The sequence below is a fragment of the Maylandia zebra genome, linkage group LG11, assembly GCF_041146795.1.
Source record: "Maylandia zebra isolate NMK-2024a linkage group LG11, Mzebra_GT3a, whole genome shotgun sequence".
In the NCBI taxonomy this organism is placed as follows: domain Eukaryota; kingdom Metazoa; phylum Chordata; class Actinopteri; order Cichliformes; family Cichlidae; genus Maylandia; species Maylandia zebra.
The window spans coordinates 32,183,654-32,324,292 of record NC_135177.1 but is presented as its reverse complement, the minus strand read 5'-3'; the positions used below and the strand labels follow the sequence as shown (position 1 = coordinate 32,324,292).

General features: G+C 39.3%; 7 protein-coding genes and 3 long non-coding RNA genes across 13 annotated transcripts; 5 read left to right on the top strand and 5 right to left on the bottom strand.

Moving 5' to 3' along the window:
* Positions 1-5,848: 5,848 nt before the first annotated feature.
* Positions 5,849-7,666, top strand: lrrc72 (leucine rich repeat containing 72). 3 transcript variants are annotated; one of them, XM_024804338.2, is made up of 7 exons: positions 5,849-5,902; positions 5,996-6,069; positions 6,170-6,239; positions 6,316-6,397; positions 7,111-7,224; positions 7,425-7,440; positions 7,523-7,666. In XM_024804338.2, exons 1-7 carry the CDS (start codon positions 5,888-5,890, stop codon positions 7,626-7,628), a joined length of 477 nt encoding a protein of 158 aa, XP_024660106.2. In that variant the 5' UTR covers positions 5,849-5,887; the 3' UTR covers positions 7,629-7,666. The 3 variants fall into 3 exon arrangements, with proteins under 3 accessions (XP_024660106.2, XP_004560236.3, XP_012776995.3); XM_004560179.4 differs by having other exon boundaries at positions 7,351-7,440; XM_012921541.3 differs by having other exon boundaries at positions 5,855-5,893; positions 7,351-7,440.
* A 1,376-nt stretch (positions 7,667-9,042) lies between these two features.
* On the bottom strand, positions 9,043-15,460 carry ankmy2a (ankyrin repeat and MYND domain containing 2a). Its single transcript, XM_004560178.3, has 10 exons — positions 15,240-15,460; positions 14,739-14,803; positions 13,794-13,932; positions 13,589-13,687; positions 13,039-13,199; positions 12,441-12,655; positions 11,223-11,358; positions 10,904-11,032; positions 10,575-10,704; positions 9,043-9,975 (listed from the first exon to the last, which is right to left on the bottom strand). The coding sequence occupies exons 1-10, from the start codon at positions 15,304-15,306 to the stop codon at positions 9,836-9,838; spliced, it is 1,281 nt and encodes a 426-aa protein (XP_004560235.2). The 5' UTR covers positions 15,307-15,460; the 3' UTR covers positions 9,043-9,835.
* A 32,417-nt stretch (positions 15,461-47,877) lies between these two features.
* LOC143421118 (uncharacterized) lies at positions 47,878-48,746 on the bottom strand. The gene is made up of 3 exons (XR_013100876.1): positions 48,583-48,746; positions 48,349-48,443; positions 47,878-48,190 (listed from the first exon to the last, which is right to left on the bottom strand). It is a non-coding gene; the product is annotated as an uncharacterized LOC143421118 (long non-coding RNA).
* Positions 48,747-69,220: 20,474 nt separating this feature from the next.
* Positions 69,221-70,862, bottom strand: LOC143421117 (uncharacterized). The gene is made up of 3 exons (XR_013100875.1): positions 70,731-70,862; positions 69,737-70,339; positions 69,221-69,574 (listed from the first exon to the last, which is right to left on the bottom strand). It is a non-coding gene; the product is annotated as an uncharacterized LOC143421117 (long non-coding RNA).
* LOC143421116 (uncharacterized) lies at positions 70,275-78,193 on the top strand. Its single transcript, XM_076890215.1, has 2 exons — positions 70,275-71,855; positions 72,429-78,193. Exon 2 carries the CDS (start codon positions 74,787-74,789, stop codon positions 75,114-75,116), a length of 330 nt encoding a protein of 109 aa, XP_076746330.1. The 5' UTR covers positions 70,275-71,855; positions 72,429-74,786; the 3' UTR covers positions 75,117-78,193.
* A 2,568-nt stretch (positions 78,194-80,761) lies between these two features.
* LOC143420904 (lymphocyte antigen 75-like) lies at positions 80,762-86,606 on the bottom strand. Its single transcript, XM_076889547.1, has 5 exons — positions 86,573-86,606; positions 82,661-83,032; positions 81,467-81,811; positions 81,233-81,327; positions 80,762-81,074 (listed from the first exon to the last, which is right to left on the bottom strand). Exons 1-5 carry the CDS (start codon positions 86,604-86,606, stop codon positions 80,979-80,981), a joined length of 942 nt encoding a protein of 313 aa, XP_076745662.1. The 3' UTR covers positions 80,762-80,978.
* Positions 86,607-96,460: 9,854 nt separating this feature from the next.
* pkdc (protein kinase-like domain containing) lies at positions 96,461-100,557 on the top strand. The gene is made up of 3 exons (XM_004560177.3): positions 96,461-96,615; positions 96,700-97,084; positions 98,804-100,557. Exons 2-3 carry the CDS (start codon positions 96,714-96,716, stop codon positions 99,393-99,395), a joined length of 963 nt encoding a protein of 320 aa, XP_004560234.2. The 5' UTR covers positions 96,461-96,615; positions 96,700-96,713; the 3' UTR covers positions 99,396-100,557.
* Positions 100,558-101,277: 720 nt separating this feature from the next.
* herpud2 (HERPUD family member 2) lies at positions 101,278-110,927 on the top strand. Its single transcript, XM_014409460.3, has 9 exons — positions 101,278-101,393; positions 102,399-102,769; positions 104,424-104,501; positions 106,270-106,371; positions 106,690-106,853; positions 107,955-108,080; positions 108,257-108,586; positions 108,783-108,888; positions 109,987-110,927. The coding sequence occupies exons 2-9, from the start codon at positions 102,623-102,625 to the stop codon at positions 110,170-110,172; spliced, it is 1,239 nt and encodes a 412-aa protein (XP_014264946.2). The 5' UTR covers positions 101,278-101,393; positions 102,399-102,622; the 3' UTR covers positions 110,173-110,927.
* A 4,331-nt stretch (positions 110,928-115,258) lies between these two features.
* Positions 115,259-125,157, top strand: LOC143421115 (uncharacterized). The gene is made up of 4 exons (XR_013100874.1): positions 115,259-115,790; positions 116,663-116,752; positions 123,908-123,996; positions 125,027-125,157. It is a non-coding gene; the product is annotated as an uncharacterized LOC143421115 (long non-coding RNA).
* tbx20 (T-box transcription factor 20) lies at positions 122,554-136,180 on the bottom strand. 2 transcript variants are annotated; one of them, XM_076890214.1, is made up of 8 exons: positions 135,678-136,180; positions 134,522-134,753; positions 133,457-133,621; positions 132,336-132,444; positions 130,252-130,410; positions 129,109-129,184; positions 126,836-126,952; positions 122,554-125,927 (listed from the first exon to the last, which is right to left on the bottom strand). In XM_076890214.1, the coding sequence occupies exons 1-8, from the start codon at positions 135,805-135,807 to the stop codon at positions 125,599-125,601; spliced, it is 1,317 nt and encodes a 438-aa protein (XP_076746329.1). In that variant the 5' UTR covers positions 135,808-136,180; the 3' UTR covers positions 122,554-125,598. The 2 variants fall into 2 exon arrangements, with proteins under 2 accessions (XP_076746329.1, XP_004560233.1); XM_004560176.4 differs by having other exon boundaries at positions 126,836-126,948; positions 129,108-129,184; positions 135,678-136,179.
* Positions 136,181-140,639: the final 4,459 nt, after the last annotated feature.

The window sequence follows — 140,639 nt, the reverse complement described above, 5'->3', positions numbered from 1 at the left end:
CTCTGAATACCATGACTGATTTCTGTTTGCTCTAATTAAATATTATTTACTAGATAATAATTTCTCAGCAACACAAATATTAAAATATTCCAGACCTGCACTGGATATACAACATAACAGAGCAGTGAAAACCCAAATTGGTTAAATGCGCTTAAGTGTGAGCATCATTACATAAGTTCTAAAACACATATAAATAGTGTACCGTTAGTAATTGCTTATGTTGGCGGAAATGCATCCTGGAAAGCAATCGGCAGCAATGGTCCTTGTTGGGTGAAAGTCTTATACCTTAAATTCTGAGGCTTTTTTTTTATGTCAGCTGAAAAAGATGTAGAAATAATTCATGAAACTCTTAATGCACCTGTACAGCTTATATGGTGCTTCCTGGGGTCATTGGTTGTTCCACATCTTTTATCATCACACAGTGTTTGGGAAGCTTCATGGCTCCCCAGAACCAACCAAAACCTCTGCCACCACACTGCCCAGCTTAACAGCCCCTGCCTGCTGGCCCCTGTGGATGGCTGGCTCATTAACAACAATCCTCCTCATGAAACAAATGAGCGCCATGTCTGACCTTGAAGTTGTTTTACCAACTTTGACTGTAATTGCTTCTCCAGGTCAACTTTCAGCTCCCAATATGGTGCCATTACTGCGGTCATGGCAGCTGATATTGGCTTTCCCAAGCTCTTTGGAAAGTGGTGGATTTCTTCAGTGCAGAGCCTCTTCCCAATGTAAGTGATATCTGCTAAAGCCATCGGGACTTCACTTCAGGCCAAACCTGCTGATTCTTACCAAGTACAAAAAAGTACCTTACACGAAGTGGTCTGTATAAGGATGGAAGAAGAGAAAAAGCAACAGTTTTGATAGTAGCTATGGGAGGCTCAGGAACGTCTGTGTTTTCAACACAAACACATAAATGGTGGATTCCAGTTGATTCCAACTGCGCCAGCAGGGCGCAGCTCATCTAGTCATGAAAAGACTCTTTGGTAGAGGTTCATGGGAAGATGGCCTGTGATTTCCTCAAAGTTGCTAATTACTCCTAAATGTGATGATTACAAGTGAACACAATGGCAATGTAAATATTAGCTTATAAACATCATTACTGATTTGACAAATTAATAATTATACCTGATCACATGGTACTACAGCGAAAGTTTTAGGGTCATCAAATTTTAGGCTCATCCTGGGAAGATCATAAATGTCTGTGCTAAATCTGTTCGCCTCTGCATATTAAATGAGGGTTGCAGGAAAGCTGGAGCCTGTCCCAGCTGTCATAGGGCAAGTTGCACGGTATACCACCTTCACATAGAGACAGATAACCATTCACACCTAGAGCAAATTTAGGGTCACTGATTTACTCAACCTACATGTCTTTATACAAGGAGGAAGTTCAAATAACTGGAGGTAACACAGGCTGGCCAGGCTCCACACATAAAGGCTCAGTCTGGATTTGAACCCAGAACCTTCTTGCTGTGAGGCAACAGTGCAAACCATCACACCATCTCCATGCTATTTCATGGCACTCATACAACCTCAATTGTGAACTTAATGGTGGCACGAGAGAAGCAGGAGTCAGCAAAGCAAAGTCAGTATAATTCACAATGTGGCATCCATCCATCTATCCATGTGCGTGTGAATTTGATTTCCTAAATTACAGTGAAATTTAAAACATGAGACAAATCCAAACTGCATGCGGCTGAAAAATATATACTCTGTCCAGAATAGGTAGAGTCTATAAAGTGGACCTCATAATAATGAGGTCTGTGTATGTGCAGAGTCCCTGTGAGCCAGAATCTCGAGATTCAAACTGCTCTAAACTCTCAGTTTTACCCTAAAAAAAAATTGCTCTTGGCTATTTATCATGTCAAAGAGTGGATGTCCCTTATATGATAACCTCAGGCACACAGCCTCACCCACCTGCTGTTCAAACCTTCTTTTTTGTGAGGAGTAGCCAAAGCAGGCTTAAAGGAACGGTGGGCTTAAAAAAACATGAGCTAAAACAGCTGGCTTCAAACTGTGCATGAACTTAAGGACTGAACCAACATTCAGTATAAGCTACATAAGAATGGTGACTCATGCTCGTCTAATGAAGTCCAAGAATAAAAATAGAGTTGAGCTGGAAATGAAAATAATGGATTAATTATAATAATATGCTCTTTGACTCTAAATAAAGGTAAATATGACTGAACTATGAACAATTTTACAGCATGTTCTTCAAAATAAAAGAAAAATCTAACCTCTCTGACTTTCTGTGTTCCAGACCAATCGCAGAAAGTTTAAAAAAAAAAAATGCATCACTCATGACTAAACCTGATAATTATAAGTGCAGATGAAAGTGCTCGTCTTCAGTAGTGATACTAGAAAATTAACTACAAACGTCTGCAAGGCTGACGGTTAAAGACACCGGGTTAAGCTGTACCTCCTGCTCAGTTTGTCACATTAGACATACTCCACGTTGGGACTTGCCTTGAATTCAGTGATGAAAGCTGATACTGTGTGTGGGTAATTTGCTGTATCCTCCCTCTGCCGACCCCTCAGTTCCTGTCAGTTACACGTCTAATGATTCAAGTGCCCAGACTAACTGGAGTCTTTGTATGTTCGCTGTACAAAACAACAAGAGATATAATTACTTTTGTGGGGAACACTCAATCCAGGCTTGTCTTACAGATATGAAAAGCGGTGTCATGCACAGGCACTAATTGTTGCTCATGTGAATGAAAGTTGATATGCAAGATCTCTTACCTGTTTGCTTTTATTATAACACAAACACTTTTTAGGGCTGGTCTCCCTTTTCAGGAGAGACAGCCTGAGGATGTCATTCTTCTGCTGAGTGAGATGGAAGAAATACTCAGATGGACTACGATGTTAAAAATCAAAATTTTCCAAATTTGTTTAAAAATTAATAAGAATTGTCAAAAATTTAGGAAAGAAGTGGGTTAGGATGGGCAAATTAAAGAATGTAAGAAGGCAGAAAGGCAGAAACAAAAGGGAAAGAGAAAGAAGAACGATAAAATGGAAAGGAAAAAGGAAATTAAGAAGGAAAAACAAATAGAAACAACATTAGCAGGATGAAACGAATATCAAGAGACTTGAGAAAAACAAATTAAGTAAAGTAAGGAAAAATAGAAATGGGAAAGATAAAAGGAGAAAACAATGAAGGAAAGAAACAAGACAAAATAAGGGAGGAAAGTAAGAAAAAAGTTTGAGTGAAAAGAAAAATTTAATTGTGCAGGAGAGAAAGAAACGTTCATAATGAAATGGTTTTCCCAGTTTGTGAGAAAGACGTTGACTGGCCTGCTCAACACCTTTCAGGATTTTCTAACATGATCAATGCTACTGACTACATACAATTCTCAAGACAGATTAATATGACTTTGGAGATGGACATTAAATTGGAAGCTTCATTCATAAGTGGTGTTTTTGCAGTGTAGTACCACACCTGCATAAATGTAATTCCTTTCTATCCCTTCCGCAGATGATTGGTTTCTGTCATTAAGCTTGACACTGAGCTTCTGTTATTGTTTCCTCTCTCTTTTGTTTTTCCTCAAACAGGAACACCGGGGGCTCATTCACTCTACTTCCGAGAGAAAATAAAGGACAACGTGGCCAACTCTTCTCAGAGGACTATTTACACTTTGACGCCCCTCTGAGCTTCTTATGGGAGTGGGTGAAAGCCGAAGGGTAAACATGATAGGCTCTACCTTTTGTGTCCTCACCATATAAAAGAAAAAAAAAAGGTGAGAGCGACTCCCTCTCTGCACACGCTCTAACTCAGCAGCAGGAACACGCTTCCCCCAACCCTCATGGGAAATGAAAGGTGGCCGGGTTAACAGCATATTGACAAGCAGGAGTGTGTGCATGACCAGGAAGTGCCCGTATGCAGTAATGAGAGGTGAGGCGAGGGCAACCGGAGGGGTACAAAAGGTATGCACAACACCTGGAACAAAGCCAAGAAGGAAGGGTCAATGTGGCAACACAGTTTGGAAAAGTTCTCAGCAGAAGCTGAACAAAACGTGGCTGGTGTCTCAGTCACTGCTGTTCTCTCCCGAGTTTACCTGTCTGGTATTTACACTGTTATTATTAGCAAGCACTTGGCGACACTGGGAAGAAAAAAATTCCCTTTCAAAAGGAAGAAACAACCGGAAGACCCAGGCTCAGGGAGGGGCAGTCATCTGCCATGACCGGCTGGGAAGACAGCATAAAACACACACTATGGAAGACGGCAAGAGATGAATAATAACTAATGATTAAATGAAATGATGTTGAAATGAAAAGAGTTGAGTGAGCACTCAGTCCATCATCCCAGCAGCCTAGGCCTAATGCAGTGTAACTAACGGAGGATTCAGGGTCACCTGATCCAGCCCTAAATTTCAACATCATAATCCCGGATTACACAAAAAGATAAAAGAGAATGTGACAAACGAAATTTATGGAGGAACACTGGCAGGTCCTCCGAGGTGCTTAGAACAACAAGATTTCATGGTGTCATAGTGGAATCCAATACAGAGTTTAGCCAGTTTGCTTTTTACACTTTTGAAATGTTATAGTGAAAAGGAAAGGTAGAAAACGCCAATGTAAGGCAAATAAATGTGTTGTTATTTGTGAGTTTTAGAAATGCTGCTAGCTGTCTTAAGTTACCATTTATAACAAGCTGTTTTTGCATTTCAAGCATTTGTGGTAAACAAAGCTAGTCAGCTTCTGTATGTATAATACAAACAAAAGAGGGGGAGTGGTATCACTCTTGTCATCATCATGCTTCCCACTGACAGTTTTCATTTTTATGCAACCACTTTACAATCAGCCTGTTCCAGCTGATAAAGAAGATTATGAAATGTGATTGAACACCCATCAAATTGACCGCAAGCTGAGGCTATTTACAGTATATCAGTACTTTGATTAATCAAAAGCCATTAAGTCAATTAAGATTAGATTGAGAATAGATGTGACCAAACACAAGTTCCTCAAGAGCCATAATTTCAGTTTTATGTATGGAAGTCTATGAAGGACTTAAATAAAATAATAATGTAAATATTTGTAAATGAAAATGATTATTAAAACTTTACATAGACATATTTTCTATTTAAAATATTTATGTAATGTTGAAGATGTAACAGTGTAGCCTGATTTTACATTTATGCAAGTAAAACTATTTCCAACAATGTGAAGACGAGTGAGCCATGACAAAGAAAGAAATGTAGAACAAGTAACTTAGCAAATTTTCCCGTTGTCAGTTTCACAAATGGGTTTTAGTGCTCTGTTTCATGCCCAGTCACATTAAATAACAGTTAACTGTCTGAGAGCATAAGAGACAGTTTCTACTTATGACTAACAGACACTAAACATAGTATCTGGGGTCAAAAAGCCATCCTTGTTGCACACATAGTTCATGCAAGCACGTTAATAAAAACAAACAGTCAAATTTCAGATAAAGTAAATGGGAAAAAAGTACTTTAAACATGACTTTCCACATATGGAGACTTAAACTGTTGTTACTTAAATGTGAATCACTGCACTAAGTGGCTGAAATGCAGCTGGCGATAATAGAAAAATCTGACTAATCATTTAGGTTGCTGCATGTACTGTGTTAACCTAAATGAATTCTACTGACTTTGCCACTCAGGTCTGGTGAAGCATTGCCCTCTGCTGGATCTCTGGCTGTCCTGCAGATGTTACAAACATAAACTCTTTAACCTGTGCAAAAATGAACAAAAAGTGCGTAAATCTCCCACAGCCCTATGAGAGAAAAACCAACAACATCACATATCACAATCACATATTTTTTTTGAAATAGAAGAGCAACTTTTGTGTTTGTTGTGATTTCAACAGGTGTATCCTGGCAACAGGTGTATCCTGGCAACAGGTGTGCCTTGGTCAGGAAATATAGCAGAAGATGGAGGTGGGCAAGGTGAATCGGCTTTAACCTCAACACCACTCACAACCATTTCACAGCCATGAATGTATGTTTTACCCCTTTTTTTCCTTTTCCTACTACCCACAGGTCATCGAAGACTCTCTCCAGAAGCGTGGAATAAGAAGGGACTGCGATGTTTGTCAACTCAGCCTTGCCACAGAGTAAGAAAAGCATTTACTTTTCTAAAATATATGTATATCTTTAACTTACAGAGGAAAAATTTCCAGAGATTATTTAGACGGTTTGTATTGTGTTAAACAGAAAACTCACCAGTGTTCCTGATTTATCAAGATTTCACTTTCTGAGGACGTTGTGGCTGAACAACAACAAGGTAATCTACTTACAGCTTTTTTTTTGCATACAGGATGGAACAGACGATTAAATTTATTTCTCTCTAATTCTTACAGATTAGAGAGCTGAGCTGCCGTTCCGTCAACTGTTGCTTGACTGAGCTTTACCTTCAAAATAACAACATCAAGTCTGTCTCAGGTTAACCTCTCATTCTCCCCTGAATGAAAAAAGAGACAAACAAAAAACAACAACAACAACAAAAAGAAACACAAACTCGTAATTTTTACTGGGTCAAAAGAAAGTCTAATGGTAGATTTTTTTAAAATATGCGTATAATATATTTTTCTATTTTTACTCACAGTTTGCAACATATTTAGTTAGGTACTTTAATTTTTAGGTGTTGAAACAAGTGCTGCAGTCTTTCTTTTAAGAAAGAGCATCACCTGAATTACAAGAAAAAATCATGTATATAAGGTCCTTATTAAACTAAATTCTGAAACTCCCTGAAATACTGGGGGAGGCTACAACACATTTGTGGCAAACACTTTTGTACTTTTATTTTGAAATAATACATAGTTTCCTCTGTTATAACACAGTCCCATCTTTTTAATGATTTAACATTTAACAATTTATTTTCTTTCATATATACTTACTTATGTATTTTTAGATTAGTTATTTGATTTTTTTTTTTAAAGTTACTACACAAATCAGATGAATATAAAGTGGTGAAAAAAACATTTTACTCTAATGTGCTGGAATTAATGCTTAAATTATTTTTAATTATTAAAAGTAATTTTTCACCTCGACATGCACATTTGTGCATATAGATATGCTGTAGGGACCTGAAGAAAAAGTTCTAGAAAAGAAGACATATGTAGTCATGACTTTTTAAAACTTTCTCTCCCACACAGGTGCTCTAAGTCATCTGACCTGCCTGCAAATCCTGTTTCTTCACAACAACTTGATCAGAGGGTTGGAGGACACAATGCACGAGCTCAGGAGGATGCAGCAGCTCCAAAATGCCAGTGAGTCCTGAACCATCAACCACACCCATCACCGATCAACAACCTGGCCTGAGAAATTCTGTTCATGCTTTAAAGATCCATTTGCAAATGTGGATGTTTGACTATACTGTGTATTTTAAAATGCAGCTTTTTTCCTCAATCCCATCTCTCATGAACTTGGCTATCGCCAACATGTAATCCATCGCCTGCCCTCACTCCAGATCTTAGATGGAAAAGGTAAAGATGTTGAAATGTTCTGACATATCAGACATGCGGTTTGTCATTACAAACACAGGAACTGTCTCTGTTGTGTTATTAGAAGTGGAGCCAGCAGAGAGGAAGACGTCGTTCCAGATTTACAGTCAGGATTGTCACCGCATCCTCCAGTCTGTGGCTTTTGGAAGATGCCAGTGATAGCTTCCTAACTTCCTATGCAAGTTCAGTCATTACACAGTGCAAAGTTTCTCCTCCATTCTCATTATTTCTGTGATATGTTCAAAATAGAGCAAAAGGTGCACTGCAAACGTAAATTTGAATAGCCTAAAGTACCAGTAAACCAAAACAGTGAAGGATTGAGACAAAAAAAAGAGCTACAACTGAAGATTTCCCCCAAGACCAATAACAATCACAGGAAGTAAAAGTAAATCACTTTGTGTCAAAATGTTATTTGACACAAAGTGAGCCACAGATGACCCCAGAGATGAAAAGAAATTAAAACAAATGTCAAACAGAATAAAATGCAAAATGAAATGATAGATGCAAACTGGCAGTAACAGTTTGTACAGTCATCTTAAGTGTGCACTAAACAAGAGAGTTTAATGGGTTAATGGACAGGAGAATGTGGTTTATGTCTGCTGAACAGGATATACTCAGACTTGATTTCAAATCAGTAGGAAGCGTCGCATTTTAACCAGTTCTTTCCTGGACAACATACTCGGAACTACAGATTCCTTGTAAAAGATATTTCCATGCTCTTTCACATGCGTCACTTCTGGATGTTAAATACCACCAATGGAAACCATACAGTAAAGTTACAGCAGCACAAACAATGTGAGTCACATATATACTTGATGTTTTCATGCTTGGTCCTAATTAGCAAAGTTAAAGCTAACAATTACAGAATAAAAACTGATTTATAGTCCAGTTATCACTCAGAATATATCATAAATACATATTTCCACTTTATTCTGACCAAAAAAACTCAAAGTAATACACTTGATAAATAATACCAGCACTCAAAGAACTTCTCAAATTCACCCGTTCACAAATTTGCACATCAATACAGCTCATTATTCTATTCCTTGAATGTCTTTACCCCATCATGGACTCATACCTAGATCCATGCATTAGGGGGAATTTGAGTTTTAGTATCTTGCTCAAGGACACTTTGGCATGCATACTGGATAAATCGAAACACCTTCTGATTAGCAGAACCGCTCTGCCTCCTCGTCCATCGCTGACATTTATGCTTATGCCAAAATGATTTTCCACGTCTTTACTAAACTATGAAAAGGTGTCAAGTCCCAGAATGCATCTTGGTAACTTTTAATGTTTATAGGTAAAAGTTTAAAGTGTTAATTGGCATTTTGAACAATAAAGGAAAGCTATGCTGAATATGTTTGTCAAGGCCTCAGGAAGACTCGAAACAAATCAATAGGGCACATCGAGCACAGCTGGAAACACAAAAGTAATGTGCAGTTTGTGATGATTTGTGATCAGGGGCAAGTGTGTTTCACAGGATTTACATGCTATCGATTGCACTAAACACACCCTGATAATTTCAGGAGTGAGTGAACAAACATAAATAAATACACTTAAAAAATGAGAATCTACAGCATATTTCAGTGAAGTTGGTCTCTGTTTAATGTATTTGAAGTCACCAGCTCTCAGAACAATCACAGCCTTATTGAACTTGATATTTTGACTTCAGCTTCTCTAATAATTCATGGTGCACAACAAATGAAAGAACATCAAAACTAAAACAGTGAGATCTTTCAAGACAAACTGACACTTGCCATCCTGACATGATGTCCTTGTTCAACAGTGGATGCTGGAGTAAATGTTTCCATTTAGTCGGAATTTGGAAAATCCTGAGAATTAAAGTCACATCTCATCATTCACGAAAAATAAACTGATGGCATTTATATTTAAAAATATACATTTTTGGTCAACATTTTTCAGCCATGCCTTTCACTCACAGCTCCCATAATGTTTTCAGTACAAAAGATGTCCCAGAAATACATCAAATAACTGCAAAGAAACAACTCTGATTGGTTACTTCATTCCCACAGTTTGCTACAGTTTAAGGCAGAATTGCTTTCCATAATGGATGTGAGCCATTACGAATCCCTCCCAGTGACGTCTACCAAAAACACTTTAGCCTATGCAGTGTTCACATTCAGATATTATAACAATTCCATATGAAAAGTTAACTTAGAAAAAGGACACAAAGACTGTGGCATTCCTCGGATGTGTCTTGCCGTTATGGTGAGAGTCTTAGATTGTTAATAAATATGAGTCCTTCTTCGAGTCTTTATCTGGCGTTTATTCTTATGGCCAGTTTGCTCTCTATCTGTGGTGTGTGGATAGACCCTAGAGAAGATGGTCATTGTCTTCAACTGTCAGATGTTCATCAGTTGCCAGCAGCTGGGGTGCTTGCAGGGTCTGATGTTACCGTTTCTGCTGCAGTGTTTGAAGGGGTGACCTCACTGCTAGTGTCTACTGAAAGCTCCTGCATGGAGTCTGTGGCATCCTGCACAGCTTTACTCTCCTCTGAAAGACAAACAAGACAAGTCATTCAAACCTATTTTAATCACATGCAGCTTTGTGTTTTATCCCTGATCAACTCTTGATGACCGTCAGTTAAAATTCTATATTAAACTGATCATATTTTAATATAGTCTTTCACAGCATGCTTTTACTGTGAGTTTATTTAAATATGGGAGAAAATTCAAATGAGCTCTTAATTAGTGATGTTATTTTGTATGCCTCCCTTTTTTAAATTTTCTTTTTTTAAGAATGTAAAAAGAAAAGCATAATTTTTTTTAAAATTTGAAAATATTTTTTGTTGTAAATCCATAAGCAGAAAATTAGAGCTTTTAAGGGTTTTCTCAAAAGTGAAATTTAAAGAAAAATATTGAAACATGATGGCTCTATTCACACTGATCCTGAAGCAGACGATTTTAAGTAAAAAGTCAGATATTGATGTTAAAATGACCTTAAAATGGAACTGATTCTACTTTAATAGAACGCTGTCATTACACACATTTTGTAACATTTAACACAGAAGCTACATTTAGTAGCTTCTGTGGGACAAATGTTTGCGTTACTATTTTGTGTGACTTATTTTAGCTTTCTAATGAAGAAAATACCTTTGTTCTGTTGCATCCTCAGTTTGGCTGCTTCTGCTTCTTGTTTCTCTCTCTGCTCTTGGAGCTTCTTGCAAACTTTCTTGTGGGTGAACCAGTGCATCTTTTGGCAAGCTTGGCCACAGTAGATCACCTGGTGAGAAAAAAAAAACAACAACTTTATTTGTACACCGTTTATGTCATAAAAGGTAAACAATCCAAGCAGTCAGTTAAAGAAAGGACTCTCAGAAAAGGTCATAATTAAAAATTTCACATCAAATTAAAACAAAGAAACAACAACAGGCTTCATTGTTGAGGTAAAACCGACAATCTGTTGTAGCTCTGACGCTCACCATTTTACAGATGGAGCATCTCTTCTCGGCTCCTTTCTCTCCACAGGTCGTGCAGAACTCTGCGTCCATGAAGCCGACCTGACCGGTGATGGCCTGAGTCAGCACTGACAGAGCTGTGGGGTCGTTACCCTGCAATGATGTTAGAAAGAAAGACACAAATCAACCACCACACACAGCTAATTACAAAATACATTAAGCTTGAATGAAACCTATTCAAAACAAAGTTCTGACTTTTTTTTTTTTCATGAAAAGATACACATTGCTTAATTTAGCCTTTTGATCCATTTAGCTTTCCAGTGAGTTGGATTTGCAAACTCACAATCTCTACAGGAGCGATACTCCGCACCAGCTGCTGCAGCAGAGTAGCATCACAATATGGGAATTTGCGAATGCATTCTCTGATAAACTTCTCTTGATACACGGGGAAACCATCAGAGTCCCGACCCTTCAGCAAGCTGGAAAACAAGGATTAGAGGCATTTATAACTGTACAGTGGATGTCATCTCAAAAATAACTTAAAATAATAAAATTCACTGCATTTTGGAATTTTTGGTTTTAACAGACATAGCTCCACTCAGGATCAGGCTTGAGTGTTAGGCTACGTTCACACTGCAGGCGAAAGCGCATCAAATCCGATTTTTTTGACCCTATGCGACCCATATCCGATCATGGTGTGACAGTGTGAACGGCACAAATCCGATATTTTCAAATCCAATCTGGGTCACTTTCGTATGTGGTACTGAATCTGATACATATCCGATGTTTCAGAAAGCGACTGCTGTGTGAACGGTCATGTCGCATTAAATCCGTCTTTTATGTCACTGACACAAGACAGACGCCAATTATCAGCGCCGGAGAAGAAATTGCGAATGCTTCCTGGCCATCTGGTGAGACTGCTGGGAAGACAACGTTGGAGAAACGTGAACATTTTATTTGTACTGCATAACCTGCAGATTCTGACAGAAATCTGCAACTATCCTTTGAAGCACCGCTCCTCTAAAACAGCAATAAGGATCATTATTAGGTTATCTACATTATTATGTAAATAACAAAATAACTTAAAGCAAAAATTGGGAAACATGAAGTCCGAAGTCTTTATATTAAGGGCCAGCAGTCAAACAATACGGTTTGCTCTGGGTCTAAACAGAGCGCGTTGTGTGTGACGTCTTCTTTTGCGCATGCGGGCCGCTTTGAGCGTTCACACTAGAGCGCGTTTGCTGTCGCATTTTATTTGTAGTGTGAACGAGCAGACAAAAAAATTGGATTTGATCAAAAAAATCGGAATTGAGCATTAAGACCTGCAGTGTGAACGTAGCCTTAGAGTGGGTAGAATAACCAACAATTCTGTCACCATCAGTGTTGTTACGCTCCATATTGGTCACAACACTGACAAAAACAAATGCCCTACCATGAAAAGCTGCTTAGAAGCATTAAAAAAATTAATTAAGAACACATTCTAACCTGTGCTATCATTACATTTATTTAACACACACAAAAAGCACAGAAAGTAAACACTAGATTATTGTAGGTCACACACCTCTTAAGGAGACCGTCTAGCTTGTCCTCACAGTCTTTGAGGAAGGAGGCACATTTTCCCAGCACACAGCTGATGTAGTGCATCTTCATGGCCAACACCTCGTTCATGTCCTGCTGCTTGATGCACTTCTCACAGATAAGCTCCATCACCCGGCGACATTTGTCCAGCGCCTCCACCTCCGCCAGTAAAGGATTCTCCTTCACCAGCATCACCATCTGGAAAACAAATCAAACACCGAGGTTCTTCTTAGTAAAAGAAATGCAGTTTACATGTCTTTGCTCATAATCTGTGATGTAAAAATCTGTTTTCAGTTCCGTTCATAGCTCCAAGTGCACCACAGGACATCCCTGCTGTTGACCAGTCAATCAGAGCTAAACCAGTATCTGGCTGTTTTTAACTATACCCCATTGCTCAGTGACAAAATGTATTTGAAAGTTTGCTGCACAATGCCCATAACCAGAAGAAATCAGAGTAATATTTGCAAATGAATAAATAAAGACTGCAACAGCACTTTAATCTGTATCAGTGGGTAATAACAATAGCTGCATCAATTATATATTTTTATATCATGACCTTTTAGAAACCAGGGAAGCTTTACCTTGACAGGGTTCAGGTTGGTGCTCATGATGACCTTATGCAAAGGTCCAGCCAGTTTGGGTGGTAGCTTGGGTTCCTTCTCCAAACCCTGAGGCTTAGTGTAGTAATCCAGTCTGGCACGGGAGAAGAAGTTGTTGATCACTGTGACACAATCATGTTGCCCTAAAGAGAGAACAAATTAGTTTGTTCATTTGTTTTAGCACATGTACAACAAATGACCAGTCAAACGGAAATACTAAAGGCAATTCTAAGATTTCTTCAGTGTGTATGGAGGGCACGGATGGTGGAATGTACCAGCTAGCAAAAAATGAAGTGATCATACCCAAGATCAGTCAGTTCCAATAATTTGTATCTAATGTAGGTCAAGTAGGTAGGTAAGGGATGTTAAGAAAAAGAAATACATAAAAAAACTGAAGCTAATGCCAATCTCTAGTTTTTTTTCCCATGCAAAAAGAAGAAAAAAAAATCTGACTAAAAAGGTTTTGTCTCTGTCTTTTTGTCTTTGTGTGTAGACCACTAGACCTAAAAGCTAACCGTTACTCCAAACGTACCAACAAAAGCTGCCATCTGTGCAGCAGTCCTTCCGACAGAGTTAACTACGTCTGTTTCTGCCCCTGCGTCCAGCATCATCCATGTGATATCAGTCTTTCCTGCAGGCACAAAAGAAGGAAAGTCACAACACTTAATAAAGAAACAACTGATTCTTCAGTGATGCTGCTGGAGCGATTAAAACCAACATGCACACACAGGTTTTACCTGACAGGCCAGCAAACATCAGCGCTGTGTATCCATGCTCATGCTCATTACAATTCACATCTGCACCGTGTTGAAGCAACAACTTGCACATGTCTGCTTTTCCCTTGTAAGCGGCGTGCATGAGAGGAGTCATCCCATACTGTGGATAAGACAAAAAAGTTAAGAAAAGCTGCTGATATTTATTGCATTTAAGCAAAGATTAGAAATAAGGAAATATTTACAGAAAAAAATTCAAAACTAATAGATTAAAAAAAAAGGTTACTACAATTGCTTCTAAACAGTTAAAATGCTTGTTTTTATTATCTGTCTGTACTTACCTTCACCATCTGCTACAGGTACAGTAAAGTTAAAAACCATCAAACTACAACCATCTGCTTCTGACAGGTGGACAGGACAAACGTCCTCTAAAGTCCTTCAGAGTGGTGACTTATAATTTGTCCTTTTATTCAGCAACACATGTGTTTGACCTTGTCTTAAATAGCTCATCATGTGTGCTCCACAAATACACTGCAGTCCTGAAATGAAAAGACTTACTTTTTAGATGAAACCACAGATGGTGTCTCAGATGTAGTTATTTTACCATTTGAACCTTTTGGCCTGATGATTATATCGTAATTAGAGATGAATGCGATTTTTGTCACAAGGATAAGACACAAGAAATAATATAAATCGATGCCCCCGCCCCCCTGACCCTTGTAAACGAGGTAGAGAGGAGCTTTTGAAAAATGTCCAGTAAGTTGTCAATTTATGACACCAGATTTAGTATCTGTACTCAAAAAAAGAATTATTATTGCATACGCTGTTAATATAAATTAAACGTAACTAAAAATTATCATTGCAAGTCAACATTCGATTAAATACGTAAAAGAGACGAGACAGATAACGTGCTTTGTTACATGTGCATGTTTTGTTTTCTCGATATTGCGATCAGACATACTCTTTTACCTCATCCAAACAGTTGACTCGAACATCCTTACAGCCCAGCAACCTTGAGGCCTCTTGAACGTTTCCTAAAGACAAAAAACCCCTCAGTATTATTTCAGTACACACAACACTACGATTTACAGCTACTAAACTATATTAAATTAAGATTTTTTTTCTAAATTAGTCTGCCATAGTCCAACTTATACACTGCATAATCATTCTAATCTACCATGTAGTTCGGTCCACTTAGATCACGTTTAAAACTCATGTTATCCTGCAAGTTTGCATTAGTGAGGTGGGACTACATTTTAGCCTGAATGATTAGCTTTGAGCTAACATCAGCTATTCACAAGCTTTGACACAGCTAATTTTAAAGTCAACTGCTATTAATAAAGAAGCTGCAAACATGCATCACGGCTTTAACTGCGGTTCAGTTATTTAATTCAGTCACATTTTCTCCAAAGAGCTAACAAGAGCTAACTGCTGTATGGTGTTTTCAGGGATTAGCGTTAGCCAGCTTACCTGCAGTAATAACCTCAAACAACTCCTTTTCACTTGGTGACAAGTCTCCTTTCTTTAAAGCAGACATTCTGGCCAATATTAGCTTCAAACGAGACGATAATGGCACAAATAAACCACCGAGTTTTCAAATAACTCTACACTGTCCGTGGCTCCGACAGTATGCTGATGCTCAGGCATGAAGGCTAGCTCAGAACGAGCTGTCATCTGGAACGTACCACTGCCAACCCCTAGTAGGGAGGATATGTGTCACAGTCAAAAATACGTCAACGTTTAATCCACCGTCTGGACTTTTTGACTTTTTAGAACAATGCAACAAAAAAATCTAAGAAATATGAGGATTAGATATAATGTCACATTTTCTCATCATATGTCACAACAGTGAAGTGCAAGAGATAACACCCCTTTAAAAAACTGATGAGTTCCACAGAAGTCTAGAAAGTTTTTTTTTTTTTTTTTTTTTTTAATTGCACAGAAATGTACAACAATTATGGCAATCTCTACAAAGATTCTATTTTCCCAACATGAAATATTATCAGAACAGGCTGAATTCCAACATATAGAAGATAGATAATGAACAGGAAGTACAAACAACAACAAATAAATAAATAAAAACAAACCCCAAACAGAATCAAAGCAAACAAACAAGCAAAAAAAAAGAAAAAAAAAAGACGTTATACCTTAGGGGTTTTCTAGCAGATCTAATTCAATAATCATATGATTCAGAACCAGAGCTTGTTTTTTGTCCATAAATTTAACAGATGAGAGGAAGAGGCAGAGTTCTTTGTGAAAAGTACAAAAGGACAGCTTTGTTTTCAGAAAACGACATTTGTGAATGAAGAATTTGCCCATAATAATTATTACATTTAGAACACTTTCAAGCTTCTTTTCTTTTCTTAGAGAACCAAAGATAATATCATTTTTAGAAAATTCAAGTAAATTTGGAATCTTTGGGAAGAGCCAGTAGTGCACATCGTTCCACAGGGCTTTACAGAATATACAATTATAAAATAAATGTTCTGTTGATTCAATATCCCCATCACAAAAAGAGCAAGAATTACTATCAATAGCAAAGCGACGTCTGAGAAATTCTTTGGAAGGGTAAATACCAGAAAGGATTTTGTAGTGGACCTCCTTAGCTTTGAGGAATGGGAAGTTTTAGGTAATTGTTTCTGATCTCTTTCTTTTGATCACCAAGGAACAGATGTGAGATGGAATTTGGATTGGATCTATAAGGGAAAAAAACATTGGTAAATAATTCCCTAATTTGGGAGTTTTTTTAGACTGTTAGCTGTAATGTTATGCCCATTTACCAAGAGTTCAGGGAGGTCAGGGGATCTATAGTCAGGGTTTTGAAAAAGATTATATGCTGTACATAGAATGTTTTGAGGGATATGTGCTCCAGTCCATCAATCCTTTAAAGTGCTGGACACCGATGGTAAATCGGCATCAGACCCTAAATAAATTGTCCTCTGCTGTTATCCATATTGCTTCAGTCATTCTTTGGTGAGTAGACGTATTGGTTACATAAACACAATGTGAGCTGTTTTTTGTCTTATCTCTTGTTTTCTCTTGTCTTTCTTTTTTGAACATTTCTACTTTTTTGTGCTTATGAAGAAGTACAATTAGAACACAAATAAAAGAAGAAAAAAAAGACTTGTTCTCATCAAATTGTAAGAAATCGTAAAATAAGTTGCACACACTCAAGCAACATGAATAAGATAACAGGCATATTACTTCAGCACAGGGGATTCTTTGGAATGCAGCAACCATTTATTAGATTTGTCCTTTATTTAGGGTATATAAAGTAGAAAAACAAAAACCTTGTTTAGCATTTTAATCAATTTAGTATTTTGAATGTAATGTTACATTTATTTAATGTAAAGTAGCACAATAGTTAGTATATACTTCGAAGATAAAATAATATCTTACAAATGTGTATTTTGGGACTCTTTGATTCACAGCTGTTTGCCATTCCAGCAAAAATCAATTTACCCTTTAAACTTTCTCTGATATTTTAATTTAAAATGATAAAATAATAAAAAAAAATTAAATAACTGAAAAGCAGAATATAGTTCAATGAAATAAAAAAAAAAAATCAATGAGAAGACAAAAGAGTTAAAAAAAGAAGTCTAAGTCTACACAAATAAAGTACCACGATTAAAAAGACAAAAAAGAAAAGAAAAAAAAAGAAAAGAGAGAAGTAAAACAAGATAAAGGGAAATAAAATACCTCAATTAATCAATGTTTAAATGCAATCCAATAACAAGCTTAATGTCTGAAAATCACACAAAAAAGTTTTTGCTGTGATGTGTCTGAGGTGACAAAAATATTATTTATGTAGCCCCTCATTAAAATATTTTTTAGATTTGTATGTATTATAGCCCAGTGTTTCCGAACCTCTGTGCCGCGGTACATACGTGAATTGGTCTGTTAGAATTCTCTTTGCATTTCACTTTATATGCATTTTGTTGATCATTAAATAATATTGTCTTAAAATCTCATGATCATATTTAGGCAAGTAGAGCTAGACGACTGGAATGAAAGTAAATACATGTAATTTCCTCTGAAGAGATTGAAGCCTGACTATATGCAAAGTCTCCTGTCTGGATTTAGGTTTGTGACATCAGCATGCAAAGAGCTTCAGGAGAAATCTTGGCACATCCTAGCTCTTTTTCGGGAAGTCCTGATTTAATAGGCTATTTTAGAGGTCATAAACAAGTGCTGAGGCAGTTTTTTGTCTAAGATGTTAAATTCTCCAACCCACGTAGATCAGCCACAGTTCAAATTAATGTTTTTTTGATGAGCTTTCACAAAATAATAAGAATAAAGATACTAAAGACAGGAGACCGATGTGTGTGTTCTTTTTAAAATTTGAATTAAATTTTTAATTTATTATGTATGTGTTTACTGATGTAGTGAGGTTTATGGTGTATGAACTTGTGATGCGAAAGCTTTTTAAGAAAGTCAAAATCTGTAGGCATTTTACTTTTCAGCCACAGTCATGTTAATGGCAAATATGCTAGGTTGAAATAAATTTAGAAGGCTTCATCAACTTGTGGTCAAAAACACTGACTTAAAACAAATGTTGAACAGTAGGTTCAAGGTTTCATTGTCATCCAAGCGCATAAATTAACAAAATAAAATAAACATAAAAATGTGCCACGGTATACAAGAATAAAATGAGATAAAATAAATACAATAAATTACTTGAGTAGATGCAGTGACAGGAAAGTCTGTTCTGATTTGACCTGCTGCATTTATAATAATTTATTTTTGCAAAGATTTCATATATAGAGACTACGTAGTGCTACAAGTTACATACCAGCTTTCACAAATAGGTTCCAGTGGAAAGCTGTTTTATTCTGTTTTTTTAAGGTAATATTAAAGGTAATCAAAGAAGAAAAAAGGGCATTGGCTTTTAAAGATTTTACATTTTAATATACATATCAGTTCACATAGTTAGGATTTACTCTTATTATTATTATTCTAAGACTCTGAGGGACTGTGAAACTGAAAATTCAGATGGTTCAATTTGACTGGGAAAGCAAACTGTAGGAAAAGATCTTGGATGTTTTAATTTCAGCTTTATCGTACATGTGTCTGTTTTATATACAACTATGATACAGGGTGTGGGTAATGTAAAGGATGTAAAACAGTGTTAAGGGTTCAAATACTGAGGAGGGATATAGGAGGAAATCCAAAATAACAACACTGGTCTGGCCGGGTTAAGTCAAATGATGATTTTAATGAACACACGTGTGGGAGATGAACACTGTACGCAGACAGCATCGATCTCTCTCTAACAATACACAATCAGTTGTTTTTATATCATCAGGGAAATTTATGACGCCCCCTCATGGGTCATCACATGCATAAGTTTCAAAACCACAATGACTTTTAACACAGTTTGAAAAAGCAACATCGCCTCATCTCCATGCCAGGTGTCTTCCTGTCGCTGCCGGATGCTGCCTTATCGTCTGGAACATCAGGCACACATTCTGCAACAATCTGTTCTTTTGCAGGCACAGTTTTGCAGTCACAAGCAAAATATGATTAACCTCTCACCTATAAATGAGTAGCATCCTCCCAACAGCTCCTCAAAGTAACTTACACTTAGACTCTGCTTTAGTTTCACTTTCACAAGCACGCTCTGCAAAAGCCTGCGATCCCTGTCTACTTTGGCACAGAGTGTACTCAGAGTTAGGCCTTTTTTTTTATAATGCAATGTAATCTACATATAAACATTTAAGATTATGAAAAGCATTCCAAAGCATTTAAGATTATAGATTTAACTCAACAGTTTAAAGTGGTTATAACTGCACCTGTAATAAAGGCTAATTGGGTGCCAATATGTTTAAACATCTGAATACAATATCAATGCTGTAGATTATGTTATTAATGCAATGATAATGATGATGACCATGAACAATAACAGTAAAATATTTCTCTGATCTCCACAACAGCAGATTCTACACAGAACTTGCTTGGTGGGTGTTTACATGGAGACAAAATAAACTCTTATTAGATGCTTGATTGACTCCTAAGAAAAAGTTAATTCTTGGATAAATACGATAAAAATATAATCTAACTATAAGATGTTAATTAAGCTGAACACAATCAATAAATACATAAATAATAATTCTTTGTAGGCTATACTGTTTTTGAGGAAGCAAAAGTGCTGCACACTCATTTTGAACACAATTAAAAGAAAGATACTTTCATTAAAATATCATGAAAGCCAAAATTACAAATATATATTCAAATTAAGCAAAACTACAGTCCTGAACGGTATGTTATTGCAAACTTATCAGGAATTCTTATCAGCAACATGAGTTGTTTACTTGCAGAGTTCCAAACAGGAATCCTTGCACTACTCTGTGAAGTTGGCAGACATGGATACCTGTGTGGATTATGTAAATTAGGAGAAGATGAAATGAATGACATTTCATTCTGTAATGTCAGTCCAAGTAAGGAATATATATATATATATATTAGGGGTGCAACAATACTCGTATCGATATTGAACCGTTCGATACAGTGCTTTCGGTTTGGTACGCATATGTATCGAACAATACAAGAATTTTAATTTATTTTATCAACTTTTCTTCTGACGATGCTGTCTGTGTTGAGCGCTCAGTGGATCTGCGCTCGACAGTGCAGCCTAGGCGTAGTCGAACGCAGATTCACTGAGTTAGCACATGATTGTCCTTATGGGGACCTGATATGTTTAATATGCTGCTGAGAATATAGCCCAGAAGAAGCGTATAGTATAGCTTTTATTTTGGAAAGAGCCATTTCTCTGTAATAAACTCTCTTTTCCAAAGATGAGTGATTTGTCGATCAGATAGATAAATTTTTTTATTACTTTGTTGTTTCAGCAACATAAAATTGAAATCTTGTACTTTTGAGTTAAAATATATATTTATAATTTTAATAAATGACAAATTAAAAAGGCATGAACATTTTTTTGTATCGAAAAAATATCGAACCGTGAATTTTGTGAATCGTTGCACCCCTAATAAATAAATAAATATATATATGTATATATATATAAAAATCCAGAAATGTTTTGCTGTTCAGACAGTGTCAAACAGATCTAATTTTGGTGCTTGTAAGATAGTTGCCTATATTTATTAAACCTGGAAAAAGTGTCAGTTTGGATTATTTGTTTTATACTCGTAGGTTATGCTTCTACACTGCCTCTGTGCTGTTGGATTTAGCATACTGTTATATGTTTGGCAAAATCATCAAATCAAACCAATCAATAAATAAGAAAACTGGTGTTAAGCGCTCAGCCACTTTAGGGAATCTCTTTGATGAAAACCTTTCCACTGGATTGCTTTCTCCACTTCAGATTTATGTTAGCTCCAGTTGAAGCCATCAGCTAGAAAACAGAAAAAAAACAAGACCTGTTTATAGGATCATTTAGATCTGACATCTTACACAAAATGTTCTAACAGAACAACAAAAAGCACATAATGTGATCTTCAGATCTTGTAGATACATCACATGTCCAAATTTTCTGTGATCAACTATTTAACTTGCCACGTTACCAAACAACAACAACAACAGCAAGTAAATTATCATTAAAGGAGTGCTATGGTAAATGGACTGGTTCTTACATAGCACTTTTCTACTCTATCTGAGCACTCAAAGCGCTTTATTCAACTAATTCATTCACCCAATCACGTTTTGTTAAGTGCTTAGTATCTAACATTCATACTCAGATGGATGCATTGGAGAACAACATAGGGTTAGTCTCTTGCCCAAGGATATTTGGCATACAGACTGGAGGAGCCTGCATTGAACCCAGCTACTACCTTGCAGGTAGGACTGGACAACATGTTTTGGCCTGGTTTAAGTAGGTCATTAATACTGTATTTTCTTATTCTCTGAGCAGAATGTAGGAGGCAAAACACTTAGAGCAAAGATCTGCAAGACTTACTTGCTTCAAGATGTTCTCTTGTATGGTAGGGTTATTTAGATCCAGCCCAGAGTCTTGCAGGCTGATTCTCAATTTAATCACTTTGACTGTGGTTTCTATTATAAGTGGAAAGGAACATATAAGCAGAAAATTGTTCATTCATCATTTCTGTGTGTTTAGTTCAGATATTTACACAGTAAAAACAACAAGAGATGCTGTAAATTAAGTACCTACCTTTGACCTTACAGACACATAAGAATGGGTATTTGTTAGAACATGGCAGTTGCCCCCATTTACCAGATTCATTCTTCATCAAAGCACCACAGTGCTCAGTTTCTTCAGTCCAAATTTTCTGCTCTACTGGCCAGTATCTCAGTGAGGAGTTACTCTGGTCAGACCACTCCCAGGGGTCTTTGAAGAGTCCAATCCAAACATCCATACCATTAGCTAGACTCTGAATTATCTGATGCTCTGCATCATTCCTCACACTGGTCAGGTCTGTGTGGTTGGTTCTGCAGTAGTTTTGAGCCTCACTCCAACCCATTGTTGCTGAACTGAGAATATACTGCTCAGCACCTTTTTTCTTTCCTGATAAAAAGAAAGGAAAATTAAAGAAAAGCAAACAAACTTAATATACTTAATTTGTATATTGGTATATTGTAGCTGTGGTACTCTCTTACCGTCAAAGCATAAAAATTTTTTGGCGTAATGACAAGGGTCTGAAGACAAACTCCTATTTTCATATGTACCACAGTTGTAATTTGTGTTGGAGCCCCAAGGCAAATAATTGTAGAAATCGTTACTTGGCATAGACCAGTGCCATCTCTGAGTCTTGCCTTTCCAAAGCCCAAACCACACAGCATCATTGTATTTGTTCTCAAGAAAATTAACAATTGTTTTTATCTGTTTCATGTTGTCAAAGGTGAGCAGGTCAATGCATTTCTCTCTGCAGTAGCTTTGTGCCTCATACCATGTTTTTGGACTATAGAATAAGACGTTTTGGATCTGGTAGGGATACAAAGGTAGAAAACACATCCCTGTGGAAGAAAGGTCATAATTTTACGCCAGCATAACACATTGCTACTTAATTCTGAAATTAAGACAACAACTAATAGTAAATTTTATCATTTGAGAAGGTGACAGGGATTTGCTGTGGGAGATACTACCCGAGGAGAAACAGGGCTTTCAGAAATACTGGGAGTTCACTGACCTGCAAGTAGAATTAGGTGTGTTTCCAAGACTGTAAAGACATTCATAAGAATAATGTAAGAACATTTATTTCCTCATATTTTAAATAATCAAGATCCTTTAAAGCAGAACCTTTACGTACTGCCTTAAATAATATCCAAGCTTTCCTAGGGGTACACCCTGGAAAGGGTTGCCAGTCAACTATCTATCTCTCAAAAAGTAATGTAAACATGACATGAAAGAAGATAATGAAAGAATCTTACCTAATGTTAACTGCTTCATGATCTGTCCCAAAATTACATTTACGAGCAAATGTGTCCTAAATTTCTGCAGTTTGCACTGCAGTTGTTACTATGCTAGAACTGATTCAGTCTTTGGACCTAAATGTGATACTGACAAGGGTTTATCAGAAAGAGGTGGTAGTGGTTGACACATTTACCTGTATGCGCAAATAATTCTTCCTCAGTATGCAAAGCCTGTGGAAATCTGGACTAAGTAATGCAAATTATTCTTCTCCATTTAAAGGAAAAGTCAAAGTCAAGGCTTTAACCTGACCCTTAATATTGCCAGATATAATGGTAGTACCAATCCACAAATACCCTCTGGACACATACCTGCATGCATTGTACTTCCAAATATGGCACCATACAGAGGGAAAATAAGTTTTCCAACAGTATAAGATTTATGGCCAACATGAACAACAAAGAAATAAGCAAACGAAATAAATTTCCTTACTTTTTGTGCTAAGTTTATATGCTTTAGGCATTAACCTGTCATGGTCCTGGGTGTGTTTTGTGTTTTATTTATATTTCTTGATTATTGTTATTCGTGGTTTTAGTTCTTTTCGGGTTATTTCGTTGTAGTAGTTTCTAGTTTCAGTATCTGTACCTTCCCTGTGTTCCATGTGTCATGTTCATTCAAGTTCAGTTCAGTCAAGTCTGCGTCTCTGTGTCACTCCTGTTTTACTTTGAAAGTCCATGTCTCATGTTAGTGTTTCTAGTTTTGCTTTGCTCCCAGCTGTGCTCCCAGCTGTGCTCTTCTCCTGTGTCTCAATCGCCGGCTTTTCAGTGTATTTAAAAAAGTGTGTTTCTCTTCGTCAGTGTTATGTTGTACCCTCATCAGGCTGTGTTTTATGTCTGCCTTTGTGTTCCTCAGTTAGGTTAGTTTTCACTGGGTCCAGCAAAAAGGCTGTTTGAGTTCACCTTCTGCGTCCTGGAGTCTGCATTTGGGTCCTCCATTCCTGACTGCTGCACACAGCTAGTGATGTTCGATTCGTGAACGAATCGTTCAATACTCGAGAATCACTTTACTGACTCGTGAATCATGATTCACAAGCCCAACTGACTCACTGACTCATCCCTGTTTTTGTTAGCAAACTAATTCGCTTAGTAGAAATATATCTAGCTTATAATTAAAATTGTGTGTGTGTGTGTGTGTGTGGGGGGGGGGGGGGGGGGGGGGGGGGGGACACAACAGCCAGTTTCTTAACAAAAGCATTTCTGCTCTGAACTGGAAGAAAAAACCCTGAGTAGAAGCTCACATCAAGAAAATAGCTCTTCGGTTCACAGTAGCATCGCTCTGCTAACATGCTAACAGCACATTTGAGCTACTCACCCCCTCCCTCCTGTGCTGAATCATAGAGCGAACGAATCACTCACTCACTCACTCACTCACTCACTCACTCACTCACTCACTCACTCACTCACTCACTCACTCACTCACTAACCCCCTCCCTCCTGTGCTGAATCATAGAGCGAACGAACGAATCACTCACTCGCTCACCCCCTCCCTCCTGTGCTGAATCATAGAGCGAACGAATCACTCACTCACTCACTCACTCACTAACCCCCTCCCTCCTGTGCTGAATCATAGAGCGAGCGAAAGAATCACTCACTCACTCACCCCCTCCCTCCTGTGCTGAAACATAGAGCGAACGAACGAATCACTCTCACCCTGTCACTACCCATCCTGAGACTGTGCAACACCTCTTCTGGATCTGTTCATACGCTAGAACATTTTGGAAAGACTTCAGTAGATTCATTGCTGGACATCTCTACAAAGACTTTACTGTGAAATGGGAAAATGTTGTATTTTGTTTCTTTCGAAGGCAAAAAAAAGAAGACGTTTACTTTATAATAAACTTATTAGTTATCTTAGCTAAATTTTATTTTCACAAATGCAAATACAGTAACAAAAAACCTAATTTTAAACATTACTATAATGATGTTTTATGTTACATAAAATTGATTAGTGGATCACTTAACAAAAAGGCTATGAAAACTATTACTATTTGTAGTAATTACAAATTATTTGAATGTTTGTAATTCTTTGTATTACACCCCCTGGCATATGTTAATTTTGTTCTGATTGTATACATGTTCTGTATACTGTTTCTTAATAAAGTTAAAATTTTTGGAAAAAAAAAACAAAAAACAAAAAACAGCTTCTTCTTCTTCTTCTTCTTGGTTGGCAACCAATATTAAGGTGCATTACCGCCCCCTGGCAGCTCAGTGGACATTTCGATGAGAAAATATATATTTAACACATTTAAGGAAAATACTAATAAAATAAAAATAAACAAAATAAATGTTTATTAAGCAATTTTGATAGGAAATTGCTTAATTTTAGAAATGTTTTTGCTCTTTTTTTGCTCTATAAAATAGTTGGGTTTTTTTTTAGAATCATTCATCTTAGCAGTGGGATTTACATGAAAAGAGAAACAAATTAAGTTTGAGTGAAAATGTAAATTTTTTGCACTCTCTGGTCAACTGACTCAGTGAATCAAATGACTCAAAAACCCTGATTCACTTTGGTGAGTGACTCATTAAAACTCGATTCAGTAAAAAGAATCGAATTTACCATCACTACACACAGCTCATGTCACAAGATATAGTTATGAGCATTATTCACTGAAGAGTGTGGAGATCAGGGAAATTATTTTGCTGCTATTGTTAATAATCATCATCATTACCATTGCATTAATAATATAATCTACAGCATTGATATTGCATTCAGATGCCTCATGATAATAATGAAAATGTCTCAGTTGTGTTTCTTCAGGGGCGAAACAGACCTGGATCAATTCTCCACATGCAGTGGTCGGAAGAAACTTATAGGTTAACATGACTGGACATGTTAAGGCAAGTTTCTGGTTGAATTGTTCACAGCGCCATGTGTCCCTGTCCCTGAACCTCACAATCAAACTCTGACCTATGTTTGAGGACCAGGAATGCTGTTATTTAAGGTGGGAACTTAAAATTTGGGTTAGCAAATTTTGGGAAAGAGAAAACTGACTGTTTAAGTGGAGAATTGTGGAGGAGTCTGAAACACTGCAAAAAGCAACATATGCAAATTCACATACATAAGCAGAAAATGCATTAACCTTACAAGGACAAGCTCATGAAGATTAATGCATAGACATTGATTAAACCTGGCTAAGAACACAAACATACGCAATGAAGATCAGCTTGCTATTTGTATGAGTGACAGAATGCTGTGAAAGTTTAATAAAATACACTTGAGTTTGAAGTTGAGGAATAGCCCAAAAGAAGCTTTATGACAAGGGAGTGAGTTATGAAAAAAGAAAAGTGATTGAAGTAGTTTTAAAAGAGTGACTTAGGAGTGCCCTGGTACTGAGTGATCAAAACCAGTGATCACTGTAGAAAGAAATAAAATAATTTAATAAGTTGGTAATGTTTAAACATGTGTTTCTCTTGTTACGGCAACTTCTTGAGATATGACTCAGTATGCAAATTAGCTGGAGTAAGTGGTGACGAAGAAGCTTCCTGTGTGTGTGTGTGTGTGACTGAGGTTTTCAGGAGAGGAAGTATAGCAGACTGTTCAGGAGTGCAGATTTGGATAGGAAATTTATAGTTTAGTGATGATATGTTGTTGTAAGGGGGTTAATATCTTATGCTGAATCTAAGCATGTTAAAGTGCATAAAGGGGGTGATTGTTGTGTGCAAATATTTGAACCTTAACAAGACGACAACTGTTTCTTTTAGACTTTTCCTTTTCTTTATAAAGACTTTTATATTGAATATGTGAGTAGCTTAAAACAAATTAGGGTAAAAAATAAAATGTGATTTTTCCAATATTTGCTGCTCAGACGACTGAGCTTCTTATTCCCAGTGACAGCAGCAATACGCTCAGTAATCCAAATGACTCTATACTGAAATGTTGGATGTCTATCTTGAAAATAAATCCCACACTGATATTTAACAAGTGAAAAAGACAAGAAGACAGTGTTCATTTCTGTTTGTCTCCACGTTGAGCCAGCCACCACACTCCCTGCTGGTGGCTGGCTCACTTGCAGTGGCTGCTTGGCGGGGCCTGGCGCTCATGGCTTGGTCAGGCCCCTCCTGAAGGGTGGGGGGCCCCTTCAGCCTCTGGTCCCGGGGCTCAGTCCGCTCTGGCGCAGCTGGCAGAGCCTGCGGGTACATTGCCGCAGCTCCCTGTAGCTTTAGCGCCGCGGCTGATGGGTGACGCCCAGTCTGAGGATCTCCTCAGGCCGTTCCAGGAGGGTGGCGCAGCCGCCCCTCCAGTGGTCCTCCTTGGGCTCTCGCGCTCTGGAGGGCCTTTAGATGTCTGGGACCTTTTCTTGAACTTCTCTTGTCTACATCTTTCCCTGTCCTATCCTCCAGCCATGTCTGTTCCGTTTGTAAAAACTTAAAAGTAAAAAAAAAAAAAAATCAAACAAATAATTAAGAATTTGGAAAAATCTTTTCTTGGCTTTCAGACAACAATTCTGATTGCTACAGTGCCGAATGGGACAGGCAAATAAATAAATAAGTAACAAGTGAAAAAGACACTTTGCAAAGCTCACAGAACCACAGCTGTGTATGCAAGGTTAATTAAGCTGGTGATTCACTGTCCTTGCTACTGTTCTGCTGGGTCTCTATGCCCAAGCCAGCTCATCACTAACAACAGATATGGATACTGATTCAGCAGTGAAGTGACTGTCAGTCCCCTCCCGTACATGGATGACGGCAAACTGTATGCCATGAGTGAATGACACACCAGCTCACAGATCCACCTCACCAGAATCTACAACTAGTTGTTCTTGGACTGGATAAGTAAGGAGATTTGCACTGAAGAGGTGGAGCTCCTGGGGCTCGGTCACTCTGGCACAGCTGGTTGACGGCGGAGCTCACGGGCACGTCACAGCAACCCCCCCTGGCTTCTGCCCCGCGGCTATTGAGTGACCCCTCATCTGGGGCTCTCCTCAGCTCTTTCCGGGATAGTGACTTGGTTGCCCCTCCATTGATCTTCCTTGGTCTCTTGTGAGAGCCTCTGGATGTCTGGAGCCTGGATCTCCTCCATACCTGCTTCATGCCCTGGAGGGCGGGACTATGGCCCCCCACACCCTCTAGCAGATCATTACATGAAGGAACCTTTTAAATACAAGTGCGCTCATGCTCACAGGTGTACACACGGGTGCTCACACACACAAACTACACCCTTTTTGGCTCCCACCTCAAAGCACACAGTGCCCTGTCAATCCTACGTGCTGCACAATAATAGTCAATATTTAGTATTTACTGTTATATTCACATAGATCCTCGCGATGATGTTGTTTATTATATTGCTCTCTCTTTTGCTTGTTTTCTCTTTTTTCTTTCTCAACAGGTGATCCAGGTGATTTATATATGTATTTTTTTTGTCTGTTTGTTTTGTTTGTTTTTGTTTTTTTTGCCCTTCATCACCGTTCCTCTTCCCCGCTGTTTTTCTTTCCCTCTTTCTTTCTTCCTTTTCTTTTCCCCAGTCAAGTCTGTCCCGTGTTTAGCAAGGGAAAATAAAATAAAATAAACAATAAAAGCAAAAGTAAATCTAATAGACCAATACAACAAGGCTGGGATGGTCCATTTGGTAGTAAATCCGTTCTTTGCCTGTAGACAATAATTCTGATGGCAAAAGAACCAAACGGGACAGACGAGAGGAAAAAAAAAAAAAAGAGGTGGAGCTGATTGTTTTAGTTTATTATGGAAGCTTTAATTTTAAACACAAGCACTTATAAAGAGTATCTTTAAAGAAAAACAGGGCACAGTACAATGTAAATTCTCTTAAATATAATCTTGTGATATATTGTATCCTTAAAGTAGATTTTATAATTTCAAATGTTGCAATACCAAAGTACAATAAGTATAAAACCAACAAGATTACAGCCAGTCACTTCATTTTCCTCTCTGAGACTCAACCCACCTCAGTGGAAACAAGAACTCATGTGTTATTCACCTGCCTGCCCACTCTCCACTGACCCATCTTTGAATTTCCTGAATTCCAGCCTATTCCTCCAACACCACCATTTTCAACAGGTGAGGCATGAGAATTTCTTATCAGCACACCATTAAGACCTCATGAATGGGTAAAAAGGATGGAAATCACATAACTAGAAGCTGTGCAGGAGTGGTGTCTTGGTCTCCGTGTCTCCTTGGCTGATATAGATTCAGGTCTTGTGTTTTTTGTTATTGTTGTCATCTCTTCCTTTCTCCTCTCTCCCGTCTGTTTGGGTGGAGATCATCACAGGCTCTTGCCCTTAGCCCACGCACCTGGTCTAATCAACCACCTGCCTCTGATCTGTCTGATTGCTGAGCTACTATATAAGATGGCGGCTCAGTGTGTCTTGTTGCTGGATCATAGAGTAACCATAGTCAGTACAGCCTTGGTGAGCTCTAGTTATGTAACTCTAGAGTGTTTTCTAGTGATGGCCAAATGAAGCTTTCCGAAGCACTGAAGCTTGTATTGAAAAACGGTTCATTACTCGAAGCTTTTCAACACAGTCCTCTCCGGTGACATCTGGTGGTGAAAATTTTGAAGAGCAGCTTGAATCTGCAAAATAAAACGGACTGCTCAATTATCACTGCTCACTCAAGAGTGGAGTTCTCTCTGATATTGGGCCACCGTTCCGTTGCTTTGAACATGTAATTGGTTTTGTTTTCTCGATTGGGGGGCTGAAAAAAATGTAATGCGTATCTGCGTAATACATTTTGATCAATAAACTTTCCCTATTTAAACATGCACTATGGTGTGGCCTTTCTTTGCTCATAACTCCTTGATGTTGGTAAATACAATAAGTGAGCAATATATATAATATACATATGATAATGCACAGCACATTATGGAGTATGCCCCTGCTGTGAAGTCCTGCCTCCATCTACTTGTCGTTTAATCACTGGACAGCTGGACAGGTTCATACAAAATATTAGATTAGGCCAATTCCTATACATATTTTTGACCTAGGAGTGGGATTGATTGTGAACTGGAAAGGGAAAATGCTTAGGGGGCTGAGTACGGCTGCATCGTCACTGATTTGTAGAATCCTTTTGATTCGATACAGGATCCGATTCAATTTGATTGGAATCTGGAAAGTTTTGCCTCAGTCAGAAATATTACAATTCTGATCATTTAACAGTATATATCCATAATTTCGTATCTATTAAAAGAAAGCTGACACATGTGAGACTTAATTAGAGATGTAAACAGAGAGTTATGAAACCTGCAGCTGCAGAAGCCAGCGAAAAAAAAAAGAGGCAAACACAGCGCGGACCCGACGACACATCAAAATCTGATTCTGACGCGTCGGGTCCGCGCTCTGTGTTCACGTTTGTATGCAGAATCCGTAAACCTGCTCCCAGTTACTGTTTTAGCTGTATGGTGTTTGACGACATGTTGTGAGGTTTAACCTGAGATGCTGGCGTTTCAGGCATAATAACGTTAATTTACAAAACGACACGGGATTTTAATGAATCAATATCACTTTATTCAATTTAGCATGGATTGTAATCAGAAAAGCGATAATCAAAACCCACCCCTAATCAAGAACTTGCAAAGTAAAAACATGATCTATGTAAGGTAGCCCTTTTGTTATTTACATTTAAAAAGAGGATTAGTGTTACTGTGCGCTGGCTGAGTCTGTTTCTTTTCTTAGAAATAGTTTCTCCTGCCCTGGAGAAAATCCACTTGCATGGAACAGAAGAGGCTGTGGAGTGCAGGAACCACACTGCAAGCTGGTAGATATGCAGGTATTCCTGGGTCCTGCAGACTATCACCTAAAAACAATAAACAAAATGATTTTCTAAACTGTAGCAATGTAATGTACGTATAGTGCCAAATACATTTTTGTAGTCTTCATTAGCTTTAATTCACATGGAAGTGTTCCTAAAGTCATATGCTGTAATGATATTTACATTATGAAAACATGATTTTGGACATTTCAAGTTTTTCACTTCGGCAGATAAAATGAATTGAGCAAAATCAACTCAAAATATTTCCACACGCCATAACGTCCTCTCTTCCTCGCTGGCTCCATATCTGTCAGTGGAATGATCACCTCGTCGCTATCTGTCACCATCAACACACTCCACGAATCCCGTGGATGATTCACTTCCTTATATCCGTTTGAATCAGGTACCGAAGCAGTTACGTGCGTAATGAAGCTTCGGACGTCACTGGTCACGTGACTTTTGCCAAACGAAGCAAGCCTCGACACAGTGCTTCTGAACCAGTGTGTTGTTTTTTTCGACACACGCTCCGGAGCGTCAGCTTCAAGCGGGCCATCACTAGTGTTTTCTGATTGTATCTTTTTTTAAAAATTTGGTTCCTGGACTTATCCCTGTTTCCTGTCCTATCTGAGAGTCTGGAAGTCTGGTGTGGAGTTTTTTGGAGTGTGAGCACGAGTGCGTGAAGAGGAGTTTGGAGAGGAGCAGAGATGGGCAGTAACGCGTTACTTGTAATGCGTTACTGTAATCTGATTACTTTTTTCAAGTAACGAGTAAAGTAAGGGATTACTATTGCAAAAACGGTAATTAGATTACCGTTACTTTCCCGTAGTAACGCTGCGTTACTGCGTTACTAAAACCGTCACAACAGCTGTGTGCAGATCAACAATGGATCACATATCGATTGTGGGAGAGAGTATGAGCGTGCAGCGTTTAAAGCGTGGAAGTACTGACCTTACTTTGAGTTTGATTCCATAAAAAGTGACAAAAACATTAGTGTCCGTTGTGCGTGGGAAGAAAACTTATTTTTACAGCGAAAAAAACCCCCTAAACTTCCAAGCAAGCACCGAGTGCGCAACGACGTAATGGGAAATTCACAGAGAAACTCGCGGATTCTTCAACTGACCGTGGCACACCTGCACCAGGGTAAACCTCCGCCTACCGCAGTCCTGGTTTACAGGTGAAAATAGAGCAACAGGACCGCTGAGTCTTTGACTTTATTTATTTTCTGCTGTGTTTTACTTGCATCTATTTGAAAGAGTGAGTGTAAACACAAAAAATATTTTATTTTATGTGCTGGAATGTGCAGAAAATAGGTTTAAATGTTAAACTAATTTAGTCAAGTCAGAGAATGTTGCATATAATTAAGTTTTGCTTGATGCATAAAGTTAAAAGATTAAAACTGATAAAACAAGTTAAAAAAAAGATACTTTTCCATTTGATTACATTTTGTATGATGGATTATGTAGAAAAAGTAGAATTGGGCTGAGAGATCTATCGCTTTATCACCTATTCAGGTTGTAAATCGGGTTTTTAAAAAGTAACTAAGTAATTAATTACTTTTGAAAAAAGTAATCAGTAAAGTAACGGGATTACTTTTTTGGGGAAGTAATCAGTAATTAGTTACTGATTACTTTTTTCAAGTAACTTGACCAACACTGGAGAGGAGTGTGTATTTTGGACCTGTTTCCCTTCTGTTGGGTCTAAACTCAGACCCCGCTGTATCCAGGACTTATTCCCGTGAAAGAAAAACAAGGCAACAGCGATCGATCGTTTCACTTGCAAAGGCCTCGTTGATGTCTACCATGAAATGACCCCAAATCCGGCCTCCTCTCGCTGCCTTTTATTGAGAAACAGTTCACACAAAACACATCACAGCAAAGCAACGCCCACATGGTTCTAAGACAAGGCATTGTATGTATATGTGTGAACTTCTGTATCTAAGTAAGAATGTGCGTGTGTCGTCCTGCTGACCAAAGGGTCGTAAACACAGGAAGCTTACATCAAAAAGCACAAGGATGTGTCTGTAATAAAGGTCAGAGGTCCCTTTACTACAGTTCGGAGTCGCGGACCTTCAGTAATAGTAATAAATCACACAGCAATAGTACATTCACGTTGTTGTAAAAAGCACGATAATATATTAAGTAATCCAAAGTATTCAGAATACGTTACTCTCATTGAGTAACGTAACGGAATAAGTTACAGAATACATTTTGGGGCATGTATTCTGTATTCTGTAACGGAATACATTTTAAAAGTAACCTTCCCAACACTGGTCATACAGTATGTAAAAGAAAGACTCACCATCAAAGCAAACCGAATATTTATTGGTCTCACAGGAATACATATTCAGTTTCCCGTTGCTGAAAACTGCACAGTTGTCATCAGTTATTGAGCGCCACAACAAATAACTTCTTTCTCCCTCTTTGTAGAAATCATCATCTGCCAGAGACCAGCGCCACCTGCGTGTCTTGCCTTTTGAAAGGCCAATCCACACAGCATCATCATATTTATCTTTGACAACTTCAAGGAGAGTTTCCATCTCTCTCATGTCATGAGTGGTGGCCAGGTCAAAACATTGCTCCCTGCAGATGTTCTGGGCTTCAGACCAGGTCTTTGGTGTTTGAAAGAAGACAAACTGTGGCTGGAGACCATGTGAAAATTGAAAAGACAAGCCTGTGGAATAAATATAATCCACAAATTAAATAGTCAATCGCCATTGTAAGATCTGCAATCTGTAAGTAAGTCTTTGATAACCAAAAAATGATGTGTTAATATTTTACTTAAAATTTAATTAAAAGTGTTCACTGTTAGATTTGTTGAAATTTTAGCAGCATATGTACCAGTCAAAAAGAAATCTAGGACAAAAATAAAGTGAGTTCATTTGTATAAAACAGTTTAGCACAGCAGGGTTGCCTAACAAACAATTTAAGGTCATTGAAACAACTATTACGAATAAGAAAAAACAGCTGAAATATAAATAATTAATTTGCAAAATGAAGTACAAGGTTCAAAATAATATTTTAAAAATATACAAACAAAGGGACAAAATAGGACAACTTATGAGCTTTAAAGCTCAGGCTTTTTTAGATAGGGCGACCAAACATCTTTTTTTTTTTTTGCACTTGTTGAGTTATAAAAGCCTATATTATTTCACCATTCATTAACCACACAGAGAAAGCATCATTTAAATATAAACCCTAAACCCTAACCTTTAGGCTTTCTTTAAGCAAACAGTATTATTAAAGTTTTATTTATTTATTTATTATTTTGTTTTTGTCTTTTAAAATGCACAGGTATGCCCAGCTAAAGAGTAAAAAAGGATCACTGTTTTGACAGTTAGCAACACTGACCTGACAGGAGCAGAATTAGATGCATGATCCTTGCCGTACTTGTCAATTTGTGGCAAATATGGGAGAGCTGGAGAGCCCTCAGTGTCTGTCTAGGATGGATGTGCCAGAGTGATATCACTTGCTCCTTTCTACTTTTTTTTTAAATATGAACTGTGATTCCCATATGCCGGTCATGCAAATGCTTCCCACTCAGAATGCAAAACAGCATTAGTCCGTGTTTACTGGAGTTAGTCACAGCATTATAAGGAAAACACTTTATAGTAATTCTTTTTTAAAATGATCACGTTGTAATCCTTTACCCTTGTAATTATATTTCCAAACATTACAGACAAAATTATTTCATATTTGCAGAGTTCCATCATTTTCTGCTGCCAAGGTGCCTCCCACAGCTCCTGAGTGCTGAGTCCCGACTGCTGAGCTGTACTCTGCAGTACAGTCACATGTTAGCAGGGTGAACAGCAGTGGACCAAGCACACAGCCCTGCCACGATCCTGTACTCACTCTGAGGACTTTGGAGGTGGTATTTCCTATGAAGAAAGACCTGGGGTCTGTCAGTTAGGAAGTCAAAGATCCAATTGCAGAGAGTGGTGTTTATTCCTAGTAGGTCCAACTTCTTCACCAGCTTCTGGGGAATGACTGTGTTGAATGCTGAGCTGAAGTCAATAAACCACATTCTGACATAAGTGTCCTTTTTGTCGAGATGGGAGAGAGAAAGGTGAAGAGCAGACAAGATGGCATCATTTGTGGAGCAGTTTGAGCAGTAAGCAAACTGTAACGGGTCCAGATTCTGTGGAAGCTGAGTTATTATGTGCCTCAACACCAGCCTCTCAAAGCACTTTGTGATGATGGGCGTAAGTGCCACCAGCCAGTAGTCATTGAGGCAGGACACAGTGGACTTTGGCACAGGGATGATTTTTGTGGGTTTGAGACATGCAGGTACCACAGCTGAGCTAAGTGGTGTATTTAAGATGTCCGAGAAGATGCCTGCGAGCTGGTCAGCACACTCCCGAAGCACCTGGCCAGATATGTTGTCAGGTCCTGCAGCCCTTCATGGGTTTGCTCTGCGAATTGTTATCCTAACATCTGCTGTGGACAGGCAGAGTACTTGGTCTGTGGGGGAGGGGGGCATTTTCTTGCTGGCTCTCTGCCTCAAAATGTGCAAATAAGTCCTTTAGTTTGTCAGGCAGGGAGGGATCACTGCTGCATGCCAGAGGTGTTGTATTGTAGCCTGTGATTGTTTGCCCTGCCACATGCACCATCTGTCCTTTGAACTTGTGAAGTGTGTATTGATCTTTTCTGCATACTCCCACTTTGCCTCTAATGGCCTGTGACAGGTCTGCTCTGGCTGTAGTGTAAGCTTCTCTATTGTTGGAATTAAATTCAGAGTCTGTGATTTTCATAGGGTTGCGTAGCTTTGCAGAGAACCAGGGTTTATGGTTTGCATAGGTGATGATGGTCTTGGAGACAGTGACATCCTCAATTCTTTTTCTGATGTAGTTGGTCACTAAGGTTGTGTACTGTAGCAGCTTCTCTAACATATCCCAGTCTGTGCATTCAAAGCAATCTTGCAGAAACGGTGTGGTCCCCTCTGGTCATGTTCTCACCTCTCTGAAAGTTGGTCTGATCTTTTTAGATCAAGATTAGTTGTGATGTTGCCAGAGATGGGTAATCCGATTACTTTTTTCAAGTAACGAGTAAAGTAAGGGATTACTATTGCAAAAACGGTAATTAGATTACCTTTACTTTCCCGTAGGAACGCTGCGTTACTGCGTTACTAAAACTGTGATTTTTTTTGCGAGAATGTCTAATGACAGTGACGTAAACAAGTGCGACGTTCGTGACAACAGCTGTGTGCAGATCAACAATGGATAATATATCGAGTACGGGAGAGAGTATGAGCGTGCAGCGTTTAAAGCCAAAGTCAAAGTCAAAGTCAAAGTCAACTTTATTTGTCGATTCTGCCACATGTACAGGACATACAGAGAATAGAAATTGCGTTACTCTCAATCCCTAGATAAATAGCAAATGAACATTTAAATATATTTAAATATAAAAGTGATTAAAAATGCAAGTAAAATAATTAAAAAGTAAAAATTTTAATAAATACAATTTTACATATAACAAGAAAGCTATACAATATACAATATAATGGGTAAGTGACATTGAGTGTGAACCAGGCAGAGTAGTGCAAATAGGCAAATAGTGCAAATGGAGATTTAGTAGTGTACGGTAAGAGAAAGTGTAACAACAAAGTCTTGTGAGGTAATGGCAGTCCAATGCTCCACAAAGTGACTGGTAACTGGTGCAGGCCAGTGAGTGAGTCAGAGAGTGTGTGTGTTTGTGTGTGTGTGACAGAGTTCAGTGAGACCGTGGAGGAGAGAGGGGAGAGGGGGCAGAATCGGGAGGGAGTTAAGCTTCCTGACAGCCTGATGGATGAAGCTGTCCTTCAGCCTGCTGGTCCTGGCCTGGAGACTCCGCAGTCTCCTCCCCGACGGCAGCAGCTTGAAGAAGCTTTGCATTGGGTGCGTGGGATCAGCCGCTATGCAAAGGGCTTTTTTAGTGAGACGGGTGCTGTAAATGTCCTGGAGGGAGGGGAGAGAGACACCAATGATCCTCTCTGCAGCTCTCACTATGCGTTGGAGGGTTCTATGACAGGACGCATTGCAGGCTCCAAACCACACAGTGATGCAGCTCGACAGGATGCTCTCGATGGTGCCTCTGTAGAAAGTGTACATGATGGGGGCTGGTGCTCCTGCTCTTCTTAGTTTGCGGAGAAAGAAGAGACGCTGCTGTGATTTCTTGGCCAGTGCTGTGGTGTTGTACGTCCAGGAGAGATCCTCTGTGATGTGCACACCCAAGAACTTGGTGCTGCTCACTCTCTCCACAGACGCTCCGTCAATGGTCAGAGGAGCATGTTGGGTGTGCATTCTCCTGAAGTCCACAACAATCTCCTTCGTCTTCTCCACATTCAGAGAGAGATTGTTGTCAGCACACCACGTGGCCAGGCGTCTCACCTCACTTCTGTAGTCGGTCTCATCCCTGTTGCTAATGAGACCCACCACCGTTGTGTCGTCCGCAAACTTGATGAAGAGGTTGGAGCTGTGTGATGGAGTGCAGTCATGGGTCAGCAGAGTGAAGAGGAGGGGGCTCAGCACACATCCCTGCGGGGCCCCCGTGTTTAAAATGATGGTGCTGGATGTATTACTGCCAACCCGTACTGCTTGAGGTCTTCCGGTGAGGAAATCCAACAGCCAGTTGCACAGTGAGGTGTTGAGCCCCAGCTGGACCAGTTTTTGAATGAGCTGTTGGGGGATTATGGTGTTGAATGCTGAACTGAAATCTATGAACAGCATTCGAACATATGAGTCTTTTTTGTCCAGGTGTGTGAGTGCCGAGTGGAGTGCAGTGGAGATGGCATCATCGGTTGAGCGGTTGGGCCGATACGCAAACTGGAAGGGATCCAGGGAGGGGGGCAGGACAGTCTTGATGTGTTGCATGACTAGTCGTTCGAAGCACTTCATCAGGATGGGAGTAAGTGCAACAGGACGGTAGTCATTAAAGCAGGAGGGAGATGACTTTTTTGGAACCGGAATGATTGTGGTGGCTTTAAAACATGTGGGGACGACAGCCTGGATGAGTGATATGTTGAAGATGTCTGTGAAGACATCAGTGAGTTCCACTGCACAGTCTCTCAGTACACGACCAGGAATGTTGTCAGGACCCGGAGCTTTACGTGCATTGATCCTGCTGAGGGATCTCCTCACGCTGTCCGGTGACAGAGTCATCACCTGGTCACCAGGAGGGGGTGGGGTCTTCTGTGCAGTGGTGCTGTTTTGGACTTCAAAGCGAGCAAAGAAAGTGTTCAGCTCGTTCAGCAGGGGGATAGTACTGTCACAGGTCTGTGGTGGGGGCTTGTAATCTGTGATGGTCTGAATGCCCTGCCACAGGCTCCGTGAGTCTCTGCTGTCTTTGAAGTGATGAGATATTTTCCTGGAGTACTGTCTCTTAGCCTCTCTGATGCCACGGGAAAGGTTGGCCCTAGCTGTCCTCAGGCTTGCCTCGTCTCCAACTCTGAAGGCAACATTCCGAGCTTTCAGCAGCCTGTAGACCTCTCCTGTCATCCATGGTTTTTGATTGGCCCGGACAGTTATGGTTTTCGTGACTGTTACATCCTCAATACACTTGTTGATGTAGGCAGTAACAGTCTCTGCGTACTCCTGGAGGTCAGTGGTGTTGTTATAGGTGGCAGCCTGCTTAAACATGTTCCAGTCTGTAGTATTAAAGCAGTCCTGTAGCGCCTCTGAAGACCCCTCTGGCCACACTTGTATCCGCTTACGAACCGGTTTGGTCACTTTAACGAGCGGTCTGTAAGCAGGCATTAGCATGACAGTGATATGGTCTGAGGCGCCGAGGTGGGGGAGGGGAAAAGCTTTGTAAGCTCCTCTCTGGGTGGTGTAAACAAAGTCCAGTGTGTTATTTCCCCTTGTTGGAAAGTCTATGTGTTGTTGTATTTTTGGAAACACGCACTTTAAGTCTGCATGATTGAAATCCCCAGCCAGGATGAGAAAAGCATCAGGATGGGCTGTCTGCTGCTCACTGATGTGCTGGTACAGTTCATTCAGTGCCTCATTCCTGTTGTTGACATTGGAGGAGGGAGGGATGTACACAGCGCACAGGAGTATGGCTGTATATTCCCTCGGTAGATAGAATGGCCGACACTTAATAACCATTAACTCCAGCACTGGTGAGCAGTGTTTGCAGACCGCAACAGCATCGCGACACCAGGCATCATTGATGTAAACACAAAGTCCTCCCCCGCGGGTCTTACCTCCCGCGACGATGACTCTGTCAGCACGGTAGCATGTTAGCTGGTCGAGCTGAATGGCGCGGTCCGGGACACTGTCGCTGAGCCATGTTTCCGTGAACACAAAAGCACAGCAGTCCTTTACATTCCTTTGAGATGAACGTAGCAGTCGGATGTCGTCCAGTTTATTTTCTAGCGAGCGTACGTTGGCCAGAACGATAGAGGGGATGGCGGGTTTGTGTGGGCTAGCCGCTAGCCTAGCTCGGATGCCACCGCGCTTACCCCTCTTCTGCTTCCTCTCACACCGCTTGAGGCGCATCCATTGTGGGCGAAGTGCGGGAGTGGGGGTCGGTGATTGAGTAGGCCTTCGGAGCAGACCCAGATCTTTCAGCTTCTCGGTGTCCACAGAGTTTAACTTAAAAAGTTTGTTTCTGCCGATGTCGAGAAGAAGTGTTCGGGCATATCCTCGCTTGCACACAGATAGACGCGACAAAGACTTACAAAAACACTGCAACTTACAGGACGAAAAACACGAAAAAGTAGTTTGTTTGGGAGAGAGAGAAGCCGCTGCGTGTGCACGCGCCGCCATGTTGGATGTTGATGTCAGCGTGGAAGTACTGACCTTACTTTGAGTTTGATTCCATAAAAAGTGACAAAAACATTAGCGTCCGTTGTGCGTGGGAAGAAAACTTCTTTTTACAGCGAAAAAACCCCCTAAACTTCCGAGCAAGCACCGAGTGTGCTACGACATAATGGGAAATTCACAGAGAAACTCGCGGATTCTTCCACTGACCGCTGCGGCACACCTTCACCAGGGTAAACCTCCGCCTACCGCACTCCTGCTTTACAGGTGAAAATAGAGCAACAGGACCGCTAGTCTTTGACTTTATTTATTTTCTACTGTGTTTTACTTGCATCTATTTGAAAGAGTGAGTGTAAACACACACAAAAAAAATTATTTTATGTGCTGGAATGTGCAGAAAATAGGTTTAAATATTAAACAAATTTCTTCCAGTCAGAGAATGCATGATGCATAAAGTTAAAAGATTAAAACTAATAAAACAAGTTTTAAAAAGGGACTTTTCCATTTGATTACATTTTGTATGATGGATTATGTAGAAAAAGTAGAATTGGGCTGAAAGACCTGTCACTTTATCACCTATTCAGGTTGATAAAGCCTTCTCCGTCATCGGCTGAGTGCTCAGGTGAGTTCACTCAGCCATTTATGGACCTTATTTCGCGGGCACTGCCTGAACAGACTGACTGCACTGTGCAGCCCCAGCCGCTGCATTCTGAGCCGGCTGTTTGCCCTGCGCAGCTACAGTTAGCCTCATCTAAGCCAGAGGTCATCACATCGGCTGGACCTGCTTTGCCTCTGCTAGTTGTCTCCACACTTGCTCAACAGCTCACAGCTGCCACGCTACCACCTTCTCCACAATCACCATCGTCTGTGGCAGGTACGCCGCCCTCAGCTCTACCATCTGCACTACCTTTTACATCACCAGCAGGCCCAACCACTGTCCTACCCGAGCCAGAGGTCCCTGTACCATTTGGACTCACTCTACCCATGCCAGACGTCAGCATGCCTGGGGGACCCGCTCAGTCCGCACCAAGGGTCTGTGAGCCGCCCGGACCTGCCACACCTGCCCTTGAGGTCGTCGCGCCACCTTGTCCTGCTTTGTCTGACCTTGCACGCCGGCTGTCTGCCAAGCTTCCTGTGAGTTTTCTGGCACGTCCGTGTCCAGCACATCTAGTATGGCCTGCACGTCCATGTCCAGCACGTCCCAGATCGCCTGCTGTGCTGTGTCGCCATCCACTTAAGCTATTTTGTCGCCACCGCCGGGTCGGCCACCAGAACCATTTCCCTGCCGACGCCGGACCCGTGGCAGGCCGCCCAAACTGTTTCTTTGCCTCTGCTTTACCCGAGGTTGGTCAGCTGAGTGGTCCTGCCTTTGTCACCGCCCACCAAGTTGGCCTCCAGAACTGTTTTGCTGTTGCTGTTTGAATTGCGGTCAGGCCGCGTTTTGTGTTGGACTGTGGCCCTTTTTGATTTCCTGGGGGTTTTGGGACATAAAATGCAGAACTCAGAAGCAGGTTTGAACGCAAAGCAACTTTATTACAGAACTTTGCAAGAATCCACAGAACCTAAACTAGCCAGGCCCTTGAGCAAATTAACAAAGACATGCAAAACAGACAGAGCACAAACATAGTGTTACGGTACTGGGTCTGCAACCCAGTATTTATGTTTCAGATCTTGATTTCATATACTTTGGCTATTGTTATTTCTGGTTTTGGCTATCTTTCCTTTGTGCTTAGTGATTTTAGTTTTTCCTTCCTTTGTATTTTTCTTAGTCTTCCCCTGTCTCGGTTCCTAAGTCAGTCATGTCTTTATGTCTCAGTGTCAGGTCCGCGTCTTTGTTAATGTCTCTGGTTTTCTGTTTTACTTTGATTGTCTCATGTCCTGTGTTGAGCGTTTTCAGTTTGGCTTCCCCTTTGGCTTGTTATGTCTGATTAGTTGCAGCTGTGTGTCCACCTGTTCCCCATCCTTTTGTCATCCTGCCTGTGTATTTAAGTCCTCCATCTCCCCGTTTCTTGTCACAAACAAAACAAAACATAAGGAGCCCAAGAACCGAGATACCGGAATAACTCAAAACAAATCCCACTGGGTCAACCATGAGTCCACTAAGCAAAAAGTTCAGGAAGCCAACCCGGAGGCTGACAGCACAAAAGTCAAACACAAGGTACTCAGGGGGCCGGCCGCATGAAAGGCAGCGGCAGCGACGTGGGAACAGTTCAGGGGGCCGACCGCGCAGACGGCAATGGTGGCAATGGGGAAACAGTTCAGGGGGCCGACCGTGCGGACGGCAACGGTGGCAACGCAGACGAGACACATCAGGAGGCCGGCCACGCGGAAGGCAGTGGCGGCAATAAAGCAGGTCTGGAGGCCGGCCGCGAAGCCAGCGGCGGCAACGACCTCGGTCTCGGGGCCGCCCTCAACGGCGAAGACGTCCAACCAAAGGCCTGTAAAGTGGCCGGCAAAGGCGAGGTATTTCAGGCCAAGCTGGGTCGGACAGCGGTGAAGTGGCAGTCACTGGCGAGGCTGACGAAGACACAGAAGCTGGACCAGGCGAGGCAGAAGCTGAAGCGGAGGTTGGACCAGGCGTGGATGAAGCTGCTGCTGCTGCAGGCGGCGTGGATGAAGCTGCTGCTGCAGGTGGTGGTGTGGAGGTCGCAGGTGGTGGAGTGTAGGTTGCAGGTGGTGGAGCCGGTGGTGGCTGAACGGTCTCGCCAGAACCGTCAGCAGACATGAGGACGTGCTGGCTGGGTCCTCCCGGATCCCCAGCTGATGAGGCAAGAGACTGGACGGGCTCCTCGGGCCCTCCAGCTGACGAGGCAGGAGGCTGGACGGGCTCCTCGGCCCCTCCAGCGGAGACAGGAGGCTGGACGGGCTCCTCAGGCATTCCAGCGGATACAGGAGGCTGAAGCGGCCCCTCGGACCCTCCAGCGGAGATGAGGATGTGCTGGCCGGGCTCTCCAGAAACCCCAGCGGATGAGGCAGGTGGCGGGGTGGGAGCCGCGGAGGGCTGGATGGACTCATCCGAGCTTCCAGCAGGAGCTGATGTAGAGCCAGAGGGTATAGGGACCCCTGGCTGAATGTGTAGATGACCAGGTGAGTGAGTGTGTAGAGTACCAGCTTACTAGGGGACTAAATCGCTACAGGTGACACCGGGAGCTGAGCTACAGGGGACACTGGGAGCTGAGCTACTGGATGTTGTACTGAAGTATGAACTGGTGGGAGAGCTGATGCCTGAGCTGCAGTTTGTAGTGGCAGTTGTGGTGAAGGTGGAGTTGATGATTGAGTGAATGAGCAGCTAAACGGGCCTCTGGCTGGGCAGCTAAAAGGGTTGCAGCTAAGGGCTGAGTGGGTGATTGAAAAAGAGCCGGAGTGGCTGGCTGCAACAACGTTTGTGGTGAAGTTGCAACTTGTGGTTGAGTTAATGATTTCTCAGCCTCGACAATATTGTCACTACATGTCTTAGAATGAGCCGAGGCCACTGCGATACAGCAGCGGCGAAGCCGGCTCGGTCCCGAACTTGTATTGCCTCCCGGGCTCGATGCAAACTGAGGTGCTGGAGGACTGGAAATCACGAACACACAGCAAGTTGAAGATACGACGCGACAGGGAACAGAGGAAAACACAGGGCTTACACAGGGGAGTAATCAGGGAATGGAAAATAGGAGGGAGACACAACGGGGAGGGTTTGGGCTAACGAGACATGGGGAGCAAAGTTAGACACACTGACATGAGGCACAACATTTCACAATAAAACAAGAAACAGGCATAGACCAGGCACTAAACCGAACCTATACTAAACAAGAGACACGACCTAAGACCAATTTTATTGTTTATTTTATTTTAACCTGCTAAATATGGGACAGACTTGACTGGGGAAAAGAAAGGGGAGAAAGAAAGAGGGAAAGAAAAACAGCGGGGAAGAGGAATGGTGATAAAGGGCAAAAAACCAAAAACCAACAAAATAAGCAGACAGAGAATACATATATCGGTCACCTGGATCACCTGTTGAGAAAGAAAAAAGAGAAAACAAGCAGAAAAAAAGAGCAAATATAATAAACAACATCATTACGATGATCTATGGGAATATAACAGTAAATATTAAACATTATTGTGCAGCACGTAAGATCGACAGCGCACAGTGTGCTTTGAGGTAGAAGCCAAAAAGGGTGTAGTTTGTGTGTGTGAGCACCCGTGTGTACACCTGTGAGCATGAACGCGCTTGTATTTAAAAGGTTCCTTCATGTAATGATCTGCTAGAGGATGTGGGGAGCCACAGCCCCGTCCTCCAGGGCTTGAAGCAGGTATGGAGGAGATCAAGACTCCAGACATCCAGAGGCCCTCAGCACACAAGAGACCAAGGAAGACCAACAGAGGGGCAGCTGCGCCACTATTCCAGAAAGAGCTGAGGAGAGCCCCAGATGAGGGGTCACTCAGCAGCCGCGGAGCAGAAGCCAGGGGGAGTTGCAGTGACGTGCCCGTGCCCGGCCCCACAGAGCCTGGGACAGCTCACAGAGAAAACTGCACCCACCCTGTCATCCACTCATCTTCCAGACTACACAAGACAATAGACGCCCAGGCTGAGATCTTCCTCCACCTCTCCTATATCTCTCCCTTCTGCAGAGTGAGTTCCTGAAGAGAGGAGACCTCTTGCAAGATGTAACAGCCTCCCCCACCAGTTGAAGAGCCCCCCAGATGGCTCGATGCACTGGCGGTACCCTGCGCCAGGGCTGGGCCCCCATACACCCACCCGCCTGCAACCCCAGCGACACAACAACCAGGACCCAAGCCCCCAAGGCCCAGCCAAGGCTCCAGCCCAGAGAAGGAGCCCTCCAAGGAAGATGCTCCTGGGGAATCCCCCGACGCCCCAAGCCTGTCCCTACCCCTACACCAATCACAACAGCGAAGGTGGGACCAAACTATGACCCCCCCCTCCTCCACTAGGTGATGGAGCTGATCAAAGGAGCCCAGAGCAATTGATCTGATGTGGTGGCAGAGGCTGTATCAAGACTAATGTAATCTAATAGATAATTTCTATATTGGTTAGAATTAAGATTATTTTTATTTTTCCAGTTCATGAGGACTGTTTTCTTGGCTATGCATAGGGCAGTGAAAATCATATGGGCTATATTCTTTTCTGTAGTGACATTATCTAAGCTGCCCAACAAACACACTAAGGGGGAAGTTGGAATGTTAAATTTCAGACACTTTGATAAGTCTTCACATATCTCGCGCCAAAACTTCTGAACTGGTGGACAGAACCAAAGAGCGTGGATATAATTGTCCGGTGGTTTGGCAGTGTGAGCAGTTGTTGGTAGACGTAAAGCCCATCTTGAACATCCAATGACAGGTATAGTGCACTCTATGTAGTATTTTGTATTGAATTAATTGAAGACTGGGATTTCTAATTAGATGAAAGGTTTTTAAGCAAATCTGAGACCAGAAGTTTTGGTCTAAGTTAACTGATAAGTCCGCTTCCCATTTTGCAATAGGAAGTGATATTGATTCATCTGTTTTAGAAAGCATTCTGTATATTTTGGAAAGTAATTTTGGGGTTTTAAGAGTAAGAAATTGTACCACACTTGGTGGTGTTTGTAGTTCAACTTGACCCGGTTTAAATTTCTTTTTTTTACTATGGATTTAATTTGTCGATATTCTAAAAATCTTTTCTTGTTGATCCCATATTGTGTAACTAGTCTGTCAAATGAAATAAATTCTGTTCCTTCTAATATATGTTCTAAATATTTGATTCCTTTACCACTCCAACCTGGAAAGTTTATCATATTATTGTTTTGTAATATGTCAGGGTTGTTCCAGATAGGTGTACGTTTGCATGGGATTAATGAAGACGCCGTCAATTTTAGAAACTCCCACCATGCTGTCAGAGAAGCGCTGATGTTGATGCTTTTAAAGCATTCATGTCGTTGGATGTTTGAGCTGATAAATGGTAGGTCTGAAATCTATAGATTATTGCAAAGTGCTTGTTCTACATCTAGCCAAGGTTCATCTAAGAGGGTATGTTTTAGCCATCCTGAGATAAACTGAAGCCTGTTGGCTAAGAAGTAGTGCTGAAAGTTAGGCAGTTCTAGTCCTCCTTTATCCTTGGTCTTTTGTAGTGTTTTTAAGCTTATACGTGGGGGTTTATTTTTCCAAAGGAATTTGGACATACATGAATCTAGAGATCTGAACCAATCTTGTGGCGGTTTAGTTGGGATCATTGAGAATAAATAATTTATTTTTGGTAAGACCATCATTTTTATAGCGGCAACCCTTCCCATGAGTGATATGGGTAGACATTTCCATGTAGCCAGATCACCTTCTACTTTCTTTAAAAGTGGGATATGGTTTAATTTAGTTAGATCTGCAAGCTTGGTAGAAACATTAATACCTAAATATTTTATATTTCCCGATTGCAGTTGTGTAGAAGAATTATGGAAGGAGCCATTAATCAGGAGGACTGTAGATTTTGACCAGTTAATTGAGTAATCTGATATTCTTGCAAAAGAGTTTATCAATTCAATCACCCCAGAGATATTGGTTTGTGAGTTTTGGAGAAAAAGTAACACATCATCCGCATAAAGGCTGATTTTATGTTCCACGTTCTTGCATTTTATGCCCTTAATTACTTAATTCTGTCTAATTGCTGCTGCTAGTGGTTCAATAAAAATTACAAACAGTGAAGGGGAGAGTGGGCATCCCTGCCTGGTGCCCCTCAAGAGACAGAAGCTGGAGGATGTTTGGTCATATGGTTTGACACAAGCTGTTGGGGAATTGTATAATATTTTTACCCAGTTAATGAAAGAGGATCCAAAACCAAATTTGTGTAAAGTTGCAAATAGAAATTTCCAGTTAACTCTGTCAAATGCTTTTTCTGCATCTAAAGAAAATATTGGAGTTTCAAGGTTTTTACTGTATGAGTAGTCTATCAAATTAAGTAATCTACATGTATTTGTTGATGAGTGCCTACCTTTTATGAAACCAGTTTGGTCAGGATGAATTAAGAGGGGGGTTATTTTCTCTAGTCTCTTTGAGAGAGCTTTGCAGATTATTTTAAGTTTCTACATTTATAAGGTCTACATTTATGGAGGTCCACAGGGTCTTATGGAACCCTGTGGACCTCCATAATTAACCTTAGTGTAAAGAGTACTCTTCATTTACATGAACTCATTTGAGTCTATTAGATTGATATTATTCAAACTCCAGTAGTGCTGTACCTATAATACCTACAGCAAGCTCTAATCACTGTAACAAAATGTTATTTTCAGTAGTATTGACCAGTACCTGCACTAACAGGACAAGAACAGTGATTAGTCCTCTGTCAGAGGCCATAAGAAGATCATTTATAACCTTCACTAAAGCTGTATTTGTGATGTGATTAACTCTGAAGCCCGACTGAAATCATTCCTCTACAGAGGACCCACCTAAGACAGCTTTGTCAAGTGATGGCTTTGTAAATAACGGTTTAAATACTGCAAGCTTGAAGGCCTGTGGTACCTATCATTCAGCAAACATAGGGTGATCATATTTTACTCACTGCCATGCCATCATCACACAGATCCAACCATTCATACCTGCTGTTAAGACGTAAGAAGCTGTTGCAGTATTCACCAAAAAAATAGGTGTCACTACTAAGACAATATAGAAGAATAGAATAGAATAGAATAGAATAGAATTCATCTTTATTGTCATTGCACACGCCATATGTACAAGGCAATGAAATGCATGTCATACTCGCTGATACGAACAAGAATAAGTCACAACTGGAAGCTTTTTTTTTTGCATCCTTTCTTTCCACAACAGTTGCAACATCTCACTCTGTGTGTCTGTATGTCCCTGAGTTTCAGTGATGGAGGTATAAACAGGCATGATCTGACACAAGTTAAAAAAAAATCAAGAGGTGCATGACTGGGCAACACACAATAAAAACTGTGTCGCACAACACAGGATGTTATGTGATACGTGAGACACCCATGACACAAGCCACGTGGCGAGCATAAAAACAGCCTTAGGTGGAACTCGACTGAAAAATTGTTGAGCCGAGTCGTACTGCCTTGAATTGCAACGAGTTAATCCAAGCAAGTGCTAGATGTTGTTTTCTCAAAAACAAATTTAAAAACTTTCCAATGCAAAACAGTCATAAATGCACACGTAAGGACAGAAAAAAGATACACAAATATATATTCATATATATATATATATATATATATATTTATATTCGTATATATATATTCGTGTATATATATATATATATATATATATATATATATATATATATATATATATGTAGAGAGAGAGAGAGACGGTGTATAACTTTTCATTATCATAGTGTACTTTTTCTTACACATAGTTTCGTTGGCAAATGTCTGTAATCTGGCTTTGCTGTTACGCGCCAAAATATTCTAATCTGTAAAACTGTGTCTATTCTATGTTCACATTGCTCTGTGCTAGTCTGTTAAAGTACATTTATCATCCATATTAATCACTTCCCCTGATTTTTCTCTCGTCAGCCACTTCTTCAAGGCTCCTTGGTAAAAACTCTTCCATCAGATTGTTTTCTCCACGTTAGATGAAAAACAGCAGTCGTGTTATAACTCCTTAGCTTCTGGTTCATCTATTAAACAGAGAATATTCATGTTTCCATTTACTATAGCAAAACCATGAAGGTCCTAATGCGATGAAGTAGTTATTTCATGTCGCAATCTAAATAAACATATATATGATATACTCAAATTTAACTGCTCATCATTAACAAAGATCTGCATCACTTACTTGCTCCAGGATGTCTGCTTGCACCGAAGGATTACTTAGATCCAGCATTGAGTCCTGTGGGCTGATCCTCAGTTTAATGAAACTCAGCTTGTTCCCTAATATAAACAGATGTAAACAGAGTTAGTCTGGATCCTTCATTTTATACATTTCTGTCATGGAGAAAGACATAGATATTTTTTTTTCTATTTGAAATATAAATGTTTTATAAATTTTCTAGTAAAGAGTTTTACTCACTGCAATCACAGACGAAAGGATGTGTTTCTGTACATGCCCTGTCTCCCCATTTACCAGAGTTTACCTTCAGCATAGCAACACAGTTTTGAGTGCCATCAGTCCAGACAGTCTTGTCTGGGTTCCAGTATCTAAATGAGGAGTCAGTCTGGTCTGACCACTCCCAGGGGTCTCTGAAAAGGCCAACATACACTTCATTGCCATTGGCTACTTGCTGGACTATCTGGTACTCAGCATCATTCCTTAGACTGGTCAGGTCTGTGTAGTGTGTTCTGCAATAATCCCGAGCAGCAGTCCAAACCATGTTTTGTGTGTTAAGGATGTATTGATCTGCACCTTGTTTTGTTGCTGCAAAGTAAAATAAAATTAGCTTCACTGACTTTTCATTTCCACAAAATTCACAGTTAAAACATTTACTATGTAGCAATGGTCCTCAGGTTTCAGCCAAGAGAGTGTGCAGTGTGTTCTGTAGTATTCCAGAGAATCAAAGCAAGACAGTTTTTATGTACTGACAAACTACTGATCAAAATAAAGAGACAGGTTTTTTTTAAATTTAACTTTAAACCTATTTACAAATATTACAGTACTAATCAAAGAAGGATAAATAAGATTTGAAAATAAAAAAGTGCCATTACATTTAGTGAAAACCAGTTTGAGTGTTTGGCACGAGCTTGATGCAATCACTGTATACACCACTTTTCATTTAATTATTACTTATTATTAAACACTAACTCTTTTCCACAGCCTGTCTTTTGTCTTGTCTTGTCTTGTCTCCTTCCTCCCTCTGAAAATTTACCTATTTGATGGATTTCCATTAAATATCAGAGACACATTCTAACAGGTAACCATGAATTTGCCAGGATTTGCTGGGTTGCAGGCAAGGGAAGGACACAAATGCAGGACTCATATATGAGTCAACTCAACTGAAACAGTCGCTTTATTTCTGATACTCAGCGACCAGGAAACACTAGGCAACACTAAGACTCTAGAAGAGCGCACACACAGTTAGGTAAACAACAACGATGTGACAAGGAAAAGGGAAAACTGAGGACTTAAATACACACACACACACACGCGCACACACACACACACACACACACACACACACACACACACACACACACACACACGATAACAAGAGGACAAAGAGACAGAGGAAGCAAAACAGAACATAATGCACACATGATGAGAGTATGGCAAAAACAACTATTTAAAATGACTCACCATCAAAGCAAACTGAATATTTATTGGTGTCACAGGAATACATATTCAGTTTCCCGTTGCTGGAAACTGCACATTTGTTATTCGTTACTGAGCTCCACAACAAGTAGTTTCTTTCTCCCTCTTTGTAGAAGTCGTCGTCTGCCAGAGACCAGTGCCACCTGAAGGTCGTGCCTTTTGAAAGGCCAATCCACACAGCATCATCATATTTATCTTTGACAGCTTCAAGTACAATTTCCATCTCTCTCATGTCATTAATGGTGGCCAGGTCGAAACATTGCTCCCTACAGATGCTCTGGGCTTCAGACCAGGTCTTTGGTGTTTGAAAGAAGACAAACTGGGGCTGGAGGCCATGTGAAAATTGAAAAGACAAGCCTGTGGAACAGAAATATATGAAATACTTAATGACAAGCCATTATAAAACCCACTACTGTCAGTAGTCAGATCTTTAAAAATCACACACAAAAACTGATATTTCAAAACTTTACTTAGAATGTAATTAAAGATGTTTACTGTAAAATTTGTCAACATTTCAGCAACATGTGTACCACTGAAAATTAAGTCTAGAACAAAAATAAAGTGGGTTTATGAACACTGCAGATCTGCTTAACAAACACTTTAAGGTAGAAGATTCAAACAATATGTTAAACCTAAAAACAATAGAAAAACCATGAGCTTAATTATCAGAATTTGTCAGATAGTCGCAATATATTTACATCATTAGATATTATGTTATTATCCAGGTAATATCAATTGTGGCAGTTGGCTCTTTCCAGCAGTGCCTTGTGTTAAAGGGGACAATTTAAAGTAATGCACACTATGTTTTCCACAAGTGTAGGAAAAACATATTACAATTGTCCTAACTATTTTTAATTTCATCTAAATCTATATTAAACCTAAATAAATGGTGTGCTTCTTTTTTTTCACAGCAGTGGAATGGGAGTGAATAGGGGAACTACTGACTGAAAGACCCTGTAGGAGCATTCCCCCCAAAGAGTTTTGGGTGAGCTCATTGTGAAACCTAGCCCCACCCTATCATGTGATTTCCTGAGGTCAGATGGCCTAGGGCAGGGGTCGGCAACCTGCGGCTCCGGAGCCGCATGCGGCTCTTTTTACTTATACTGCAGCTCCAGGTGGTTTGGGAAAATAAATTAGAAGTATTTAGCTGAAGTGTATTTTATTTGTGTTTAGTTCTTTTATTTTTAACTTGTAGTTCTAAATTGGAAGATTATTGTGATATTGAAATACAAAAATAAAATTATATTTTATTATTTTTCATTGCACAGAATAAGCGTCACACTCGCGGAAGCCGATGTACCCGCCGAAATGCCGTGCATTTATCGAGACTTTCAACCCCAGGTAGGCCAATTAGGGATTTTCGGATCCACATTATGTCAGCAGCTATTCTCCTCCGTGAACTATGTTAAAAACAAACACCGCTCACGCCTCACAGATGCAGTGGCGGGTCTAGAAAATTTTTGTTGGGGGGCCAGGTAGGGGCACAGATTTGGAGAAGGGTGGCAGATGTAATTGGCAGATAATGTTAAAAAGAAAAAAATTCTACCAACTGTTAACCATAATTCAATAATCCTATAAACCTAATAACCGAAAACGCTTTTAACTCTTATTAGAATGAGGTTTTAACCACTACGGTGCAAAGTATTTAGATACTGTGTTGATAAAGTACAAGAGATACAATCAGTGCTTGTCAATGTTTATTCAGCATTCGAGGACATCAATATTTGCATAGTATTTTTACTGACATATAGTGCACATATGTTTTGGGCAAAAACATTTTTGAATATTAAAATACGAACATTTTTAACATACAATTGGCAAATTAGCCAATGCCAATGCAAAACTTTATCTGCCTGTTAAAAAAGAAGATAATCTTCTTACAAACCGTTTTTTAATTTTGAAACAGGAAAAAAGTCATTTGAATGAAACCTGAAAGCAAGTAAATACTTTCTATGCTGCGTTATGATAAACTTTGGTAATATTGATGTATAAAGAACAACACTGGCTGATGATGAAATACAGTCAGCTGGCATGGTGACACTGCCAGTATTAACCTGCAGGGCTGGACTGGGACAAAAAATTGGGCATTTTGACTACAGACCGGCCCACCAGGTATTAAAGCCATAAAGCCTTTGAATGAAAACAAACGCTGTTGTGACAGTGATGTACACTGTCTTTTTGGTATATGTATGATTTCTATTCATTTTACGTCAGATAAAACTTTGTTCGCAAGATTCAGAAAGTTATTTAATAAAAGCTAAATATTTTAAATGAGAATAAGAAAGAAAGGTATTTCCTTGTGCCCCCCTTTCCCTGTTAATGCCCTACCTGCCCCCCTGGCAAAACTTTGTTACCAGCTGTCAGCTACTTAGAAAAGGATCCTGGTGTTATTTGTCTCTCAGAAACAGTTGATAACTTCCCTTCAATTCATTCATGTCACCTAAAAGGTAAACCTGTTTCTCCATCACCTGTTCAGCTCTGATGATCCAGTAAGGACATCTCCTGGTTTCATCTGCATGTTTCCCTCTCACAACATATCCAAACCGATATCATGACCAGCAGCTTTTACGGCTGTGGCTCCAGCAAACATCAGCTGATACTAGAAATTAATATTAAATAAATTCTAACAACAGCTGATCAAGCTTAAACGTGCTGCTGTTGTTTAGCGCGACATCCGCTGATAAACAAACAAGAGAGAAAAGCCGATCAGCTGATCATTGATCAGTTTCATGTATCTTCTACAAATCATACGAATACTGATGGAACCAAATGCCCGTCAAAGTCACAGATCAGCCAAAAGTCTGTAAAGAGGGTCCAGAGGAAGACCAGCAGGCTGAATTAATTATATTTAATTATATTTATTAAATATTAAATTATATTTTTGCCAAAATTGTATTTTTATTTTTCTTGATGCCCAGGTTTTTTTTAGCTTTCACAAGGCAAGATTTTCACAGAGGTTAATGTCAGATGTTGTGATTTCCAGAGTCAGTTTGGTATATTATAAAATTTGTAATAGTTTTCTTTTTAAAGTGCTTTAATATAATAGACTATTGAGACCCACAAGTTGAAGACTGAATTTCCAAAAAAGTTTTCATTTTAATGTTCTACAATCAATTTAAGGCATTTTTAAAGGCCAAACTTAATTGAGTATCTCACTTTTACAGTTACGTTGTAGGTTTACAGTACTGTTCACAGTGTGTCACAGTTTTACAGTATTTAATGAAAATACTGTACTGTAAATGAATATACAACAAAAGCACTTTAAGCAAGACTACAATCTAAGTACCATAAACAATAACAGTAGAAATACCACAAAGGATGTTACAGTAATACTGTAAATGGATAATACAGAAAAAGTGCGGCGCAAGACATTCCAGTAAAAATTAAGTGAATGAGATCACAGTAGAACTACTGTAAAAGGAACTACAGTAATGCTGTAAATGGAAAAACAGTGAAGATACTGTAAAGGAAAGTAAAACAATACTGTAAATAAAATATACAGTAAGATTACTGAAATTTGTATTTACATTACGTTACTGGCACTACGTTACAAGTAGCTCCTGTCAGTTTCACAGCAACCTCTTCACAGTGTAACCACTGCTGCTACCATGATATTTCTTGGATATTAACAGGTTATTACGTGGTACGTTTGTTTGTACGGTCTTGTTTCTGCCGTGTTACCCTACTATTACCACTTCATTACTGAGCTTTAATAGAAAATGCTAAAAAAAAAAGAAAAAAAAAGCTACTTTTACTGAAATGCACTATACACTAAGCTAAAGATGTTTGACAAAACTTTTAACATTATTTTACAACACTAACCTGACAGCAGCAGAAGATGCATGATCCCCGCCATAGTTGCTATTCTTCTGACAAAGTTCTGCTGAAGGTTCCTGTTATATGTATATATATGTTTCCACCAGATACTACATTCTTTGTGCTGGTTTGCATTTCTGATCCTGATCATGTAAATGTTTCTCATCTAGAATGCAAAACAACCCTGTTCTTTGGTTAATTTAATGTCAAGGTAATTACAGCATTATACAGGGTGGAGACTTTGTTACTGATGGCAATGCTCCTAGTTCACCAAGAATATATTTTTCTTTCTCTCATTGGAGGATTTTATTTAAATACCATACATTACTATACTAATACTGTATTACATGCTAACATGCTAATTCATTAAACTTTTTAATTTTCAGTACATAACTAGGATTCCCAGATGGTGTTAATGCAGCAGGACTTATAGTACATAGGTTCATACTACAAAATCAGAATAAGGATAATTTATTCTTCCCTAAGGAAATTATGTGGTTATAGTTGCTTCAAGACAATAGAAATAGTAACAGACTGAGTTTAATTAAATAATACAACATAATACAAAGTTTACAAAATATAAGAAATTGCTCTAATATATATAAACAACTCAATTATAAAGTATAATTGAATATTACAGAGATATATATGGTGCATTTTACTCTAAACTGTAAACTATGAAACTTTGTTATTTGCACTGTAGAGCATGTGCAGAAGGGTCTAACTATTGCACTGTGTACATTAGATGGAGGAGTTGCCATAGTTGCCATTCTCCTGAAAAGTATTCTGCTGAGGTTTCTGTCATTTTCTCTGCACTAGATACTATATTAGTTACGCGCTTTTGCTTTCCAGATCCTGATCATGTAAATGTTACTCATACAGAATGTAAAACAACCTTGTTTTCTTTGTTTATGTCAAGGTAATTGCAGTGTCCCCATCAGTGACAAAGGGCGGAGCTTTTGTCACTGATGCTACCAGTTCACAAAAAATTATCGTTTAGCATTCATCTAATTTCCTTCCCTCACTGGAGAATTTTATGAAGACTATATACTACTATATTAAATGATAATACTAATAACATACTATGTGGAAATATGTTAATTTAGTAAATAATTTTACATTGTCAGTACAAAAGTATGATTCCTAGATGGTGTTTGTCTGGCAGAATGGCATACTATAAAACCAGGTACACACTTAATTTCTGGATGCATAATGACATCAATTAATAACTTTAGTCATTTGAAAAGTGTCAGCATTTGCAGACCGCAGATAACTTGAAGCAGAAAGAGGACCCAAATGCAAAGGACGCAGGAGGGCAGGAACTAGTTAACATAAGCAAGCAGTTTATTAAGGCTGATACAAACTAACCAACTCAAATTAGTAATACAGCCAAAATAACTTTATTTACAGTGCAATTTGAAGCCAAAGCAGACAAAATATAGGCTATAATATAGGCTTCAGTTTGTCAACTTAACGAACGGAGATATTGTGTGAATATATTGTAGTAGTCCAGTCTAGATTTAATAAATTGAACTAGTTTTTCATCATCACCATGAGACAGCATCCTTCTCAAGCTGGTACTTCTCAAGCTTCTCGTGGTCCTTCTTCCTATCACTCGGTATAGCCACTTCTATCACTATCGCCGTCTTCCTCTGCTTCTCCACCACTACTATGTCTGGTAGCCATTACCAGTCTGTATCTGGAAGTCCTAGGTCTAAAACAACAAGCAAAGAGATGAGTCCACTGCCAGAGGCCATAATTAATCTATTATTATAATAAGCCATTATTTGTGACCTACACTAAAGAATTTTCTGTACTGTGATTAGTGTGGTGGTAAAGTGTCAAAGGGTTGAAGAAGTTTGTTGAGAGGCAAAAACAGGATCCTGGTGTTACCCTCATAAAAACCGAAAATACCTGAGTAAAAGTTTTGTTTGGCCTAATTGATGGGATCTTTATACTGTAGAACATGACATTTATAGATTTCTGCATTTATATTTACGCTCTAGTTGCCAAGCTTTTGCCCTCAATGCTGGGAGATCAGAGGTACACCATACCATTAGTCCATACCATTAAAAACGAACTATTTGTAAATCAAATAATTCAAAGCCAGAAAAGGCCTGAGATATTTATTTTATGTATAATGAATACAAAATAGCAAATTAAACAATTATAATCAAATTAGCATAAATAATTAAAATAGTAAAAAAAAAAAAAAGGAAAGGAAAAGAGAAAGAAATCTTCAAATATTAAACTATTTTCTTTTTAAGTGAGATATGGGGTGATGCCCTACCCAACAATTTCAGCTCTTCAACAAGAAGGAATTAGTACTGTGACAGATTTACCTAATGTGTTTTGAAAATGATCTCTCAAGGATCATTACTTTTCTAATGGCTCTCGCTTGCTCTCCTTTTCATATCTCATTAATTCAAATCTTTCAGGAACTAAAGACATTTGTTTCTTTAGCCAAATCCAAATCAGTGTCATGTCTCTGCTCAGGACATAATTTTCAAGGATATATTAAGGACATTTTTTGCAAAATGTGACCAGTGCGACTTTTCCCCCTTTTAACTTTTCTTTTCAATAACATTAAACATAGTAACAATGAAACAATATGTAACAATGTGAAACTTAAACTAGCCTAGATAAAGACTGCTTAAAGCAGTGGTTCCCAAACTTTTTTTGCTGGGCCCCCCTTTGTTTTACAAGAAAAATATTTAGTTTGTGAACTAAAAATCAAGAATGTGGGATACTGTTTGTCCGTGATTTGGAGAGCCCAGCGCTGCTCCCGACAAAGGGAAAACCAATTAAGCAGGGGAGACCTACCTCGGCACTTGTGCAGGTGAAACCAAAGGGAAGATATGCTTCACCGTATTTTCTAGTCTTTGGCTTAGAATGAAGTTGGTTTGGAAACATATACAGAGATGCTTCATCTCCTGCTTTGCGTTTGTGTGGGCGCCCTGTGCTAGCAGTGTCCAAGCATTGTTTTGTTTTTTTCCCCCTTTTCATGCCCCCCCCCCCCCCCCCCCCCCCCCCCCCACACACACACACTTTGGGAAGGTCTGTTTTAAAGCAACTCTTATGATATGCAAGTCTTATGTTAAACTCTTGATAACTCGTGACACCAGTTCTATTTTAAAAACAGCCATTTATATATACAGCATGGCTTTGACTAAGGGGTAGACATCAGAAAACAAAAATATTTTATTTGTATTTATCTAGTCAGATACACAGATACAATTCACCTTTCATCAAGTTTTACTTATTGTTTTTTATTTTTACATCCCTTCACTGTAATATCCAGTCGACCGGCCAGGCATATTACAACAAATTTGAAACAAAAAATGCAAGTGTGTGACTCAACTCTGGCAAATCAACTAAAAAGTGAATTCTACTGGTGACATTGAAGTTTAACTGTCATCTGCCTATATATAATGAAGCTTATGTGCCAATAAGAAAGATCGGTATACACTCATCTGTGTAGAATTCGAGAATTCCTTGAAATTGTTAGTCTGCTTGCCTATCGATCCTGCTTCTTGCACTTGCACTTCAATTAGCTAATTTTAGTTTTTTTATTTATATTGCACAAAAACAAGAGTTCAATGGGGAAGTGCAAACTGCATTTATGACAGAAAGAGCTGCGTTGTGCTGCTAACACAATTTCAGTTCTTTGCATCACCTGCTCCATTATCCAAGAACCCAGAGTGACATTGAAGCTGAATGAATGCAGATCCCAGCCCAGAACTGCAGTCAAATTAGGCCATCACGCCTAAATGTGACTCACGCCAAAATGTGACTCATTTAAACTAACATAATCATCCTGCTTTTCCAGGTTTCTGTAAACAAGGTTTGCTGGGTTGAGCATCAGAGTTGAGTATGTGAGTGGCACCAATTAAAAACTTTGGTTGATTGATGACTGAAGGCTAAAGAAACAAGACAAACTTCATATATTTTTACATTTATTCATTTAACAATCAGCCCTTCAGTAGAACTGGAATAACAATACACAGCCACGATCAAAGCAATAACAAAGAGAGTGTACAAGGTTAAAAACCTACTTAACATGTTGGTGTCTTTTAAATTGGTGTCTGTGAACTACCGAATTTGCTATGTTTTCTCTTCAAGCAATGAAACCATTAAACAACTCTGGAAGGATGGTTTGCTTTATTCTTTCGCTTTTAGTCTAGGTTTCTAATTCCAAAAAAGTTCAGGCAGCTTGGGTGTGTGTTTGTTGCAACTATGTAAATAACTTTTCCTGAGAATGTAAATTATATGAAAAAACTGTTCTGTCCCATCCTGGCTACCTGCGCCTCATTTTATTCCACAGCAGTGATCCCGAGCAGCAGCCCAAAACATGCTTTGTGTTTTAAGGACGCCGTTCTCCTGTCACTCACCACCTCCACTGGGTCCAGAGGGCATCCTAGAACAGAGCTGGCCCTTCGGATCACCCTGTTCAGTCTCTTCCTGTCCCCAGCAGAGATGCTGCCGCCCCAGCAGACCACGCCATAAAAGATAGCAGAAGCCACAACAGAGTCATAGAATTTCTTCAGGAGCATCATGAGGTGGAGCGTGAGGGGTGGTTCCCTATTTTTTATTTATTTATTTTTGTTGTTGCTGGGAGTTGGAACCCTATTAGTTAGGTTGCTTAATATTTATGCTAAGTACTCTTTAAAATACCAGAATAGGGAGGATGGTGTAGGTTTAAGTTTATTAGATTGATCAGTATTGCTGAACTATGAAATTTTTTTTTTGCATACAGGTATAACAGAATAGCTTTAGTGTAGTTGTTGTTTTAAACTTGAGTATGAACTTATACAAAATGCAGCAAGATATTTAAAAAAACAGTTTTGTTGATTAAAAAACACTATATCGGATTCATATCGGTATCGGCAGATATCCAAATTTATGATATCGGTATCGGTATCGGACATAAAAAAGTGGTATCGTGCCATCTCTAAAATAAACTATTGACTTTTTATTCTGAACGCATTGGTCTGTGTCTGAGTCCATTCCATCCCCGTGACACTACTGTAATGAAATGCATTCCCAACTGGTCTGTAATTTTACTTTCAGCATCTATATGGATGTTAAAATCACCCCAATTTATTTTATCTGAGCTGAGCACTAAATCAGATAAAAAAACAAAATGTAAAAACTGAAATCTGAGAGAGTCTCTAAGTAAGAGGTGATAAATAACAAAACTGTTTTCTCAGTTTGCTGATTATGGTGAAAAAGGCTAAGAGTCAGGCTTTTAAATTAATTAAAACTGTCTGGGTCTATGATTGATTAATATGTTGGAGTGAAAGATGCTGCAATGGCCCCTCCTCAGCCTGTGCTTTGGGGATTGTGACAGTTATTGTGAATCTGAGATTGTGACTCATTTAAACTAACATAATCATCCTGCTTTTCCAGGTTTCTGTAAACAAGGTTTGCTGGGTTGAGCAGCAGAGTTGAGTATGTGAGTGGCACCAATTAAAAACTTTGGTTGATTGATGACTGAAGGCTAAAGAAACAAGACAAACTTCATATATTTTTACATTTATTCATTTAACAATCAGCCCTTCAGTAGAACTGGAATAACAATACACAGCCACGATCAAAGCAATAACAAAGAGAGTGTACAAGGTTAAAAACCTACTTAACATGTTGGTGTCTTTTAAATTGGTGTCTGTGAACTACCGAATTTGCTATGTTTTCTCTTCAAGCAATGAAACCATTAAACAACTCTGGAAGGATGGTTTGCTTTATTCTTTCGCTTTTAGTCTAGGTTTCTAATTCCAAAAAAGTTCAGGCAGCTTGGGTGTGTGTTTGTTGCAACTATGTAAATAACTTTTCCTGAGAATGTAAATTATATGAAAAAACTGTTCTGTCCCATCCTGGCTACCTGCGCCTCATTTTATTCCACAGCAGTGATCCCGAGCAGCAGCCCAAAACATGCTTTGTGTTTTAAGGATGTACTGATCTGCACCTTGTTTTGTTGCTGCAAAGTAAAGTAAAATTAGCTTCACTGCATTTCCACAATATTAACAGTTAAAACATTTGCTATGTAGCAGTGGTCCTCGGGTTTCAGCCAAGAGTATGTCCTGTAGTATTCCCCAGAATCAACGCAAGACAATTTTTATGTATTGACGAGCTATTTGACTACAGCTTATTGTTAAAAATAAAATTATTTTTAAATTGATTTTAAAATCTATCAACAGAGATTAGGGCACAGACTACAAAAGAATAATTACCCACATAGCAGACAGGTCTGGGCTGGATCTGGTGTCAAGCCGGCACCGCTGGCTGACTTCTGGCATGGTAAATGGTATGTCATCCATATATGGGCCAGGCCTGGCGTAGATGACACTGTTTAACAGTGATTAACAGACTCACTTTCAGGTGACTCTGTAATTTGGCACTATACATATAAACCTGATAAGGGGTCCTCTCATGGACAGTGTGCAATGACACACAAATAATGACATTTCACCATAACCCTTAATGGCGAAAGGCAGTTTGGAAATTTAAATGAGATTACAATTGTTGTACATTACTCTAAAATCAGTGCTATGTACGTGACTTTACGATCACAACCTGATTTGAAACAGGATCTAACATAAACATTCTCCCCCTGGAAATAGCTCTTAGATATTAAGAGAATATGTCACATGAGATCACAGGATGGCAAAAAATGTACGTTAAAATGAGCTCATTTGGGCTCTTTTCATTGGAACACTAAAGTACCACAACAAAGAATAAGTGCACCTATATCTCTGACACTCTTAAAACCTTTCATTGTAAAACACTTGTGAATGCACACACGGACAGAAAAAAGATAATGAGAGAGAGCTGTTGTATAACTTTCATCATCATAATGCACTTTTTCTAACACACAGTTTCTGACAAAAAACCCAGCACCAAAACAAAAAAATCAAAACACCAAATGTAAGCCACAGAATATACTGCTGAATAAGACGAAAGTTAAAAAGCTTTAATTCCAAGTCATGCAAGGTAGTTGGCAAATGTCTGTAGCGTGACTTTGCTGTGACCTGTCAATATTTGGGATGTTTATAGTTATTAGAAAATGCTTTTTTAACCTTCTAGGACCTGATGTCCACGTATGCCGACGTCACATTTTGTGTTGTTTAGACCACAATACTAAATTTTATTCTATAAGGGCCTGATATCCACTTATGAGGACATTATACTGCCACCTGGTGATGGCAGAAGAGTATTTCTCATTACACGTTAGATTCAAGATGGCCAACAACACACCCAGAAGTTCAGATGGCAACTCCTGAGCCACACTTCAACCAGGTAAAAAAATCCAATCACATTTCTTGGCTGATTCTTGTTCAGATATGTACAAAAGTGTTTAATGTGTGTTATGGAAGTCAAATTTTACAAACGTTACTAAAGTTGCTAAACATGTGGTACGCGTATGTGGACAGAGGGACTTAGTCTTGTTAGCTTTGTTGTGTGGACAGAGGGAGTTATGTTGCTAACAACATGTGATAATGAAATTGTATTTTTGGTTGATTTAGGTAGAAAACAACAGGTTACTACAGTTCAAGCAGATATAGCATGCTTTATAAATAAAATCTCCATAGTTTTTTTTCCCAGAGTGTTATTCTCTCACAAGAGCAATGGAGTTACTGTGGTGGACAACTTGTTAGACATTGACGATCCCGTGGGGGATGCTGAATATCAACCCCCACGACAGGGGCTAAGCAGCAGTGAGGAGGACAGAAGTGGGTGTGAAGACCCCATTCCACGGCCCACTCAGCTTATCAGGGGACGTAAACATCTCTGTGATGAATATGAAGGATATCGTTCAGATTGTGACATTGGCAGATCACGCACTCCCAGATGTCACTCTTGGAAGAAGAGACAACACCAGGACCAAGCCATCAAGAGCAGTCTAAGAAAGGGCGTGGGATGCGATGGAAAGCTTCTCCGCTAACACCAAATCAAGACCACTTTGAGCAAGAAACTGTGCAGGACAGAGAGGGCTGGACCCCACTGGACTACATAGAGCAGTATATTGATAAAGCTCTGACAAAAATGATTCCAGATTGTTCTAATGCTACGTCACTGGCTAGAAGTGGGAATCCACTCAACACATCAACTGATGAAATTGATCATTTTTTTTCGGTGCCTGTATTTTGATGTCTTGCGTACCATATCCTACAATCAGGATGGACTGGTCCAAATCCTTGAGATTCCTTGCCATCACTGAAAACTCTTGACAGATTCTTCAGACTGAGGCAATCGCTCAAAGTGCTCATTGACAATGTTCCAGAGGACCTGAGAGAGTGTAATAAATTCTGGAAGGTGAGGCCTTTTCTGAAACGCATTCTGAAAGGCTTCAAATCTCAGGCTCGCCCAGAATGCGTTTCAGTTGATGAGCAGATGATTCCTTTGACAGGGGCTTGTCCATATCAACAATATCTGTCAATGAAGCCAAACTCAGTGGGCATAAAAAACTGTGTTTACGCAACAGCAGATGGTATTGTGCTGGACTTTAACATTTATCAAGGGGCAGCTGCACCCCTTGAGCAGGTTAAAGAACCAGGGGATCTGTTTTTGGGAGGCTTGATCATAGATTGTCTGTCTCAAATACTGCATCCTAATACAAATGTTTACTGTGATCGGTTCTTTATGTCCACCCAAGGTGTGGAACACATGATGAAGAAGCAGATTCTAAAGTTATGAAGAATCAGGTCGCTGCAGCAGTACAGAAGTGACCAACTGACAAAACAATGAAAAAGAAACGAAGCTGGACCTCAGCACAAGTTACCACTGCGGATGGAAAGATTTGCATGGTTAAGTGGTATGATGTCTACTGTTCATGCTGGAGAGCCAGACGACACCTGCTGGAGATGGGTCAAACAACTAAAACAATATGTGACAATCTGACGACCAAGTATTATCCCTGAATACAACTCCAAGATGGGTGGAGTTGACCTTGTTGATAGAATGATGAGTTACTATCGCATGTGTGTCCATACAAAGAAATGGACACACATGCGAATGCTAATGCACTTTATGGATCTGCCTTTAGCCAACAGCTGGCTACTGTACCGCAAAGACCTTACTGTATGTGGCACACCAAAGAAGAACAGCATGGAGTTCCTTGAATTTCGCATGGAAGTGGCCATGACTTTCTTGGCTGAGCATGCCAATGACAGCTTTGACTTTTCAGTGCAGGAAGAAGACCCAGATGTGTAAGTCCAAGGGAAAAGCATCCAGTGAAGGCAGTGCCCCATGTCTCATTCCGCAGGAAGGCTAATGCACATCTGTCAGGGGCGCCGAAAGTGAAGAATGCAGCGTGTTGCAGAGCAAAAGACCGCTCAGGGAAAACTCAAGAGAAGTGTGTTACATGCAAGGTGTTCCTCTGCTTACAGGCAGATCACAACTGTTACACAGCCTTTCACACATAGGTGTTCCCATATTTTGTTTTGTTTTTTGTTTGTTGGGTTGTTTTTTTTAGCCATCAGAATTGTTGTCTGAAGGCCAAGAAAGATGCCCAACGGATTTACTTTACCAGGTGGATCATCACGGCCTTGCCATATTAGTCCATTTGATCGAACTTTGTTATTATTTATTTTATTTTATTTTAGTTATTACAGACGGGACAGGCATGACTGGGGTATAGGAAAAGGAGAAAGAAAGAAAGAGAGAGAGGGGAAGAAAAACAGAGGGGAAGAGGGACAGTGAGAGAGGGCACTTAAAAAAATCACCTGGCTCACCTGTTGAGAGGAAAAAAAGAGAAAACAAGCAAAAAAAGAGAGCAACACAATACAGAGCATCACTGCAATAACCTAAATAAATTTAAGTAACAGTAAATACTAAATATTGTATGTATTTATGCAGCACGCAAAACTGACAGTGCACAATGTGCTTTGATGTAGCAGCCAAGAAAGGTGTAGTTTGTGTCTGTGAGCACCTATGTGTACACCTGTGCGCATACCTGTGTGAACGGGCGTGCCTGTATTCAAAAGGTTTCTCCATGTAACATTCTGCTGGTGTGGGGAGCCAAAGCCCCATCCCCCAGGGCATAAAGCAGGAATGGAGGAGATCCAGGCCACCAGAGTGCGGGAGCCCAAGGAGGACCAACAGAGGGGCAACCGTGCCACCCTCCTGGAAAGAACTGAGGAGAGCTGTTGTGGCCATTTTTGTTGAATGTTCATAAAATGCAATTTGTATTCATTTTTGTTTTTTCTTTAAAGGTGTAAGAATATACTGACCTGGTTTTGTTATTTAAATTTGTAATTAATTTTATTGGAGAAGCTTTTGCAAAGTGATTGGTTTATTAGCTTATGGACCCTCCCATTAATCAAGAGATTAAGAGCACCCTGGATGGGTGTGGTAAAGAGGTTTTTCGTTTTTTGTTTGCCAAATGTCAGATGGGAAGATGGGAGGGTTAGAAAATGATTTTTTGACCACTTTTGAAGTTGTTAAAGCAAATTAAATTAACTTTCGTTTAATTTTAAGTTTTAAGAAGTTATTTGGTTGATTTTTGTTTATAATTTTGCACGAAATAAACCACATATGATTTTTAAACAATGGAGTCAGAAGTGCGTTCTAAAACAAACCTCCCGTTGCCACCCACGGCCTTTTCTTGGACTTTTTTGGTGTTTGGAAAGTAAAAGGCCGCGACAAGAGCCTCAGACGTGGTGTCACCCAGCAGCCACAGTACGGAAGACACAGGGGCTCCAGTGACGCGCCCACAGGCTCTGCTCGCAGCCAGCCTTGCCAGAGTGGACCAAGCCTCAGGCCCAGAGGTCTGAGGGCCCGACTGAACCACGGCCACCTGGCCCCGCCTCTCATGACTGTGTGAAGGCAGGCAGGAAAGGTGGACCCAAGAGCAGGACTCATGGAGGCACAGGTGTACTCTAAGTCTAATTTCATACTGCAGGTCTTAATGCTCATTTGCGATTTTCTGATCAAATCAGATTTTTCTTGTCTGGTTGTTCACACTAAAAATAAAATGTGACAGCAAACGCGCTCTAGTGTGAACAGTTCACGGCCCTCAAAGCGGCCCGCATGCGCAAAAGAAGACGTCACACACAACGCGCTCTGTTTAGACCCAGACGAAACAGTATTGTTTGACTGATGTCCCTTAATATAAAGACTTGTTTCGGACTTTACGTTTCCCAATTTTGCTTTAAGTTAAAGTTATTTTTTTATTTACATATGGCCTAATAATTATCCTTATTGCTGTTTTAGAGACAGAAAGTTGCAGATTTCTGTCAGAATCTGCAGATTATACAGTACAAATAAAATGTTCACGTTTCTCTAACGTTGTCTTCCCAACAGTTTAACTACATCTACACTGGATGGCCAGGAGGCGTTCACAGACCATGACAGAACTAGAAACAGAGAGAAAATGGGAACCAAAACCTAGCGACTAGAAATCTTAGAATAGAATACACAACAAGAATAAACAAAAACAAAAGATAATATTAAATAACACAAAACACTGAGTCAACAGACTCAGGACCATGACACCGCCAAGAAGCCATCGGGAGTGAGCGGGTACCCAGACCTGAACACCGAGAACCACCAACGCACCGACACTTGAGGGTATCAGCCACCAGCAGGGAGTGTGCTGCCCACCCATTCCTGGGAGGGCCTGAGTAAACATGTTCCCACGGGGGGAAAAAAGTTTGAAGTAGCAGTTTTGGAGTGAAATGTTTTGTTTTCCATGTGATGTTCAGAAATCTTTTACTTTTTTTACTTTGTTACAGACATACGTGTTCCTGTAACTGTTAGAAGCACTTCAAATGAGCCATATTGTTCAAAGGGGCCCAATTGTTGTTTCTCATTTTGTTTTTGTACTTAGGAAAAATGCTAACACCAAATAAAGTTTTGCACATCATTACTCAATTGTGACTTTTTAGTGTTCTATCGAAATTTAAAACGAATGTCCTCATGGGGATATCATTTTTCTTGGGAACTACATCAGGTAAAATGATACTTCTTTGTTTTTACATTCATCGGGTCCCAAATAACAAAGAGAAATTAAAAATGCATGCCATGAAGGACTTCGGATCTTAGAAAATTAAACAACAAAGAACAATGTTCACATTGCTCTATGCTCCATATTAATCTATTCCCCTGATTCTTGTTATTTCATCCACTTCTTCAAGGCTCCTTCGTAAAGATGGTTCCATCAGATTTTTTTCTCCAGTTTAGATGAAAAACAGCAGTCGTGTTATTAGTCTTTAGCTTCTGGCTCATCTATTAAAAAACCCCACTCATATTTACATTTACTATAGCAAAGCCATGAAGGTCATCATGCAATGTATGATATACTAATAATGAACTGCTCTTCATTAACAAAGATCGGAAGATCTGTTTGACTTACTTGCTCCAGGATGTCTGCTTGCACTGAAGGATTACTTAGATCCAGCATTGAGTCCTGTGGGCTGATCCTCAGTTTAATGAAACTCAGCTTGTTCCCTAATATAAACACATGTAAACAGAGTTAGTCTGGATCCTTCATTTTACACATTTCTGTCATGGAGAAAGACAGATATTTTTTTTTCTATTTGAAATATAAATGTTATATAAATTTTCTAGTAAAGAGTTTTACTCACTGCAATCACAGACGAAAGGATGTGTTTCTGTGCATGCCCTGTCTCCCCATTTACCAGAGTTCACCTTCAACATAGCAACACAGGTTTGAGTGCCATCAGTCCAGACAGGCTCGTCTGGGTTCCAGTATCTAAATGAGGAGTCAGTCTGGTCTGACCACTCCCAGGGGTCTCTGAAGAGGCCAACATACACTTCACTGCCATTGGCTACTTGCTGGACTATCTGGTACTCAGCATCATTCCTTAGACTGGTCAGGTCTGTGTAGTGTGCTCTGCAGAAATCACGGGCAGCAGTCCAAACCATGCGTCGTGTGTTAAGGATGTACCGATCTGCACCTTGTTGTCTCGCTGCAAAGTAAAGTAAAATTAGCTTCATTGACTTTTGATTTCCACAAAACAGTTAAAACATTTGCTATGTAGCAATGGTCCTCGGGTTTCAGCCAAGAGAGTGTGCAGTGTGTCCTGTAGTATTCCCGAGAATCAAAGCAAGACAGTTTTTATGTACTGGCAAGGTACTGAACTACAGCTTATATTGATAAAAATAATTATTTTTAGATTAAATTTTAAGCCTATCTACAGGGAGCTGACTAAAAAGGATAATTAAGCTTTGACAATAAAAAAAAAGTTGTCTGGAGGTTTCTTCTTGTTTAAAGGGAGTTTTTCCTTCCAACTTTTGCCAAATGCTTTCGCATAGTGGTTCATCTGTATGTTGGTCTTTTCTCTGTGTTATTGTTGGGTCATACAATATGAATGTCTTAAGTTGACTGTAGGTGTTATGTAGTGCTATATAGGCCAAGCAAAGTTTATTTTTAGATAAGATAACTCTTTATAGTCGTCGCACAATCATACATATTATAATAGTACAATGAAACTGAAAAATGGGAAATTGGATAAAGTGCTTTAAAAACAGCAAGTGCTCACCTAAATGCTTAATATTAGGACAGGAAAAAAATATGAAAATTAAATCAAATAAAACACAAAAATAAAAAATAATATAATTATTATTATTATTATTATTATTATTATTATTATTATTATTATTAATAATAACATATCTGAGATATATATATATATATATATATATATATATATATATATATATATATATATATATATATATATATATATATATATATATATATATATATCTACCAAGGAGATGCTCTGTCCCCACTGCTGTTCTGCATAGGCCTGAACCCCCTCAGTGAGATCATTAACAAGACTGGCTACGGATACCGGCTACAGAACGGAGCAGTTGTCAGCCACCTCCTGTACATGGATGACATCAAGCTGTATGCCAAGAGTGAACGAGACATCGATTCACTGATCCACACTACCAGGCTATACAGCAATGACATTGGAATGTCGTTCGGACTGGAGAAGTGTAGTCGGATGGTAACAAAGAGAGGGAAGGTAGTCAGAACTGAGGGGATTGAACTACCAGAAGGCAACATTGCAGACATAGAGGACAGTTACAAGTACTTGGGGATCCCGCAGGCGAATGGGAACCATGAAGAGGCCGCTAGAAAAGCTGCAACCACCAAGTACCTGCAGAGGGTCAGGCAAGTCCTGAGGAGTCAGCTGAATGGTAAGAACAAGATCCGGGCCATCAACACGTACGCCCTGCCCGTGATCAGGTACCCTGCTGGGGTAATAGGCTGGCCAAAGGAGGAGATAGAAGCCACTGACATAAAGACAAGAAAGCTCCTTACCATGCATGGAGGGTTTCACCCCAAATCCAGCACCCTGAGGCTGTACGCTAAGCGGAAGGAAGGGGGCCGGGGACTGGTGAGTGTCAGCACCACAGTCCAGGATGAGACAACGAACATCCAAGAATACATTAGGAAGATGGCCCCAACTGACCGAGTGCTCAGTGAATACCTCAGGCAGCAGAAACCCAAGAAAGAGGAGGGAGACGAGGAACCATCATGGAAGGACAGGCCCCTGCACGGTATGTACCACCGGCAGATAGAGGAGGTGGCTGATATCCAGAAATCCTACCAGTGGCTGGACAAAGCTGGACTGAAAGACAGCACAGAGGCACTAATCATGGCAGCACAAGAACAAGCTCTGAGCACAAGATCCATAGAGGCTGGGGTCTATCACACCAGGCAAGACCCCAGGTGCAGGCTGTGTAAAGATGCCCCAGAGACAATCCAGCACATAACAGCAGGGTGCAAGATGCTAGCAGGCAAGGCATACATGGAACGCCATAACCAAGTGGCCGGCATAGTGTACAGGAACATCTGTGCCGAGTATAACCTGGAAGTCCCGAGGTCAAAATGGGAGATGCCCCCAAGGGTGGTGGAGAATGACCGAGCTAAGATCCTGTGGGACTTCCAGATACAGACGGACAAAATGGTGGTGGCTAACCAACCGGACATAGTGGTGGTAGACAAACAGAAGAAGATGGCCGTAGTGATCGATGTAGCGGTTCCGAATGACAGCAATATCAGGAAGAAGGAACACGAGAAGCTGGAGAAATACCAAGGGCTCAGAGAAGAGCTCGAGAGGATGTGGAGGGTGAAGGTAACGGTGGTCCCCGTGGTAATCGGAGCACTAGGTGCGGTGACTCCCAAGCTAGGCGAGTGGCTCCAGCAGATCCCGGGAATAACATCGGAGATCTCTGTCCAGAAGAGCGCAGTCCTGGGAACAGCTAAGATACTGCGCAGGACCCTCAAGCTCCCAGGCCTCTGGTAGAGGACCCGAGCTTGAAGGATAAACCGCCCGCAGGGGCGTGCTGGGTGTTTATATATATATATATATATATATAGAGAGAGAGAGAGATTAGTGCTGTGAATAGATTTTAAAAAAATTAACCTATTCATCTCACAGTTTTCTGTAATTAATCGCAATTACTTGATCCATAGCCTGGTTGCACTTACATTTTTTCAACTTTATATTTAAGCATGTAACTGTCACGGCGTGGGTCATATAGGGCGGATTGGACAGATTCAACACAGACACCGTATGAACGTGACAAGAATTTATTACAGCAAGTGGCAAAATGTGAATACACAGTGGAGTTTAGTGGCTATATACAGGTGGGGTGCAGTAGTGGCTAAGTGAAAACTGTGGTTATGTTAACTACGCACGAACACTACACGAGTACACTTGGGCTGGGGAAATATATACGAAGGTTAAGGCTGATACACACACACTGTGTCTATACTATGTTCACATTGCTCTATGCTACTCTGTTAAAGTACATTTATCATCCATATTAACTTGTTCCGCTGATTCTTTTCTCTTCAGCCACTTCTTCAAGGCTCCTTGGTAAAAACTCTTCCATCAGATTGTTTTCTCCACTTTAGATGGAAACCAGCAGTCTTGTTATAACTCCGTAGCTTCTGGCTCATCTATTAGACAGAAAATACCCATGTTTCCATTTACCATTGCAAAACCATGAAGGTCCTAATGTGATTAAATACTTATTTCATGTCACAATCTAAATTAACATATATATATATAATATACTCAAATTTAACTGCTCATCATTAACAAAGATCTGTTTGACTTACTTGCTCCAGGATGTCTGCTTGCACCGAAGGATTACTTAGATCCAGCATTGAGTCCTGTGGGCTGATCCTCAGTTTAATGAAACTCAGTTTTTTGACTACTATAAACAGATGTGAACAGAGTTAGTCTGAATCGTATTTGCAACACTCTCCTTCATTTTACACATTTCTGTCACTGAGAAAAATGAAGATAACAATAGTTTTTGCTATTTGAAAAAAAAAAAAGTAAAACTAAATGTGTTAGTAAAGAGTTTTACTCACTGCAGTTACAAACGAATGGATGTGTTTCTGTGCATGCCCTGTCTCCCCATTTACCAGAGTTTACCTTCAACATAGCAACACAGGTTTGAGTGCTATCAGTCCGGACAAGCATGTCTGGGTTCCAGTATCTAAATGAGGAGTCAGTCTGGTCTGACCACTCCCAGGGGTCTCTGAAAAGGCCAACATACACTTCACTGCCATTGGCTACTTGCTGGACTATCTGGTACTCAGCATCATTCCTTAGACTGGTCAGGTCTGTGTAGTGTGCTCTGCAGAAATCCCGAGCAGCAGTCCAAACCATGCGTTGTGTGTTAAGGATGTATTGATCTGCACCTTGTTTTGTTGCTGCAAAGTAAAGTAAAATTAGCTTCACTGAATTTTCATTTCCACAAAATTTACAGTTTTTTAAATATTGTCAGACATAAACCGGTCCGTGGTGCAAAAAAGGTTGAGGACTGCTGCTGTAGTATTCCTGAGAATCCAAGTAAGACATTTTTTATGTATTGGCAAACTACTGATCTGCATCTTTTATTCTCAAAATAAAGAGACAATTTTAAAAAATTTCAGAGAGATTACAGTACAAAACAAAGAAGGATAATCAAGATTTGAGAATTTTAGTAGCATTACATTTACTAAAAGACTAATTTGTTTGACATGAGCTTGATACAGTCACTGTAAACACCACTTTACATTTTATTATTAAACATTGACTTTTGTCTTATTTCCTTTCTTTCACCTTCATGTGGTTGCAGTAGAGGGCGGCTCCTCCATGAACCTGGTTCTGCTGGAGGTTTCCTCTTGTTTAAAGAGAGTTTTTCCTTCAATTCATCATAAAGTTCTTGCTTACAGGGCATCATCTGTTTGTTAGGTTTTCTCTGTAGATTAGTAGGATCTTTACCATACAATATAAAGCACCTCAAGATGACTGTTGGTGTGATCTGGTGCTGAATGAAATTGAATTCAATTCATTTAAACTGAATTGTTAGAAGAGTGGTGAACAGTTCAAAGTTGACTATGTTCGAGTCCGAAATGTTACAGTGTCTATTTGATAGACACTGGTAACATTGTGTTAACAAGCAGTTAATTAAAAGTAGTCTAACATAAATGTAAATGCTGTAATTTGATTATTTTAATAAACCATGTAACTTGGATCGATTCTAGAACATAAATGACTGGTATCGAAGGAATCGATATTTTAGGATCGATCCGCACATCACTAATGAACAGAATAAACTTTCTGAATGAATGCCTCACGACATAACACATCCAATTTGTCTAATGAGTATTAGTATGCTTGTGTCATACACAGTGTTGGGGAGTAACGGAATACATGTACCGCCGTTACGTATTTAGAATACAAAATATGAGTAACTGTATTCCGTTACAGTTACCGTTTAAAAAGGTGGTATTCAGAATACAGTTACTTTGTTGAAATAAATGGATTACACTGCGGTACTTTCCTGTTTCATTTTGTCGCGGGTCAGGACTGTTTGGGTTTTGTTTGACAGCTACGTTCTTTCGTTCCAGGCGGCAGCGTTACGGTTGCCATGGTTACAGGGCGACGCTCTCTCTCTCTCTGCGACTGTGTGTTTCCTGGGTGAGAGAGCGCCTTTTCGTTGTTGTGCTAAGCTAACAGGCAGAATGCTACAAGCATAGCTCTAAAGAATGTAGCATCATGGGCAGTATAGTCCGTGTTGCAGGGAGAATGCACTGCCATACACGTTATGTGTCTGTGAGCGCGAGGAGGGAGAAAAAGGCGAGTGGAAAGGTACGAGTTGCCGTCGAGGAAAAACGGGAGCTGGAAGCATGTAAATATAATAATAACCACTGCAGCCAAGAAGAGTGCCTGACGAGCCCAGTTGTAAGTAAGCTATTAAGACTCGACTGTACACCGTGTTCGTGTTTTCCTCCGAAAACAATAAGTTCCGTTGGAGCAGTCTTTCAACGCCTCTCTCTGTCTCTCGCAAGAAAAATTGACCCACACAACAAAGTAAAGCTATTTTTCGGCTATGAGCCGACAGGGACCCCGCCGTATTAGTCAGAGGTCCCTTTACTACAGTTCGGAGTCGCGGACCTTCAGTAATAGTAATAAATCACACAGCAATAGTACATTCACGTTGTTGTAAAAAGCACGATAATATATTAAGTAATCCAAAGTATTCAGAATACGTTACTCTCATTGAGTAACGTAACGGAATAAGTTACAGAATACATTTTGGGGCATGTATTCTGTATTCTGTAACGGAATACATTTTAAAAGTAACCTTCCCAACACTGGTCATACAGTATGTAAAAGAAAGACTCACCATCAAAGCAAACCGAATATTTATTGGTCTCACAGGAATACATATTCAGTTTCCCGTTGCTGAAAACTGCACAGTTGTCATCAGTTATTGAGCGCCACAACAAATAACTTCTTTCTCCCTCTTTGTAGAAATCATCATCTGCCAGAGACCAGCGCCACCTGCGTGTCTTGCCTTTTGAAAGGCCAATCCACACAGCATCATCATATTTATCTTTGACAACTTCAAGGAGAGTTTCCATCTCTCTCATGTCATGAGTGGTGGCCAGGTCAAAACATTGCTCCCTGCAGATGTTCTGGGCTTCAGACCAGGTCTTTGGTGTTTGAAAGAAGACAAACTGTGGCTGGAGACCATGTGAAAATTGAAAAGACAAGCCTGTGGAATAAATATAATCCACAAATTAAATAGTCAATCGCCATTGTAAGATCTGCAATCTGTAAGTAAGTCTTTGATAACCAAAAAATGATGTGTTAATATTTTACTTAAAAGTGTTCACTGTTAGATTTGTTGAAATTTTAGCAGCATATGTACCAGTCAAAAAGAAATCTAGGACAAAAATAAAGTGAGTTCATTTGTATAAAACAGTTTAGCACAGCAGGGTTGCCTAACAAACAATTTAAGGTCATTGAAACAACTATTACGAATAAGAAAAAACAGCTGAAATATAAATAATTAATTTGCAAAACGAAGTACAAGGTTCAAAATAATATTTTAAAAAATACAAACAAAGGGACAAAATAGGACAACTTATGAGCTTTAAAGCTCAGGCTTTTTTAGATAGGGCGACCAAACATCTTTTTTTTTTTTTGCACTTGTTGAGTTATAAAAGCCTATATTATTTCACCATTCATTAACCACACAGAGAAAGCATCATTTAAATATAAACCCTAAACCCTAACCTTTAGGGTTTCTTTAAGCAAACAGTATTATTAAAGTTTTATTTATTTATTTATTATTTTGTTTTTGTCTTTTAAAATGCACAGGTATGCCCAGCTAAAGAGTAAAAAAGGATCACTGTTTTGACAGTTAGCAACACTGACCTGACAGGAGCAGAATTAGATGCATGATCCTTGCCGTACTTGTCAATTTGTGGCAAATATGGGAGAGCTGGAGAGCCCTCAGTGTCTGTCTAGGATGGATGTGCCAGAGTGATATCACTTGCTCCTTTCTACTTTTTTTTAAAATATGAACTGTGATTCCCATATGCCGGTCATGCAAATGCTTCCCACTCAGAATGCAAAACAGCATTAGTCCGTGTTTACTGGAGTTAGTCACAGCATTATAAGGAAAACACTTTATAGTAATTCTTTTTTAAAATGATCACGTTGTAATCCTTTACCCTTGTAATTATATTTCCAAACATTACAGACAAAATTATTTCATATTTGCAGAGTTCCATCATTTTCTGCTGCCAAGGTGCCTCCCACAGCTCCTGAGTGCTGAGTCCCGACTGCTGAGCTGTACTCTGCAGTACAGTCACATGTTAGCAGGGTGAACAGCAGTGGACCAAGCAAACAGCCCTGCCATGATCCTGTACTCACTCTGAGGACTTTGGAGGTGGTATTTCCTATGAAGAAAGACCTGGGGTCTGTCAGTTAGGAAGTCAAAGATCCAATTGCAGAGAGTGGTGTTTATTCCTAGTAGGTCCAACTTCTTCACCAGCTTCTGGGGAATGACTGTGTTGAATGCTGAGCTGAAGTCAATAAACCGCATTCTGACATAAGTGTCCTTTTTGTCGAGATGGGAGAGAGAAAGGTGAAGAGCAGACAAGATGGCATCATTTGTGGAGCAGTTTGAGCAGTAAGCAAACTGTAACGGGTCCAGATTCTGTGGAAGCTGAGTTATTATGTGCCTCAACACCAGCCTCTCAAAGCACTTTGTGATGATGGGCGTAAGTGCCACCAGCCAGTAGTCATTGAGGCAGGACACAGTGGACTTTGGCACAGGGATGATTTTTGTGGGTTTGAGACATGCAGGTACCACAGCTGAGCTAAGTGGTGTATTTAAGATGTCCGAGAAGATGCCTGCGAGCTGGTCAGCACACTCCCGAAGCACCTGGCCAGATATGTTGTCAGGTCCTGCAGCCCTTCATGGGTTTGCTCTGCGAATTGTTATCCTAACATCTGCTGTGGACAGGCAGAGTACTTGGTCTGTGGGGGAGGGGGGCATTTTCTTGCTGGCTCTCTGCCTCAAAATGTGCAAATAAGTCCTTTAGTTTGTCAGGCAGGGAGGGATCACTGCTGCATGCCAGAGGTGTTGTATTGTAGCCTGTGATTGTTTGCCCTGCCACATGCACCATCTGTCCTTTGAACTTGTGAAGTGTGTATTGATCTTTTCTGCATACTCCCACTTTGCCTCTAATGGCCTGTGACAGGTCTGCTCTGGCTGTAGTGTAAGCTTCTCTATTGTTGGAATTAAATTCAGAGTCTGTGATTTTCATAGGGTTGCGTAGCTTTGCAGAGAACCAGGGTTTATGGTTTGCATAGGTGATGATGGTCTTGGAGACAGTGACATCCGGCAATAAAGCAGGTCTGGAGGCCGGCCGCGAAGCCAGCGGCGGCAACGACCTCGGTCTCGGGGCCGCCCTCAACGGCGAAGACGTCCAACCAAAGGCCTGTAAAGTGGCTGGCAAAGGCGAGGTATTTCAGGCCAAGCTGGGTCGGACAGCGGTGAAGTGGCAGTCACTGGCGAGGCTGACGAAGACACAGAAGCTGGACCAGGCGAGGCAGAAGCTGAAGCGGAGGTTGGACCAGGCGTGGATGAAGCTGCTGCTGCTGCAGGCGGCGTGGATGAAGCTGCTGCTGCAGGTGGTGGTGTGAAGGTCGCAGGTGGTGGAGTGTAGGTTGCAGGTGGTGGAGCCGGTGGTGGCTGAACGGTCTCGCCAGAACCGTCAGCAGACATGAGGACGTGCTGGCTGGGTCCTCCCGGATCCCCAGCTGATGAGGCAAGAGACTGGACGGGCTCCTCGGGCCCTCCAGCTGACGAGGCAGGAGGCTGGACGGGCTCCTCGGCCCCTCCAGCGGAGACAGGAGGCTGGACGGGCTCCTCAGGCATTCCAGCGGATACAGGAGGCTGAAGCGGCCCCTCGGACCCTCCAGCGGAGATGAGGATGTGCTGGCCGGGCTCTCCAGAAACCCCAGCGGATGAGGCAGGTGGCGGGGTGGGAGCCGCGGAGGGCTGGATGGACTCATCCGAGCTTCCAGCAGGAGCTGATGTAGAGCCAGAGGGTATAGGGACCCCTGGCTGAATGTGTAGATGACCAGGTGAGTGAGTGTGTAGAGTACCAGCTTACTAGGGGACTAAATCGCTACAGGTGACACCGGGAGCTGAGCTACAGGGGACACTGGGAGCTGAGCTACTGGATGTTGTACTGAAGTATGAACTGGTGGGAGAGCTGATGCCTGAGCTACAGTTTGTAGTGGCAGTTGTGGTGAAGGTGGAGTTGATGATTGAGTGAATGAGCAGCTAAACGGGCCTCTGGCTGGGCAGCTAAAAGGGTTGCAGCTAAGGGCTGAGTGGGTGATTGAAAAAGAGCCGGAGTGGCTGGCTGCAACAACGTTTGTGGTGAAGTTGCAACTTGTGGTTGAGTTAATGATTTCTCAGCCTCGACAATATTGTCACTACATGTCTTAGAATGAGCCGAGGCCACTGCGATACAGCAGCGGCGAAGCCGGCTCGGTCCCGAACTTGTATTGCCTCCCGGGCTCGATGCAAACTGAGGTGCTGGAGGACTGGAAATCACGAACACACAGCAAGTTGAAGATACGACGCGACAGGGAACAGAGGAAAACACAGGGCTTACACAGGGGAGTAATCAGGGAATGGAAAATAGGAGGGAGACACAACGGGGAGGGTTTGGGCTAACGAGACATGGGGAGCAAAGTTAGACACACTGACATGAGGCACAACATTTCACAATAAAACAAGAAACAGGCATAGACCAGGCACTAAACCGAACCTATACTAAACAAGAGACACGACCTAAGACCAATTTTATTGTTTATTTTATTTTAACCTGCTAAATATGGGACAGACTTGACTGGGGAAAAGAAAGGGGAGAAAGAAAGAGGGAAAGAAAAACAGCGGGGAAGAGGAATGGTGATAAAGGGCAAAAAACCAAAAACCAACAAAATAAGCAGACAGAGAATACATATATCGGTCACCTGGATCACCTGTTGAGAAAGAAAAAAGAGAAAACAAGCAGAAAAAAAGAGCAAATATAATAAACAACATCATTACGATGATCTATGGGAATATAACAGTAAATATTAAACATTATTGTGCAGCACGTAAGATCGACAGCGCACAGTGTGCTTTGAGGTAGAAGCCAAAAAGGGTGTAGTTTGTGTGTGTGAGCACCCGTGTGTACACCTGTGAGCATGAACGCGCTTGTATTTAAAAGGTTCCTTCATGTAATGATCTGCTAGAGGATGTGGGGAGCCACAGCCCCGTCCTCCAGGGCTTGAAGCAGGTATGGAGGAGATCAAGACTCCAGACATCCAGAGGCCCTCAGCACACAAGAGACCAAGGAAGACCAACAGAGGGGCAGCTGCGCCACTATTCCAGAAAGAGCTGAGGAGAGCCCCAGATGAGGGGTCACTCAGCAGCCGCGGAGCAGAAGCCAGGGGGAGTTGCAGTGACGTGCCCGTGCCCGGCCCCACAGAGCCTGGGACAGCTCACAGAGAAAACTGCACCCACCCTGTCATCCACTCATCTTCCAGACTACACAAGACAATAGACGCCCAGGCTGAGATCTTCCTCCACCTCTCCTATATCTCTCCCTTCTGCAGAGTGAGTTCCTGAAGAGAGGAGACCTCTTGCAAGATGTAACAGCCTCCCCCACCAGTTGAAGAGCCCCCCAGATGGCTCGATGCACTGGCGGTACCCTGCGCCAGGGCTGGGCCCCCATACACCCACCCGCCTGCAACCCCAGCGACACAACAACCAGGACCCAAGCCCCCAAGGCCCAGCCAAGGCTCCAGCCCAGAGAAGGAGCCCTCCAAGGAAGATGCTCCTGGGGAATCCCCCGACGCCCCAAGCCTGTCCCTACCCCTACACCAATCACAACAGCGAAGGTGGGACCAAACTATGACCCCCCCCTCCTCCACTAGGTGATGGAGCTGATCAAAGGAGCCCAGAGCAATTGATCTGATGTGGTGGCAGAGGCTGTATCAAGACTAATGTAATCTAATAGATAATTTCTATATTGGTTAGAATTAAGATTATTTTTATTTTTCCAGTTCATGAGGACTGTTTTCTTGGCTATGCATAGGGCAGTGAAAATCATATGGGCTATATTCTTTTCTGTAGTGACATTATCTAAGCTGCCCAACAAACACACTAAGGGGGAAGTTGGAATGTTAAATTTCAGACACTTTGATAAGTCTTCACATATCTCGCGCCAAAACTTCTGAACTGGTGGACAGAACCAAAGAGCGTGGATATAATTGTCCGGTGGTTTGGCAGTGTGAGCAGTTGTTGGTAGACGTAAAGCCCATCTTGAACATCCAATGACAGGTATAGTGCACTCTATGTAGTATTTTGTATTGAATTAATTGAAGACTGGGATTTCTAATTAGATGAAAGGTTTTTAAGCAAATCTGAGACCAGAAGTTTTGGTCTAAGTTAACTGATAAGTCCGCTTCCCATTTTGCAATAGGAAGTGATATTGATTCATCTGTTTTAGAAAGCATTCTGTATATTTTGGAAAGTAATTTTGGGGTTTTAAGAGTAAGAAATTGTACCACACTTGGTGGTGTTTGTAGTTCAACTTGACCCGGTTTAAATTTCTTTTTTTTACTATGGATTTAATTTGTCGATATTCTAAAAATCTTTTCTTGTTGATCCCATATTGTGTAACTAGTCTGTCAAATGAAATAAATTCTGTTCCTTCTAATATATGTTCTAAATATTTGATTCCTTTACCACTCCAACCTGGAAAGTTTATCATATTATTGTTTTGTAATATGTCAGGGTTGTTCCAGATAGGTGTACGTTTGCATGGGATTAATGAAGACGCCGTCAATTTTAGAAACTCCCACCATGCTGTCAGAGAAGCGCTGATGTTGATGCTTTTAAAGCATTCATGTCGTTGGATGTTTGAGCTGATAAATGGTAGGTCTGAAATCTATAGATTATTGCAAAGTGCTTGTTCTACATCTAGCCAAGGTTCATCTAAGAGGGTATGTTTTAGCCATCCTGAGATAAACTGAAGCCTGTTGGCTAAGAAGTAGTGCTGAAAGTTAGGCAGTTCTAGTCCTCCTTTATCCTTGGTCTTTTGTAGTGTTTTTAAGCTTATACGTGGGGGTTTATTTTTCCAAAGGAATTTGGACATACATGAATCTAGAGATCTGAACCAATCTTGTGGCGGTTTAGTTGGGATCATTGAGAATAAATAATTTATTTTTGGTAAGACCATCATTTTTATAGCGGCAACCCTTCCCATGAGTGATATGGGTAGACATTTCCATGTAGCCAGATCACCTTCTACTTTCTTTAAAAGTGGGATATGGTTTAATTTAGTTAGATCTGCAAGCTTGGTAGAAACATTAATACCTAAATATTTTATATTTCCCGATTGCAGTTGTGTAGAAGAATTATGGAAGGAGCCATTAATCAGGAGGACTGTAGATTTTGACCAGTTAATTGAGTAATCTGATATTCTTGCAAAAGAGTTTATCAATTCAATCACCCCAGAGATATTGGTTTGTGAGTTTTGGAGAAAAAGTAACACATCATCCGCATAAAGGCTGATTTTATGTTCCACGTTCTTGCATTTTATGCCCTTAATTACTTAATTCTGTCTAATTGCTGCTGCTAGTGGTTCAATAAAAATTACAAACAGTGAAGGGGAGAGTGGGCATCCCTGCCTGGTGCCCCTCAAGAGACAGAAGCTGGAGGATGTTTGGTCATATGGTTTGACACAAGCTGTTGGGGAATTGTATAATATTTTTACCCAGTTAATGAAAGAGGATCCAAAACCAAATTTGTGTAAAGTTGCAAATAGAAATTTCCAGTTAACTCTGTCAAATGCTTTTTCTGCATCTAAAGAAAATATTGGAGTTTCAAGGTTTTTACTGTATGAGTAGTCTATCAAATTAAGTAATCTACATGTATTTGTTGATGAGTGCCTACCTTTTATGAAACCAGTTTGGTCAGGATGAATTAAGAGGGGGGTTATTTTCTCTAGTCTCTTTGAGAGAGCTTTGCAGATTATTTTAAGTTTCTACATTTATAAGGTCTACATTTATGGAGGTCCACAGGGTCTTATGGAACCCTGTGGACCTCCATAATTAACCTTAGTGTAAAGAGTACTCTTCATTTACATGAACTCATTTGAGTCTATTAGATTGATATTATTCAAACTCCAGTAGTGCTGTACCTATAATACCTACAGCAAGCTCTAATCACTGTAACAAAATGTTATTTTCAGTAGTATTGACCAGTACCTGCACTAACAGGACAAGAACAGTGATTAGTCCTCTGTCAGAGGCCATAAGAAGATCATTTATAACCTTCACTAAAGCTGTATTTGTGATGTGATTAACTCTGAAGCCCGACTGAAATCATTCCTCTACAGAGGACCCACCTAAGACAGCTTTGTCAAGTGATGGCTTTGTAAATAACGGTTTAAATACTGCAAGCTTGAAGGCCTGTGGTACCTATCATTCAGCAAACATAGGGTGATCATATTTTACTCACTGCCATGCCATCATCACACAGATCCAACCATTCATACCTGCTGTTAAGACGTAAGAAGCTGTTGCAGTATTCACCAAAAAAATAGGTGTCACTACTAAGACAATATAGAAGAATAGAATAGAATAGAATAGAATAGAATAGAATAGAATAGAATTCATCTTTATTGTCATTGCACACGCCATATGTACAAGGCAATGAAATGCATGTCATACTCGCTGATACGAACAAGAAGAAGTCACAACTGGAAGCTTTTTTTTTTGCATCCTTTCTTTCCACAACAGTTGCAACATCTCACTCTGTGTGTCTGTATGTCCCTGAGTTTCAGTGATGGAGGTATAAACAGGCATGATCTGACACAAGTTAAAAAAAAATCAAGAGGTGCATGACTGGGCAACACACAATAAAAACTGTGTCGCACAACACAGGATGTTATGTGATACGTGAGACACCCATGACACAAGCCACGTGGCGAGCATAAAAACAGCCTTAGGTGGAACTCGACTGAAAAATTGTTGAGCCGAGTCGTACTGCCTTGAATTGCAACGAGTTAATCCAAGCAAGTGCTAGATGTTGTTTTCTCAAAAACAAATTTAAAAACTTTCCAATGCAAAACAGTCATAAATGCACACGTAAGGACAGAAAAAAGATACACAAATATATATTCATATATATATATATATATATATATATATATATATATATATATATATATATATATATTCGTATATATATATTCGTGTATATATATGTAGAGAGAGAGAGAGACGGTGTATAACTTTTCATTATCATAGTGTACTTTTTCTTACACATAGTTTCGTTGGCAAATGTCTGTAATCTGGCTTTGCTGTTACGCGCCAAAATATTCTAATCTGTAAAACTGTGTCTATTCTATGTTCACATTGCTCTGTGCTAGTCTGTTAAAGTACATTTATCATCCATATTAATCACTTCCCCTGATTTTTCTCTCGTCAGCCACTTCTTCAAGGCTCCTTGGTAAAAACTCTTCCATCAGATTGTTTTCTCCACGTTAGATGAAAAACAGCAGTCGTGTTATAACTCCTTAGCTTCTGGTTCATCTATTAAACAGAGAATATTCATGTTTCCATTTACTATAGCAAAACCATGAAGGTCCTAATGCGATGAAGTAGTTATTTCATGTCGCAATCTAAATAAACATATATATGATATACTCAAATTTAACTGCTCATCATTAACAAAGATCTGCATCACTTACTTGCTCCAGGATGTCTGCTTGCACCGAAGGATTACTTAGATCCAGCATTGAGTCCTGTGGGCTGATCCTCAGTTTAATGAAACTCAGCTTGTTCCCTAATATAAACAGATGTAAACAGAGTTAGTCTGGATCCTTCATTTTATACATTTCTGTCATGGAGAAAGACATAGATATTTTTTTTTCTATTTGAAATATAAATGTTTTATAAATTTTCTAGTAAAGAGTTTTACTCACTGCAATCACAGACGAAAGGATGTGTTTCTGTACATGCCCTGTCTCCCCATTTACCAGAGTTTACCTTCAGCATAGCAACACAGGTTTGAGTGCTATCAGTCCAGACAGTCTTGTCTGGGTTCCAGTATCTAAATGAGGAGTCAGTCTGGTCTGACCACTCCCAGGGGTCTCTGAAAAGGCCAACATACACTTCATTGCCATTGGCTACTTGCTGGACTATCTGGTACTCAGCATCATTCCTTAGACTGGTCAGGTCTGTGTAGTGTGTTCTGCAATAATCCCGAGCAGCAGTCCAAACCATGTTTTGTGTGTTAAGGATGTATTGATCTGCACCTTGTTTTGTTGCTGCAAAGTAAAATAAAATGAGCTTCACTGACTTTTCATTTCCACAAAATTCACAGTTAAAACATTTACTATGTAGCAATGGTCCTCAGGTTTCAGCCAAGAGAGTGTGCAGTGTGTTCTGTAGTATTCCAGAGAATCAAAGCAAGACAGTTTTTATGTACTGACAAACTACTGATCAAAATAAAGAGACAGGTTTTTTTTTTAATTTAACTTTAAACCTATTTACAAATATTACAGTACTAATCAAAGAAGGATAAATAAGATTTGAAAATAAAAAAGTGCCATTACATTTAGTGAAAACCAGTTTGAGTGTTTGGCACGAGCTTGATGCAATCACTGTATACACCACTTTTCATTTAATTATTACTTATTATTAAACACTAACTCTTTTCCACAGCCTGTCTTTTGTCTTGTCTTGTCTCCTTCCTCCCTCTGAAAATTTACCTATTTGATGGATTTCCATTAAATATCAGAGACACATTCTAACAGGTAACCATGAATTTGCCAGGATTTGCTGGGTTGCAGGCAAGGGAAGGACACAAATGCAGGACTCATATATGAGGCTCAACTGAAACAGTCGCTTTATTTCTGATACTCAGCGACCAGGAAACACTAGGCAACACTAAGACTCTAGAAGAGCGCACACACAGTCAGGTAAACAACAACGATGTGACAAGGAAAAGGGAAAACTGAGGACTTAAATACACACACACACACACGCACACACACACACACACACACACACACACACACACGATAACAAGAGGACAAAGAGACAGAGGAAGCAAAACAGAACATAATGCACACATGATGAGAGTATGGCAAAAACAACTATTTAAAATGACTCACCATCAAAGCAAACTGAATATTTTTGGTTGGTACAGGACAACATATTCAGTTTCCCGTTGCTGGAAACTGCACAGTTGCTATTCGTTACTGAGCTCCACAACAAGTAGTTTCTTTCTCCCTCTTTGTAGAAGTCGTCGTCTGCCAGAGACCAGTGCCACCTGAAGGTCGTGCCTTTTGAAAGGCCAGTCCACACAGCATCATCATATTTATCTTTGACAGCTTCAAGTACAATTTCCATCTCTCTCATGTCATTAATGGTGGCCAGGTCGAAACATTGCTCCCTACAGATGCTCTGGGCTTCAGACCAGGTCTTTGGTGTTTGAAAGAAGACAAACTGGGGCTGGAGGCCATGTGAAAATTGAAAAGACAGGCCTGTGGAACAGAAATATATGAAATACTTAATGACAAGCCATTATAAAACCCACTACTGTCAGTAGTCAGATCTTTAAAAATCACACACAAAAACTGATATTTCAAAACTTTACTTAGAATGTAATTAAAGATGTTTACTGTAAAATTTGTCAACATTTCAGCAACATGTGTACCACTGAAAATTAAGTCTAGAACAAAAATAAAGTGGGTTTATGAACACTGCAGATCTGCTTAACAAACACTTTAAGGTAGAAGATTCAAACAATATGTTAAACCTAAAAACAATAGAAAAACCATGAGCTTAATTATCAGAATTTGTCAGATAGTCGCAATATATTTACATCATTAGATATTATGTTATTATCCAGGTAATATCAATTGTGGCAGTTGGCTCTTTCCAGCAGTGCCTTGTGTTAAAGGGGACAATTTAAAGTAATGCACACTATGTTTTCCACAAGTGTAGGAAAAACATATTACAATTGTCCTAACTATTTTTAATTTCATCTAAATCCATATTAAACCTAAATAAATGGTGTGCTTCTTTTTTTTCACAGCAGTGGAATGGGAGTGAATAGGGGAACTACTGACTGAAAGACCCTGTAGGAGCATTCCCCCCAAAGAGTTTTGGGTGAGCTCATTGTGAAACCTAGCCCCACCCTATCATGTGATTTCCTGAGGTCAGATGGCCTAGGGCAGGGGTCGGCAACCTGCGGCTCCGGAGCCGCATGCGGCTCTTTTTACTTATACTGCAGCTCCAGGTGGTTTGGGAAAATAAATTAGAAGTATTTAGCTGAAGTGTATTTTATTTGTGTTTAGTTCTTTTATTTTTAACTTGTAGTTCTAAATTGGAAGATTATTGTGATATTGAAATACAAAAATAAAATTATATTTTATTATTTTTCATTGCACAGAATAAGCGTCACACTCGCGGAAGCCGATGTACCCGCCGAAATGCCGTGCATTTATCGAGACTTTCAACCCCAGGTAGGCCAATTAGGGATTTTCGGATCCACATTATGTCAGCAGCTATTCTCCTCCGTGAACTATGTTAAAAACAAACACCGCTCACGCCTCACAGATGCAGTGGCGGGTCTAGAAAATTTTTGTTGGGGGGCCAGGTAGGGGCACAGATTTGGAGAAGGGTGGCAGATGTAATTGGCAGATAATGTTAAAAAGAAAAAAATTCTACCAACTGTTAACCATAATTCAATAATCCTATAAACCTAATAACCGAAAACGCTTTTAACTCTTATTAGAATGAGGTTTTAACCACTACGGTGCAAAGTATTTAGATACTGTGTTGATAAAGTACAAGAGATACAATCAGTGCTTGTCAATGTTTATTCAGCATTCGAGGACATCAATATTTGCATAGTATTTTTACTGACATATAGTGCACATATGTTTTGGGCAAAAACATTTTTGAATATTAAAATACGAACATTTTTAACATACAATTGGCAAATTAGCCAATGCCAATGCAAAACTTTATCTGCCTGTTAAAAAAGAAGATAATCTTCTTACAAACCGTTTTTTAATTTTGAAACAGGAAAAAAGTCATTTGAATGAAACCTGAAAGCAAGTAAATACTTTCTATGCTGCGTTATGATAAACTTTGGTAATATTGATGTATAAAGAACAACACTGGCTGATGATGAAATACAGTCAGCTGGCATGGTGACACTGCCAGTATTAACCTGCAGGGCTGGACTGGGACAAAAAATTGGGCATTTTGACTACAGACCGGCCCACCAGGTATTAAAGCCATAAAGCCTTTGAATGAAAACAAACGCTGTTGTGACAGTGATGTACACTGTCTTTTTGGTATATGTATGATTTCTATTCATTTTACGTCAGATAAAAACTTTGTTCGCAAGATTCAGAAAGTTATTTAATAAAAGCTAAATATTTTAAATGAGAATAAGAAAGAAAGGTATTTCCTTGTGCCCCCCTTTCCCTGTTAATGCCCTACCTGCCCCCCTGGCAAAACTTTGTTACCAGCTGTCAGCTACTTAGAAAAGGATCCTGGTGTTATTTGTCTCTCAGAAACAGTTGATAACTTCCCTTCAATTCATTCATGTCACCTAAAAGGTAAACCTGTTTCTCCATCACCTGTTCAGCTCTGATGATCCAGTAAGGACATCTCCTGGTTTCATCTGCATGTTTCCCTCTCACAACATATCCAAACCGATATCATGACCAGCAGCTTTTACGGCTGTGGCTCCAGCAAACATCAGCTGATACTAGAAATTAATATTAAATAAATTCTAACAACAGCTGATCAAGCTTAAACGTGCTGCTGTTGTTTAGCGCGACATCCGCTGATAAACAAACAAGAGAGAAAAGCCGATCAGCTGATCATTGATCAGTTTCATGATTGAAGTAGCAACAGGAGAGGAAGGGGGGAGAAGAAGAGAGATGATAGCAGGTTCATTCTATCATTCTGTCTGTATCTTCTACAAATCATACGAATACTGATGGAACCAAATGCCCGTCAAAGTCACAGATCAGCCAAAAGTCTGTAAAGAGGGTCCAGAGGAAGACCAGCAGGCTGAATTAATTATATTTAATTATATTTATTAAATATTAAATTATATTTTTGCCAAAATTGTATTTTTATTTTTCTTGATGCCCAGGTTTTTTTAGCTTTCACAAGGCAAGATTTTCACAGAGGTTAATGTCAGATGGTGTGATTTCCAGAGTCAGTTTGGTATATTATAAAATTTGTAATAGTTTTCTTTTTAAAGTGCTTTAATATAATAGACTATTGAGACCCACAAGTTGAAGACTGAATTTCCAAAAAAGTTTTCATTTTAATGTTCTACAATCAATTTAAGGCATTTTTAAAGGCCAAACTTAATTGAGTATCTCACTTTTACAGTTACGTTGTAGGTTTACAGTACTGTTCACAGTGTGTCACAGTTTTACAGTATTTAATGAAAATACTGTACTGTAAATGAATATACAACAAAAGCACTTTAAGCAAGACTACAATCTAAGTACCATAAACAATAACAGTAGAAATACCACAAAGGATGTTACAGTAATACTGTAAATGGATAATACAGAAAAAGTGCGGCGCAAGACATTCCAGTAAAAATTAAGTGAATGAGATCACAGTAGAACTACTGTAAAAGGAACTACAGTAATGCTGTAAATGGAAAAACAGTGAAGATACTGTAAAGGAAAGTAAAACAATACTGTAAATAAAATATACAGTAAGATTACTGAAATTTGTATTTACATTACGTTACTGGCACTACGTTACAAGTAGCTCCTGTCAGTTTCACAGCAACCTCTTCACAGTGTAACCACTGCTGCTACCATGATATTTCTTGGATATTAACAGGTTATTACGTGGTACGTTTGTTTGTACGGTCTTGTTTCTGCCGTGTTACCCTACTATTACCACTTCATTACTGAGCTTTAATAGAAAATGCTAAAAAAAAAAGAAAAAAAAAAGCTACTTTTACTGAAATGCACTATACACTAAGCTAAAGATGTTTGACAAAACTTTTAACATTATTTTACAACACTAACCTGACAGCAGCAGAAGATGCATGATCCCCGCCATAGTTGCTATTCTTCTGACAAAGTTCTGCTGAAGGTTCCTGTTATATGTATATATATGTTTCCACCAGATACTACATTCTTTGTGCTGGTTTGCATTTCTGATCCTGATCATGTAAATGTTTCTCATCTAGAATGCAAAACAACCCTGTTCTTTGGTTAATTTAATGTCAAGGTAATTACAGCATTATACAGGGTGGAGACTTTGTTACTGATGGCAATGCTCCTAGTTCACCAAGAATATATTTTTCTTTCTCTCATTGGAGGATTTTATTTAAATACCATACATTACTATACTAATACTGTATTACATGCTAACATGCTAATTCATTAAACTTTTTAATTTTCAGTACATAACTAGGATTCCCAGATGGTGTTAATGCAGCAGGACTTATAGTACATAGGTTCATACTACAAAATCAGAATAAGGATAATTTATTCTTCCCTAAGGAAATTATGTGGTTATAGTTGCTTCAAGACAATAGAAATAGTAACAGACTGAGTTTAATTAAATAATACAACATAATACAAAGTTTACAAAATATAAGAAATTGCTCTAATATATATAAACAACTCAATTATAAAGTATAATTGAATATTACAGAGATATATATGGTGCATTTTACTCTAAACTGTAAACTATGAAACTTTGTTATTTGCACTGTAGAGCATGTGCAGAAGGGTCTAACTATTGCACTGTGTACATTAGATGGAGGAGTTGCCATAGTTGCCATTCTCCTGAAAAGTGTTCTGCTGAGGTTTCTGTCATTTTCTCTGCACTAGATACTATATTAGTTACGCGCTTTTGCTTTCCAGATCCTGATCATGTAAATGTTACTCATACAGAATGTAAAACAACCTTGTTTTCTTTGTTTATGTCAAGGTAATTGCAGTGTCCCCATCAGTGACAAAGGGCGGAGCTTTTGTCACTGATGCTACCAGTTCACAAAAAATTATCATTTAGCATTCATCTAATTTCCTTCCCTCACTGGAGAATTTTATGAAGACTATATACTACTATATTAAATGATAATACTAATAACATACTATGTGGAAATATGTTAATTTAGTAAATAATTTTACATTGTCAGTACAAAAGTATGATTCCTAGATGGTGTTTGTCTGGCAGAATGGCATACTATAAAACCAGGTACACACTTAATTTCTGGATGCATAATGACATCAATTAATAACTTTAGTCATTTGAAAAGTGTCAGCATTTGCAGACCGCAGATAACTTGAAGCAGAAAGAGGACCCAAATGCAAAGGACGCAGGAGGGCAGGAACTAGTTAACATAAGCAAGCAGTTTATTAAGGCTGATACAAACTAACCAACTCAAATTAGTAATACAGCCAAAATAACTTTATTTACAGTGCAATTTGAAGCCAAAGCAGACAAAATATAGGCTATAATATAGGCTTCAGTTTGTCAACTTAACGAACGGAGATATTGTGTGAATATATTGTAGTAGTCCAGTCTAGATTTAATAAATTGAACTAGTTTTTCATCATCACCATGAGACAGCATCCTTCTCAAGCTGGTACTTCTCAAGCTTCTCGTGGTCCTTCTTCCTATCACTCGGTATAGCCACTTCTATCACTATCGCCGTCTTCCTCTGCTTCTCCACCACTACTATGTCTGGTAGCCATTACCAGTCTGTATCTGGAAGTCCTAGGTCTAAAACAACAAGCAAAGAGATGAGTCCACTGCCAGAGGCCATAATTAATCTATTATTATAATAAGCCATTATTTGTGACCTACACTAAAGAATTTTCTGTACTGTGATTAGTGTGGTGGTAAAGTGTCAAAGGGTTGAAGAAGTTTGTTGAGAGGCAAAAACAGGATCCTGGTGTTACCCTCATAAAAACCGAAAATACCTGAGTAAAAGTTTTGTTTGGCCTAATTGATGGGATCTTTATACTGTAGAACATGACATTTATAGATTTCTGCATTTATATTTACGCTCTAGTTGCCAAGCTTTTGCCCTCAATGCTGGGAGATCAGAGGTACACCATACCATTAGTCCATACCATTAAAAACGAACTATTTGTAAATCAAATAATTCAAAGCCAGAAAAGGCCTGAGATATTTATTTTATGTATAATGAATACAAAATAGCAAATTAAACAATTATAATCAAATTAGCATAAATAATTAAAATAGTAAAAAAAAAAAAAAGGAAAGGAAAAGAGAAAGAAATCTTCAAATATTAAACTATTTTCTTTTTAAGTGAGATATGGGGTGATGCCCTACCCAACAATTTCAGCTCTTCAACAAGAAGGAATTAGTACTGTGACAGATTTACCTAATGTGTTTTGAAAATGATCTCTCAAGGATCATTACTTTTCTAATGGCTCTCGCTTGCTCTCCTTTTCATATCTCATTAATTCAAATCTTTCAGGAACTAAAGACATTTGTTTCTTTAGCCAAATCCAAATCAGTGTCATGTCTCTGCTCAGGACATAATTTTCAAGGATATATTAAGGACATTTTTTGCAAAATGTGACCAGTGCGACTTTTCCCCCTTTTAACTTTTCTTTTCAATAACATTAAACATAGTAACAATGAAACAATATGTAACAATGTGAAACTTAAACTAGCCTAGATAAAGACTGCTTAAAGCAGTGGTTCCCAAACTTTTTTTGCTGGGCCCCCCTTTGTTTTACAAGAAAAATATTTAGTTTGTGAACTAAAAATCAAGAATGTGGGATACTGTTTGTCCGTGATTTGGAGAGCCCAGCGCTGCTCCCGACAAAGGGAAAACCAATTAAGCAGGGGAGACCTACCTCGGCACTTGTGCAGGTGAAACCAAAGGGAAGATATGCTTCACCGTATTTTCTAGTCTTTGGCTTAGAATGAAGTTGGTTTGGAAACATATACAGAGATGCTTCATCTCCTGCTTTGCGTTTGTGTGGGCGCCCTGTGCTAGCAGTGTCCAAGCATTGTTTTGTTTTTTTCCCCCTTTTCATGCCCCCCCCCCCCCCCCCCCCCCCCCCCCCCCACACACACACACTTTGGGAAGGTCTGTTTTAAAGCAACTCTTATGATATGCAAGTCTTATGTTAAACTCTTGATAACTCGTGACACCAGTTCTATTTTAAAAACAGCCATTTATATATACAGCATGGCTTTGACTAAGGGGTAGACATCAGAAAACAAAAATATTTTATTTGTATTTATCTAGTCAGATACACAGATACAATTCACCTTTCATCAAGTTTTACTTATTGTTTTTTATTTTTACATCCCTTCACTGTAATATCCAGTCGACCGGCCAGGCATATTACAACAAATTTGAAACAAAAAATGCAAGTGTGTGACTCAACTCTGGCAAATCAACTAAAAAGTGAATTCTACTGGTGACATTGAAGTTTAACTGTCATCTGCCTATATATAATGAAGCTTATGTGCCAATAAGAAAGATCGGTATACACTCATCTGTGTAGAATTCGAGAATTCCTTGAAATTGTTAGTCTGCTTGCCTATCGATCCTGCTTCTTGCACTTGCACTTCAATTAGCTAATTTTAGTTTTTTTATTTATATTGCACAAAAACAAGAGTTCAATGGGGAAGTGCAAACTGCATTTATGACAGAAAGAGCTGCGTTGTGCTGCTAACACAATTTCAGTTCTTTGCATCACCTGCTCCATTATCCAAGAACCCAGAGTGACATTGAAGCTGAATGAATGCAGATCCCAGCCCAGAACTGCAGTCAAATTAGGCCATCATTTGTGAGCTGCAGTGAAGCCAGCTGCCACTGGACTTCATTAGGTAACAAGCGGCTGAGCAGTCAGGCTGCAGCCCTGTTTCTACCTGTTTTTTTGTAATATTATTTATATTTTTATATAGCACCAAATCACAACAACAGCTGTCTCAAAGTGCTTTATATGGTAAGGTAAAGACCCTTAATGTACAATAATACAACCCTGTTAATGTTTATAAAGTGGAGATAACTTTGAAAACTCTTTGAGCTGGTTTTCATTTTTGCTTTGTGCTTTGTCTTACTTCCTACATACAATATGTGTGTGTATATATATATAAAAAAACCAAAAACACCCAGCACGCCCCTGCGGGCGGTTTATCCTTCAAGCTCGGGTCCTCTACCAGAGGCCTGGGAGCTTGAGGGTCCTGCGCAGTATCTTAGCTGTTCCCAGGACTGCGCTCTTCTGGACGGAGATCTCCGATGTTATTCCCGGGATCTGCTGGAGCCACTCGCCTAGCTTGGGAGTCACCGCACCTAGTGCTCTGATTACCACGGGGACCACCGTTACCTTCACCCTCCACATCCTCTCGAGCTCTTCTCTGAGCCCTTGGTATTTCTCCAGCTTCTTGTGTTCCTTCTTCCTGATATTGCTGTCATTCGGAACCGCTACATCGATCACTACGGCCGTCTTCTTCTGTTTGTCTACCACCACTATGTCCGGTTGGTTAGCCACCACCATTTTGTCCGTCTGTATCTGGAAGTCCCACAGGATCTTAGCTCGGTCATTCTCCACCACCCTTGGGGGCATCTCCCATTTTGACCTCGGGACTTCCAGGTTATACTCGGCACAGATGTTCCTGTACACTATGCCGGCCACTTGGTTATGGCGTTCCATGTATGCCTTGCCTGCTAGCATCTTGCACCCTGCTGTTATGTGCTGGATTGTCTCTGGGGCATCTTTACACAGCCTGCACCTGGGGTCTTGCCTGGTGTGATAGACCCCAGCCTCTATGGATCTTGTACTCAGAGCTTGTTCTTGTGCTGCCATGATTAGTGCCTCTGTGCTGTCTTTCAGTCCAGCTTTGTCCAGCCACTGGTAGGATTTCTGGATATCAGCCACCTCCTCTATCTGCCGGTGGTACATACCGTGCAGGGCCCTGTCCTTCCATGATGGTTCCTCGTCTACCTCCTCTTTCTTGGGTTTCTGCTGCCTGAGGTATTCACTGAGCACTCGGTCAGTTGGGGCCATCTTCCCAATGTAAATGCCCTCAAATAAAAGCCAACAGTCTGCAGTTAAAGCACATCTTGTTCGTTTCATTTGGAATCCATTGTGGTGGTGTATGGAGCCAGAAATGTTAGAATTGTGTCGATGTCCCAATATTTATGGACCTGACTATATATGTGTGTGTGTGTGTGTGTGTGTGTGTGTGTGTGTGTGTGTGTGTGTGTGTGTGTGTGTGTGTGTGTGTGTGTGTCTTCATTACGATAGGGATTTGTGTTGGTGTGTGAGACTGTAGCTTCAGGTTTATATTGTTAAATGACAATTATGGGACAAGTCAGGACAAGTTTTTTCCTGACTTGTCTTTTGCTGTGTCAAACATTTGAATGTTGTTATATATGTGTCTTTTAATGTACTGTACATGATTTTTATGACTGTGCCAACTTGTCTGCAAAAAAAAAATTACATTACAGCCCACGAGCTATACATGTGCGACAGGTACCAGACTGGAAAAAAAGTATACAGGAAACATTACCCAGCTCTTAAGTCTCCAGCTGTCGGTGTTCATGTCTGCAATACAAACACATGATCAGAAGCACTAGATTTGCTTTGTGTTCTACTGGTAGTGCATTCATCTTTAATACTTCCCCGGTGAGAATGATTTTCCATTTGTGTGGTAATAACTTAATAAAGTGAAAGATTTTCATTTTTTTTCACAGATGTTTCAGCCTGATCTGATCAGTGTCATTTGTAAGCCTTAGTAAAGTTTTTATAGTCAAACTAATTGTTGCCCTGTCTGTTCTGTTATTGACCTTGTGTCAACACACGACAGTTTATCCATAATGAACACACCATGTTCAAAGATAAGGATGTCCATAATTGCAGGTTGCAGGGTCGGATATTTAACTCCCACCTCCGGTAGAACTTCGACAGCATTTCGAGACACGCTGAAGATGTTGAATCCAAATGGACCATGTTCTGCACCTCCATTATTTTGTATATAAATGTGCAAATAGACTGTATTTACGTTTTTATATGTATGTATCTGTATATTTATTTTATTATTTTAGATGTATTTATATATATGTATTAAGTAATTTTATAATGCATTATAACATTTGATATATGACTTGAATTGTTACAGTGCATTGTATGCTGTTATAGAAAGTAACCCAGAATCTTTTGTTTTGTTTGTTGCACTTATTTACAGTAAGAGGGTTACACAGCGTGGAGGTTTTGTGGTTAATTTTCTTTGTGTAGACTCAGTGTTCATGCAAATGCATTTTGTATATTGTATGCAAAACACACGCAAACAAGGATTACAAATGCAAACCCTGGGAAGCTCTTCCATTGTAAAATTTTACCCTTAAGCCTCCACTTCATATTGCAAGTGAGCTATGCCTGTATACATATAGCCTGTGGATAAGCTACTGGAAATATAAACTAAAGAAGTTCTGAATTTGAATCTGCTGCCCAGCTGTGGCGTTCACTTAGAAAGGCCACAGACTGTGCTTCTGTGGATTTCCTCTCAAAGACATTTATGTTTGGTTAATTTGTGATTCTCAATTATCTACAGCTGGAAAATGAGAATGTGTGTTGTTATTTCTCTGGGTTAGATTCTCTGTGTTCACCCTGTCGTAGTCCGGTGACCTCATGATGTCAGCAGGTGTGGTCTTCACGTATATAGTTAGGATAATTGGTTAGTATATCCACTTAACCAATGCTCATTTTCACACATCATAGTCAATTTCCATACCCTCAGTCTTAATACTGTTATAACTGTTCTCTGCCTCTGCAGGAACCTTTTTGTGTTCATTTTAACCAAAAGAAATTCCTTATTTACAAAGAGACCTTTAGAATTTTAGTTGCTTTCAGAATACTAACCGACTGAAAGGATTATTGTATTCTAAAAATAAGAATTGTTTAGTTTGTGAAGCTGTTACAATTTTTTTTTTTTATCTTTAAGGCTCATATACTCATACTTATGTACCCCCATTATTCGATATTACACAATAACCTCAACATTTGCATTTGGATGTGTATTGTAGAATAGTTTTAGATTTAGACTGTTACACTCAAACACTAACAGATACGAACAGGGCAAAGCCCCTTCACTGAGGAATTTGATGGGGATAGTCTGCCTGGAGCCCTGGACTAGTGTTGGCACCACAAGGTACAAAACTTAAAGGCTGACTCTACTAGACCAAAACATGTCTATAAATTCTGGTGTTTGAAAGTTTTCTCTCTCCCCAATTCCTCCCCTTTCTCTAACTCTACAGGCCAGAAAGCAACATTGGATGGTTGCCATGGTGATGTGAGAAGTGTCATCTCTTTATTAGGGAGATGTCCAAAAGGTGCAGGAGATGAAACGTGAGCCGGATGTCGGACCTAAAAATTTCCTCCAACTTCTGACCAATCATGTTAACATTCTGTTTTTACCACACACAATAAAAGTGTTTACTGCCTCGGTGTGGGAGCCTTTGTCTCAATGATGCCATGTAAAACTGATTTGAAATTCTAACTGTTTGATTATAAATTTTGAAAACTTAGAATTTGAGCATATTTGTTTTCTTTCTCATAAAATGAAGCCGACAAAGCCAAAAATGAAGCTGTGATGCATCTTTGACTGTGTGGACATAAGCTAAAGACAAAATTCTTCTTTGGTTGCAGGTCTTTTTGATCCTCTCTAAAATAGTTCCTGCTGTTAAAAACTGGCTGCAAAGCAACAACATCTCCAGTTTGTGATGAAAATATCTAGACAAATAATTCCCCCTGCACAGATCTCAGCATGCATGCTTTTTGGCCATTATCTAGAACCACAGAGCATTTACATACAGTAAAATGGGTAATAAATTATGAATCTAAATGACTTTGAAACATTACAGGCCAAAATGTTTGGAAAATGTTTACCAGTCTCAAAATTACTCAAGCTGTCTCAAAACTAGGTCACTTTTTAAGGTACTTGCCCTGTTTAGGAAGAACAGTTATTTTGCTCTGGCCTACTGAAACAATCCAGATGCCCAGCCATTGATCCTGAAAACATTTCTGCTCTTTTTTATGCATCTTTTCTTCTTATTTTGTACTCTATTTTATCAATTCAAAGTGGGTGGGATTTGTATTTGCAGCGGGTAAAATATTTTATTTTAGTTTTTTTAGTTATTTATTTTATCTTATCTCATTTTAATTTTCTTTACTTATGCTATTAGCATGTACAGCACTTTGTGAACTCTGGTTTTATGTTAAAGTGCTTTATAAATAAAGGTGGTATGGTATGGTATTTATTGAACATGTCATAAATTTCTAAGTTAAATTTAAATAAATGTATTTCTAAATGTGCTTTTGACATGAAATCCTCACCAGATGTTGGTAACAATCTATGCAATGCACAAAGGGAAAAAAAATCACACAATAGATGTCCATACATTGTGTTATGTGTAATAATGAGAAATAACCCAGGGGATAAAAAGTATTGAACACGTGGCGAAAGGGAGGTGCAAAAAGGCAGGGAAAGTCATGACACCAGCTGAAATCTGAAATCAGCTGGTTCAGTCCCAGCTGATGACCTATAAAAAGGTGTCTCATTACCAAGGTGTCACACGAGAGACATCTTATTATGGGTAAAATCAATGAGTTCTCACAAGACCTGTGCAACAATATTGCTGCAAAAATACTGATCACATTGGTTACAGAAGAATTTCTGCTCTCAACCACCATGGCCCTTCTGTATAATCACCACACAAGACTCCATTGCTGAAAAACAGCATGTTGAAGCATATTTAAAGGTTCCTGGACAACATTTAGAAAAGCCTGTGAAATATAGCCTGATCAGATGAGACCAAAACTGAACTCTTTGGGTCCCATAATATACACCATGTTTGGTGGTCAAGAGGCACTGTATATGACCCCAGAAACACTATTGAAGTTTGGAGGTAGTAGTAGTGAGACATTCTTGACTTTAAAAAAATAAAAAAACATTTAAAAAAAATCTGCCGCCATTTAAAGATTATGGAGATAAAATGAGGGTAATCGACAATGATTCCGGACACACAGACAAGGAAAGTCTCAGTTGTGTTCAGAGAAAAAAAAATCAAGCTGCTAGCATGGCCCAGACAATCACCTTGCCTGAATCCAATTAAAAATCTATGGAAAGAACTAAAGCTAAGAGTTCTTGTAAGGGGCCCACTGAACCTTCAGGATTTAAAGACTGTTTGTGTGGAAGGATGTGCCAAAACCACGACTGGGCAAGGCATGCGACTAGTTTTGTCAAACAGGAGGCATCTTAAAGCTGTGATCATCAACAATGGCTTCTGTACAAAATATTAAATAAATTTCACAGTTGTTGAAAAATTTCAGCGTCTTCAAAACTTTTTCCATGTGTCATTTCACATTATTACACATAATTTAATTTATAGACATCTGTGGTTTGATTTCTTTGCATGTGTGGATCAGTTGTTACTGACATCTGGTGAGAATTTCATGTCAAAAAGACCTTTAGAAATATATTTACTTAGACAGTTACTAATGTTTTCAATACGTTTTTTTACCATAGCAACCATTTAATATTATTTAAATTAAATTGTATTGATTATTGTATTGCTAATCTTACTCTTTATTAAATTTCATTAAGAATACACTCACACATTGCTGAGAGAAAAGAGATGACATTATGCTGTTATAAAGTTTATTTATTTTGTTTATATAATCAAAAAAATAATATTTGATGTTACATTAGAGTGCTTGAAATCTGGACTGCTCACAAACCTATAATAAGAACTACTTTATGCAATCACAGACGTATAATGGCTTCTCTGGGTTGCTAAGATTGCATCCAATTTCATTGTCCATGAGCGATGACATTTTTTTATTGGATTCTTTGTGTGCACTCCAGTCCAGTAGGTGGCAGCGTTGCACACTTTTCGCGCGGGTTTCCTTAAATGCCGAATACTTCCTGAACCGTAGGATAATTTAAACCGTGTCGGTGTCCTGACACATTTGCGAGAAAATCGATATTATACTTATTCAGTATTCAGTGAATCGTGTGGGTGAAACGAAACCTTTGGTGTTCTGCTGCAAAAACTTTTAAGAATCAGGTGAGTGCGACACTTCAACAGAGACCTCCAGCAGCGCATACAAGGACGCTTTTTAAATGTTGCTAACTCTCCTCTTTCATTCAGCCGTAGCTGTGGAAATGAAACAGGAGTACCAGGACCTCATCCTGCAGGCATGTGATGCTTCATCTCTGCGAGTCGGTGCTAAGATCCAGACCCTGTGGAGTGGTTATGGGGAGATAGTCCGGCTGCACCTGGAGGGCTGTAACCGGCCCTCCGTGGTTGTAAAACACGTTAAGTTTCCAGAGGAAGCCGAGCACCCCGGGGGTTGGAACACAGATCGATCCCACACACGTAAAGTGAAATCCTACCATGTGGAGACACATTGGTACCAAAACTATTCCACCAATCAGAGCTGTCGCATCCCTGCCTGCCTAGCTGCCTGTTCCTATGGCGATGAGATGCTGATCGTGCTGGAGGATCTGGACGTGGCCGGTTACGATCAGAGGAGGTATAAGCTTAGAAACTCTGAAAAAAGCTTCAAAAAGCATGTTGCATAAAATCCATAAAAGTCTATGAAGTGTTCATGTTATTCAGATATACTAACCCCCACCCCTCCTCCGTGACTTGTGTATATTTGTGTATGTTTATAAAGTATATGGTTTGTATACCTAAGCAGTCATGGCTGATTTCCCACCCATAGACAGCATAAAGCTAGTATAAACGTGGAATTTGGTGAGTGAATCATCAGCTTAAATTGGCACTGAAGTCTGATTCTGACCATGAAAACCACAGCTACCCTGCACCAATCCAGTACATTACTGTAGACTAAACAGTACTGCAAACTAACCAGACAAACTAACCTTCCCAATCTGCACTATACTGTCTAGTATTTTTATGCAAACTTTAACCCCTGATTATTGGGCCAGATTATATCTACATATTTGTTTGCCCTTTTTTTTTTTTATCTCCTCCTGTGAGCACTGGTGATGGCTACACCAATAGGATTGTATTTTATGTGTTACTGTTTCTTTCCACAATCGGTTATTGTTGCGAAGGAAAACAGTGACAGGAAATAATAAGTCCCTACAAACCTAAAGTAATGAACCTGTTTTGAAAGTGTAAGGAGCAAAAAAGGACATACTGTTGTGCTGAAATGTAGAGAGTAAAGGTTAAACTTCATTAGAAAAATAAATACTCAAGTGTAGTACTGTTACGTTCCCCTGGGGGGGGGGGGGTCTAGGCGGTGAGGGGGAAGTAACAAAAGTGACCGGGTCAGAAAAAGGAGTCAAGGAGGCGAAACAGTTAAATAAAACAGTTTTATTGAAGTAGTTCAACTAAAAGAGACGGACAAGCCGTTATCACCATAAAACACCAACAAAACACAAACAAAACTCAGGCGTTGGTCAAATAAAGCAAAAAGTCAAAAGGAAAGTGCAGCTCACTAGCTGGAAACACCACAAGACACTCAGCTCACTAGCTGGAAACCACTCTACTGGCACTCTGGCCCAGAGCTCACCCTGCTCTGGGCTTAAATACCCTTAATTGCTGATGGGAGTCAGCTGTACAGGAGGGAAAGGTGGCACCTCAGGCAGGAGGTAGTGGGACACGCCCACACAGGCACCCTCAGGAGAGAGAGAGAGAGAGGCCCTGCTAGGGCCGTAACAAGTACAGATACCTAAAAATTCTACTTAAGAACTGTAATGAAGTGTTTTGTACTTGCATTATGTTTTTCCATTTTTCTGCCACTGCTGTGAGAGCATGCAGTAAAACAGGAGGCCTGCATATAAACTATGGCTTGGCATTAATGCAGTAAACACTGGATTCTCTTGTAGACATCAAAAATGTTCATAAATTGTGTTTTAGGTGAGGGAAGAGATAATTTAACTTTCTAAGGGCATCTTATTGTAATATTCATTTGTAATTTTAGGTCTGAAGGCGCTTTTTTTGATGTTTAGTTATTTTTAATTTTATTTCTGTTTAATGTAACTTAAACACTGTTCAGTTTCAGGTGCCTCATTTCCAAATTAACTGCTGAAATAGGCAGAAGCTCTTCTGGGGGTCGTTTGATGTGTCTGAGCACTTTCAAAGTAGTTCTGAAAGGGAGTAGTTCAGATCAGAGCCTTTATTAGCCTGGATAGGTATATCCTTAAAGCCATGATAAAGACATGCCAAATAGTGAAACAAACATAATTTATGGTGGTTAAAAAATATATTTTATTCTTTTTAGGACGAGCGTTACAGACAGGGAGATAAAGGCTTGCCTGAGCTGGCTTGCTCACTTTCACGCTCTCTTCTTGGGTGTGGCACCAGAGGGTCTGTGGCCTGTCGGTACCTACTGGCATCTGGAAACCCGGCCAGACGAGTTGGAAGCCATGGATGATGCTGAGCTCAAAGCAGCAGCAGGCGACATTGACAGGATACTCAGTGAGTGCCGCTTCAAGACCATCGTTCATGGAGATGCCAAATTAGCTAATTTCTGTTTTTCCCAGAGTGGGAAGGATGTGGCAGCTGTGGACTTTCAGTATGTGGGTGGGGGCTGCGGGATGAAAGATGTTGTATATTTTCTAGGAAGCTGTATGGAGGAGAGGGAGTGTGAAAAGAGGGTACCAGGACTACTGGACTACTATTTTTCAGAACTAAAGCTATCGTTAAAAAAAGACGTAGAGTTTCATGCCCTTGAGAAAGAGTGGAGGGAAATGTTTGCATTTGCTTGGACAGACTTTCATCGTTTTCTGCTGGGATGGAGGCCGGGACACTGGAAGATCAACCGATACAGTAAACAGCTGACAAAGGAGGTTCTGCGCAAGCTGAAACAGTAATCAGTAGTTTCCATGCAGCAAGTCTTCCTGGGATAAACACACAAAGCACCTGGGAAATCTGTACACACCCATATTCATTCCTTTGTCATTTAATGAAGCATGCTTATCACGTCATTTGTGGGAAAATAAGAGTTGTTAAACTGCTAAGGCAGTTTTACTTTTCCATATGGCCTACTGCAAATTCGCTGCCCAGATGTGAATTAATATCAGCACTTTAAAATCAATATCGCACATTACAAAAAGCAAGAAATATGGCTGAAAACATTTCTGGATTTTATTCTAGTACATGCAAAGATGTATTCAGTGGAAATTATTCCGCATGTGCAATATTTATGAAACACCGATAAAAAATAAAGGCGACTAATAGCATTATTATTGTAGAATGTGGGGTATAAACAATCCTAAAATAATAACTTCTACAATCTGTGCGAATATTTTGAGAAAGGAAAAACTCAATAATTTTGCGGCACTTGAGGAGGTGCTAAATACTTTAGCGCTGAGACTTAAAGTCTGGCTGTGTGGTTGGACAAAAGCATAACATTTTCTCCAAATGTAGTTTGCCTGTTAGGCAACTTACACTGCCCTCTGGTGGTGGAGTGCCATTCCAACGATCAGTCCTTTGTTTAAGAGGTTCATTTGAAGTAGGCGTGGAAAGATTGAAAATCTTACAAATAAAACAAATAGACTTTTTAAAAAAAATGTATCTAAAATGTCAATGATGAATAATGAAATGTAAGTCTCAAAAATAGTTTTCTTAATTGTATTACATGTTTTTCCACTTTTAGTAACCAAATGGTAAAGCAATACAAAACTATACTGTGTAAGAACATCATGTCACAGAGGACCTAAATTTGCTTAAAATTTACCAGACTGAGTACCAAATGTGGTGAATAAATTACGATATTGCATCATATCATCAGCGAAGTGCAGCACCAGTGTTGTGAATTGTATGCACACGCAAATATGCTGCCATCTACATTTTCTATAGCTATAAATAATTTAAACTAGGCTCTTTTTAGAGTTTATTGCACTCCACTTTGAAATAACATGGCTATATATAAAGCCAAAACCTGCTGACTGGGGGCATGAAGTCATTATTCATATTTATGTTTGGGGAATTAAATGACATTGCTGAAGAAAAAAAAATAAAGCTCCAACCCTGCGTGAGTCATTCTTTGCTGGATGATTATGTAGTATTTTTCCTGACACTCATCAGACCAAACAATATATGTCCAGTCTCCACATGTCCAGTTTTGGTGATTGGTGCAGATTTTATCCTCAGTGTCCAGTTCTAAGTTGACAAGAGTGGCATCTGGTGCGGTCTGGCATCAACGGGGCTTTTTTAAAATTGGCCCAGGGAACTGCTGCTGAATGGCTGTTTTCTCTTTTTTTGGTTGTGTAGAAAATCCAGATCAGCACCAACAACCATGCAATCATCAAAGTCAGTTAAATCAACTTGCTTGTCCATTTTGACGTTAGGTTTAAACTTGAGTTCGTCTTGACCACGTCTATATGCCTAAATGTATTGAATCATTGTCATTATATACTATACTACTATACTACTATACTATATACTTGCATTAATGACTTACTGAAAAGGCATACCTAATAAAATGACCAGGAACGAAATATTGGTTCTTATAGTCTGCGTGTTACTGTTGTCTGCTTTGAAATTACAATGTATATGGTCAACTTCTAAAACACCTTTATATCACAAGACTATAAACTAATAGATTGAAACCACTATACTAAACCAGAACTGTAGATTTTCAATTCTAAATTTCAAAGTGAAATCAAAAACACGAAACTATACTAACTTTAATGCGTATTTATTACTGCGGTGCAAGGTTTTGTTTTGTTTTTTCTTTGTTTTTTTGATCAGCTGTTGCAAAGAGAATGACGTGTTTCCGCTCTCACACCCGACATTACAACAACAAGGGAGGCGAGCCGAGCTGGGACGGGGAGTCGACGCTGACTGACTGACTGGGGAGTAAACAGGTACAAACAGAAAGCCCTCTGATGCAACGTGTTCTCATTTATTATCGTTAGACCTTTAAATGTGCTGTCACCTTGGGAGAGGCTAGCTAGTCCCACCGAATTATTACCAAACCACAGCGACGCTAGCATTAGCCAAGAAGCTAACGGCGTTACCCTGGCTTCATAACCAAGGGTCAAAATAAAAGCCGAGTTGATCGGAGTGACCGGCCCAGTGAGGCTAGTTTGCTATGTGTGTTAGTGTGTTCGCCTGAGGATTGTACAGATAAGCAGCGTTAATAGCTCACCTAACTCTAAACCGTCAGGTTTAACCCGACTCGGTGTGATTTATAGTTAAAGTTGCTTTAATTGTTTACTGTAAAGATGAGCCAACATGGCAGGTATCAGGAAGTTTAACCGAAACTCCCGACCCCTCCGCCTCACCTGCGGTTATTTTCGCTTGCGTGTGCTACATTTTGTAGATACATTGCTTTTCATTGTGAGCCAGCTGTGAATTGTTGTTGCAGTGAGCTGGTGCATTGCTTATTACAGTATGCAAAAGTGAGCTTTTTGTTGATCAGTTTCCTCAGTTGCAGGAAGTTTGGGGCAGAGTGTCAGACAGGTAGGACAGATGAACAATTATAGACTGGTGACCTGCCAAGGGTCTACACCAGCTCCAGCCTCGTAACCCTGAATGGTTAAGCTGGAGTTTATCTTTATTAATCATTTATAGCTTGTAAGTTAGTTTATTTATCCTATATTTTAAGAGTTTTTTTTGGCACACTTGGGGAGGGATTTAACTCTGTCACAGACATGGACAGGGACAGCTGCAGTAGTTATCCCTTTAATACTTCTTTGAAGTTTACCTGAAGGATGACCACACAGATTTCCATGTTGCATGTGTGCTTAAAATTTAAATTTCAAAAAATAAAATTATAGATATTAGAAAAATACTTTGTATAAATCAAAACAAAATGTTTTAGGATAATGTGTAATCTATATATGCTACTCTCTCTTTTTTAAAAACAGAAATCCAACAACCTGCTACCAGAAGAATTCCAACTCATAAAAGATCTAGAGATGAAGCAGATATTGTAAAAGGGGACCCACCAGCCCCTTACCTGCAGCATTGACTGTTTTTGGTGTTATACAAGTACCAGAATGGAGAGAATTTGAGGTAGCTTACTCCTCAGGACAGTCCTGAGTTGTGTCAGTGAAGGTTCCTCAGAGCCCACTTTCTAGTAATATGAGCCATGGACTCTGGGGCAGTTGATAGTCCTGTGACCTTGGTCATTAAGGCCCCCAACCAGAAGTATGAAGACCAGACCATTAACTGTTTCCTTAACTGGACTGTGGAGAAGCTGAAAAGTCACATCTCCAGTGTGTACCCCAGCAAGCCGGTGAGTAGCGTTTTGTCCGTCTGAAAGAAACCAGAATCATGATTATTTTGATTAATAATCATATTATATATAATTTGAAACAGTAATTCATTTTTTCAGTAGGCTGCTTGACATTTATTAAAGGCATTTATCATCAGTTTACAGATATAAGTTTAAAAAAAATAGATGTAAATGAGATGATGTACACCATGTTGTCCAATAGGAAGAAAGGCCTGGGCTGCTGGTCCCTAGCAGCTTGCAAAATGCATAATAGAGTCTTTCCACAGGTCCAGTGGTTCAAATCTTGGTCCAACTTTAACTTCCTCTAGATAGAGCTTAGTGACCAAAGATTGTTTCTGTTCTGTTGTTCAAAGCTGAACTACAGCACCATTAAGTTTCACTTTTAGGAACAAACAAAAATGCGCTTTGTAAAGGAAACGGATGTGCTTGATATATAAATACAACAAAAATAAGAGATGTATAGAAAAAATTAGTACAAAGAGCAAAGTATTTGTTTTTGAGATTATTTTATTTAATTCATTAATTGTTGACAGACAACATCTTCATTGAATCCAAGTGATTGCTGAGCCCAACCTCATATTATGTTTGATACAGAATAATCAGATTTTCTGTGGGGCGAGTTTTTGTGTGTGTGTGTGTGGGGGGGTCAGTTTATTAAAAGAATACATGGATTTAAAATTAAAGACAGGATGAAGTTTTCTTGGAGGTCTTCATATTTCAGCAGGGTAAAGAGCACAGCAGCAAGCACTGTGCTAAAATGGGGTTATATTTGTAGACTCGTGTTTCACCCAGAGGTGTGCCCCACTTTAAGACTGGAGTACTTCTCTAGTATTACAGATGATCCTAATGCACCAGTATGTAATACTACTCCCATGCAGACATTATCATTTGACCACTGATGTGATGTTCCTGAAAAAGTGGAAACACAGTGATTCAAAGACAACTTTGCTTTGATTCTTCAGTGAAAATGAATTGTCTGTATTCCTTCTCGGTCAAGTTGCTCTCATAAAACGGATAAGGAGAAGCGAAAGTCTTGTGAAGAACTGAATATTTGATTGTACACATCACAGGCTTTCAGTAGGCTTTGAAATCTAATCCAGCCCAGTACTCTCATTTAACCCCAAGGCACCTAATCACTTTACAAACATGACAGGTTTGATGTCTCATACTTTGCTATCAGCTACCAAAAGGCTTTTCTCAACTGGAAACAAAAACATGTTGATGTTGCTGCACCGAGTTAGCTATGAAGGTTAAAGGGAGCTGGTTGTGACAGAGTAGTAGCTGGCAGTGTTTCCATAAAAACATGTTTGTGGATGTTTGGGTTTAAGTTTACTGTGAGGGCTGTGTTTGCTCAGACGCTCAGTTCAAGCTCTGCTTGGTGTCTCAAGAAGAAGCCCAGCAGTTTTATCATCCTGCATCAGGTTACACTATATAGAGGAGACTGGTGTGATTGTGTCAGACAGTGATCTGAATGCCTGTCATTTTCAGAATATTTAAAAGCATAATTTAAAAAAAGAAAGAAAGAAAAAAAATTACCCTCACTGTGTGTGTGTGTGTGTGTGTGTGTGTGTGTGTGTGTGTGTGTGTGTGTGTGTGTGTGTGTGTGTGTGTGTGTGTCACTTCTTTGTCTCATTGTGTGATGTTTGTGTTTCAGCTGTCCAAAGACCAACGGCTGGTGTACTCAGGAATGCTCCTTCAAGACCACCTGCAGCTCAGAGATGTGCTTAGAAAGGTGAGAGCCACGTATCGATGAGTTTTTGGGAGGGGATGTTAAGTTCCTGGGAATTCCTTGGTGAGAAAATATTGGATCTGGATTTATCCTATAAGGGATCATATAGATTTCTTTAAATTTCAAGCCAGCTAGCACACAGCACACCTTGTTTTACAGTATAAACATTAACAAAACAAAGCATAAAATAAAGTTCACTGCATTGCCTTTCATGAAATAACTTACCTTTCTTGTCTGACCTCGTGTGTGTTCAGAGTTTGAATTTAAATTTTCAAAAGTTGTTCCAAAGTTCAAAACCGTGATGTGTCTTTACTCTTGTTGAGCGCACTGGCTTGTAATTAGTGCCACAGCTGTCAGTTACTTTAGTATTTGACTATTCTATTAATCCATTGAGTAACCGGGTAAGAAATATGTTTGTCTTATTAATGAACAATAAAAATATTAAATCACCTACAACGTACATAAAACATCTTCCTAAAAAACCAAAACATTTTCTTAAATTCAAAGATAACTAATCACAAGTACAATAATCTCAAGCAAAAGAAGTTATACATGCAACGGAGCCAGTTCATAAAATAAAATAGGCTTTGCTTTGTCTTCTTGTAAGACTTTTTTATGAAACTGTAAGCAAAAAAGAAAGAGGTAGATTTGGTTTTGTTTTTGTGCTAGTGAGTGAGCAGGTGTGTGTCTTTAAGCCTTTAAAGGACTATGTGGTGTCAGCAATGAAGAAAAACGAGCATATCAACATTCTCAGAGCTCAGGCTTGACCTCAGATTCAAAGAAATGTTTCCTGTTGCAGAAAACAGATGTCCTGATAGTGTAGATGTTAATAATTAATGTTTATTATAATTCAGTGTCCAGCATAGCAGACGCAGATCAGTGGCCTCTGAGTTTTACTGGCCTGCAAATAAGAAGGAAGAAAAAAAACTTTTATATTTTTAAATATTAATACAATTTAGCTGATACAGTTTTATTTATATTTTATATCAGTCTAAATCTTCAAAATAATGTTACTTAAGCATTGAAAGAAATGTGTTCTAGTATCGTTGCAGTCCCACTTGTAGCCTTTGTTTGAACCAAATGTGAAACAAAAGATGAAAACTGAGATAAACTAATCTTTGTTTTCCTTCTTCAGGGAAATTTAAGAAGCCAACACGGCTCTCAAAGATTCATGAATTTAAATGTGTTGAAACAAAGGTGGTTTAGATGATTCTTTGATATAATTGCCAAATACATCCTCTGAGGTGTTTGGCTGTCTGCCTTGCTTCTAGAAGTACTTTGCTTTAGAAAACAAAACACTGAAACTAATTTATTAGTGATGTTTGTGAGTGAGCTGTCTCACACAATTACAGTAGAGTAGTTGTAGCGCATTAAGTCAGAACAACATACTTTATTAATCCATAGGGAAATTATGTGTAAGCAATTTTGTAACTGTTGGTATTTAAGTAGCTACAAATTGTGTGAGGGACTGATGGCCGTGCAGGAGGCATGTGTAGTCAGTTGTTCACATCCTCAGTAGTAGTTTAGCTGTTGCTCGTAGACATTTCCATCTGTGGGGGAAGTGAAACGGGCAGTCTGGGAAACAATAGCCGATGTGATGTGTGTCACCAACAAACGATGAGCATTGTCTGAATTCTGGCCATTTCCACTCTAATCCTTTCTTTCTCTCTCTTTCTTGCTTTGTCTCTGTGATCTGCTGGTGCCTTCTCCACCACCACCTTTTTCTTCCTCCCACACATCTGGATCGCTCCCTGGCCTTGTCGACCCACAGCACGATGAATACCACATGATGCATCTCGTATGTACCTCTCACAGTCCCCCCGGCTCACCTATGCCTCGGAGTCCCTCCAGCACGACTGCTTCTGATTCCAGCGTGAGTAGATCAACACTTACTAACACAATTTATTCGTGCTTTTAATGTATTTTTACAGTTTTAAAAGCTCTGGTAAGCAAATGTTTTTAAAAACATTTTATTAAACTGACCTGTCATAATTAAAACAGTTAGAGACTTATTCTGATTAAGTTGCAATCAACTTTAACTGGATGTGTTTCTGTGATTTCCTGTAAAAACTATGAAAGCTGTTTGATTAGGCTGCAGCCTCCATGCTCCTCTCATCTTCTCTCAGGGCAAACTTGATCTTTTCTGTGTGTGCTTGATTTAATTATTGGTTTGTTATTGATGTTCACACAGAGTTCAGAGAGTGCTGGCTCCATATCTCCTGCCACCACACCAAATCAGGAAAGTCAGTCAGCCTCTTCATCCTCCTCCTCTTCTGATCCAGCGAGTTTTGATGGGCTGAGGTACCGCGGCGGCTTCGCCCAATATCCTCAGAGCACCGCTGGTATCCCTCAGTGGTAAGCAAACAACACCAAGACACGAGACTGGGCTTTTTTTTTTTAGCTCTAAATGAGCGTTTGTGGGTTTTTATGGTATCACTATACAGGAGAGGGGCAATTTTACAAGCACTTTTTAAGTGCCGTGTATCAGGGTAGCACAAAGCATTCACAAGGTACTGCTGTCTGAACACACACAGAGAAATCAGCTTTGCCTAAATTTTACCACATGCACTTCACATTACTCCTCAACAATATACTTGAAATGTGCAATTCACTTGTATTTTTATTTTTTATTCCTATTTATTCTATTTATCCCCTTCGTATATTTTATTTATATTGTCTCTGTATTTATATGTGTGTGTGTGTGTGTGTGTGTGTGTGTGTGTATATATGTGTATATATATATATATATATATATATATATATATATATATATATATATATATATATATATATATATATATATATATATAAAAAATATTCTGTAACTCTGTAACTTCTGTCGGTGCTGTGCTTTTTTGGAAATCGAATTTCCCAGAGGAACCCACCCGAGGGATTAATAAAGTTCTATCTAATCTAATCTAATCTAAACAATTTTGGGCTAGAGAGAAAATTCAGATGGTTCCTGAAAGATGATAATTATTTTTTGATTTTTTGAATTGTTTTTTGTTTGTTTAATAAACAATAAAAAGACAAGTTAACAGGTTTACAGAGCAAAGAGCTATAATGTCTGCTATCTGTTATTATATATTAATGGGAAAAAGTTCTGACAGAGTCACATCTGAGCATTTACCCCCAAACTAATCTATGCCTCTTTAAATTATAGAAAATATAAATTTGTGCTAAAATATAAAATAAAATAATATGATTTAAATCAAAGGAATCACCACTGTATAAATAGGTCTTGCAATAGATTGCCAGCCAGGTGCTAATGACATAAGTACTCACTAAAGTTTAGTGAGATATTCTGTTTGACATCAGGTTGAAAGCAGGTCTGTGGTTCTGAGAAGCTAATGGGACGACCCTGAAGCTGGAACATCAGTTTATGAATGTGTATCAGTTGTGCAGCTTTGTGTTAATGCCTTTAATAACAAATATGACGCTTTCCTCCCTCCACAGGCCCGATGCTGCTCAGGTTCCCTTTCATGGGGGCCTACCTGCCAACATGCCCCCCCACCCCATGTACATGCCAATGCAGATGCTGTGGTGGCAACAGATGTACGCTCGTCACTACTACATGCAATAGTAAGTGCAAAAACTGTCCTGCTATCATCATGCCAGTGACAGTTTGCCCAGTGACATATTTGTTAGACTACATTTATTTACTATGATTACTTCGCGTGCTGATTTGTTTGTTTGTCTATTTTGTTTCCATTCTCTCTCCCTATTCTCCTTCTTTTTATCTCCATTTTCTTTCTCAGTCAAGCAGCAGTAGCTGCCTCGCAGCCTCCCAGCACCTCCCCTCCCTCCTCCCCCACCCCCTCACCCCATCAGCCTGCCCAACCCAATGCTGTGCAGCCACCACTGGGACCTAACGCGGCCCCCAACGCCTTGCCAGAGAACCAGCCGCCCAACCCCATCCAGATGAACGCTCAGGGCGGAGCCGTCCTAAATGACGACGAGATGAACCGCGATTGGCTGGACTGGCTTTACACATTGTCTCGCGTGGGCGTCCTGCTCAGCATCGTCTACTTCTACTCTTCTTTTAGCCGCTTCGTCATGGTGGTCGGAGCCATGTTGCTCGTCTACCTGTGAGTTAATTCTGCAGAAGTTGTAAAAACAAAAAACGTATAATTTGTACTTTTAATTTTGACATTTTCACATCTGTGTTCATGACAGTGTACTGAATGTGTTTTTACTGCAACTTTATTTTCACCAATCATTTCAGTCATTTTAGATATATCTGTTAAAAACAACTTTAAAGTCAAGTGTGTGTCTATGGTTCAGGCACCAGGCTGGCTGGTTTCCCTTCAGGCCAGAGCAGCAAAACCTCAGAGGAGGAGGAAGAGTTCCACAGGAGGAAGCAGAGAGACACCAGGACATGCAGGAAATGGTGAGCTGGGCACTGTCTGTCACTGTTTTTCTGCCTTACTTTTCTAGTTTGTTGTTTTCAAAGACAAATATCAATTAAAATTTCTCAGACTGACAGACGACCTGATGAAGTTTGGCTGCATCACACCAAGTACACTCTGGACTGTTTCCCATCTTTGGAAGTCAATGATGATGTGCCAAAAATCAGCACTTGCCCCACTTGAAATATGTGCAGAGACTGCAGAATACTTTGCACTGTACTTTGAGTTTCTTGTCTTGGCCTGCTGATCTCTGTGCATTTCTTTGCTACCTTGATGTCTGAAGTGGATACATACAATGTGAAAATCATAATTTTTGGTATTAAATTATAGAATAGATTATAGCTTTTACAGCTGATCAACAGCAGTCCTAGGATGATCCTTTACCTGTAAACAGAAAAATCCTTTGTTAAAAAAAGAATTTCAGATTGCTGATAATGTGACAACTCAAAACAAGACTGTAGATGTCACTAGATATTATAAATATCTTGGAGTTTGGCCAAATGAATGTCTTTTGTTTAAGCATGTAGCAGTTTAATCTCTAATATAAAACCAATTGTTCAAGAGAGTTGTTTATTCTAACAAGGCCTATTTTTTTTGTTGGAAAAAATAAAGACAGTTGTTTTTAATAGGCAACTTCTTATTCACTCATATCTTTTCAAATAATTTCAGGTCTTTTCTGAGTCTTAACATGAGAGTACAGCAGAGAGATGTGCTGATAAAAACAGAAATGAAAGCAGGAAGGTTTCTGCTGTAGGGTTGTTTGCAAAGGGAAAATGGTTTAAGGAACTTGGCATTTCAGAGTGCTTTTATTCTCTGTTTCTTAACACTGACTTCATCTTTAAGCTTCACTCGTTTGCGTTTGGTTTTTAGTGTTTCATTTGTGTACATGATGATGTGTCAAGTAAACATAAACTTGCAGCGCATTATGCAACATAATATCCTGCCAACTCACAGGAAGCGCTTTCAAAATATAAATGGTCTTATTGTCATTTTAAGGTGGAGTTTAAAGCAATCAGTCCAGAATATGTCTGAAAGAGAACGTCTTTAATCTTTTTTGTCTCTGTTTGTTTGTGGCAAAGGAACGACTGATGGACGAAGGAATGGAGGACGATGACAGTGGCGAGGATGGAGGTGGAAGAGCGGAGGATCAGGGCCGGGCGGCGGCTGCTGCTGCCGAGCCGAGTTTCATTACAGTCGCGTGGTCCTTCATCAGCACCTTCTTCACCTCACTGATCCCCGAGGGACGACCCCACCCAGACAACTAGGTAGACCCCCTTGCTTCTAAAAATACTTCCTCTTCCTGCTACAGGACCCCCACCCCCCACCCCCACCAAACCTTTACTGGCCATAAATAACCCAAACGCATCTTCACACAATCCCATGTGGTCAAATACTCCTTGACCGAAGTGCCCGCCTAGCCTCCTGTCCTCAACCAATGAATGAAGTGTAAGAGCAGTTGCAGTGTGTTGCTGCAGTAATGGAACCTTTGGTAAAGTCATGTCTGTGCTGTGTTAATGGAGTAAAAGCTTCAGCAGTGAAAGTTTTTGTTTTTGTTTCATCGCTTGTGAATTCATTAAGACTTGGCGATGACGAGAGACGCTAAAGGGAGTTGTCTTCCATTTTGAGCTGTGATATGGTTATGCTTGTGAATATTTTATTTCATTATTTTTTTAAATAATGGATGTGACCCAGAAATAAAAAGAAAAACAAAGTAAGGAATTTCTCTAAAATAATAGGGAAACGTTTCCTTAACCATGTGAGATTAGTAATGTTGAGGAGATGCTGATTAATTACACCATTATTCGAATAAGTCAAGGAAATACTCATGGAAACCATGGAAAACACATCCTCAAAGACATTTTCATGTATGCACACAGTGTGCATATAGACATTGCAGCTACTGAAGCACATTGTTTTCCCACTTTGTGTATTTTAAATATCTATTTACACATGTAAGTATATGCATCTTTAATTCCTGAATATATGCTTTTTTTGAATAAAAAATCTTGCTGCAGTTTAATTTGCCTGCTGTGGTGTACTTTCTCTAGTGCGCAGTTGATGTAGTTCCACTGATGTCCAGCAGGGGGCGGCATTCACACGCAGATATTGTATCCTCCTCTTCTCGTTTCCCAGATTATACTTTTGCAGTTCCTTTCTTCCTTTCCTTCTTTCCTCACTCTTATTCCATCCATCAGAGATATGAGAGCAGCAGGAGTTGAGGAAAAGACATAAGGAGGCAACAAAATAAGACGCCCTTGTGCTTTGAGGCCGTCATTTTAAAGTGATTTCAGTAAAATATAAGTATACCAATGTATCATATGACCTCAGATGTCAGATGTGCTTATATATTTAAATCTATTTTTAATTAAATTTACAGTGTAGCTTAATATTAAAGAATATACAGATAAAAAAGTTGAAGGGTAGAGAGTTTGACTGAACATTTCAATAATAAATGACAAAAAAAATAAGAATATAAAGGTTCTGTCTCTGAAAGCCTTTTCTGGCCAGGTTTTGTGCTGGCCTTTACAGCTGTGCATCTCATCTCTTTTCCACACTTCCACAGAGGATGCATCCTTGATTGTAGCTCTTCTCATCACTTTGTTCTCCAGATGCATTTTAAGATTTGAGATGTCTTTCAAAGATGGCGTCCTAAGCTCGATGTCTGCAGGAAGTCAGTTCTGATTTTTCTTCTGTTTCCTTATGTATTATGTCCCATCTTACACAAATTTTGTTCGGGCACTTAATCAGTGTGTGATTTCTGTTTCTGAACTGTTGTGCAAAATTCTTCACAGCAAAAAGCAAAAGGGGGTCAGATTAAAACACGAGGTAAAGACAGTACAAGACAGAGAGGAAAATTAAGATGCCTGGCCATTACAAACCTCTCCAACTTAAAAGGTCAGTAGAAAGCTTCCACTGATTGTGCTGAAAATAAAATATATTGGGCTCCCTATCTCTGCTTGAAGTGGGAAATGTAAACAAGTACAAACACTTGAATCTTTTTCACGCATATTTTGCTGCCTGAACTTTCCTAAATGTTATCCCAACAGGAGTGCATGTGAGAATGAAAATATTAGCGGGTCTTTAACCTTTCTAATACAAAGCCTGTGTGATGATGGATGTGACAGTAGATCAGCTGATATACTGTTGCATTCGCAGTCTGGGTCCACAGTGGTGGTCTCTGCCTTTTGAGAACGCTCTCTTTTCATACAGATGCTGATGGTCATTAATGGCGGCACCAATAATCTCACAGTTTGGCAGTCCAATCCTGATTCAGCAAGTTAATCATAATGATACATTTACAGAGTACATTTGTCCTGTTAACAGTGCTTCCTGTTTGCTTCCAGTGAACCTGAATGCTCCATCTGGTCACATTTTACTACATGCTTTTTTCTGACCCAGAAACATAACTGTACAGAAACAAGCAATAAATAAAATAAAACCCCTACAGTAGGCAAAGGCAGCTTCAGAAGACTATATACTAAAAGTAAAAAGAAAATGGAAGATTTGAATACAGGGTTAGCTTGCTTCTGACTGCTTGCACTACAAACTGAGCCTTCAGCACAGAGCATGGCTTTTTCCCCAACTTTACCTGCTGAGACCTGCAGGCTTTCTGCATCTACAAATTTTAATGACTATCAGCAAATGTTTCGATTGCCGAGCTGTGTAAAAAGCTGGTCCTTACAACAAACAGCCTAACAATGAATTAGGGGCTTGAAAGTTTAAAATTTACCTGGCTGAACATGTGCAGGCTGACACAATCCTCACTGATAGAGTGGTGAGCTGGGAAGCAGCTCAGACAGCGATGCACTTCAGAGAGTCCTCCAAAAACCCCTAATCGAATGACCATGGATTTTTGTGTAGTTGGGAGTGGAAGGTCCAATTAATTATGCATGACAGCGGCTTGACGGCCATTTGATTTTGTAACGTGCGCCCCCTCTGAGCCGCCGATCCAATCAGGTTAGGACGCACCACCACACACACACTTTCTCCTCTACCTCCACACAGCTCCGGGGTGAGGCTGAGACTCCCCTTATCAGTGGGAGAGATTTCTTTAAGAGGGTGTTTGGGGCCTTGTAGGACATTTCATCATCATAATAAGTCCTTGTTATGCAGCCGGCTCACTCCTGTTTCCCTGCTATCAGGCCTCGTTGTCTTCGGAGAGGCAGCAGTTGGGCTGGACACCTGCCACAGCGGGGGGAGAAGAGATAGACTGAGTTCATTAGGTGAACACGGAGGAGATGGAGAGGAGAGATGGAGTGTGACACCTGTGAGGATGATATGGGGATGCAGTGCTTTCAGTAAAAGTGCCTTGACTGAGCACATGCTGTAAACGTGGTACAGTGTGTTTAGGCCAGGTGTTACTTTGGATGTATCCATATATGTCACACAGTGAAAAACACCTACGTTTGCTTTGCTGCTCCAGTAACAGAGAGACCGTAAATAACTAATTGCTGTGAATTCTCTGTAAATTTATCCTCAAGTTAAGTCACACGTTTTTGTAGGCTGTTGCAAACACATCCAAAAAACAACAAAGCTTGACTCAAAATGCTTTCCAGTTATGGAAGGTGGATTAACAATATATAAAAAACAGGTTGTGCAAGTTGATTTAAAAAATGGACAAGATGTAAATATGACAAAACTGATCTAGTTTAGTCATATTTATAGTTTTAACTTCATATAGTGTTTCTGTCAGTTTCACAGCAAACCTAGCCCAACAACAGTGGGATTTTTTAGCTTTACTCCATAAACTGAATATCTTAAGCTAGTTTTTAAGAGGAACTGTGGGTGCATTTTACAGTATTTTATCACATCGTCTCAATTTCAATTTCTCTTATTCAATTTGGATAGTAAGGTCAGAATTTGACATAAACAACATGGAAGCATGAATCCAACCTACCTTATGATGGTGTCATGGTGTGTGGGGTATTTTGGGTTTCTCAGAACCAATGAACACGATTTACACCACAGCATCTGAGTGTTGTTGCTGATGACGTTCATCCTTTTATGGCAGTGTTCCTCTAGACCTCTGGTGGATGCTTCTAACAGGATAATGTCACAAGGCTCAGATCATCATGAACATGACAGTAAGGTCACTCTACTCAAATGGCCTCCACAGTCTCCAGATCTCAGTCCAATAGAGCACCTTTGAGATGTGGTGGAAAGGGAGATTCACATCATGGAAGTGTAGTAACTGTTTGATGTTATCATGTCAATATCTATCAAAAGAATCTCTCATGAATTTTTTAAGCAGCATGTTGAATCTTGCCACAAAGACATTAAGGCAACTCTAAAGGAAAAAGGGGTTCCAACCCTGTAACAGCAATCGTACCTAATAAAGCATCTGGTGAGTATATATTACATTTGAAACTTCAGACTTTAGCCTCAGGCAGTTGACAGAGGTAACTTTATATTTAGAGCCAATCAATATTACACCAATACTTATGCCATATCAGCCATCATTATACAAAAATAAATAAAAAATTATACAGTCATTATTTATGAACGTTTCGCTAGTTTATGGTCAGACACTTCTTGATGCCGCCCTGCCTTTAGCTAATGTTGCCTGCTGTGCTTGTAAGACCACTAAAATTGTTTTTTTTTCTACATTTCATGTAAAGCATATCTGTCGATACTAATATACAGTATATGTGTGGTAGGCTAGCATATATGGGTTTCATTGTAATTATATTACATGTTAAGTGGATTTCTTTGGGTGTGTCCATTAATGCAAGTAAAACTTCTGTTTGTGTCTTTTGGCCAGTGTAATTGTGCTGCTGTCGACTGTCAGAAGCACTGTGCATACAGGATATGTTGTGATTTACGTGATTATCTTGTGATTCAATTGGTTCCCAACATAAGTGCATCTACATCAGGAAAAAAATCCCTTTGTTTTTGCATATGCTTAGAGCTCAAATTTGATATTTACTCTGAGTTTCACTGTACTGATCAAGGAGTGTCCCATACTGAGTATAATTCAATTTTCCTTTAATTTAACCAAATAGAAGTCTGCCTGAGATTAAAACCTTTTTCAAGACAGACCCAACCAAGAACACAGGACAAAGTCATTATTACAATTCGGCAACTTTACAATAGATTGACCATATATGACAGAAATTTTTTTTAAATATTTTTCTGTTGCAGGGGTTGATGTTCAAAGAAAACATGATTATGTTAAGTAATGAGTTTAGTGGAGTAATAAGTAAAGTTTTTTCTACTATTGGTTTTGTAAAGGAGACCAGGGATCTCTTATATGGTCATCTTGGGTACACAGCTCTGAATGTGAGAACAGAAGCCCCGCCCACCTGCTGTTCAGAACTTCTGTTCAGGAGGCGAAGGCAATGGGAAGTTCCCCAAGGAATAGGGAAGCGAGATGACTTATTAGCTTAATATCTATCCCTTTTTTTGAGACTTTGAGATATTTTGTCTCCCATTTTGTCTTTACTTCTGCCTGATTTTAAATTCCTTGGTTTAATGCTGAATTCCACATATCTGTTTTCTTAACCGAGTTTTGGGGTGATGGAGCCTATCCCAGATCACACAGGGCTAAAGTCATTGTACACCCTGGAGATGTACACAGGCAACCACATCCTCTCACATTCACACCTACAGTCAGCAGTCAGTTTAGAGCCATCAGTCTCTTCTCATGGATTTATTTGCACAAGGTTAACATTCTTTGTGTAAATGTGAGATAGAGGTGGATGGATTGAGCCAGATATCGACAGTATCGATACCAACGCTGATATTGATATTGGACGGTACTAGCATAATATACGGTGGCCCTGAGAGACCAAACGGACTGCAACGGAAATAGGAAAAAACAACAAAAGAAGTGTTTCTGGGGAGACAATAACCCGACGGACCAGTTGCAGGAACTGAAAAAATGGTAGGTGTGTTTTATCATGATTCATATAATACTGATGACAGAGTTTTAGACTAATAGTTAGGCTAACACACTTACCTCTCATCTTTTGTTTTCTCACAAAACCGATAGATCCTCCACTTCTGTTAAGTGTCTCCCTGCGCAATTCTTAGCATATTTTGGTTCCTGCAACTGGTCCGTCGGTATTGTCTCCCCAGAAACACGTCCCTTGTGCTTTTGGAAATCTGTTTTTTCCTATTTCCGTTGTGTTTTGTGTGCTTTTGTATCATTTTTCTTGCTGGTGTTTTCTTAAGTTGCAGTCCGTTTGGCCTCTCAGGGCCACCGTAATAATAGGATCAAAACTATCCTCTAAGTTCAGTATATAGCCCAGTGAATTTTTTGGATCCATTATTAGCTTTGTTTAGAAATGAAAAAAGTACTTCAAACATGTTCCAAATGTGCAAATTGATGAGAATTAATCTCAAAAGGCAAAACAGACTGCTCTCTTCATAAGCTGCCTTTATAAGTGAGAAGTACAGGCAATACTGCCCCTGTATTTACTTGGTATCAGATCAATACTGAAGTTTGCAGTATTGCACAACACTAATGAGTTTCAATACATACATTTTTAATATAAATTTTATATAAATAATTTATATATATATATTTTTTTCTAATCCAATTTATTTGTACTTGTTTGTGTTTTTCTTTCAAGTTCACCCAATTTCTGGCTATCGTGTATCATTTTGATGTAAATGTGAACAGTTGTGTGGTGGGGTGTTGTTTGTGGCTGAGCTGCAGACGAAGGGTGGAGCAGGGGGTTCAGGGGCAGTGCTAGGGGAGGCTGGATGTCACAGCTGACCTTCTTCAATTCCATCATGTCTCTCCTATTTTAGTAGCATGCTGGGGCCCGAGGAAGAGAAGGAGTAGCAGCAACAGCTGCAGGCAAGCAACGCTGAGCTGGCGGTGAGGAGCTGAAAAGCACCGTAAGTAAAGCAGACTGTAAATAAAGTGCACCGCCATCACACTGCCCAGTGCTGGGTCAGGTTAAAACAGTTAAAAGGGAGTAAGTTATAAGCTGACTGTCATTTTGAGAGCTGCATTTTATGATACAGAACTTGGTTTGGGTTTGTGAGCCACGTATTTCCCGAATGCCAAATCTACACAACAGGGGGTGCTGTATTAGCAAAAGATGAAATGGCTGCTTGTGACATTACCGTGTTGCATGTAGTAACAAGCAGTGCTGGTCAAGTTACTTGAAAAATAGTAATTAGTTACTAATTACTGATTACTTCTCCAAGAAAGTAATCCTGTTATTTCACTGATTACTTATTTTCAAAAGTAATTAACTACTTTATTACTTCTATTTATTATGCATAACACAATTGAATCAAATGAAAAAGTCTCTCTTTAAAAATTGCTTTATGAGTTTTAATCTTTTAACTTTATGCACATTGCATCAAGCAAAAATTAAATTATATGTTACTGTCTTTGTCTTGAAGAAATGTATTTAACATTTAAACCTATTTTCTGTTTATTCCACCATATAAAATAAAATAATGGTTTGTTTGAATTCACTCTTTCAAATAGATGCAAGTAAAACACAGCAAAAAGTAAATAAAATCAAAGACTCAGCGTCAGTAAGTCCTGTCTCTCTTAAATCTACTGTCACCTGTTTAGCAGGAGTGGGGCCGGTGGAGGTTTGCCTGGTGCTGCAGTGGTCATGTCAGTGGGGGGATCTGGGAGTTTCTCTGTGAATTTCACATTCCTTTGGCAGCGTGCTAGGTTGTTACGTCTGTTGCTGCCATAGACATTATACGCTCGTACGTCATTGTCATGAGACACTCTCACAAGAAAAATCATGGTTTAATAACACAGTAATGCAGCGTGCTTACGGGAAAGTAACAGTAATCTAATTTTTTTTTTGCAATAGTAATCCCTTACTTTACTAGTTATCTGAAAAAAGTAATTGGATTACAGTAACGTGTTACTATTAACATGTTACTGCCCATCTCTGGTAACAAGTGGGAATTATCACTGCTCTGCTCTTTACAGTTGATGCTTTTCGTTTTCTCAGTTCGTGTTCCAAAATAATTTGAATCTGCTTTCAGGGAAAGCACCTCCTTCACTGAAAAGAAGCTGGTGGAGACCAAAACAGAGCTAAAATGGGGGCAATTATGACTTATGCGCATAACAGTTAATAATTCTACTAATGGATGTCTAAATGATAACTAAAATCATTTTTTTATATATTCTTTTTTACCCTCTAGTGAAGAACAATAAAATGACCTATCTATAAGAAGTAGGTCTTTTTATTGTTCTTTATATAGTCAAATCATATTCAAAGCAATGCTACGCTTCAAAGTCACAATCGCCCATGTAAACATAGCTGTCGGGGTAATGTAATGGTATAAAATCCCTCTGAAATGTGGCGAAGCATACGGAAGAAGTCAGGTACTGTACTTACTTTTCTCATCTCGTAATGGCATTACTAAAACTAATATATCAGAAGAAATCTGGAAACCACTGCAGCAGCGTCAATGTCAGACTACATTTGGGAAACCTTTTGGCAAAATCATCTGCTCTTGAGTAGAAATCCAAGCGTTTGTGGGCAGGAAGTGAAATTAGACTGTACTTTGTCTGTCGTATCTGTCTGTCCTCGGACAACTTTGCTTTCAAGGTGTATTTCCTCTAAAACAATTTTCCATTGTTTGCCAACAGGTTTCACATTTCACCACAAACTCTCCCGTGTGTTTGTGTCCTTTGTCCTGCCTGAAGCACTTTGCGGCCTGTTTGTTAAAAGCACTTTATCGCTAAATTTGACTTGGCACGTCTTGGCAGGAGAGATTGCAGCTGATGAGACTCCTGACCTGCAGATAAAGCATCCATTAAGTGTCTTGTCTGGAGCAATTCAGTACTCTTAACCTATTAGCATATTGTTAGCCATTTGTGAGATGGTGCAGCCGTGGATACGCGCTGCTGTGCTGCAGCCAGTCACCACACCATAAAGAACCACCTCTCACTCTGCTGCTAAATGTCGTCTCCGACATTGTAATGCTCGCCGACTGTCCTCTGCCAGATGATTCAAATGACCGCTAAAAGCCCGAGGGAGGCAAAAAAGGGGTCCAAAATGCAAAATTGATGGAAATGACATTAGATTCAGCTCATGCTCCTCACTGTGTAAATTATGCCCCAAAATGGACTCTCTGGCCCGACTGTTAGCTCCAATTTGTTGGGCCATACCTCATGGTGGCTTGTCTTGCCCTTCCCTTCTCCCTTTAATCCAATCAAAGCCACGCTGGATGTTATTTATTTGTTTATTTATTTATTTTCAAAGGATGTAACCGATTCTTATCAAGGCAGAAGTAGGGCCTTCTTCCTGGTGAAACAGTGACTAACGTCCAGCCATCGATCTGTCAGTTCGTCTGCGGTGGCGGGTGATGCGTCTGGTGATAGAAGACTTTTTCTGCTTGTGTTTTTATGTGCGAGTGTGCAACAGAGTCATCAGTGCACACATTGTTTTCTTTTTTTTTAATGTTCTAGATTGCATTAAAAGATGTCGATTTTGAGATTATTTCATTTCTCACTTGTTTATTTTAATGTATTCTAGAAATGACTTTTTTTTACACATTCAGGCATTTACCTCAAGCACTGCCATAAAGATTGTCTCCTTAAAAAAACATAAATGCATGAAGTTGCAATTCTTTGATTTAAACTGACCTTCAAAGCACATCACCTCACAGGTGTTGCAAAAGTCGATTCACTACAATAAGCTAATTGAACGACTTCTTGAGTGGATGATTGTGTTCTTGTCTGTGGCAACCTTAACCTCCTCTTAACTGTTTAAAATGAAATTTGATATTGATGTTGGTACCAATATCGGCTTTGTTGGCTGATATTTACATCAGATATTTCTTCGTTGCTAGTGGTGAAGTGTTTAAACATAGTGTGATGAAGAAGATATATATATTTTAAAGCATTTAGATGTTTTAATAGATAATAATTCAAATTTAAAAACTAAAATTTCTTGGCTTCAGGTATCTGCATCATTTATTTTAACGTTTAGAATAAGTATGAACATCCGTTGCAACGTATTATCTTTAGATCAGCTGTTAATTAGGTCGCAGTTTTGGTAAAACCTTAAATCATTTTCTCAAGATATTTTAAATACATGGTTACCCAATTCCTGCATAATATTTCTATTAACAATAATGGAAACAAAAATTCCACCCTTATGTCAGTTTTCAGTGTGTCTTATCAGGAAAAGGACACGTGGACATTTATTTAACAATGGTAGTAATTTCCTTGTTTTGTTCATGATGGCTAACTGTCATAGTCGCCTTGGACACTTGTTGAAAGTCCAATCAAGTCCAAATGCAGTGAAAGAAGCTCCAGAATGGCATAAAGCACACATTTTGATGCTTTTTCTTTTTATGTTTGTTGTTTGTATTTATTATGAATTTAAAAGGCTAATTTCATGGAAGTAAAACATCACAAGTAGGAATAAACTCTGCTGCAGGCAGTCTGAAGGATTTTAAGTTCGTACTAAATTAGAGATGGGCAGCAACGCTAATTCGATTACTTTTTTCAGTAATGAGTAAAGTAAGGGATTACTACTGCAAAAAAGTAATTAGATTACTGTAACTTTCCCGTAAGCACACTGCATTACTGCGTTTCAAAACCGTAATTTTGTTTGTGTCTCATGACAATGACGTAGGAGCGTGCAAAGTCTGTGGCAGCAACAGACGTGCAGATTAACAATGGATAATATGGAGTGCGGGAGAGAGTACGACCATCCAGCATCTAAAGCGTGGACGTACTGACATTCCTTTGAGTTTGATTCCTTAAAAAGTGAGAAAAACATTAGCGTCCGCTGTACACCCTGCATGGGAAGAAAACTTCTTTCTACAGCGAAAAATTAAACTTAAAATCTGAGCAAGCACCTAGCACGCTGCCAAAGGAATGTGAACTTCACAGAGAAACCCCCAGATCCCCCCACTGACATGACCACTGCAGCACCGGGCAAACCTCCACCGGCCCCACTCCTGCTAAACAGGTGACAGTAGGTTTAGGAGAGACAGGACTTACTGACGCTGAGTCTTTGATTTTATTTACTTTTTTCTGTGTTTTACTTGCATCTATTTGAAAGAGTGAATGCAAACAAACCATTATTTTATTTTATATGGTGGAATAAGCAGAAAATAGGTTTAAATGTTAAATACATTTCTTCAAGACAAAGACAGTAACATATAATTTAATTTTTGCTTGATGCAATGTGCATAAAGTTAAAAGATTAAAACTCATAAAGAAATTTTTAAAGCATTTGATTCAATTGTATTATGCATAATAAATAGAAGTAATAAAGTAACTAATTACTTTTGAAAATAATTTGATTCAATTTTATATGATGGATTGTGCAGAAATTGGGCTGAAAGGTCTATTGCTGTAACTAATTACTTTTGAAAATAAGTAATCAGTGAAGTAACTGGATTACTTTCTTGGAGAAGTAATCAGTAATTAGTAACTGTTTTCAAGTAACTTGACCAACACTGGTCCTGATTATAGTTTGTATCATCTTAATTGTGCTCCATGTTTTTTCTTACCCTCTGCACCCAGATAAAGTTTTTATGTACTGCTATGTCCTGGTTTTTATCGGGGTTTCATTGCCATGCTTATGAAAAGCAGGAAATACGGTAGTTTTTAAACATAGCTGAGATATGTATACCAGTGCAGTGACCACTTTCATTTGTTTCCTAGTAATCAATATATATATATAAATAAATAAACATACTGAATTATTCGAAATAAATTACACTTTTCTTTTTTAAAGAGATGATATAGTGTGATTTTTTTTTTTAGCTCCTGCTTAGATCATTTACATCACACATTTTTTTCTATACTCTGCAGTCGGAGCAGGGCAGCAGTGGCCTGATGTTACACCACTGAATTAAAAAATCCCGCCCCCATTGTAAATATCGACTTCCCTTCCACTGCAATTTTGTGGAGGTCAGTTGAAGAAGCACAGATGTAAAGACTTGAATAAATGGCAGCTGAGTTTCATGTAGCTGCTTCAGATTCACTCCGGTTAACCTGTGGCATCAGTTCCTGCTATCACCTGTGAACCGCTCCATGCTCCAAACTGTAACATAGGTATGGTTTCATTTTACAATGAACACAATTTATAAACCTAAAATCAACCTAATGGCTTATAGTTTGGTATTAGTTTGCCCAGTGTCACAGTAAAGTAAAGAGTTCTGTATTGAACTGAAATTGATTACCTTTCCAGTATTTAGAGATAAACCACAACACTAATAGAATGCAGTTAAATGCTGTGTTGTAACTCACAGCCTTAGTTTGAAAATGTTAAAATTCTCATCATTTGCATAACCAAAACCACAAAGCTCTTTGGTATTATCTGGACTTGTGGTGTTCTTGATTAGTGCAGCTGTCAAAGTGCATGAAGCTTCAAAGTTTCAGAGAGCAAAAAAAATACCATCAGCATTAAGTGAGGCTTGGATGCAGACTGACCACTAGGTGGTGATGCAGGATGTGCTGAAGCAGCTTAAATCCTGATGATGCTTCATTTGTTTTGTTTTTTTATACTGAACTTTTGTTTTTGCTTTTATATTTACTCTATTTCAGCATTACACAAACCTTTCTAAATACCTGATTATAATCTATTTTTTCAAGAAAAGACAAAACATAAATATTTCATTCCATTACTGAGTATCTGTGATTTTGATCAAGCAGATGTAAATGAAAAAACATCAATAAAAGGCGCTCAGTGTCTGGGTGGTGATATATATATATTTCTCATGGTTTACAAATAACTTTTTTTTTTGTTTTTGTTTTTAGATGCGGCATAGTACATTACACATTATTTCCATACAGCAGAATAAAATAAATATATTGCACTTAAAAATCATCAAAACACAATCTCACTGGGTGTATTTGGATTATGGCATTAAAAACAAAACAATTTCAAAAACAAATCATTTTCAGTGGTGAATTGCGATTCAGAGGTGTTAAACATTTACATCAACATGGAAATCACCATTCAGTAAACAACAGAAAAGGACTTTGATTTCCACAACACGTACATTTCCCCGTCTTGCTCACTACACAGCTGAGATAAAATCAAGTACTGCCAACTCTTACACCCATGTTCTGCTGCGTTAGGCTACATGTGATGTTAATATATGGTATGAGTCAAACTGGGACATTTACAGTGTTTGTTTAACCAACTCATGTTGCTCTTTCAGCTTAATTTCAATCTTTTCTCTGTGCTGATCGCTGTGCTACTGCAGAGAAGTGTTAAAGGGACACCTTTAATCAAAATACACAAAATAAACCAAACAAAAAAACTCCATCCATACCGCACATTTTATCAGTAGTGATGGGATTATTCTTTTTATTTTTTGAGTTCATCTTTAAAATGAAAGTCTGTACCACAGCACAGGTTGAACTAATCGAACTGTTAAGGTAAATCGTTTCACTTTTTGAGTACAAACTAATTTGATTTTTCTGGCATAAAGGCTCAGATTACATTGATGTCAGTCTGCATATTGGCCTGGATGATTTATCATCAACTGCAGTTTTTAGGACTCAGTTATAGACCACAGATACTGGCTAAAATGACTTTGTTGTGTGTCATCAGAGCTTTTAAAATAAATGACTGTAACCGAGTGTGTGAGCCAACTTCCTCATTTCTGCATGCTTTAAATGAGACCCAAGAGCCAATATTTCCAGCTGTGTCTTGTCACCACATACACACATTCAGCCTCTGTAACACCCAATGAAGACAGACCACCAAAAGGCTGAAAGCAAGGAGGAGTCGGGGTTTATATTTCTACTGTACATTTCACGCTGTTTTATGTGCCTTTTGATATAAAACAGACTACAGTGAATGAGTCGTAATTCAGCCCATTAGAGGCCAGTCAGAGTAGATTTATAAGGGCCACTCAACCACTTTCACTAACCTAAGCAAATTAATATACAGCTATATAAAAAAGGTGTCATTGAAGTGATTTTAGTTAGAGTCCAGTCACTATACAAAGATAGTGAAATTCATCAGTCTGTGTGAAATCATTCTTAAACCGAACGACTTTCGTCAAACCAAGCGTACTTTCTCAACTCCACAGAGATGAGCAAGCGGCGTGTTGGATCGTTGGTTTCAGATGTCAAGGACAAGTTACTGAGCTACACTGTATGCTGAAGTAAAGTTGATCAGGTATTTAAAAAATTAAATGCTGAAGAACTCGACGTTATGACACTTCTATCACAGATAAACGTGGTGATTACGAGGCCATGATAGCTTTGGGTTATCTACACCTCTGTCTAGAAAGTTTGCTGTTGGTCCGTGGTGGGACTTGTGTTAAATTCAAAGATGAATCTTAGATTAAAGGTCTGCATGTGTTTACCATGGACGTGTTATAAGAACTGGAATAAATTGAAGTGCCCAAAACTGCAGTTCCCTAAATGGCCACTTGAGGCTTGTTGCTAAAGTGAGTCAGTGCTGACCCAGGTTAAAATGCCCAACTTTACAGGAGAATTAAACAGGTTTACAGCCTGTGACAAAAACTGGTTTTGGCCTCTGTAGCTAATTTCCCCTTTCATGACAACTGTGGTGCAAGTGAACTGTTATGTAACTCAACAATTTAGACTGTACTTTGTCTTGAAGTTACACATAATTAAAAGTGACTCCTCTGAATGACACTTGAGTGCCATTTTTTTTAGGAATACTAAAATATGAGGAAAATTGCCTAAAAATGCCAAAAATATCTTCTTGCTAGGAACCTTATCAAATCACCTCTAGATCACTGATTAAACACTATTTAAACAAACAGCAATCATATTAACCTTGAGTTTCAGGTGTCTATAGAGATTTAAACGGGCACCAAGAAAGAAAAAAAAAATCAGCAGTAGTAGCATGGTATCCAGCTCTTTCGATACATCTGTGGTTTGAGCAACTTTGCTGCTTCCATTAACTGGTCCTTTAAACAAAGCAAAAAGCACCTTTTCATTTTTTTTTTTTGGCTCATATTTTTCCATATAAAGTGTGTATGTCTACTGCGGTCAGCATGCGTCCTATTATTTGTTTAACTCCACAGTGACAATTTTCCTATGAGTAAATGTAGCACGTTTGCCTTTGTACAATGCATTTTAACATGTTTTTTGACATTATTTTCGAAACACTGTGGGAGAAACAGTGTTAAGTTCTAACTTTCAACTGTACATATGGCTGGTTTTCTCCAAAACAGAGGAAACCTGAGATGGCTGCTCCGGCTTGATGACATGCTGAAATGTTCACAGACTGAGCCTCGGTGTCCATCCGGTGGAGTTGTGAGTCATTTTGGAGAACCACAGAATTGCCTGCCATCTTTAGAGCCGGTCGAGCCCCTGCTACCATTAGTGCCTGTTTAAGGGAAGACAGGGTTTTCTACTTGTTTCTTTAAATAAGTCAAAGATCCACTTTCTGTTCAAGAAGGGCCAAGATCAAACATACTCCTGTTATCACCTTGCATTAGATTTTTTTAGTTTGTATTGAGGTCACAAGTGTTTGTACAGTGTCTTTTAAGCATTCGTAGAAACCACAGGATCTGCTGGTGTTTCCGCAGGTCCAAAGGATGGCGCCACAGTCCTTTTTTGATTGGCTGTCAGTACACCTCATCCTCTTTATGTCATGACCGTCACCTCACTTACTGTAGGTGAACTATTTACAAAGACCGAAGGGAAAGATACAAACTGGATGAGGAGTGAGGAAAGAGCTTGATGCTCCGAAACACGGGTGAGTGTCAGAGCGAGGTTCATCCATCTCCTCCCCAAGATAGAGTCATACAAATGGTGTCATCACAGTGGAGGAATGGCGGAGTCCCTGGATGGCAGCATAGGGGCCCTGCTGGAAGTAGTGGTGGTAGCGTGGCATGTGGAAGGAGGGGAAAGAGGGGCCGCTGCCCTGCATGGTTCCAGCCAGAGCGGTGGGTGTCAGCGGCATGCCCAGTCGGCTGTAAGGGGGCAGGGAGCCCTGGATGGGGTGGGGCAGGGAAGCGGTGCCGGTGCCCATGGCCGATAGGGACTGTGGGTGTTGAAAACCTGAGAAACCTGAAGTCGTGGTGACCCAGGAACTCAGGGAGAGGTTATCTGAGGCGGTGAACGCTGAGCCTACAAGAGACAGATGAATGTCAGTTCAGTTGGGATACAAATAGATTTCAGAAAAAGGCTCACATAAATGTAATAAAACTGGATTTAAACCAACTTTAAATTCCTGTCATGGTCTCTGGGATTTTTGTACTACATCTGCTGTATTAGTTTGTTTTGCCATCTTTCTAGTTTCCCTGATCTACTTTATTCTCCTGCATCTTTCATTATGTAAAGTGTTTGTCTTCATGTCTCAGTATTAGTTATTTATACTGTGATACTTCCTGCTTTGTTTTAAAGGTGAGTTTCTTGTTCTAGTTTTATTTTCTGCCTTTTTTGTTACTTAGCTGCTTGTTTTTTGGATTCCTGCTTTGTGTAGACATTGCAGACTTATTCTTTTCAGTTATTTTTGGATGTTGCATCAGCTAAAATGAAGTCCTCTCTCCTGACTCTATGACGTTATAAAGCTCCAAACACCCCCCCCCCCCCCCAAACAAACAGGTTTACATTTAGTAGAAAACTCAGATATTGGTCTTCATCTCAATACTATATCAAAATATCATATTTGTCATATATTGTGTATATGACAAATAGCCTCTATATTATTTTTATTATGCATTTTGTAGTTCTTAGTTGCTAATATACTTTCCAAGTATTTGTTCATTAGTAGCTGTTAAAGTGTTTTCTTCCCACATACACTCACCAGGTCATGTTCGGTTATCAGTGGCACTGTAATTATCCCTCAAATATTAGTACACCTATATTTTTTTAAATGGTAAACTTCCTTAACTTAAATTGTAACTGCAGAAAATGATGAAGAGAATGATGAGTTTCTATTTTATATGGAAGATGGAAAAAAAAGGAAATGAAAGAAATCTACTAAATATAATGCTTTCTCAGGATCTGTGGTGTCTGCATTTATGAGTGTTTACCTCTGGTGTGTGAGGCGTGTCCATCCTCGCTCAGGTTCTCCTCGTCACCCGCGTAGGTTCGGATTGGCGACCGGGCGTATGAGTGCTTGTGGATCAGATTCTCAACACTTTCCCTACAGCAAAAGCCGAAGAGAGAGCCCCAAAATAAATCTCTTTTTGTCATTTTAAATATTTTAAAAGACATTTTTTATTTGATGAGATGCAGACTTAACAAAAAAGAAACTATGTCACTTTTTTTTTGTAAAACATAATTTCTAGAATATTTGATTAGGAGCTTAATAAAATAGTTGCAGAATAGTTTTGTTGAATCGTTTTGATAGAAACTTCAATTATCCATTAATGTCTGACAACATAAAAACAGATACAACATCAAGAGCAGAATAAATTTTTTTTTAAAATGAGTTGGGTTTTTCACCTATAATCTAATGTGATAATGTTCAGGGGTTAGTGACACTGAAACTGACAGGTCACAGATTTATTTTTAATACCAGTGCAATTTTCTAGTATCTGCCTTTTGGTCCATTCTTTGTTTCTGTGCAGTAACAGGATCTTTCCTCTTTACGTGATGTTTTTTTGGCAGCATGTCTAAGTGTGAATTTCCCTTTTGTGTATTTTAACGTTTGTGTTGACTGTGCATGTAGATTTTGGTTTGTGTGTGCGTCTTCTGTGTGTGTTTACTATCCAACAAAGTGCATTAGCTCATTTGAGTCTTGTCAGACAGCACTTCTCAAACACAGTGACACAAATTGTTGCGGGGGGTTGGGGGTAGTGAGTGTTCACGAGTGCGTGTGCATGGCTGGGTGGACAGGCAAGTGGTCTGCATCACGAGAGCCATGCGTTCACATTAGCAGCCCCCCTCCTTGCAGCCCCTTTGCCTCCAATTAGGTTAGGAAAGTGCAATATCTGTCAGCAGAGGAGTACAAATGTGTGTGTTTTTATCAGCGTCGGGCCCCTCCGGCAGAGGGGCCACCGTGAACTCCCACAATACGCAGCATCAGGCGGGAGGCAAACAAGGAGGGGAAGAGGCGGGGCATGCTGGTTTCAATCAGTCATTGCAGCCAATTGAATTACAGTGTGTTTTAGTGCAGTGGCCGACTCCAGACTAATGTGATTTCTGCAGCTCCCTAAGATCAATTGATCTGGTCTAATTCACAGCCCTCAAAAAAGAGAAAGACAGAGGAGAAGAAGGAGGGAGGAGTGTTTGTCTGGCTGTTTTTCGACAGTCTCTGTTTGGGATATTTGATTGAAGGAAATGGGCAGATGGTCTGATTTTGTCAGCTGATTTTGGCCGTAGTGCCGGAATCGGGAATTACGAGAAGTGTGTGTTCTGGCAGCGTTCATAAAAAAAATCCTTTGGAGGGGTGATTTATAACTCTACGTGTGTGTGTGTGTGTGTGTGTGTGTGTGTGTGTGTGTGTGTGTGTGTGTGTGTGTGTGTGTGTGTGTGTGTGTGTGTGTATATAAAGGACAGACAAACTATTCTTGTTCATGCAGAATATAGAGAGATGAAAATAGAACATATAACAAAAGGAAAAGCAAGATAAAAGGACTGGGGGGGGGGGGGGCACAAGTGATGGGGGAAAGAAACGAGGATGATAGCTGGGAGTTTCAGTGTTTAAAATTTGTTTAAGATAAGACAGACAGAAATGAAGAACAAAGAATCTAAAGAGGGAGGACAGAAAGGGAAGACTGAAAGAAAAAAGAAATACAAGGGAAGGATGATCAAGAAGGTAAGCAAAGAGAATGTGAACTAATAAATAAAAATAGAGACGAGGAAGAAGAAGGATACAACTAATACACAGACTAGAAAAAAAACTGGAAAAGAAAAAGTAAAATGAAAATTTTAAAGAAAAGGGGACAATGAAAAAGGATTGAGGGGAATCAAAAAAGGGAAAATAAAGAAAAGTACAGAGACCAAGTAAAAGAAAAAAGACAAAACTGGGGAGAAATATATAAACTATTTTTAAAAAATGGATGAATGAAAATTGAAGCAAAGACAGGGAATAAAAAGTAAAAGGGTTGTATGAAGACACAAGAAAACAAGAATAAAAGATGTGAAAGCAAGAACAGAAAGAATGACAGAGTACAGTATGTGGAGCATGGATTATCTGTTCTCCACTGACACAAACAGAGGGAAATAAACACTCCAGCTTCTGTATTTACTAATGAGCAGCAACCCCGGCTATCTAACACTCCCCCCTAATCGTGTATCTTATCCGTAGCGGTGGGGAGAGAGGTAAACAAACAGTGCAGGACCCAGAATCCCATGTACCTCTCCATGTCCGTCAGCCGCGAGGAGTCCCGGAAACCTTTGGCGAACGGGTTGCTGTCAATCTTCAGTTTGGTTATCTGGGAAAACACAGGAGCAGGAGAGTGAAACGAGTCAGTCAGGTCAGGTTTGACACCTCATTTTATTGTTTGGTTTTTTTTGAGTCAACATGTCTCTTCACGCTGGTTCTCTGCAGCTACCACATCCACAGAAGCCCAAAGCATAGCCAGGTTTTAAAGCTATTTATATTTTTTAATGTCTGTATGCATGTCTCCTCTTTGTGCTACAAAAGAAGCAGTAAATAAAGGGACACACAGGAAAAGCAGCACAATTTCTCAGCTCTTATTTCATTGACACTTTTACAATTAAATTGATTAAATTCTAAATGACCAGATTTATTTATTTCCACCAGCACAGCACCAAAAGGTTTGCAGGTCACAAAATTTTAATCAATTATTTTAGTTTTATTGGGGAAAACTGTGAGAATTTCACAACTAATTAAAAATCATAAGAAACGTGATTTTCTTATAGAAATTCTGTTCTGGATGAACTTCACCTACTTACAAGGTGCACAAAGAAGGGGATAAAGACAGCAGACAAGCTATTCAGCACTTTCATTATGCAGAACAACTTTGTTATTTGATTTACACATTCAGGTTAGCGTCATGGGGTTTATTACAGATGAAATTTTAAACTGAATAGGTATAGAAACAACCAACTGTATACATGTCCAACACATACACCCACCAATGAGGCACTAACAAAGATGAGCTTTAATTACGGTATATGGTGTCAATCAAATAACAAAGTTGTTCGCTATATTGTACTGTATATATTATTTACACTATACTGTCTTAAAGGCAGAAGTGGATGCACGCTTGAGCTTTTACCTGGTATCTCTCGATCTTCGTTAGGTCTAAAGTGCACTTTTAATCTCAACCTTTACCCTTTCCAAGGATGAGAAGTCCTTAAATTGCTCAGGCAGCACAACTCGCTGTGCTGATAAGGCCCATGTGATACAATCAAAGGCTCCAGATTGACTCTTAAATGGAGTTTGTGGCAATCTTTATAATTTAAAAATTTCATGGGAACCAGCAGCAGATTTTTGGCAGAGTCCTTAAGCCTGCAGGAGTCAACAATCACTCACCAGCTGGTTCTGGTAGGCTGTGACAGCTGTGAAGACAGTCTCAATGAAGACGAAGGTGCGGAACTCCTCAGATTTGAGATTGAGCAGCGAGGCAGTGTGGTCCTTCTTTTTTATGATGTGGACCCGTGGCTGGTATTTGTGCATGGAGTTGAGGATGATCTGCAGAGGACAAGAAGAGCAAGAATTAGTTTACAGTGACATGTAGATGATGAAGATGATGATGATGATGATGATGTGAAAGCTCACTGGAGTCAGAGTGCATCAAGATCAAGTTCAGATATATTCTATTCGATTATGTATTCCATCTCTGCACCACAAAGCACTATTATTGTCCATTAAAACATACCAGGGAGTCATACTGTCGCAGTGACTATTCATTGTGTGAACACACAAACTTCAGTTTACTTTTACCCAATCCAATTCACACCCTTTTGCCGCTGGATATACTCGGCAATCCACAAGCGTTCTATTAATGTGCAGCATAAAATAGTTCCCAAACATTTCATCAAAGTTACAAATATAAAAACCAAATTACACTGACATTTGTGACTCATTTTAAAAGATTTCCACAAAGATGATCCACAAAATGAGAATTGACAAATGTATTTGAGAAAAGATTCATTTGCATGGAGGATAATTTTGCCATTAAAACCATAAAGAAAAAAAAAAATCATTTTAAGCATTTAGTATAAATTTGAAAGGCTATGAACACGGGGTGTGTAAAGCTAAATAAAGTGAATTTGTATACAAATGCTGAGTCTTTCTAATCTAGCCCCTCCCTGTCATACTGTGGTTTATGTTTTATATATGTAATTTTTTATATGTATATTACATTTGGTTATGATATATTTTCTCTTTTCTTGCTTCTCTTTATTTCCTTACTATGAATTGTAGTTTTGGAAAATAAAATAAATGAAGTATAAAAAGTATAATGCAATATGAAAACACTGCTTCACAGTAACTGGCTCAAGTATTCATTGTCAGAAAAAAAGGTTCAAGAAGCCCAGAGATGAAAAATTCATTTATACCTGAAAGTGATGTCTTCAAATTGGAAAACGTAATTTTCTGCTACAGGTAATCAAAATTTTATGCCGAATATTTTTTATTTTATAGAATATTATGCACATAACTTCAGTCTTTAAGAGTACAAAGTTATATTTCTGCACCACTTTTTGTTGTTGTTGTTGTTGGTGGTGGTGGTGGGTGTGTGTTCATGTGTATATGTGGGCAATTATTCTGTTTATAAAGTTAAAAATTAATGTTTAAATCGCTTTCTAAATTCTAAATATATAATGTCATTATATTTTTGTGATATTTTAGTAAATTTCATGTCTTTACCGTTGCTGCTGACCTTTCAAATGATCAGACTTAAGCTGCAGTGTTACAGAAATAATGGCGGATGAGTATATAATGGGAATTTGTGTGCATTCAGTTTATATGATAGCATGAGAAGAATTATTGGGGTAAGAAGCGATATTACTGTTATTTTTTATTTTATTTAAAATAGTCTTGCAATGTATTATTTTGTATATATTATACGTTGTTAAACGCATGATATGTATTTATATGTATACACTGCATTATTTTTACTGCTGCATTCCACTGTTACTCGGCAGAAGAAAGAATCTGGCAAAACTAAAATAAATAAAAGGAGTGTAGAGCATTTTTAATTTTATGTGCTCATCACATTGTATATTTGTTTTGGAGACATCCACCTCAATAGATTCAATTGAGGTGCTATTTTTGGACTGAGAAAGTGCACACACCCTTTAAACTAATAATTGCCGCGTTTCCCAGACTGTGCCCTTCTGTTGACTTATTAATGGATGACAGTTATTATTATTATTTTTTCGGCACTGTTCTGGTCTCTGCTTGTCCTTGCCATGATGATGTCAGTGAAGGGAGGATTAAAAGAACAATTTGCTTTAAGTCGTATATTTCGCCTGAAATGAAGCTAGCTTAACTCATTTTCACGGGGTTTCGAAACACTAAAGCCTCCATGATGCTAGATAAATACTTGACGTGTTGTTTCGAGGCAAAAAGATGTGAAGAAAGAAAAGAAAGAAGAAAAATCAGGTGCTCACATGTCCGTGTTGGTCCAGTTCGTTGTTCGTCAGCTTCACTTTCTCAAAGGAAACCATTTGCTTCATCAGCTGCTCGCCGGTGAATGGAGAGTCTGGGTGGACGTACAACCTGCGGGGAAAAAGAACAGCACCTCTAATTGGCTGAAAGGCGTTCGTTTCCTATCCAATCAACGTTCAGCAAACTGGCAAATTAAGAATCGCTTAGCGACTAACCAATTAATTGGAATTACAATAAATACTGTGATGTAATAATAATAATAAGAATTATAAGAATTATAAGAATTTGTATTTATAATTATGAGGTTAAGTAGGCCTACTTTAACACGCCCTGTTTATAAATTCACAACAGCCGCTTGGTGTGAGATCGAATTAGCTACGCTACATGTAAAACTACCACAAAAAGTCATTAATGCCAAACAGCATTACACCTTTGTCAGAATGTTTTTTTTACTCAGTATTATTATATGTTGTGTTTATTTTATTTTGTAAGATTTAATAATTCCTAATAGGCTAACTATAGAAAAGTCGTTAATAAGCACATATCAATGCATTTTTTAATTGAACAGCATTTAAGTGAAGACTACAATCTTCATATGGGCTCTAAAATCCAGGTTCTTGAAATAAATGGCTAGCTATGTAAATAAATAAATAAGAATAAATAGTTAGTGAAAAGAGGCCTCCAAATGATCTCTTTCTTGAATCAAATCAATATAAGTCTGCTCTCCACTTTTTTATAAGTTGATTATATTTAGTTAAAGGTAAGACAAAATGTAACTGATTGTCAGGTTACATAAACAACAGCCTACCAGAAGAGAGTCAGCGGTGTCCATATTTTCATAAAGAATAAAGTTTGATATTGCAACTGAAATAAATCAGGTATAAAATATTCATAAGTGCCAGAAAAGAGCAGAATTATTAGCGAATTGTTCTCAGGTTTTTCGAATATCCACCCATTCTTCCAACGTAATTACGGTCATTTCATCTAACTTGGAAAGTCGTTCAAAATATTGAAAATGTCTTTGGAACATTTTCATATTCAAATTCAAGTCTACACAGAGGATTTAAAAAAAAAAGGGTATACATATTTTAAAAAGAGAGAGAGGGAGTTTAGGTCTGCCTACCTGGCGGGGAGAGGGGGGTCGGCCTTGCCGGCTACCAGCCAGGAGGAGCGGTGGTAAGCGTATCGGTATCGCTTGTTGTCCACTGGGACAATGTCCATCAGCACGATGTACTTGGAGTCCTGGTCCACCCCGGAGAAAGAGACTCGAATGGTTGGAAACATCCTCCTAATGGTGTTTTGTTAGAGCAGAAAGAAATAATTGCTGAGTTAGAACACTGGTCTTTCTAAATGTAGCGCTTGCTAAAAAGATAATAAAAATAAATAAAGTAAATGCACAGTTAACTTTTTTTTCGGATATTCACAAACAGTTTGTGTTTTCAAGCCATACTCAGTGCAGGAATACAGCTCTGAGTAGTGAATTATTAATTTGCATTTGCTGGGTTTGACGCTACGCCTCACCAATGTCCGTAAATGTGTTAAATGCAGTTCAAGTTTCACGAATTCGTTCACAGGTCCTTAACATTGCCTCACGTTTCCCTTAAAACTACACCCATATATATCTATCTATCTATCTATCTATCTATCTATCTATCTATCTATCTATATATATATATATATATATATATATATATACATATATATATATATATATATATATATATATATATATATATATCATTATTATTATTATTATTAATTTTGTGAATAAGGTTCACATCGACCAGCTGCAGTGTCTGCCTTTATGTTAAAGTAACCTGCGGTGTGTTTTTCAGGTGGCTCTTGGGTCAGTGAAACATTAGATCACGGTGTAAATGTCCTTTCACAGCACCTGCGGGAAGTCATCAGATGTCTGCAGCTTCCTGTTTAGATCGCTGCTCTATCTAAAGAAAAGTCAGACAGAGCTGCAGAAGAGCTTTATCCTAATTTTATTTTTTCAACTTTCAAAAGGCTCACAAAGAAGTTCCAAACAAAAACGAACCATAATTCATTTCTCTATTTGTATTTCTCACAATATCGTCTTTTATTTTTCTCTCACCCGTCTTTTTTTCTGATATATTTATAGCCTATTTATGGGACAATAAATAGGTTACATCAAAATATGAAAATAAAATTAGCGGTAGTTTACCTTCCAGATTTGGTGATGATCATCTCAGTACCGAGCTCGTGAAATTTGTCCCACAGCTCTTTGGTCTCAAGGCTGCACGAGATCTTCGCCATCTCCTCGCTTGGGATGCCTGGATTGGTGGGGATGAGCGGCTCCGTGCACACGGCGGGCGCGCTGAAGTCCCCATGCCCGTCCAGGGAGGACAGGTCAGCCAGGGACTGCTGGTTGCAGGAGGACTTCTCCACGAATTGCTCTGTTTTATTTAATTAAGGTGGATTTGTGGAGAAACAGGGATGATTATTCTCATTTGATTTTGATGTCATCAGGAACAACTGCAAGATTTTGTCTTAAACAGGGAAAGCAAGTATGTAACCACAGTCTGCTAAAATATCCTGCTATGCTGTTGTGTTGCAGCATAATAAATGTAATAAATCTTTTTATTATAATACCTCATTTCTACTAGAGCGGCTTCTATCATGGATAAGGTCAAATAAAATAAACACACATATCAGCTCTGTAGAACACGTCTGTCGTTAATGAGAAGAAGCACAATTTACATTCTTACAGAAAATCTGAAAATTAAAGTGTAATACTTGTCTGACATGCCCGCTTTAAAAAAAATAAAAAGATATTTTGGAGAAGCAGCTCGTCTTTTGATTCGATTGGCAAAACAAAATATAAAGAATTAAAAAAAGAAAATGCTCTTTAAAATACAGGGAAATTAAATGTTGGAACAATGAATGCGCAGGGTCAATTTAGAGCCTTTTTATTTGCAATCATTTAAATATTAAAAACTCTTTCATTGAACACATTACTTTTTGATTAACGTATATAATAAATTGCATGGATGTTTACTGTCACTCTATGTATCCTCGTGAATTTCCTTTTACATTTTACAGACTAGAACCTCACCTCACTGCTATCACAGTTCATCTTTATTTAATTTGTTTCTTCAGCATTTTCCTTTTATTATAACGCATCGTTATTTGTAAAATAGTGACTGATTTGTTTTACGGTTCCACATTTTTGAGGTTACAAACGCCATTCGTTGATAAACTCGCTTTTATTATTGGATGTTTAACTGCAATTCGAAGTAATTCGAAAGTGTAACCCCAAAACTAAACTCACGTTGAGCCTGTTTAAGTTTTCTGATTTAATTCTTCAATTCTTCTCTTACCCAGAGGCTTGATGGTGTTCTCCTCCGCCTCCTTGTCCTTATTGGGCTTCCCGCTGGACATCAGGGCTGCTATGGAGAAAGCATTTGCCCGGGATGAGAGCTGCGGTTTCGGGGATGAAGTATACTCCATGTTGGTGAAGAGACTGGAACAGAATATTCCCCTTTGAATAAGGAAAAAAAATCCCCAGAAAGGCTTAACTCCGCCTGCTTCCAACTGCCAGCGACGTAAAGAAAAATGTGCAGGGAAATACGCAAAGTTTCTCCTCGATTTCGGCCTTTCTGCGCAAATACTCAGCTTTAAAACTTGTCACTTCGGAAACGCTTGTCACTGCCGAGTTGAGAGTCTTGCTGGATGCATGGTGAGAGAAGGCGGAGGAGGGCTGACTCCACAGACTTGTGCGCGTCCTGCAGTGCCAGATCTGAGGCCGGCTGCTCTATGGGACGCTTCACTCCGGCTCACCCTCCCCTTATAATTCCAGTCTGTCCTCCAATCGCTGCCTCTTTCTCCACGTCACAGTCCCACTGTCCCACAGGCACCCTGCTACCAGGCAGCCAATTAAATACCCTGACAGGGTTTCCTTTTCATGCCAAAGACCCCAGAGAGAGTGTGGTTGGAGAGGGCTGATGTGAGATTTTTATGACTGTCTGTACTCGGGTGATGACAGAAGGAAACGACAAACATATGGTTCGGAAAATGTAATTCTTTGCTGTCATTGCACAACACAAAGGAAAGAAATAAACAGAGAAATGTACTTTATATTTGGAGCCCTCTCAAGGACCCCCACCAGACCACATGTTGGGAACAACAAACCCAAAATGTCAACAACAGAGATTTTCCAGGAGATGTTTGCCCAAGATGGAGCTATTTGATAATTAATAGCAGAAGTGAGATGATGAGGAAAGCTTAACATACACAATATCTGCTCCTGTCACAATTATGAATTGATATGAAAGAAACACTGAAGCATTTTAGTCACATTTTTTAAAGTGGTTAAAACCTTTTTGGGTCACTCTTTCTTTTGGGTACTAACCATCCTTTTGAGATGACTGGGTGTTCCATATATTAACCCCTTCCTGCAGTGCTGCCTGGTGTGTGAACACACTCACTCACAATTCATTTATAGATGAAACTATCTATTCATGCCAGAAGTTATCATTTTTTGAGTTATATAGTTGTTCTGTAATTTAAAAAAAAAATCTTCCACAATGATTTCATTGTCTTACAGCTGACCCCAGCCTCACTTCAAGCTCAATAATTGTGGCTCTGTGTTGTTTAATGGGAATAACAGCTAGCACATCCAGCAACTAAAGAATGCTAAATATGGCCCCAAACTACAACTGGACAAGTTAGTGAGGTTTAAATATATATAAAAAAACAAAACCGTAAAATTACGTTGTTATTGCTGTTAAAGTTGAAACAATGAGATTATTATGATTTATAAAAGGAGTCAACGTGAACATGAATGAGAAATTTAATTTTAGGTGGAAATTAGCCCAAATTTAAAAATGTATTAAGTCCAATTTATTTTAAGTCTTTTTTATTTACTTGATTAGCAAATAATATCTTTGGCTGACTGCAGTGTAATACCCTTTAACCTTTCCAAATCCAGACAAAGTCCTCTGAACTGAACTCCAGTTTAACCAGGCGCACCAGTCCATGGGTTTCTGCCATCATTTTTGGTACTTCTGCTTTTCTGACACTGGCATAATGCCCAAGTCTTAATCCTAATTCTAACCTGAATTAAGAATGAACCCACCATCAGCCCTCTGAGGGTGCTTTACAAAATGGAACAACCAAAATGTCCACACTTTCCAAAGGTCTAAAACTTACACCACTGGTCTGCACAAAGATAGCCTTAAGCACACACACACAGGGACCTTACTGAGTGCTGGAGTTAATCCATTCTATGACACACACCAGTAATCACCTAATCTTGAACACACACAGTTTTCACGTGACAACAGGAAATTCACATTATTTTTAAGAGGCCCACCAGCAGGTCTACAAGTCCAGCCTGTAGTCTATACTGCAGGTCTGCCAGGCTCAGATCCCCTACTGTTATCATCTTATTACTGTCCTTAGTCACTCATTCAATCTTATATCAAAGAAGAAAGCTTTCAAGACAGATTAAATAAATCTTTTTTCTTTTATTTCCCTTGCTTTTAACTTGATAGGGACTGAATCCGGTCTAGACGTCACCTAATGGAGAGTGTTTATCAAGACAATTTCTTTTTTTTCTTCCTGGATACACAACATCTGCACTGCTTGATTCACTAGCAACCAATCACAGAGACCACTGGAAGCCACAGCTGAGCTCGGAAAACTGAGATTTCGAAGAGCACCTGAAAGCATCGTATTTCTGAAGCGTTGACTACGTTTTTTTCTTCTAAAGGTGTATCTCTTTCTCTCCTCTCTCAGTGTGTGTGCGAGTGTGTGTCCTCAATGTCACTCTCTCTTCTCTCTCAAAGATGGAGGCTTACATAAACACTGAGCCAGAGCTCTGCCGGGCAGCTAAACCCATTAGGAGACTCCTGAATGCAAATCCGCTGCTGCAGATATTTAATAAGAGACCTGCGCTGGCAAATTAGATTACCTTGCAATTGCTAGTGGATAATGTGCTAAAAGCTTTCCCACTTAAGCGTTACTCCTTACTGAATATTATTCACACTTTGAGGGGCCGGTGCAGCCTTAAAGAAGCAGACGGCCTGGAAGTGAGACACAGATGGTGGTTAGACTTGGTGCCTGAATACAAGATGAGTCACAGAGAAAACAGAAAAAAATGTCTGTGTGGCTGATTCAAAGCCAAATGACCCAAAAACCTGCCTCAAAATCTTGGGCCAGATTGAAAAAGCATTGTTAAGATTTACTCTTTATAAAGTATATAACCTACATCAATGTTTAACAGTTTTAACATCATTTTAAGATTAACACACACCCTCCAACTCTGCATTTAAATCTTTTCTGATCTTCACCAAACTTTACATTAAATATTCCCTAAAAATCTTATTACCTATAAACATACGAGAGACACTTTCGATGTCCTAAACCGAAGAAGACCATTATGGCATTAAGCTTAAGGAACAAGCACACCTACACTGAGTCCATGTTTGTTCATATTTAGTCTTTCGGTAAACACACTTAAGGAGTTAATGTGATCATTAAAGAGAACTCGAGTTGTTGCCACTGTACTGAAAAAGGGTTGTGCTTAAATAACACAAATACTTTTTGTTTATATTTTTGGTTTGTTTGTTTTCAAAGTTTATAGACACATTTATTTTTTAAAACATTTTGAGATCTGGATCAACTTCCTGTGTTGCTCTAGATTTGATTCATATCCTATCTCAGTTTATGAAATCCTTCATATGTATCTGCATTCTTAACAAAATTGGTGGTTTGCACAATGAGTCTTCAATCTAGTTGACGGTTTCCTAAACTGACTCCTCGCAGTCTGATAAAAATAAACATGGAGCAAATTAACAACAGTAACATGGAGTCAATAAAGGAATGAGGAACTTTTATACTCATTGCATGTTTGAGTGTAAAAACACACCTTTTTTCAGTGACTTTTAGTCATAAACTGTTGAAAGTACCTCAACAAAAGTTTTCAAGGAAAGACTAAAACTGTCATTTCACAGGTTTCTTTAAAAATAAGAAAGAAAAAAATCCTTGACCCAATACAAGTGTTTGCAGTACTTTCCTGCGACGCATCAGTGGCAGGAGATAACAGGATAGGTGACATCTCACCACAACGAGAGCCCCAAGCACTCAGGGATATGACAATGAAACCATCTAAACAATTATTCCTCGGGATAAATGGCCGCCGTGTGAAAAGGTCAGCAACAAACGACAGCCAATTCCCCGCAGAGTGGAAACTGAGTAAAAATAATCGCCCTGTGATTGAATTGAATCCTGGGACATTTGAGCCACAGTAATGAAATGGCTGTTGTTGTGACCCAACCCTTTCACCTCCCTGACGATTTTTTACCAGATTACAGGGCAGGCAGCAGGGGCGACTATTTGCCTACAGGAATATATTTAATATATGTGCATAGGTTTGTTTTGCCAATGTAAATCCCAATTATCACAGCTACTTCTGCATATTACATGTCTTTGTTCACCTACAGGGCCCGAAGGGGCACCGGGGGGGGGGGCTGAGAAACCTGATTTATGCACAACCAGTTATAGCCACCGTTAATGGCTGTACTTTAACAGCAGTGTGTATACCTTAGTGTGAAGCTTTTTCTAAACGATCTACTTTGTATATATTTTATTATCTTTGTGCATCAAATTCCAAAGATGCTCTCAAACAAAGATGGTACATAATACAATACAAATACTACATACATATATTACATTGTTATGTTATACATTGTATACCAGTGTTTCTGCTGAGTGGGCATGATCAGAAGAGTTGTGAATGCCTGCACGATCATCCATCAGAACCATAAAGAGCATCCCTCCTTCTTTGTTAATGTTCTCTTCACTGTTTTTGACTAAAATTGACCAAGAATGTGTGGAAAACATGTGGTTTGTGAACATTTTTGCACCCATGCATTCGGATTTTTCAAATTCCCATTATTCACTGTAGCATTAGAACTATTAATGGTCATCAGTGTTTTGAAAACCCTTTGGTACTTCAGGAGAAACTCCGCACTGACACTTTTTGTAAGGTGATTTTGTCATTAAGGTGCTGTGGTTGACAGATGAAATGATAAATATATATTGACAATGAAAGTGGTATTTAAAAATTAAGATACGTCTGCTATATTTATTACACTTTCTGTAGATATTGCAGTAGTTTTGTAATAATATTTAACCACAGTAATTGTGGTAGATCTGTATTATTGAACAGCTAGTATAGCTATTGTCTATTACAAAAACATATTGTAGAATTTAGTTAGAAATTTCTTTTGAAAAGTAAAAGTCAGTGATGGTCACATGTAGTCTCCCAGTTTCTTGTT

Coding starts and splice junctions, on each gene's coding strand:
- herpud2 (XM_014409460.3), top strand. CDS start 102,623: ATGGACTCTGGGGCAGTTGATAGTCCTGTGACCTTGGTCATTAAGGCC. Junction 104,502..106,269: donor TCAGAGATGTGCTTAGAAAG/GTGAGAGCCACG, acceptor GTCGACCCACAG/CACGATGAATACCACATGAT. Junction 106,854..107,954: donor ACCGCTGGTATCCCTCAGTG/GTAAGCAAACAA, acceptor CTCCCTCCACAG/GCCCGATGCTGCTCAGGTTC.
- LOC143421116 (XM_076890215.1), top strand. CDS start 74,787: ATGATGGTCTTGGAGACAGTGACATCCGGCAATAAAGCAGGTCTGGAG.
- LOC143420904 (XM_076889547.1), bottom strand. CDS start 86,606: ATGGCGGGGATCATGCATCTTCTGCTGCTGTCAG. Junction 83,033..86,572: donor GCATCTTCTGCTGCTGTCAG/GTTAGTGTTGTA, acceptor TCTGTTCCACAG/GCCTGTCTTTTCAATTTTCA. Junction 81,328..81,466: donor TCCTTTCGTCTGTGATTGCA/GTGAGTAAAACT, acceptor TGTTTATATTAG/GGAACAAGCTGAGTTTCATT.
- pkdc (XM_004560177.3), top strand. CDS start 96,714: ATGAAACAGGAGTACCAGGACCTCATCCTGCAGGCATGTGATGCTTCA. Junction 97,085..98,803: donor GCCGGTTACGATCAGAGGAG/GTATAAGCTTAG, acceptor TATTCTTTTTAG/GACGAGCGTTACAGACAGGG.
- ankmy2a (XM_004560178.3), bottom strand. CDS start 15,306: ATGTCTGCTTTAAAGAAAGGAGACTTGTCACCAAGTGAAAAGGAGTTG. Junction 12,656..13,038: donor CCAACCTGAACCCTGTCAAG/GTAAAGCTTCCC, acceptor TTTGTTTTCCAG/ATGGTGATGCTGGTGAAGGA. Junction 11,033..11,222: donor GTATCGCTCCTGTAGAGATT/GTGAGTTTGCAA, acceptor ACATCATTGCAG/GGTAACGACCCCACAGCTCT.
- tbx20 (XM_076890214.1), bottom strand. CDS start 135,807: ATGGAGTATACTTCATCCCCGAAACCGCAGCTCTCATCCCGGGCAAAT. Junction 134,754..135,677: donor GAACACCATCAAGCCTCTGG/GTAAGAGAAGAA, acceptor TAAATAAAACAG/AGCAATTCGTGGAGAAGTCC. Junction 130,411..132,335: donor AACTGGACCAACACGGACAT/GTGAGCACCTGA, acceptor TGTCCTCTGCAG/ATCATCCTCAACTCCATGCA.
- lrrc72 (XM_004560179.4), top strand. Junction 6,070..6,169: donor CAACTCAGCCTTGCCACAGA/GTAAGAAAAGCA, acceptor TGTGTTAAACAG/AAAACTCACCAGTGTTCCTG. Junction 7,441..7,522: donor CCAGATCTTAGATGGAAAAG/GTAAAGATGTTG, acceptor TTGTGTTATTAG/AAGTGGAGCCAGCAGAGAGG.